This window comes from Malania oleifera, chromosome 6, assembly GCF_029873635.1.
Source record: "Malania oleifera isolate guangnan ecotype guangnan chromosome 6, ASM2987363v1, whole genome shotgun sequence".
NCBI lineage: Eukaryota > Viridiplantae > Streptophyta > Magnoliopsida > Santalales > Ximeniaceae > Malania > Malania oleifera.
The window spans coordinates 65,308,308-65,452,486 of NC_080422.1; the positions used below are offsets into that span (position 1 = coordinate 65,308,308).

The 144,179-nt window shown below is 35.5% G+C and overlaps 1 protein-coding gene across 1 annotated transcript; it reads right to left on the reverse strand.

Annotated features, from left to right (window-relative positions):
* Window positions 1-59,847: 59,847 nt before the first annotated feature.
* Window positions 59,848-87,365, reverse strand: LOC131157643 (uncharacterized). Its single transcript, XM_058111948.1, has 5 exons — window positions 87,132-87,365; window positions 86,810-87,035; window positions 86,541-86,696; window positions 60,812-61,036; window positions 59,848-60,160 (listed from the first exon to the last, which is right to left on the reverse strand). The coding sequence occupies exons 1-5, from the start codon at window positions 87,237-87,239 to the stop codon at window positions 60,120-60,122; spliced, it is 756 nt and encodes a 251-aa protein (XP_057967931.1). The 5' UTR covers window positions 87,240-87,365; the 3' UTR covers window positions 59,848-60,119.
* Between the last annotated feature and the right edge of the window lie 56,814 nt (window positions 87,366-144,179).

A 144,179-nucleotide genomic window follows, 5' to 3' on the forward strand; every position in this document is an offset into this window, starting at 1 on the left:
AAAAGGTGTATGATTTCATGATGACCACTAAATGCTCTTCTATTTTCTAACAAAACAAATGAAAAACAACTAAATATATTAAAATATTTATTAATTGGATTATTATCTATGCAAATTACAAGCATTAATTAGCCATTATCACCTTTAAGTGCATCTTTATCAATCTAAATCAATTGCCCACTATTCTAACTACAACAAGTCTTTCATTATAGTCTCACTCTTTACACATTTATTTGCTGCTACATACTGAAATTGTCCGAAACAAGCAATAAATATGGAGAGTGAGGTGCTTCTCGCAAGAGACATAAAGTAAGCCTTAAACTTTGTACAAATATTGATTAAATTAATTAATATTCTAATTTGATTTTATTTTTGGATGTTTTAGTCTTATTTCTAAATAGAAATTATAGATTAAGACTGTAATTTAACATAGTATCTGTGAGGAATGGTGTAATCCTAAGAGGGGAGGTGAATTCAAATTTTAAAACTTTTGCCAATAATTCAACCGATTTACAAACAATATCCCAATCAAATTTAAATGTGTGTATATAAAAACAATCACAATAATAAATAAGCGTACACGTGCAGAAAATATAAAGGGTATAGGGAAAGAGAATGACATCAAGATTTTTAACGAGGTTCGGCTATCCCCGCCTACGTCATCGCCTTGAGTAAACCACTCAAAGATTCCACTAAACCGCTCCCTTAACTAGGCAAAGCAAACTGTTACACACTCCTTCAAATAAGATTAAGCCTGTTGGAATTGGTGTGTTCCCAAGACGGGGGGTGAATTGGAATTTTAAACTTATTCCTAGGTTTAACCGGATATTAGCAGTATTTCAAAACCTAGGGTTTGTCTATGCAATCCCAAATGCATAGATAAATATAATATGCAAAAATTAAATCATGTGCAGCATTCATAGTCGATTGAGAATAACATACATGTGTAGTAAATAAATTGCGAAAAAATAAAGCAGTGCACACACAATATTTTATTGAGGTTTGGCCAATACTGTCTACATCCCCGCCTCAGCTCGCAAGCTCGAGAATTCCACTAATGCTCCCTTAATGGATGGAGTAGCACCAGTTACAACACTAGGTCAAATTACCAGGGTGTTAGCTTAGGTGTATTCCCAAAAGGGGGGGTGAATTGGAACTCTTAAAATTTATTCCTAGGTTTAACTAATCTAACAACAGTATATTCGCAACCTAGGGTTTGTCTATATAGTTCCAAATGTGCAAATAAATATAACGTTTAGAAATTAAGTAATGCGCGACATTGACAATATAGCATACATGTGCGATAAATAAATTACGAAAAAATAAAATGCACACACGATATGTTATTGAAGTTCGGCCAATTGTGCCTACGTCCTTGTCGTGGCTACACCATCACAAGGATTACACTATGAGCTCACTTAATCGGTGGAGTGGCACCGTTTACAACTAGGTCAATTAAAGTTGCTGACCTCAACCAACAAACCTTACCAGGATACACACCTTACTTTTCTAACTAGATCTAAGCCAATCTGGGACTATTCAACAGGGCTAGTCTCCCTCTTCAAGCCCGTGCCTAGAATACAACAAGTATGTAATACAATTTTTTCGTACACGGAAATATGCTTCTCACACTAAACAGATATGTAGTACAATATGCATAAGTAATAATCAATCCACACCAATCATGTAAGAACTGTAAGCTCAGTGGTGTATATGTGCAATCTACACTCAATATAATGATTATACTTAGTCAAGTACAAGAGTGTTCAAGCAAACTAATCTTTGAAAGCAAAGTATATGAAATCTCAAAATCAGATTAGTGTTTCAAAGATGCTAGCAATAGTATTCAAACGAACTCAAAAAATATTTTCTCAAGTTGTATCAAGCACAAGAGTTGTTTGAAAACAAGCTTTGTAAAATATTTTGCACATGGAAATAATTACTTAAGGAATCTTGCAATGACAATGCAAAGATCCTCAAGTTAAAGAGTTTTCCCAGAACAAGATTTATCAAGTTAAAAAAGTGGGAAGAACCCTAGCCAAACTCTTAACAAAAATCGAACAATACAAGTATCAATGAGAGTTTAAGGCTATTTAGGATAAAGCACTAATAATCTAAACACTCTCTCTAGGCATGGATGATCAAATAAGACGAAGTAGAGGAGTATTTGGGATAGTATTTGGCAAAATAGGCTTTTTGAGATTCAGAGGATATTTACTAATTGTTTTTCTAATCTCATACAAATTTGCACAAATTAGGGGGTATATATAGACATCCCCTAAAATATAACCATTCATGACACATATGGAGTTATTCTAAATGTTTTAATATATTTTAACCAAAATAACCACGTTTTATTATTTTAACCATGGTAAAATCATTGGGGCAACCCGAGAGCACCGATCGATTGAAGCAAGTTTGGTTGACCGAGTTGTATAGAGTTCGGTCGCCCAGGTAAGAAATGAACTAACAGTTTGGTTGACCGGATAAAGAGGTTCTAGGGCGATTTTTATTTTTAGCGTGGTTTGGTCGACCGAGAGGATTTGAATTACGTAGTTCAGTCGACTAGACAGTTGAGTTCCACACATGAGAACTCAGTCGACCAGGGCATTGTTATGCATTTTGGGAACGGTCAACCGTAAGGTCAAATAGTTGACTCCTAGGGAGTTCGGTCAACCAGGTAAGAATGAACTGGGTAAGTTCAGTTGAACGATCAATGGTCAAAGAGTTGACCCGATCCCAGTTCAGTCGATTGGGAGGAATTATACTTGAGAGTATGGTCGATCGAACATGTATTTTCCATACATTTTGGTCCTATTTAATCATGGAATCACCCTATTAATTTAGCCATACATATGTGAGTGTCCTAGGGTCATTCTAGGTCTTCTTTGGGACGGCAAAAAAATCTGGCGTCGGTCGATCGAAGGGTGATCCCTAAGGTCTTTCTAAGGTCATGATTTTGTGTAGGGACCTAGAGTCGTTCTAAGGTCTTTGAGATTTGTAGTTCCTACATCCATGATATGCATTCTATATTACAGACCATTTTCTACTTAAATATTACAGACCCAAATTAAATAATAATGAAATACAATAAAAATGATCTTCACGGTCTTCAAGTTTTAATTCATGTGCCATCATAGTATTTGCTAATATAAACCAACACATGAACTAGATAGTCATTAAGTACATGAGTATTTGTCATTATCAAAACCGGGATATGACCCATAGGGTCAACACAGGGCTAACCTCAACCTTTACAAACTCTCCTTACGGAGCGAAGAAGGCCCAATGTCACATTAACTGGGTTGACCCCATCCTTTACAACATGATCCTTAGCGGCTAGATCAAAACCCCCTCAAGTCATGTCTGGAATACAACAATGAATATAAAAAAGCGTATAATTCAAATGCTTCTTAACTAAGCAAATATGTACCAATACGCACAAACAATATCGATGCACTCACATATAATAGTATTTATGCTCAAGTGAGATATTGAAATATTTAATTCAAGATAATATATTTAATGAGTGAATATTCAAGGTTACCTCAAAACCCTAATCATGTATCACACAAATATTTTATCAAATATAATCACAACAGATACTTAGGCTTTAAGCTTGCAAAAGATTTATCAAATAAAGTATGCAAGCTCTTTAAGTCTTGCAATTTGAATGCAAAGATTAGGAAGCTAAAAACAAGTTATTCCCAATCAAATATTTATATACAAAATATTATGGGAATAAATAATCAAACAAAACTCTCAAAAATATTTTTCCAATATGTATGAATATGAAAGAGTAATGCCAAGGAAATGATTTGAAATATGCACACAATAAAACAATCAAATCTTCCTACACCTTACAATTAATTTGCAAGTGAGGAGAACTAGAAAAACAAACTCTCTATTTCAAAATTATATTTGCTTATAAGTATGTAAGAGAGTGTGAAAAATATGCTTGGAATATTGAGTATATAGAAAAAGAGATTAAAAAATTTGAGAGAATTTTTCCTAATTACTTTTGCTAATCTCATTGCTAATAAAAGCAAATGAGGGGGTATATATAGATATCCCTTAAATTTTGACCGTTGGGGACCTTTTGGGTATTTTGAAATTGTTTAAGTAAAAATTAGCCCCAATTACCTTTAATAAACCACGGTAAAAATAAGGCAACCTGAGAGTTTCGGTCACCTAGACCTTAGGGACGGTCGCCCGAATAGACACACAAAGAAAAGTAAGTTTTCATGTTCGGGCGCTCGAGGAAAAGTTTGAGTGGCTAAGCAAAGGTAATTTACCAAACATTCGAGGTTCGGTTTCCCGGTGGTAGCTTCGGTCTGCCGAATTTCATTATTCGGTCGCCCGGGGCTATTTTGACTTTAGAGTTCGGGCGCCTAAGGAAGGTAAAAAGTGACAGCTCTAAGGTTCGATCAACTGTGGACATTCAGTTCAATTTTAGTTCGGTCGCCTGAGCCATAGTCAACAGTTTGACCTTAGACTGGTTCAATAGACCAAGGCATTTATAACGCCAAGGTTCGATCCATGAAACCCTTTCAAGCTTCAATTTTAGTTCTGATTATAATAAGTAGTCACCTCTATTTATATACTTAAAAATTTTGAGTTATAGGGGATTTGTCTTGAGGTGTTTGGGGACCAAGAGTCAGTCTACAAACTAAGCTTTTAAATTAAGCCCAAAAACCTGGCGTCGATCGACCGTCTATGTAAGCCCTATTTTTGTCCTTGAACTTATTCAACCATATGTGAATAAGTTATAGCATTTAGGTTTTGAGAGGTGATGGTTCCTATGGTCATTCCAAGGTATCTTGAGCATAAATACCTATTATTCATGATATGCAGATTATTACAGACCATATGATTATTATAGACCCAGAGAAAACATAATGCAATACAATACAACTTGAAAGAAAAACAAAAGAACTTCATGCTCTGCTCCTTTGCAGTATCATAACTTGCGGCGATTGATGTGCTCGTTTAAGTACTTTTTGGCTTCCATTTCTCATCTGTCATCCGTGCTTAGAAAATTAAACATGTTCATACACTTAGTACACAGATGAGATACTATGGTTTGTCATAATCAAAATAGGGATTAGACTCAAAAAGTCAACAATCTCCCTCCTTTTTGATGATGACAAACACATGAGAAAAATTTGGGTTCGCTTGACAAGGCTCCCCCTAACAATATGCATTAAAAGAATGATATTCAATAAAGTTCACATACAAGCATGAAGACTTCAGAATTTTTCAAGTTGAGCAATTAAGTATAGCTATCATTTTGCTCTCATAAAGCATCTCCCCCATTTTGTTATCAGCAAAAGGGTTAAGCTAAGAAAATTTTGATTATTATAAAAGAAGTCTTAGCTCAAAATAGCACTCCCCCTTTCTAAAATGATTTTCATTTTTTTTTAAATATCCCCCTTTTTAATATAGCATTTGGGAAAAAGTAATATAACTGTTTTTGAAAAATATGGCAATTGAGTACGCAAAATAGTATAACTGATCATTTAACTTTAAAATTTTATAACAAACTAGGTCAAACTAGAAGTATTCACAAATCATTGCAGTTTCAATAATACATAAGACTCATAAACAGAATGGAGTTAAGAACATGTGGCATATGATAGCAAAGAGTGGATTTGAGAATAAATTTAGTCTAATAGGTTTGTATACATTTTCATGTGAGATCATCAAACCAGTTATACAATTCAAAAAGCATATATGTATATAATAATAATAAGGTAAGAGATAAAAATTTTTAGTTTTAAAGTTAGTTCTTGCCATAAAGTATTAAAATAAATTTCCCTTTTTGAAATTATCAATGAAGTGGTGAGGGTGATGCTTGCCAAAAAAAAATGTTAAAGATCATGCAAGCAAGCAAACAATATTCTGGTTTAGCATTTAAGCACAATTTCATAAGATAACCAGAATAGGACAACCATATAGATCTTAAGAATTTATCAATTAAATACAAGAACATATGGTGACACAAGTGACAGTGGCTAACAACATATTTTATATTAAGATTTTCAATAAAATTTTCACATTTAAGCACAAGCCACGTATGATTCAAAACTGATCTAAGCTAAAAAGTGTAGGTGATCATAACAAGGTAGGAATTTTAATTCTAGATGCTCCCCCTGTCGATTATAAACCTAGCTTAGATGCAATAAACTGCTTATACTAGTTAAAGACTAATTTCATTATGCTTAGAATTATAATCCTTTTCCAAAAGAGCAAACTATACAGGATATGAATTAAAACAATTTTTATCATCTGTCTAGTATAGTCTCCCTATAGACTATAGATGCATCAGAAAATGTATATTAAGGCATGCTATAGAGTTCATAACCCAAAAATATTCCATATCAATTCTTAAAGCTTTGAGTACAGGATATAATATTCAGGGATTTTAGAAGAGCCTTAATATTCAAAAAGTGTAGCGATGCATGTGAGTATGTTATGCCATTTCTATAAGGATGGAACTAAGCTCCCCTAAATGTTCTCGATGATTAAGTAAGGATGAAATTTAAAATTTTCAGTTTTCACTCATCCTTTTAAAAAGATTTTAAAATTAATTTTATCATAATCATCTATATACAAGGTTTTATTTTGGAAAATTTTTTCGAAATTTCGGTAGCATGCTGTCTATAAATTGGACATTTTCTCATAAAACTCGTACCTAATAGATTCAAGAAAGCAATATATAATTCAATTTAAGCATGTAAGAATGTATATCCACTACCAGCATGCAATACACATCATTGCATCCGCCATGCAAGAGACATTCAATACAAGCATGCAATTCAATAGTTCAAATATATACTATCCAACAAATGATATAATAATTGATAAAAAATTGATAGTGGGTTATAGAGTTATTCTCATCAAGGCATATAACCGAATAATAATGTGAGAGCATTAAATTTATACAGACGAGAAAAAGAGATGCTCCCCCTGAGTTATGCACTTATTCCTTTTATGTCTTTCTTTTATCTTTTCAATTTCTCAAGTTCTTTAGCCAAGCGTTCTAAGACTTTTAATGATTTAATCTTGGCGATGAATGTTTTAGACTTATCGGACCAAAAAGTCACAATTCGTTTAGGTGTGATAAGCCTTTGTCTACCTCTTTTCTTATGAATCTCAAAACGTATAAGACCCAAGTTCAAATGTCTTTTCATATTCAAAAATAAGTTTAGGGTATATTGACATATAATACAAGATGGATCCCTAAAACTCAATCTTGTGCAATGGACAACAATGGCTTTACTTAAGGTGTTATATTTAAGCACGGGTTAAGCATTTGAAATTAATTACCTGGCAAAGATGTCATGTCCAATTGGAAGTGGATGCAAATACTAGGTTTATATATTTTAACCCCGAACCACTCCCTAAGCCTATAGTCATCATAACCCTTAAACCTAGGAACTAAGGGAAGATTAAAATATTTATATAATTTCTATTGGAATTCGATCTTCCTTAGAACCTACGGAGTTTGCTTTCATGATTACCCACATCATTTCTTTTTCTAAGCTTCTGGCACTTCTGGATGAGTAAGTAAATCAAATGTGCCTTTTTCTTTTATAGTGTAAGCAAGTTTTGTAACTACGTGAAAGATTATGCTTACAATTCTTATGATTGCTTGTTGAGGCATGACTGTGAAAATCATATGATAATCCTAAATCCTTTTTGAAAATATTTTTCTTTTTAATTTTTAAGGATTTATTATTTCCCATTTCTCCCTCCTGGTAGATTATTTTCAATATTTTCTTCATCTTTGTCTTTTCAAGAATAGCATGATAGTCTTTTAATTTGTCTAATTGCTTTACTATCCTTCTATTCTCATTTTTCCGAAATGATTTCTACTTAGATAACTTAGCTAGAAATTTATTCATTTTCAATAAAGTCTTATCTATCTTTTCATACAAAGGCATGCTTTTATTTATCAATTCAGCTCATGATTCATCATAAGATATATCATAGTTATTATACGAATCATTGCATGCAATGTCAACAGTATTGTCACAGGGAATATTAAATGATTCATCATATGACACAACACAACATTCAGCATAAGAATCATCACATGGATCATCAACAAAATTATCATTATATTCAACAGATGATTCAACTTTTGACATATCATAGCATTTAATGTAAGAATCATCAATTGAGCTTGAGTTAAAATCATATACCTCTTTTTCTATTAATGCAATTTCCCTATCGTTTACCACTTCCTGAGTGGTGGTCTCATTCTCTCAGGATTTTCCATATTTTCTTTCAAGTTCATCCTAGACTTCCTTTGCACTGATGGAAGCTATGATCTCATGAAAAATGTTAGATTCTAAAGCAAAATATAAAATCTCCATGGCATATGAATTTGCATGCAATAAATTTATATCATTTTCGCTAGCTGGCATACAAATTCCTTTGACAATCACCTACCAAACCCTCCAGTCCATTGATTTTCTAAATATGCTAATTCTAATTTTTCATGTAGTGTAATCAACACCACAAAATAATGGAGGACTAGAAGTTGATCGTCCTTCTCTGAATGGGGATACTCCAATGTGAGCCATTGTGATCTTATGCAAAAATGTTTAAGTCAATGCCATGAGGCTCTGATACCAATTGTTGGATATGGTGTGTTCCCAAGAGGGGCATAAATTGGAATTTTAAACTTATTTCTAGGTTTAACCAGATATAAGAAGTATTTCATAACCTAGGATCAGTCTATGCAATCCCAAATGCGCACATAAATATAATGTGTGAAAATTAAATCATGCGCAACATTCATAGTCAATTGAGAATAACATACATGTGCAGTAAATAAATTGTGGAAAAATAAAGTAGTGCATATACAATATGCTATTGGGGTTCAGCCAATACAGCCTACGTCCCCATCTTAGCTCGCAAGCGCAAGGATTCCACTAATGCTCACTTAATGGGTGGAGCGGCACCGGTTACAACACTAAGTTAAATTACCAAGGCTGACCTCAACCTTTACAAACTCTCCTTACGGGGCGAAGAAGACCCAAGGTCACTTTAAAAGGTTGATCCCAACCTTTACAACCTAATCCTTACGGGATAGATCAACACCACCTCAGGCCACGCCTGAAATATAACAATGAATATAAAATTGTCTACAATTTAAATGCTTCTCAACTAAGCAAATATGTACCAATACGAACAAACAATAATCGATGCACTCACATATTATTTATGCTCAAGTGAGAACTTGAAAATTTCTATTCAAGATAATATATTCAACGAGTGAATATTCAAGATTACCCCAAAACCCTAATCAAGTATCACACAAATATTTTATCAAATATAATCACAACAAATACTTAGGGTGTAAGCTTGGAAAAAATTTATCAAATAAAGTATGCAAGCTCTCAAGTCTTGCAATTTGAATGCAAAGACTAGAAAGTTAAAAACAAGTTATTTCCAATCAAATATTTGTATATGAAATATTATGGGTATAAACAATCAAGCAAAACTCTCAAAAAGGTTTTTCAAATATGTATGAATATGAAAGAGTAATTCCAAGGAAATGATTTGAAATATGCTCACAATAAAACAATCAAATCTTCCTACACCTTGCAATTGATTTGCAAGTGAGGAGAACTAGAAAAAACAAACTCTCTCTTTCAAAATGATATTTGCTAATAAGTATGTAAGAGAGTATGAAAAATATTCTTGGAATATTGAGTATATAGAAAAAGAGATAAAAAAATTTGAGAGAATTTTTCCTAGTTACTTTTTCTAATCTCGTTGCTAATTAAGGCAAATAAGGGGGTATATATAAATATCCCTCAAATTTTGTCTTTTGGGGACCTATTGGGTATTTCAAAATTGTTTAAGTAAAAATTAACCCCAATTACTCTTAATAAACCACGGTAAAAATAAGGGAACCCAAGAGTTTCATTCACCCAGACCTTAGGGACAGTCGCCTAAACAGACACATAGTGAAAAGTAACTTTTTCACATTCGGGTGCCCGAGGAGAAGTTCAGATGGCTAAGAAAAGGCAATTTCCCAAACATTTGAGATTCGATTTCCCAGTGGCAGGTTCAGTCTACCGAACTTCATAATTCGATCACCCGGGGCTATTTTGAATTTAGAGTTCGGGTGCCTGGGGAAGGTAAAAAGTGATGGCTCTAAGGTTCAGTCAACTGTGGACATTCAGTTCAATTTCAATTCAGTCACCCAAGCCATAGTCAACAGTTTGACCTTAGGCTGGTTCGATCATCCAAAGCCCTTTCAATCTTCAATTTTGGTCTTGATTATGATAAATAGTCACCCCTATTCATATACTTATAACTTTTGAGTTATAAGGGATTTGTCATGAGATATTTGGTGACCAAGAGTCAGTCTACAATCTAGGCTTTCAAATTAAGCCCAAAAACCTGGTATTGGTCGACCGTTTGTGTAAGCCCTATTTTTGTCCTTGAACTTATTCAACCATGTGTGAATAAGTTGTAGCATTTAGGTTTTGAGAGGTGATGGTTCCTATAGTCATTCTAAGGTATGTTGAGAATAAATACCTATTATGCATGATATGCAGATTATTACAGACCATATGATTATTGTAGACCCAAAGAAAATATAATGCAATACAATACAACTTGAAAGAAAAACAAAAGAACTTCATGCTCTGCTCCTTTGCAATATCATGTATTGCGTTGAATGATGTGCTTATTTAAGTGCTTCTCGGCTTCCATTTTTGATCTGCCATCCATACTTAGAAAAGTAAACATGTTCATACACTTAGCACACAGATGAGATACTATGTTTTGTCATAATCAAATTAGAGATCGAACACAAAAAGTCAACTGAGCCCTCCTCTCCAAGCGATACCCCACGCTTGGTAAACACTCCTTCAATAGGGTGGAATCCCCCTCACCAAGCGATACCCCACGCTTGGCCCGATCCTGTACCCAAATCATAAATCACTCCTTATAGGATTGATTCTCCCTTTTCAAGTAATGTACACTCGCTTGGCCACAAATCGCAACCCGAACCGTGAAGAGTTTGTTTGAAAAGGTTTTTCGTACAATGAAGTGCTTCTTGAAAGCTAAGATGTACAATTTGAAAAACTATATGCACTCTCAAATGATTTTAAAATGAAGCTCAATAGAGTTTGGTTTATACTCTCAAAAATATTTTTTTTCAAATAAAAGAATAAGAGTATGGAAATATGAAAGTTGAGGTGTAGTCCCAAGATGGGGGTGAATTGGGTTATTAAAATTCTAATTCTATTTATGAATTCTTGAACAACTTGTTAAATTATCAAACACATAGAAAATTTTAGTTATTCAATCAAAAAAAAAACCAACACTTCAACACAACACAAGTAATCAAAACTTAAACTATCAACCAAGCAATAAAGTATTCAACCACAAAATACAAAATTAAAATATAATATGTAGCTTCTTTGCAATTCTCATCTTTTGCAAGAATTCATGATATTTGCTTGTTTATAGCCCTGTGAATATATGTAAGCCTTGTATTGATGGATTTGATTTCTCAATATGATACACAATATGAAATCCAACACTCTTTCCAAGACTTTGGACTTTAAATAAACTTTTGGTTAATGAGTCTTGGGTGTTAACCAATTAACGTACTTCCTTACGGTTTCCGTAATCAACCAATGTACTTCCTTTCAATTTCCATAAATCACAAAATCAAATTAATCTTTAGTTTATTTAATATCCAATCCACGCAGTGTATATGATCAAAAATTAAATTCATCCACGCAGTTAATATATGCTAAAAAGTAAAGAGAATAAGGAAAGAGAGTGACACCACGTTTTTTACAAGGTTCGGCTTATCCCCAGCCTACGTCCTCACCTTAGGCCAATACCACCTAAGGATTCCACTATATCATTCCTTTTCGAGCGGAACAAACCGTTACAAGCGATACCCCACGCTCAGACACTCCTTCAAAAGGCTAGAGCTACGCTTCTCCAAGCGATACCCCACCCTTGGTCACTCCTTCAGTAAGCTAGAGCAACGCCTCTCCAAGTGATACCCCATACTCGGTCTAACAATCCAACAACCTAGATACCTCCAAGAATTACAAGAAAACAATAGATAATTTATACGCACAAGAATACTCTCACATAGAGCATATTAGTATAATTTCAAACACTAGATACTTCAATATTTAAATATCGAACTGAAATAAGATTGAAGCTTAAGTTAGATTTCACCAATATCCTTCTCTAGACAAGAAATCAGCAATGGGAACTCATAGAATGGTGATCAACAATACAAAGATTCGGCAATTCAATTGAGCAAAGATTTTAGCAAGAGAGAGCTTTGATAGAAAGATGGCTTTGAGCAGATTTTTTCAATTCTTGGTTATAATTTAATTTGCAAAACAATGTATTTATAGGCTTCTAAAAGTAATTTCGTGTTGCCCAAGATTACTTGGAATATCTTCCAAGTTTTTAGAAAATTTGAGGCACAAAGAACCTTTATTTGAAATTTAAAACATTTAAAATTTCTAGTCGTTAACAGTGTTCAGACGACTGAAGTATCAGGTTCAGTCTTCTGATGTTCCTTAACACACTAAAAAATTTGAACTGGACATAGGGTCAGATGACTTAACTGAGGGTTTAGTCTTATGAAGTCTCAGATCAGATGACTGAACTGAGGATTCATTCTTCTGAGGGTGTACTACCTCTTCTGTATTCTTATAGAAAAATCTTCGGTAGACTGAACTAATTCTTCAGTCTTCTGAAGTACTTCTTCAGTTTTCTGAGGTTGTACCTCAGTTGTCTGGGCATACCAAATTTAGATTTTTCATTTTAGTTTTCAAAAATCATTTTTGCTCTCTTACTTTGATTTCTTATAAAATATTTTTTGAGGTTTTAAACACAAAGTACTTACATAAAGACTTCTTAGGACTTTTGACATTCTAAGCACTTAAGTCTTCATGCTTGTCTTCCATCTTGTCTTCAAGTTCAATATACTTTAAGCTTTTGGCAAGTTCTCTTCAACATTCATGCTCTCATAATATTCAAGTTTTATTAGATCATCTTTGAATCCATGTCTTTTATTCTTTAAGCTTCATTTGATCATCTTTCTTCGGAGTGTAAGCTTTCATTGATCTTTGTGAACACTTAACCTTGTATTTTCTTTCTTGAGTCCTATCACATCACCACTTAACCAAATAGGTTAAGTTCCTCTGATTTGTTATCATTAAAACAAGATTTTAAGCCTTGTAAGGCTAACAATTTTCCCCTTTTTGATGATGACAAATAAGGAGTAAAAAATTGAGTAAGTCTTAAAAAGACTCCCCCTTACAATAAGCATCAACTTAACAATATTTACAATATCAAGATCAAGCTCAATATTAATTTCAATATCATGCTCATATGTCATAATCACATCATTCAAGATTAAGATCACATCATTCAAGATCAAATACCAATATATCAACTTAAGTATGCAGTATCATGCTCAATTTTTGCCCAAAATTTATCCCCCTTTTGACATCAATGAAAAAAAGTAAGATATCAAGAAAAACATATAAATACTAAGGCATTCGAGCAACCATAAGTTTGAGTAAGTCTTAAAAAGAGCCCCCCTTAAAATAAGCATCAACTTAACAATATTTGCAATATCAAGATCAAGTTCAATATTAATTTCAATATCATGCTCATATGTCATAATCACATCATTCAAGATTAAGATCACATCATTTAAGATCAAATACCTATCAACTTAAGTATGCAGTATCATGCTCAATTTTTGTCCAAAACTTCTCCCCCTTTTGGCATCAATCAAAAAGAGTAAGATATCAAGAAAAAGGTATAAATACTAAGGCATTTAAGCAACCATAAGCAAAAGTATAGATCTAGGGAAGGCTCAAAACAAAAACTTTTGCATTAAACATGCATAATAAGATGAAAAAAAAGTCTCAAAGTAGCATGAAAAAATACAAATGATTGCATATCTTCATTTTCAATGATTTTCATCAAGTCTAACTCCCCCTGAATGAAATGTAATTCTTATTCAGAAAATTCATACTTTCATTTGAAGTAAAAACTATGTTTTATGAAGATACCAATTATTTTAAATTTTATCATGTCGTGCTTCAAATATTAATTTATTTCATGTAAGTGCTCATGGATACCTATATCAAGAATAATACCAATTTCATATCAGTATCATAATAGGCTCATGGATACAAATATGTTTCATAGATACCAATACTAATATCATATCATACCAAGATTCATGCCTCATAATCATGCTCGAATTTGCAATGTATAGTGAGTCATAAAATCATCAAAATAAGTCAAGTCATTTTCATGTCTTTGGTAATATCAAGATATCATACATGTCAGCATTTTAGCATAGTCATAGCTCAGTATTTAGTTCATCATACCATTAGTATCTCACTACATATGCATATCAAAATATCAGCATTTAGCATGTAAGTATGTAGCATATCACCATATCATATAAGCATGGAGCATATTATTATCATTTGTGCATTGTGCTACAATTTTTCTCAAATTGTTTTCATATTGCTCAAGTATCTCTCATTCTCAAATACCTCACATTTTGCTTAAATTCCTCTCATTTTGCTCAAATATCTTTTCTTAATCAAAATACTTATGCAATAAGCTCAATTTTTCTTCATATTTCCTTTCTTTTTATTTCATATGAATTCCCAAAATTCATATTGCTTTCCAAATCTTAATATTTTCTAAGTTAAGCCTTGTACAAATCATCCTAAGATTTTGGCCAACATTGCCATTTTTGTTTGTATTTGTTCCAATGTTATAGTCGTCAACAAGCTCTTAAACTCTTCTTTAAGATTTTCCATTTCTGAAGATAGGGTTTTAAAGTATTAAATATATAGTTCTCGTGACCTCGGAAGGCTAAAGATTTAGTTTAGTCTTCTAAAAATTTTTAGAATCAGGAAACTGAATAGACAGTAGCACCTCAGTCATCTGAGGTCCAAGCTCAGTCATATGTGCCTTCAGTGCTACATTATTTAGTCGTCTGAACTTACAAGCTTAGTCGTCTGAAGTTTGCAAATTTTCAAAGATCTTTCTATTCTTATCCTGAAACTTCCCTACTATGCTTAATCAAATTATTAGTCTTCAAGCATCTTTTTAGCATTGCCTTTTGAGACATATAGCTTCCTTGTTTTTAGAAGATAAGCCATGTTCAATTTCTCTTGGTTTGAGGCTACCAATGACATTTTGTGTTTTTTCAATTATCTTATAAGATTTTATTTATTTCAACTAGTTCATTGATTTGGATTAAGTGGCTTTCTTGATTTGTAAATGGGAATACCTAAAATCTATGAAGTCATTGGTTTATGAACTATTCTTTTATCTTGGTACCCATACTTTCTTGGGTCCAGATGGTTTAACAAGAGATGTTTCTTTTTACTTTCCAAACTTGTCTAATTTTCACATCTTTCCTCTTTAATGAACATTCAAACTTTATATGTCTCTTCTTCTTACATAGGAAACATATAGTGTGAGTATAAGCACTAGCGGAGGTGCTAGCATAGTTTTTGGAGGCTTTTGTAAAGTACCCCATATAGAGGTTTTTTTTCTTTGTATTTTCAACTCCATTGAACCATATGCCTTATTTATTCAAATACTTTCTTTGTGCACCAATCATTCTATCAAAATTTTCTTTTCCTTTAGTGAGGTTGTAGATGATTTTATTTTGATCCTCAATTTTTCTGAATTTTGTATACTTTTACCCTTTTCTTGATTTTGAGACATTTTGCTGATTCTATTTTCTAGTTCAGAAATATATAAGTGTTTTTCATCATCCATAGAAGTTTTGGACTTTAGATCTTCTAGTTCTTTTATCACCTTCTCATTCTTGCTTTCAAGTTTATTGATTTTTAAATCTTTTTCTCTTTCAGCAAGTCTTAGAGATTCCAACTCTTTCATTACACCTTCATTCTTATTTTTCAATTATGTATATCTTTTAGTCACATTAACTAAGATCTTATGCACTTTGAATAATTCATTTTGAAGTTCTTCATAAGATGGTATACTTTCATCATTTGATTCGTCAAATGAATCATTGCAAGAATCATTAATTGATTCGGATAAGGAGTTTTCCTCATCGTCCTAGCCATGCCATATAGCAAACAACTTTTTGGTCATTTGATTCATTTTCTGAACTACTTGTACTCATATTATCCCAAGTAGTTGCTTTCATTGCCTTTTTCCTTTTCTTTTTAGAATCTTTCATAAGTTGTGGACAATCTAATTTTATATGTCCAACTTTCTTACAATTATAGCATGTTGGAGGTTCAGCTTTTGTTTTCTTTTTACTGATTACCTTTTCTACTTCTTCATCTAATTTTGAGTTTCAAATTTTTCTTGTAAATTTATTCTTCCTTCTAAGAATTTTTGCAAGTTTCTTGGATACGAAGGCTATTTCATTTTCATCCATCTCTTCTTCATCTTCATCACTAGAGTTTTCGTTTGATGCTTTAAAAGCAATAGATTCTTGAGCTTTAATTTTTCCACTTCTTTCATTCATAGCCATCTCATATGTGAGAAGGGATCCTATGAGTTCATCTAGTGATGTGCTTTTAAGATTTCTTCTCTTCCATCATAGCTGTGGCTTTTGGTTCTCATATTGGAGGAAATCCTTTAAGGATTATCCGAATCATTTCATAAGTTGGGTATGTTTTTCCTAAAGTGTTTAAGGAATTTATGATATGTGTAAACCTTGTATACATATTTTTTATGGTTTCATTCAGGTTCATCTTGAAAGCCTCATACTCGCTTGTGAGCATGTCAATTCTACTATCTCTAACATTTACAGTTCCTTCATAGGTTACTTCCAGTTTGTCCCATATTTCTTTTCCTGACTTACATGCCATGACCCTGTTAACTTTGGTGTATTCCCAAGAGGCGGGTGAATTGGGTATTTAAAACTTCTGCCTCCTAGGTCAAATTAACCAATAGCAGTATTACACAAAGCTAGGGACTTTCTATTTAATTATAAACCCAATCAACACATGTACTACATATAATGAATCAAGCATACAATATACATGTGCTAAAAATAAAAGTGAGAAAAATAAATTTGGAGAAATATAAAAAACATGCACGAAATGTTATCAGGGTCCGGCCAACTGTGCCTATGTCCCGGCCTCTAGCTCGCAAGCCCAAGGATTCCACTAATGCTCACTTAACGGGTGGAGCGGCACCTAATACAACCTAGTCAATTAGCACAAGCCTGACCTCAACCTTTACAAATTCTCCTTACGGGGCGGAGAAAACCCTAACAATCCTTACGGGATGGATTACTGCCCCCTCAGGTCACCCCTGGAATACAGCAATAATTTCACAACATAACTAGTACAATGATTATGCTTCCCATGTAAAGCAAATATGTACCCAATATAATCTATCATATGCACATCAATAGTATAGGTAATGTAAGCTCAGTGATGTGATTTTGTGCAAGCAACACTCAACAAGGTATTATCACTAATATACTCAAAAGTGTTCTAATCAAGCTATTTCTTTGAAACAATAAATATCAAATCTCAATAATAAATCAGGGTTTCAAATATACTAATTAGACAATCAAATTATCTCAAAAGATTTCCTTCAATGAAATGAGAACAAGAGTAGTTTGAAAATATTATAACTTGTAAAAATTATTTTGCATAACAAAATCAAACTATAGGAATCTTGCAATGACAATGCAAAGATCCTCAAGCTACTAGGTTTTTCCCAATATAATATTTATTAAATAAAATCAGTGGGAAAACCTTGCTTAACTCCCCAAAATCAATACCAATCAACCAAGCAAAGTAATGGGAGTATAAGCAATAATACTAAGCAATAACACAAGCGAGAACTCTCACAAAGTTAAGAATAATCAATGGAATGAAGGTATGAGAGTGTTTGGAAGTATTATAGGTAAAATGGGATTTTGAGTTTGAGAGAATTTTGGCTAATGATTTTTCTTAATCTCTACTTAATCCACACAAATGAACTCATATTTATAGACCAAGGTAAAATTATAACCGTTTAGGACTCATAGGGAAGTCTTAGAAAAATTTTAAAAGCACTTAGGAAATATTAACCCCATTTAATAAATTTAACCTCATTAAAAATTTAATTAACCCGAGAAGGTTCGGGTGGCTGAACCAAGGTTCAATCACCCAAATAGACACATTTTAAAAGGCCTTAAAAATGGTTCAGTAGCCCAAGTGTAGGTTCGGTAGCCCGAACAAAAGTCAGAAACATTTGGTCATACGTTTGGGTGCCCGGTCCTAGATTCGGTAGCCCGAACACACGTGTTCGATCGCCCGGGGCCTATTTGAACTAAAATGCTTGGCAACCCAAGTTGGCGAAATGTCTTTTTCAAAGGGTTCAAGTGCCCGAGGGAGATAGGATCAAAATAGGTTTAGTCGCCCAAATCCTGGTCAAACTGTTGACTTCTTAACAGTTCAGGTGCCCGAGGAGTTTTGAACTCCTCGGGTTCGGTCGCCCGACCTCTCCTAAATTTTGCCTATTTAGTCCATTTTCACTTCAACTAATTTCCCTTATATTATAAGTGATTATGGGGACTATTTTGTACATTTGTATAGGGACCTAAGGTCTTTCTAGGGTCTATGAGGACACCGAAAAAATTTAGTGTCAGTACCCTATGGTCAGTCTATGGTCATGTTGAGCTTACAAAACCTACATGCACAACATGCAGAGATTATTAAAGACCGGTGTAAATTATTACAAACCCAAATAATATAAATTACAATAATAAATAATCTTTAGGATCTTCAGGCTTTACTTCATGTGCCATTAATTGATTTGCTAATATAAACCTGCACACAAACTTGAAAGCTATCAAATACTAGAGTATTTGTCATAATCAAAACCGGGTGTGACCTATAAGGTCAGCAGACCCTATTGAACACATTAACATCTAAAGCACAATATAGTGCATTCATGGCACTAGAGTTTACTTGCATCATTTTGTAATCAATGTCGGTCAAGTATTTTTCTTCTTTAGGAACTTCTTTACCATATACTATTTTAGTAGGAATGTAGTCACCATGTGTGACAACCTTCCATGCTTTCCAATCCATGGTTTGTATATATATCCTCATTCTTTGTTTCCAAAATATATAATATAAACCACAAAAGATAGGAGACCTAATTGAGGATTGACCCTCTCCAAAGAGAGCTACTCTTAGGTGTGTCATATAGATCTTTATGTATCTACTTGTTAGGATTTGATACAACCCCACTCTAATACTAATTGAAAGTTGAGGTGTAGTCCCAAGAGCGCGGTGAATTGGGTTATTAAAATTTTAATTATTTTTATGAATTCTTAAACCACTTGTTAATTTATCAAACATACAGAAAAACTTAGTTATTCAATCAATCAACAAACCAACACTTCAACACAACACAAGTAATCAAAACTTAAACTATCAACCAACCAATAAAGTATTCAACCAAAAAATACCAAATCAAGATATAATATGCAGCTTCTTTGCAATTCTCAGCTTTTGTAAGAATTTAGGATATTTGTTTGTTTATAGCCCTATGAATATACGTAAGCCCTGTATTGATGGATTTGATTTCTTAGTATGATACACAATATGAAATCCAATACTCCTTCCAATACTTTGGACTTTAAATAAACTTTCACTTAATGAGTCTTAGGTGTTAACCAATCAACATACTCCCTTATGATTTTTGTAATTTATATTGATCAACCAATGTATTTCCTTTCGGTTTTCGCAAATCCCAAAATCAAATTAATCTTTAGTTATTTAATATCCAATCCACATAGTGTATATGATCAAAAATTAAATTCAACCACCCAGTTAATATATGTTAAAAAGTAAAGAGAATAAGGAAAGAGAGTGCCACCACGTTTTTTATAAGGTTCGGCTTATCCCCAGCCTACTTCCTCGCCTTAGGCCAATACAACCTAAGGATTCCACTATACCGTTCCTTTCTTGGCGGAACAAACCGTTACAAGTGATACCCCATGCTCAGACACTCCTTCAATAGGCTAGAGCTATGCCTCTCCACGTGATACCCCACGCTTGGTCACTCCTTCAATAGGCTAGAGTAATGCCTCTCCAAGTGAGACCCCACACTTGGTCCAATGATCCAACAACCTGGAATCCTCCAAGAACTACAAGAAAATAATAGATAATTTATGAAAACAAGAATACTCTCACATAGAGCAGATTAGTACAATTTCAAACACTAGATACTTCAATATTTAAATATCAAACTGAAATATGATTAAAGCTCAAGTTAGATTTCACCAATATCCTTCTCTAGATGAGAAATCAACGATGGGAACTCAAAGAATGGTGATCAGCAATACAACGATTCAGCAATTCAGTTGAGCAAATATTTGAGCATGAGAGAGCTTTGATAGCAAGATGGCTTTCAGTAGATTTTTTCAAATCTTGGTTATAACTTGATTTGCAAAACCAACTATTTATAATCTTATAAAAGTAATTTCATGTTGCCCAAGATTACATAGAGTATCTTCCAAGTTTTTAGAAAATTTAGGGCACACAGAACCTTTATTTTAAATTTAAAACATTTAAAATTTCTAACCGTTAGCAGTGTTCGGACGATTGAAGTATCGAGTTCTGTCTTCTGATGTTCCTTAACACACTGAAAAACTTGAACTGGACACAAGTCAGACATCTGAATAGAGGGTTCAATCTTCTAAAGTCCCAGATCAGATGACTGAATTAAGGGTCTTCTGAGGATGTACTTCCTCTTTTGTATTCCTTCATAAAAATCTTCAGTAGACTAAACTAATTTTTCAGTTTTTTGAAGAAATTCTTTAGTAGAATAAAGTAAAACTTCAGTCTTGTGAAGTACATCTTCAATCTTTTGAAGCTATACCTCAGTTGTCTGGGCAGACCAATTTCAAATTTTTTATTTTAGTTTTCAAAAATCCTTTTTACTCTCTTGCTTTGATTTCTTATAAAACATTTTTTGGGGTTTTAAATAAGGTCTTTAAGTCAATGAATAATCCGTAAAGAGCTTTCAACATATTTCATAAGATATTTAAACACGAAGTACTTACATAAAAACTTCTTAGGACTTTTGATATTTTAAGCACTTAAGTCTTCATGTTTGTTTTCCATCTTGTCTTCTAGATTCAATATACTTTAAACTTTTGGCAAGTTCTCTTTAACAATCATGCTCTCATAATCTTTGTTGGAATAGGTGTGATCCTAAGAGGGAGGGTGAATTGTACATTTAAAACTTTTCTACTAATTTAAAACATTTCGCCGATTCACTATAGTTTATATCTCATTCAACATATATACATGTATGTAAAATGAGTTTAACAATGAAAGCAAACATGCACGTGTGTAGTATCTTATTTAAATCAAATGTATGTATACAAATAATTTTGACATTAAATAAACATTCATACACATGCTAAATTTAAAGTGTAGGAATTTAAATAAGATAGAGAGAGCGACACCAGATTTGTTATCGAGGTTCGGCCAAATCAACCTACATCCCTGCCTTGGGCATACCCTCCAAAGATTCCACTATACCTGCTCACTTAACTAGACGGAGCAGAAGCCTTTTACATCCTCTCCTTATGGGGCGAGGAAAACCCTAGTTCAATTTTCGGGCCGAATCGAACCGGTCTCACTTATGGGGCTGAGACCCCCCCAGTTCAATTTTTCGGCTGAACCAAACTGGTCTCATTTATGGGGTTGAGACTCCCCAAATCAATTTCGGACTGAACCAAATCGGTCTCATTTACAGGGTTGAGACTCCCCAGTTCAATTAACGGGATGAACCCAACCATACAATAAAACATTTTTGTACATATAATAATGCTTCTGAAATACAAGCAGAAATGTACACAATAAAGCTCTAAAATGTATGCACTCTCTTAGATATGATTTAAGCTCAGCAGAATAAAGGGTGTGTTTTTTAAATAATCAATGCACAAATATATGTATGGAAATATGAGTATTATGTTCTCCTATAAATATTTTTGTAAATAAAGAACGTTTGGAGAATCTAGGAATTTAAACTCAATAAAATATTTGTGATGTAAATAATTTCTCCCAAAATATTTATCAACTAAATAACCGAGAGAAATGCAAGCAATACTCTCAAAATTTGATTTTCAAAAGATAAATAACAAGTGAGAGTATATGCATGTAAATACAAATAAATTGCCAAAAATAAAATACTCTCTTTAAAAATGATTTTAAGATAAAACAAGTGAAAGAGAGTTGGACAGGTTTATTTAAAATATTTTTTTCCCAAAAGAATGATTTAAATAATAAAAAATTTATTTTGGGGGAACTTTCATTAACAATGGATTAAAGAAAAGATTTGGATTAATCAAAGTTGCTAATCTGGAGTTATGAGTGGGTATTTATAGATTTTTTGAAAATTTTGACAGTTGAGGAAACGCTCAGTATTTTGGAAAAGATTAATTAAAATTTAATGATGTTTTAAAGCTTTTGAAAAATTCCAATCTGAGAGCTCTGGTTGACCACTTTTGTGGTTCGGTCGACCATGGAGCCAAGTTCGGTCGACTAGGGAATTTTTGAACTATAGTTTTGGTCCTTCCAGACTTGAGGCAATTTCCAAATCCGTGCAATTCGGACAACCAGGTTTTTTTGAACTATAAGGTTCGGTCGACCGGGCGGTTGCGAATTCCCACGTGGGGATTCGGTCGACCAAGGCGTTGCCCATATAATTATGGTCGGTCGATCGGGAGGTCAACTTGTTAACTGGAGGAGGTTCGATCGACCAATTCTTGCCTATATATATCTGGTCGGTTGACCAAAAGGTCAACCTATTGACCCGGTGGGTGTTCAGTCAATCGAGGGGCTCAGTGTAATTAAGTTTGGTCAACCAAACATGCCATCCTCGGACATTTCGGTCTTTTTCCCTTTATTAAATTGTCTCTTATTATATAATTTTCATTTTCAAAACTATGGGGGACATTTTTTTTTGCAATTTTCAAGATCCTAAGGTCAGTCAAAGCCCTTTGAGAAATAACCCTAAAAAATCAGCGTCGATTAAGGTCATTCAGTTCCTATGGTCAAACTACGGCCATCTGAGCATATAATCCATTTCATGCAAATGCATGCATTATTACAGACTAAAGATATGAAAATAAATGCAATACAAATAAAACACAAATGTCTTCTTCTTTCTTTTTTGCACTTTAACTCTATGGAATACACCATATATGAGATTTGAGTCATGTCATGGCTTCCATGTCCTCTTGATCTTATCTATGACCTGAATTATACCTATTCACGCACTTAAAAGCACAAATAAGAACTGCTTGTGTTTGTCAGTATCAAAATGGAGATCAGACTCAAAAAGCCAACAATCTTCAAGTTTTATTATAGCATCTTTTAATCCATGTCTTTTATTCTTTAAGCTTCATTTGATCATCTTTCTTCGGAGTGTAAGCTTTTATTGATCTTTGTGAGCACTTGACCTTGTATTTTATTTCTTGAGTCATGTCACATCACTTAACCAAATACGTTAAGTTCCTCTTTAAGCCTTGTTAGGCCAACATAATGTTTTTCTTAAAATTTGACCTTAGAAATATCAAGAATAAGAATGCTTTGATGTAATAAATATGAGTGTAATTATACTCAAAGCTTTCAAGAATAAATAGCCTTTCAAGCAAGTATATATGAGTGAAATATATGCTCAAAGCTTCCTTGTAAAACTCGAAATATTTTCTCCAAAAGATTTTTCAAAATGAAGAGTAGGAGAAAATTATTTCTTCAAGATTGACCTTTGAAAAATCAAATAGCAAGAAGGCTTTCAAGCAATATATATGAAAGTGAATATATGCTCAAGCCTTACTTGTATAACCTAAACGAATTTCCCCAAAAAGATTTTCAAAAAGAAAGAGTAGGAGAACTAGAAGTTTGATCTTCAAAATGAGTTTCAAAAATGAACAAGAATTAAAAAAATGATGAAGTATGCTCCCCATATGTTTTTCTAACATTTTACAAGTTGTTTAAGCTTGTATTTATAGACCAAACCCAAAACTAGCCGTTATATGATCGTTGGGGGAAGAAATGATATTTTATTTTGAAAAATTAGCTATTTTCACCCATTGGATTTTTGTTCCCAATACAAATCATCGACGAGTGGACTGCAGTTGTTAACGAGTGACCTTAAGTCATTGACAAGTCACTCTGTTTTGTTGACGAGTCACCTAGGCTAAAAAACATTTAAAGCTAATTGACTTATTCATCAACGAGCCAAAAACCATTCATCAACGAGTCATGTCCAGTTGTCAACGAGTCATTGCCATTCGTCAACGATTGACCTAGGCAAAGACTCGATAAGGCTACTGACTTACATTAGTCGATGAGTGCAATGCATTAGTCGATGATTGCTCTATTTTTCCATGCCAATGAGCCTTAAAATAGCTAACCCCATGCTAGGACAAATGTATATGAATTATATCAAGCCTAATTGTGATTCAAACTTTTCCAAATGATTTTTTGCCATTTTTTTTATTTCAAAACCTTTTGGGTAATTTTAGACATTTTAAATAAAAAGGTTTTTCATGTAAATTTGGTCCTAAGGTCAATCTAAGGTCATGGCCTTTTGAGAGTTTCAATTCAAATCATGAGACATGTATGGACAAATTGAAACCTAATAAATATAACAACTGAAAAGAAACAAAAATCTCCAAGTTTTGCTCTTCTATGTCCATGGAATATGCTAAGAAATGTGATCGTTTTAGGCGCTTTCAAGGCTTCCATTTTGCATCATCATCTATGCTTTCTGAAGTTTAATATGTTCACACACTTAGCACACAAATGAGATGTTGTGCTTTGTCATTATTAAAACAATGATCAAACTCAAAAAGTCAACAATCTCTCCATTTTTTATGATGACAAACACGAGCAGAATCAAATCTGCTTGACAAGGCTCCCCCTAACAATATGCATAATTTCAAAATGATATTTAATATAATTCAAGCATATTTGAAATGAAGACTTTAGATTTTTTTCAAGTTGAGAATTTAAGTTTAGTTCAGTGTACATTTTGTATTAAAGCTAACTTTGAAAAATATTCAGTTAAAAAACAAAGTCACAGTAAGTTCTTAATAATTTTCACTGTTGAATAACAAAAGGCAGGAAAATACCAATTGTAAAATAAAATAATTTGGCTCAACAATTGATCCCCCTTTTGTCATCAAAAAAAGGGCTAAACAAATCTCCTTTGATAAGAAGACCATGTAAATAATAGAGCCCTTAAATTTTAGAAACTTCATGACAGAAATTTGGATTGCAGAAAATTACAAATAGAACATGTCATGAGTGCCTTTAATTTTGCAGCAAGATATAAGATTTATCTTATATAAGATCATCTATTGCCATTGTATTTAGTAAATTAATTTCCCCTTTTAATATCATCATTAAATACTAGGAATTTTGTTTGCTATAGTATAATAATTTTAACACTAAGGTCAAGCAAGCTTTATTTTTCTAGCATGCATTTAAGAAAATTTCATATTTTAACTAGAAAAAGACAACCATATAGATCCTAAAAAATTGAAAAATTAATGCAAGATCATATGGCAACAAGAATTATTTATGGTCAGCAATAAGAATTTATGCTTTAAACAAACATTCCACGATAAGCTTTTAATTTAAGATAAAATGTGGGTAAGCATAACAAGATATGATAATTTCAACAACTCCCCTTTTGTATCTGAATAGGAGCTTAGATACAGTTAACCACTTATACTGATACTAAATGTGAGAATTCATTAAGTGTTTAAATAGTATAAGCAACTGGATTAAGTCTTTAAACAATTCTACTAGATATTGATTATTGCATTTTATTTAACCAATAAAATCATTTCTATGGAGCACACATACACTAGAAAAACCTAACATTAAGTGAAATTAGGAATAGCTTCCCAAGAGGAGGGGTGAATTGGATTTTTTTTTAAAAAAAAATTGTTCCCTTAGAATTAGTTCTTTTAAATTGTAAATCTAGAAACAATCACAATCAACACAGTAAGATCAAACACTCAATTTATGTAATAATATATGTGAAAATTTACTGCACTCAGTATAAGCCCTGTATCACAATTATTCTTCTTCTCAATGTTCATTTTTTAAATAAACTTTCAGATTAATAGGTCAAGGATAATCAACCAACGTAGTCCCTTTCGGTTTCTGCAATCAATGCTGATTTATCCAAAACGAATTACCTTCCAGTCTATTTAACAACAAAACATTCAGAATTGAAATTTAAAGCAACCACACAGATTATATCCTTGAAAAATAAAGAGTACAGTAGAGAAAGAAGAACACAGGGATTTTTACGAGGTTCGGCTTCAACACAGCCTACATCCTCGCCCTTGGCCAAACCACCAAAGGATTCACTATTACCGTTCCTTTATCAGCCGGAATAAAACCAATTACAAGCACTCCTTGGGTAAGGCTAGAGCCTGCCTTCCCCAAACAATCTCCCCTTGTTTGGTCCAACGATTCAATACTCAAATCGTCAACAAATCCTGTTACATAGATAAAAAAACAATACATACAAGAACTTGCTCCTCAAGAGCTGATTAGTACAACTTTGAAACACTTATGCACTTCAATAAATTCAGAATACGAATTTCAGAATGAAGCTCTTAGAAACTTATCACCGCAGGTATCTTTCAATGAAATAATCAGCAACTCAATGGTTAAACATAGTGAGAGATTCAGCAAAAACTTCTCTTAATTTCGAGAAAGGATGAGAGCAATTTGAAGCACTTTCAGAAATTCAGAATGACAGAGAGTATGACAGCAGAATGTGATTTCTTAATGATCTTGGTGTTGAAATCAATGTGTCTTAGGGGTATTTATAGATGTAGAAAACGTTCTTGCTTATTCCCCAAGAATACTCAGACTTGTTTCCATATATGAAACTTATTTGTGTTTCCAAATATTTGAATTTCAAAAATTATATCCATTGGAAAACCGAAAAATGCAGCGAGGCAGACGACTATGAAGTCATGGCAGTCGTCTATCCATTTAATATAACTGTAAAAATTATAGGCAGAAAGGTGGCAGTTGTCTATCCCTTGAGTGGCAGTCGTCTGTCACTAGAATATGAGGTGACAGTCGTCTGTCCATATGGTGACAGTCGTCTGTCCATGTGCAATTTTAAGCCTTTCAGTAACATAGAAGGTGGATAGTCGTCTAGTGAAACCTACACAGTCTTCTCACTTTTCACTGACAGTCGTCTGTTAGAGCCTTGACAGTCATCTATCAGGCTTCTGTGTTTCAGTTTTAAGCCTTGTTAATTTAGCCAGTCGTCTGTCCATTGAATGATTTTCTTTTCTCATCAATTTTTAATTTCTCCCTCATTGTTGCTTGGAATATAGAATTGTTTTAACTTTAAAAACATATTCCAAGTTTTATCTTAAGATCTCTAAGTCTCCTTGCCTAATGAGCTTCAAAATGAAAACTTCATACTTGAATAAACTTAAAGTACTTACAAAGACTTGTCCTAAGTACTCAAAAATTTCTTTGCTCTGAACTTTCTTTGTTGCTAGTCTCTGATCTCTCAGAATTGTCTAATGTTTCATCTCTTTAAACCCTCTTGATATTCCCTCATTAATTCAGACTTTGAGCTCTTATGTTGATCTTCTTTAATCATCATGCTCTTATGGTCTTCAGACTTTGATCCATACTATCAGACTTTGATCCATGCTACATAAGTACTTTCAAAATGGATTCGTGAGAAAACACAACACTCAACCGAAGCATGTTAAGTCCTATTTGTTTGTTAGCATCAAAGTGGAGTATTAAACCTTGTAAGGCCAACAATCTCCCCCTTTTTGATGATGACAAACAAGAAGCAAAAATTTTGAGTGAGCCTTAAAAGGACTCCCCCTTTGATTATGCGTCAAAACTGCGTAATTGGGCACTTTAACCCGGGTTTTATTGCTTATATTTTTAATTAAATGTCCAATTATGTCTAATATTTTAACAAAGTGTCGAATTTAGTATTCTTGAGTTTCATTGCACAATTTATGAATTTTTGGTAATTTTTTGTCGCAGGAAAAGTCCCGAGAGCCAATACCAACACCTGTTCGTATTTTGTGCATAACTTTTCCTTCTGAGCTCCAATCAAAACGATTCAAATTTTTAGAGAAATAGAAAAGGATTATCTACAACTTTCATCTTTTGAGTTTTGTGAGAAACGGGCTCCAAGAGGGTCAAAACAGACCGTGTTCATGAAGAACAAAAACTAAAAATATATAAATATATATATATATTTTTTTTTTGTTTTGATGTGACCTGGCCATGCATGGCCGGGTCGGGTTGGGTTAGCCGGGTCTAGGTATTCTTAGTCCCCTTTAAATTCTCCTCTTCCCCTTTTTTTTTTGGGCGTGTCTCCAGCACACCAATCTCTGCTCCCTCTTCTCCTTTGCTCCTTCAATTTTTTTCGTCTCTCTGTTTTTCCCCCTCTCGTTCTCTTTTACTCTCTCAGCTTCCCTGCAACCTCTCCCTCTCCCTATGTCTTCTCTCCCGTGAGACACCACCTGCAGTCACCGTGAACCATAGCCGACCACAGCAACTCCACTCCACCATCCTGCCAGCTAAGTTCCCCCGTTGCAACTGTTATGGACAGACCACCAAGCACACCACAGCAGAAGTCGGGCAGCCCTCTGCATAGCCAGCCTTCAACCACAACACCAGCAACTCGAGAGCTACTCCTCTTTGATCCTCGACCAGCCCAGCATCAACAGCCCTCTCAGCCAGTAGAGCACAGCAGCAACAGCAGCCCTCTCCTCTGTTTCTCACGGCCTGCCATGGCCGTCCTTCCCTCCTCCCTCTTTTCCCTTCTTACTTTTAATTATTTATTTATTTTTGTTAAGACTTTAAATATTGCATAAAGTTCAGATTTTTTTTTAGTTTATTGGAAATTTCTTTTAAGATTGAATATTGTTAAGCATTTAACTCTTGTTGAATTTTGTTTCATTAAACTAGTTATTGGTGGTTTTAATTAGTCCTTTAAATTAAGTTCGGTTCGAGAAAAAAAAAGACAGAAAAAAAAAATATTGTTTAGTTTTGAAGTTTTCCAAGTTTTAATTTTTTTCTTTTTTTCTTTTGAAACTAAATTTAGATTAGGTTCGGTTGTATCAAAGTTTGTATTTTTCTTATGTTTTTTCGTTTTATTGATGCAATGAGCCACCGTGGAATTAATTTGACCCGAAAATTGTGTATTGTGAGCATGAGTGGCTAAGTTCGGTAACTCGGGTTGTGGGTCAATGTCGTTTGTTTTCCATGGTTTATTAGTTCTCCTAAGAAATTATTGATAAACTTTTATTTGGTTGAACCCGAAAATTTAAGGTATCGTTGATAAATCGCTAGCTCTTATTTCTTGTTTTGTTGTTGACGTTAGGCACATCAAAACCTTGATTTAATCTAAGATTTTAATCAACTAATTTTTACATAAAATTCGGTTGATGGTTAATGAGAGTTTTTATTTTCTTCCGTTTGGATGTGGCCAATTTACTCGATCTTTAGTAATAAAATTTCATCTTATTAATGCCTTGATTGGATTAACAAGAAGAGGAGTAAGGCCAAGGAAATTAGTAAACGGTGGAAGCAAACAGACGTTGAACCCGTAACCCGAGTGTTTGGTAAAATTGTTTCAGTTAATCTGTTTAGTTTTGGTTGCGTTATTAGATTTACATTTTTGGAAAATTGATAAAATTTTAGTTTCATTTTGATAGTTTACTCAAGCTTCTCTCACTTTGTTTACTGTTTTCAAAATTGTAAAAGACAAATAAAGATTTTCAAAACCCATTTTTCAGCAACAGGATTTCACTAAACTTTTATAAATACTTTGATACTCAGTGGTCCCTATGGAATATGATCCTGGACTCATCCTTGATACAACTTGACACTTCTGCACTTGGAAGCACAACTCAGAACGAGTCACCCTTTCAATAAGCTTCATCTTAATAGAATCAATATTAATTTCATCAATCATGCTCATTTCAAGTTCAATTTTTGCGAAACACTTAAATCTCCCCCTTTGACATCAATCAAAAAATATAATTTGAGTATATAATGATCAAGGGCAAATATTAATTTGAGTATATGTGATACCAGTGTTAATGTATTAACATCAATTGATTAAAGATTATTCTCAAGTGATAACTCATAATACTCCCCCTATCAATCAGCATACTCAATCATTTCTTGTAATTCATAAGGTCAGAAGTTGCAAAGTTTTCAGAGTTATCATTAACATTAGAACTTATAATACATCAAACTAATAACAAAGCATTGCAAAAGTTTAGGGTTTAAGAGCTAGAAACAAATACATATAAAGACTCATAGTCTTTGCTTACACATACTCCTTTTTATAGCAAAAACAAAATAAATTCATAATTTAAGCACGTGTAGCATACAGAATAGCAAAAACACCAACAAAAGTCTATATGTCAGAGTTAGTGTCACTGCCTTCAACAATTCCTTTTCCTTTGGATTGTTGTGAGCCTACTTCTTCTTATTCTTCTTCTTCAGTGGCTTCTTCATCGTCTCTTGCATTTTCTTCTTCTTCTTCTTCACCTTCATCTTCTTCATCTTCAGCTTCTTCCTTAGCAGAATTTTTACTATCCTCATCATCTGAATCGATATCATGTTTAATGACATGATGCTCTATCTTAGCAATACGAGTATCTAATGAGGTATACTTGTCATCAATGGTTGAGAGTTTATCTTGAAGAGAAGCAAAGTTCTCTTGCATTTCGGAACTAAAGCTAGTATAATTATGATAAAATGGAATAAACCAAGGTGGCATATCAGCTTCTTCAGAAGTTGGACTCCTTTCTTCATGTGCAGGTCTTGCCAGTCTATTGCCTCGGAATATCCAACCCTCAGTATGCTTTTTGTAACCCATTCGTTTCAATGTAGTAGATGAGAAAACATGGTAATGGGTTCTTTTTACTATTTTTGAAGCTGGAGAGAGGACTTGAAAATGGGCAAAGATTAAGGAAAGAATACCACCGTATGGAAGCCCAATTCTGGGAGATTCAAGCTTCATCACCGTCCACTTCAGTGTAATACTGGATAAGTTTAATTTCTTCCCTTTTAGTAAGCACCACATAACAAAACAATCAAAATATGACACATGATCAAAGGATCCAAACCTTGGAATTATATTGTATGCGATGATCTTATGCAAGATTTGTGCTTGAAGATTAAGCTGCTTATATGGTGGAGGATGTCCAAAATACATAGGTGCATCATTCATCACAAGAGGCAGAAATTCTTGTGGTGAAAATCCTTGTTCCATGGTCCATTACTTCTCAACTGGTGTACACTCAAAATTTCCATGCTTGATATGAAGAATTTTCCGTAATGAGTGTTCAGTAAGTGTAATCCTTTGACCACAAATCTCAGTAGAAATTCCATCTTCCTTCTTAACCAAGTTAAAATAAAAATTCTTAATCTGATCTGGGTAATTGTAACATCCTCAAAATTTTCATCAATTTTATATATATATATATATATCTGTGTATCTACATCCATACCTAAGCAGCGGGAACACATATCATATAACCATTCACATATATACTATACAATACCAGAATCCATTATATACAGACCATAGCCATACAAAAATACCCCTCCAACATCATCTACCCAAAAATATACACAACTCGGTCAAAAACTCACCCTATAACCAGGGTAATCCAAAATACTCTCTATCCGCGAGCCTAATCTGCTCGCCTAACTGGCTCACCTGAAAAATGTTAAAGTAAAGGGGTGAGTCGACGTTCAGTAAGTGAAAATATGCTATTACTAGTGTGTGGAAACTAAGTTAAGAACACTTTTTAAATAGCAACTCAACTGCAATGCAATAAATAATCTGTAAGACGTATCTTTCTTTCACAATTTAAAATATAACTGTATTATCTATAATTTTTACTTTTCATACTACTAATATCATATTATACTCATCATATACAGTAAAATTGTATACATATACATAACTGTGCTTTATCCCTGGGACTATGTACGTCATGATTTGACCCCTCATGACAAGGTTATGCAGCCTGTAGGCGGGACTTCATCCGGTCGGCCCTCTAGATAAGTGAATATACTCTACAGTACCTTAGCCCGGCCAAACTGCATCAACTCCTAAGCTCGGTACTAGCTACTACCTCGTCAAACCGATCCCCTCCACCCAGTGAACTGGGGAGTTGCAACCTCTCCGAGCACGGTTGACGGTGCCCACACACTATTTGAGATATGTGGTTGCACTCTATCTGTATAAAGTAACGAAACTGTGCTCTGTATTCTATATCTATACTATATCTATCTGTAATCTTTCCACAGGGATCTGATACTCTATATATATACATATATACTCTTTTATTGTTTTCATCATGTATCCAAAATTACCATAACGCTATTTTCTGTACTGTAAATACTGTAATCTCTATATACTGTATCTGTAGCATCTTGATGCTACCTCTGTATATCTGTCTGTATACTCTGTCTATATACTCTGTCTGTATACTCTGTATGTTATGGTAATAGGAAACATGGCATGCTATAACTCCGTATATGTTGTTCTATATAAAGTTGTAATATATATACTGATTTGAATAAAACTTTATACATGTATATGTGTATATATATATATATATATATATATATATATATATATATATATATATATATATATACGTGTTTCATGAAACTATTCATATAAAAGTTGTATATGCATGTATATATCTTGGGATAATCTCTGTGAATATATATATATTTATGTTTGTATATTATGTATAACTCCATATACAAGGAAAACTATATAAACTGTATATACTCTCTATATCTGTGTATTCAGTATAGTATGATATATTATAAAAGCTATATAAGTTCTTCATCACATGAAAATCTACTCAGGCCACACAAACATTTAGACTCATATTCTGTAAATACTGTATAATAAACTAGTATAAATATATGCCTATGAAATCTCTAATAGCATTATGAAAACTCCTAGCATAGCATATTTCTCTTACCTTAATTCTGAAAAGCCCCTATAAAATTATGACTCTATACCCGCATGGTTCATAGCTCAACATCCTGAAAACAAAATTTCCCAGAACAAAATATCAGTATTTTCTTACCTACAACATTTCTCATAACTAAGGAAAATGCAAATACTGAATAAAATGTCTTACCCTGAGATTGGGACGAAATCCAACCCAACTTTTCCAACGATCAGTTCCAACAGACTTGCAAAGAAATTCTCTAGGAGCGTCGTGGTAGCCTCGGATCTTCAATTCGGCAAGAAACAAACCCAGAAACGAAGAGAGAAGTGAGAGAGGGTCGTAGAAAGAGAGATGAGAGAGAGAAGAGAACTGAAAATGGGTAAAAATTTGGGTTTTTCACTATTTATAAGGCCAGATTTGTCGACGAGACACGTCACCTCGTCGATGAGTCCTTCAATAATTTCGTCAACGAACTTCCTCCCTCCTTAAAGAATTTCAGACTATCCCAAAAACCCTTCTCGGTATCTTCTCATCGATGAGGCGTAGCTTCGTCAATGAGTTCCCTTATGCACTCGTCGACGAACTCCCTGTATTCGTCGACGAGGACCTATGGAAAAATATTTCTGGTTATTCTTCCAAAATACAATTTTGTCGACGAACGCGAAGCATTTGTCAAAGAAGCCTGTTGCCTCCTTCCGTTTCTCTTTCCATTTTCCTCTCTCTTTAATATTTAAATATCAATATTTTCCGGGTCATTACATTCTTCCCTCCTTATAAAATTTTATCCTCGAAATTTACTATCTGTATCCCCATCTATACACTTCATCATTCTGTAGAAGAAAAAGGGTCTACTTATTTTATTATCTGCCCTCACTTGTGGTGGAGGAATACCGTGGTTACATTTACGTTCTGGGGAAATTACACATATAAAACCAAAACCATCTCCTAACTAAAATCAATACATGTACCTGCAAAAGAAACCTATCTAACTATTATACTTTACCTGAGTACCTTTATACCTCTTGGAACAACTGTGGGTATCTCTGTCTAATCTGCTCCTCGAGCTCCCAAGAAACTTCCTCTATAGCGTGATTCCTCCACAAAACTTTAACTAACTATATTTCTTTAGTGCGTAAAATCTGAACCTTCCTGTCCAAAATTTGTACTGGTATTTCTTCATATACCAATGAGTCCTTAAGCTCTATCTCTGCATAGCTAATGATGTGGGATGGGTTTGGGACGTATTTCCTTAACATAGCAACATGAAACACGTCATGAATTCGAGCCAATGCTGGTGGCAAAGCTAGCCTGTAGGCAATTGACCCTATTTTCTCAAGTATCTCAAAAGGGCCAACAAACCTAGGGCTCAACTTTCCCTTTCTCCAAACCTCATAACTCCTTTCAGAGGAGCTATCTTCAAAAATACACGATCTCCTACATCAAATTCCAACTCTCGGCGGTGAGTGTCTGCATAGCTTTTCTGCTGACTCTGTGCTGTATTAATTCTTTCTCTAATTAATCAGACTTTGTTGAATGCCTGCTGTATTATATCAGGACCCAAAACTCGCCTTTCACCTACTTCATCCCAGAAAATAGGAGAATGACATCTCCTACCATATAATGCCTCGTATGGAGCCATGTCGATACTAGCTTGATAGCTATTATTATAAGCAAATTCAACTAACGGCATAAACTGGATCCAACTGCCTCCAAAATCAAGAACACAAGCACGAAGCATATCCCTTAGTTTTTGAATCGTCCTCTCAATCTGACCATCTGTCTGGGGATGAAAAGCAGTGCTAAAAGCTAACTGCGTAACCATAGCCTCCTGAAAACTTTTCCAGAATCGTGAAGTAAACCGAGGATCTCGATCGGAAACTATGGATACTAGTACTCCATGAACACGAACTATCTCCTAAATATATATCTCTGCCAATCTGTCCATGGAATAACCACTTTTAACAGGGATGAAATAAGCGGTCTTCGTCAGACAATCTACAACGCTACCACCAATACGATAGGGATGAAATAAGCGGTCTTCGTCAGACGATCTACAACCACCTAAATCGCATTCAGTCCCTATCGTATTGGTGGTAGCCCCGTAACGAAGTCCATCGAAATGTGGTCCCACTTCCACTCTAGAATAAACAACGGCTGTAACTGCCCTGCTGGCCTCTAGTGCTCAGCTTTAACCTACTGACATGTCAAGCATTGATGAACAAATTCGGCTATCTCCCTTTTCATTCCACTCCACCAAAAATACACTCGTAGGTCCTATACATTTTAGTACTGCCGGGATGGACCGTGTATAGGGATCTGTGAGCCTCCTCCAGTATTGTCCTCCTGATCTGAGTATCTACAGGAACACATAGCCTAGTATGGAATTGCAGAGTTCCGTCATCTAATATGGTGAACTCCTCACCCTGACCATCACGTACTCTAGCCATCACCGCTGCCAACTCTGTATCATCGCCCTGAGCTGCTTTAATCCTCTCGTAAAGTGTAGGCTGAACCACTAGACTGGTAATAACTTCCTGAGGACTCTCCTCCACTAATTCTATACTGAGCCTCTCCAAATCCACCATAATTAAGCGTTGAATCTCCATAGCTACTAGTATGGATCCCCCTGATTTCCTATTCAGAGCATCTGCCACTACATTCGCTTTTCCTAGGTGGTAATTAATCGTCCAATCATAGTCTTTAATAAGTTCTAACCACCTTCTTTGCCTCATATTCAACTCTTTCTGAGTAAAGAAATATTTCAAACTCTTATGATTTGTGAAAATCTCGCACTTTCCACCATATAAATAATCCCTCCAGATCTTGAGAGCATACACCACTGCAGCAAGCTTTAAATCATGGACAAGATAATCCTTCTCATACTCTTTAAGCTGCCTAGACGCATATGCAATAACCCTGTCGTGCTGCATTGACACGCACCCAAGCCCTTTCAAAGAGGCATCACTATATATTACAAACCCATCCTCTCCTCAAGGAATAGCCAGTACTGGAGATGAAACTAACCACTGCTTTAACTCTTGGAAACTCTGCTCACAGTCATCAATCCATTCAAAATTTACATTTTTCCTCGTAAGTTGTGTTAATGGGCCTGATAGCCTGAAGAAACCATCCACAAAGCGCCGGTAATAACCTGCTAATCCCAAAAAACTCCTGACTTCTTGAACATTTCCCGGCCTTTCCCAACTCACCACTGCTTTTATTTTACTTGGATCAACTGATACTCCTGCTTCTGAGATCACATGGCCGAGAAAAGTAACCTGCCTTAACCAAAACTCACATTTCTTGAATTTTGCATATAATTTCCTTTCCCTTAATACTTGCAATACCAGCCTCAAATGATGCTCGTGCTCCTTAAAACTCCTCGAGTAGACCAATATATCATCAATAAACACAACTACAAACTGGTCCAAATACTGGTGGAACACCCGATTCATCAAATCCATGAAAACCGCTAGTACATTAGTCAATCCAAATGGCATCACTAAAAACTCGTAATGCCCATATCTAGTACAAAAAGCGGTCTTCGAAATGTACTCTACTTTAACTTTCACCTGATGGTAACCTGACCACAGATCAATCTTAGAATAAACCTGGGTCCCCTGGAGCTGATCAAATAAATCATCGATCCTAGGTAGAGGATATTTATTCTTGAATGTCAGTTTTTTTATCTCCCTATAATCAATGCATAATCTCATGGTTCTATCTTTCTTTTTTACAAACAGAACTGGCGCACCCCAGGGTGACACACTGGGCCTGATGAAACCTTTATTCAGCAATTCCTGTAGCTGATCTTTCAATTCTTTCAACTCGAATAGAGTCATACGCTACGGTGCTTTAGATACTGGTGCAGATCCCGACAACAAATCTATCATGAACTCAACCTCATGATCTGGTAGCAAACCAGGAAATTCTTCTAGAAATACATCTAGGAATTCCCGCACTACTGGTATTGTAAACACCCTATTTTTGCCCTAGCCAAATAGAACAAGGGGTCCACTTTTATTATTCTCTTATTTTTATTAATTATTATTATTATTATTATTATTATTATTATTATTATTATTTTATTAGTATTATTGTCCTATATTATTAGTACTTTACTATTATTTTGCTAGTATTTTTATTATCATTATTATTATTATTATTCATTTTTATTATTATTATTTTCTTTATTTTATTTTTACTTTACTATAATTATTTTTATTTTTCATTTATTTTATTTTTTTTGATATATTATTATTATTATTATTATTACTACTACTACTACTATTATTATTATTATTATTACTATTTTTTTTACTATTATTATTATTAGCATTAGTATCTTGTTTTGGCTATTATTATTTTTATTATTTTTAGTAATGTTATCATTTATTATTTATTACTTTTAACATTAGTATTATTACTTTATTTTTATTAATATTATTTTACCAATAGTATCTTAATTTTTATTTTTGCTATAATTATTTATTATTATTTACTATTAGTAGTAATATTATTATTCTTATTACCTTGTTGATACTTATATTATTATGATAATTATTATTATTATTATTTCCATTTTCATTATTACCATAAGAATAAAAGCATAAAAAAAAAAAGAAAAATAAAAATAAAATCAAAAAAGGAAGTTTTTTTTTAGGGTTTTCAAGAAATTCTTTTATAAAAGAGAGTCCAAGGGGCCAACCATTAGGGGACGGGAGAGCAAAACAAAAAAAAAAAAACCTAACTCTCTCATTCTCGCCAGCGTCACCACCAAAGCCCCCCATTCTCGACTGCAGAGGCTCTCCCTCGCAACCCAACTCCTTCTCTCTCGCACCATCACCATCTCCGCGAAGCAAACCATTCCTTCCACAGCCTCCACCCCTGGAACTCCCTCATCCTCTTGCTCCCTTCCACCATAGACAGCCAGCAAGCCTGCAACCTGAGCACACCATATCCGAGCTTCTGCATCTCCGTCTCCGGCAACCACCCCGAGCCCAACTTTATCAACCCCACGGCCGGCAACATCGCACAGGGCCATCACCGCCCGCCAGCGATCACCATCTCACCGCAGCAGCTCCACGTTAGACCTCCATCTTCTCCGACAGTCCCCGCTGCACCAGCAACTCCGCCTTCCGGCAGCCATCTCCATTTTCATCCATCCCCACTCTGCAACTCCAGTGTAGCTCCTATTTCCGGCGTCACTCAACACCAGCCACGGCCTCCTGCCTCTTGGCCATCCAGCAGCAACGACCACAACTCCATCAAGCCACGACACCAACCATCGGTGGCCTCCCCTGCTGCACCAACCACCCCCACAGCAGCCAATCACCAGAAGCCTGAGCATTCACCCCTCTGTAAGCTCCCCTGTACACACACCTACACACACAGTACACACACTCACTCGCACACACACACAATATACATATATACATATATATCTATATATGAGTGTGTGTGTATTAGTATTATTTTAATCCTTAAAGTTTAAGTTTTTAAATTTTGTTTTTTTTCTCTATTCATCTTTTATTTGCATGTGAGTATACTAATATGATATTTGTTATGGTATTTAGTGTGTGTGTATTAATATGATATTCTTGTTGTGTTTAATTAATTTAAGTGCTATGTATCTATGCATATTAATATACCATTTGTTGTGATATTTAGTTAACATTTGTATACAGACTATGTATATATGTATGTTAATATATTATTTGTTGTAATATTTATATCTATGCTATTGATGTGTGTATACTAATACTTTGTTTGTTGTAGTATTTAATTAATATTTGTATCTAGATTATATATGTGTATATATTAAATGAGTGATTTTTATTATTGTCATATTTATTTAACATCCATGCTTAATAACGAATATTCATGTTTATATTTCTAAGTGTTTGTTATTAAATGGTTATAATTGTTATTGTAAAATTTTCTTGTTAAGTTTAAACTTTTATTGTTGTAAGATTTCTAATGTCTTGTATTTTGACTGCACATATTATTTAATGATGATTGTTATGATTGTAAAATTTTTATGGTTAAAACCTATTATTTAATATTCAATTTTAAATTTTTGTTGTATCTATTGTAAATATTAAATGATGTATTATCAAGGTAGGGTTTTTACATATTTAGTAGTTAGGTAATATTACATATTTAGTAAATTAGGATCTTAGGTAACTACATATTTAGTAATGAAATATATTTAGTATCTTAATACATTTATTATTAATCATTTTTAGTATAGTAATATGTATAGCATCATTTATTTATAGTATCTTACTACATTTAGCATTACATTAACATATTTAGTGTCTTAATATATTCAGCATTAAATATTTCTAATATATTGGTATACCTAGTGTAACTTATTTATAGTATCTTAATATATTTAGTATTAGCTATTTCTAGTATATTAATAATTTTAGTATCTTAATATATTTCGTAGTATTCATTTTTAGCACACTGAATTATCCAATATTATTTATTATTAAATGTTTAGTATTACGTATGTTTATTATGTTGATATTGCATTATTTGTTCTAATATTTTCAGTATATATAGAATTATGTATTTTGTTATTGTTAATATTTTTTTTTAGCATTTTAGTGCGTATAGGGTTATTTACTAGGGTATTAATAGTTATCATTATCATTGTTATGATTTTGGGTTATATCATATGTTGTGTTATGTTTAGTATTATATATATTTGTATTAATTAGTTTTATTATGTTTATTAAATATTTTCTTGATTTTAATGCGGGGGTATGAGCCTTCGGGCATCACGTACCTTAAGCTCTAAGGGAATATATATGTATATATTATATTTATTTATTTATTTATTTATTTATTTATTTATTTATTTTTCATATGTATTTATAAATTCATAAGGAGTAATTTAAAGATTTATTAGATTAACTTAAGGATAATTTCAAATTAATTAGGTACCGTTCGTATGAACGGGCGCGTAGGGGGTGCTTGTACCTTCCCCTCGCGTAACCGAACTCCCGAGCCTAACTCTAGTAACATAGACCCATTCTACCCCTAACGGGATAGTAATCATGTGTTCTAACCACACTAAAAGGTTAGTGGCGACTCCGACATTCCATATTTTCCTTGAAAATTAAAATTGATTTTTATTTCACCGCCCGGGGCACACGCGCTCCTGGGACGTCGCGACATGTATGTTAGCTTGTCTCAATACTTCTTTTGGCAGTTCTTTTATGTATGCGACATACCCCTGACAACCATCCTGTAGCAGTCTCCTCACCTAAATAGCTGACACCAGCTGTGGCGAGGCACGCATGCGTGAACCCGTAAATCTAAATTCTGGCTCACCCGGGGGTCTGAAAATTACTTCTTTCTAATGGCAATCAATACTAGCGTGATAAATAGCTAACCAATCCATACCTAGTATCACATCAAACCCCTGCATATCCAGGACCACAATATTGGCTAAAAGCACTCTCTCCTGAATACTTACTAGAAAATTTCAAAGTACCCTCTTGCATCTAATCATAGATCCCATTGGCGTACCCACAAATAATTCTATATCTAATGGTTGTGTCTCTATTCCAGCTATTTTCATATATCCCGCCGATATAAAAGAGTGGGTGGCACCTATGTCAAACAAAACAATCATCTTATATGGTAAAGCAGTGAGAGTACCTGTGACCACGTCTCCAGCCGTCTCAGCATCTCCTGGTGTCAACGTATAGACCTTCGTCGGCGCAGTGTTCCTCTGCTGACCACCGCGGGGCACCTGATATCCACCTCGAAATAGTTTGGGAGCCTATGCATAATTCGATGGCATCTGACATGATCGAGCCATATACCCGGGCCTCCCGCATCGATAACAAAGGTTTTCCCCCAGTCAGCACTCACCGGGATGTCTTCGTCCGCATCTAGGACAAATGGCAGAAAACTGTCCACCCTGAAATCCCCTATGCTCTACCATCTATCTCTGGCCTCCGCCAAATCTACCTCCTCTCCAAAGGCCTCAGCTGGGATCTGCCTGAAAACTCGAGGGCGCAGCCCTCTTCTTACGACTTTATGTCTCCGTCTCTTTAGATAGACTCTCTTCCGCTATAGTGGCCCTGTCAACCAATTCTGCAAAATCCTGGATCCTCAGTACCGCCACCTATCTGTAAATGTCTCATCTCAGGTTCCTCTCAAACATTATAGCTTTCTTTGCTTCATCTGGGACAATATATGGGTAGAAACAAGAGAGCTCAATAAATCTCGCTACATACTGCAGGACAATCAATGACCCTTGGGACAGACTCAGAAACTCTTGTACTCTAACGTCTCTGACTGAAGTAGGATAATACCTATCAAAGAACATATCCCTGAATTGGCCCCAGGTCATTGGCACTGGTATAGCCCTCTGCTCCTCCAACAACCCGGTGGCTGCCCACCATCTCTCGGCCTCCCTCGCCAACCTATACGTAGCATATAAAACTCTCTGCTCGTCGGTGCAATGAAGTACTGTCGAAATATTCTCTACCTCCTGCACCCAGTTCTCTGCAATTGCAGGATCAGTCGCTCCAGAAAAAGCTAGCAGATTCATCTTCATAAATTTCTCTATGGTATATCCCGGAGCTGAGGATGGACCTCCCTGCTCTCTAGAGCTCCGCGCTATCTCAGTCATAACTTGCTGAGCCACACTGCATAGCACAGCATCTGAATCCCCGCCTGCTATGCCAGAAAGACCAGCGCCATCATCCCTACTAGCGTGAGCGCTATTGCCTCCTAGGTCCATCCTGCAAACACATAGAACACCGTTTCAAAATTCTATCTTCCTACAGACCCAACTTATTCAACTAAAACTCCAAATCCTCTATTAACTATCCCTCCTGATTCTAGCCCCAAAATCCACTCCTGCAACCCAAACATATGACTCGTCGACAGTTTACTATAATTTTCCTGAAATTGTCACCCCAGGAAAAACACAGGAACTACCACGAAATCTTGTATCCAAATCATTGAATAAAACCTCAAATATTTTTCCTATATTCTGGTATTGTTTTCCATTGCACTCTAGAGTCTACAGAACCTAGCAACCTAGGCTCTGATACCAAAATGTAACATCCTTAAAATTTTTATCAGTTTATATATATATATATATATATATATATATATATATCTGTGTATCTACATCTATACCTAAGCAGCGGGAACACATCATATAACCATTCACATATATATTATACAATACCAGAATCTAGTATATACAGACCATAACCATAAAAAAAAAATACCCCTCCAACATCATCTACCCAAAAATATACACAACTCGGTCAAAAACTCACCCTATAACCAAAGTAATCCAAAATACTCTCTATCCACGAGCCTAATCTGCTCGCCTAACTGGCTCACCTGAAAAATGTTAAAGTAAAGGGGTGAGTCAATGCTCAATAAGTGGAAATATGCTATTACTAGTGTGTGGAAACTAAGTTAAGAACACTTTTTAAATAGCAACTGAACTGCAATGCAATAAATAATCTGTAAAACATATTTTATTTCACAATTTAAAATATAACTGTATCATTTGTATTTTCTACTTTTCATACTGCTAATATCATACTATACTCATCATATACTATAAAACTGTATACATATACATAACTGTGCTTTATCCCTAGGACTCTGTACGTCATGATTTGACCCCTCATGATAGGGTTGTGCAGCCCGTTGGCAGGACTTCATCTGGTCGGCCCTCTAGATAAGTCAATATACTCTACATTACCTCAACCCAGCCAAATTTCATCCACTCCTAAGCTCGGGACTGGCTACTACCTCGTCAAACCAACCCCCTCCACCTAGTGAACTGGGGAGCTGCAACCTCTCCGAGCACGGCTGACTGTACCCACACACTATCTGAGATATGTGGTTGCACTCTATCTGTATATAGCAACGGTACCATGCTCTATATTCTATATCTGTACTGTATCTATCTGTAATCTTTCCATAGGGATCTGATAATATATATATATATATATATATATATATATATATATATATACATACACATATACTCTTTTTTTGTTTTCATCATGTATCCAAAATTACCATAACGCTATCTTTCTGTACTGTAATTACTGTAATGTCTATATACTGTATCTGTAGCATCTTGATGCTACCTCTGTATATCTGTCTATATACTCTATCTATATACTCTGTCTGTATACTCTGTATGTTATGGTAATAGGAAACATGGCATGCTATAACTCCGTATATGCTGTTTTGTATAAAGCTGTAATATATATACTGATCTGAATAAAACTCTATACATGTATATGTGTATATATATATATATATATATATATATATATACATATACGTGTTTCATGAAACTATTCGTATAAAAGTTGTATATCATGTATATTTCTCTGGATAATCTCTTTGAATATATATATATATATATATATTTATGTCTGTATATTCTGTGTAACTCCATATACTAGGAAAAATATATAAACTGTATATACTCTCTATATCTGTGTATTCAGTATAGTATGATATATTATAAAAGCTATATAAGTTCTTCATCACATGAAAATCTACTCAGGCCACACAAACATTTAAACTCATATTCTGTAAATACTGTATAATAAACTGGTATAAATATATGCCTATAAAATCTCTAATAACATTATGAAAACTCCTAATATAGCATATTTCCCTTACCTTAACTCTGAAAAGCCCCTACAAAATTCTGACTTTATACCTGCAGGATTCCTAGCTCAATATCCTGAAAACAAAATTCCTCAGAATAAAATATCAATATTTTCTTACCCACAACATTTCTCATAACTGAGAGAAAGGCAAATACTGAATAAAATGTCTTACCCTGAGATTGGGATGAAATCCAACCTAACTTTTCCAACGATCAGTTCCAGCAGACTTGCGAAGAACTTCACTATGAGCATCATGGTAGCCTCATATCTTCGATCTGGTGAGAAACAGGCCCAGAAATGAAGAGAGAAATAAGAGAGGGTCATAGAGAGAGAGAGAGAGAGAGGAGAGAGATAAGAGCGCTAAAAATGGGTAAAAATCTGGGTTTTTCACTATTTGTAGAGCTAGATTCGTCGATGAGACACGTCACCTCGTCGACTAGTCCTTCAATAATTTCGTCAACGAACTTCCTCCCTCGTCAACAAATTTCAGACTATCCCAAAAACCCTTCTCGGTATCTTCTCGTCGATGAGGCATAGCTTCATCGACGAGTTCCCTTATGCACTCATCGATGAACTCCCTGTATTCGTCAACGAGGACCTGTGGAAAAATATTTTGGGTTATTCTTCCAAAATACAATGTCGTCGACGAACGCTCCTTCCATTTATGTTTCCATTTTCCTCTCTCTTTAATATTTAAATATCAGTATTTTCCAAGTCATTACAGTAATACCCTTTTACTTGATGAAGAATGAACTTGTCCCATCCTATAGCTTTGAACATTTCAATAATTTCAGGAAATTTTTCTTTAAAGAAAGTGACGTCTAAAATATTACAGAACATTGGTTCAATTGCATATATGTGATTTTGATACAATGATTTCACGTGTGAAGAGACTAGCCATTTTTCTATATCATCGTTGTTTGTAGGCTTTGAAGAAGATGAGGAGGCTTTGTCCTTCTTTCCCACAGTTTTGGTACAAACCATCTTGATATGTAGAAACCTTAGATATGTATGAAGTAGATGTGTGATGGATAATCGTTGTGTGTAGCTTGGGAGAAAAAAAAAATTTGAGAAGAAAGAGAAGAGAAGATGTTTTAGAGGAAGGAAGACAAATGGACAGACGTCTGTAGGGTTTAAAAATCATGTTTTCGAGTGAAAGGAACATCACCCGCCATGATACAATCATCTGTCACTAATTGGATAGTCGTCTGTCCATAGAATAGTAGCCTTCCAGTCGTCTTCTAGCTTACTAGCAGTCGTTTGTCTACTGTCTTTTACACAGACAGTAGCCTGCCAGTCGTCTATCAGCTCTCTTATAGTCGTCTATCTTGACCAACTAAACTTCTTTCTTTTTAGTTAACTTCTCTTATATGTAACATGCCAAATTCTCGTCGAATAAATACAAATTGATCCTCAGCTAATGGTTTAGTAAATATATCATCTAATTGAGCATGAGTATTGACAAATTCAAGAACTATTTCTTTCTTGTCTACATTATCTCTTAAAAAGTGATGACGTATATCAATATGTTTAGTTCTTGAATGTGATACCGGATTCTTTGAAATATTTATCATGCTTGTATTATCGTATTTTATGGGGATTGTTTGGTATTGAATTTTGAAGTCCCTTAAATGTTGTTGCATGTATAAAATTTGAGCACAACAGCTCCTAGCTGCTATGTATTCTGCTTCAGCTGTACATAATGCTACGGAATTTTGTTTCTTTGAAAACCATGAAACTAATGAGTATCCTAAAAAGTGACAAGTCCCACTAGTGCTTTTTCTATCTATTTTGCATCCTGCATAATCTACATCTAAATAAGTCATCATTTCGAAATCAGTTCCTTTTGGATACCATAACCCTAAATCTAGTGTGCCTAGCAAATATCTAAGGATCCGTTTTACTGCTATTTGATGTGATTCCTTAGAGGCCGATTGGAACCTAGCACACATACACACACTGAACATTATATATGGTCTACTTGGTGTTAAGTAAAGTAAACTTCCTATCATACCTCGATAATGTTTGGTATCAACTTGTTTCCCTTTTTCATCCTTGTCTAGACTAGTTGAAGTGCTCATGGGAGTTCCAATAGGTTTACTTTCTTCCATATCAAACTTTTTTAACATGTCTTTAATATACTTAGTTTGATTTATGAAAGTTCTATTTTTAGCTTGTTTGATTTGCAAACCTAGAAAGTAATTTAATTCTCCCATCATGCTCATTTCAAACTCTCTCTGCATAGTTATAGCAAATTCATTACACAAGTCTTCCTGAGTAGCTCCAAATATAATATCATCAACATAAATTTGAACTATAAGCATACTATTATCTTTGGTTTTTATAAATAAAGTGTTGTCTATCTTTCCTCTAGAAAAATTATTTTGGAGTAGAAATTTGTTTAGCCTATCATACCAAGCTCTAGGAGCTTGTTTCAATCCATATAGGGCCTTAGTTAACTTAAATACATGATTTGGATTTTTAGAGTCTTCAAAACCTGGAGGTTGTTTAACATAAACTTCTTCATTCATATAGCCATTTAGAAATGCACTTTTTACATCCATTTGGTATAATTATAAGTCTTTATAGGCTGCATAGGCAAGAAGCATCCTTATTGCTTCCATTCTTGCTACAAGAGCAAAGGTTTCTTCATAATCAATGTCTTCTTCCTGATTGTATCCTTGTGCTACAAGCCTAACTTTATTTCTTACAACTACCCTAGTTTCAACCTTTTTATTTCTAAACACCCATTTAGTTCCTATGATTGACTTATCTTTGGGTTTAGGTATAAGTTTCCATACTTGACTTCTTTCGAATTGATTAAGTTCCTCCTGCATAGCTATGATCCAAGAATCATCATTTAAGGCTTCTCCAATATTTTTGGGTTCATATTGAGATAAAAAGACATAATGGTTGCAAATATTTTTAATGAGACTCTAGTGGTTATTCCTTTTGATGTTTCACCAAGAATTTGTTCTTTTGGGTGATTTTTATCATATCTCCATTCTTTAGGAAGCTTCAGATTTCCTATAAGGTTTTCATTTGGAGCATCATTATTTTTTTCTTCTTTTATTTCAAGATCTTCTTCTTTTTTGTGGAGTATCTTCTTTTTCATCATTCTCATTTTTATTGTCATGATTGTTTGATTCATCAAATGTTATGTGTATTGATTCCATAATAGTAAAGGTTCTTTTATTATAAACCCTATAAGCTTTACTATTTATAGAGTACCCTAGGAAGATACCTTCATCAGATTTTGCATCAAATTTTCTTAGATCATCTTTAGTAATAAGGATAAAATATTTGCATTTGAATACATGAAAGTAGGAAATATTAGGTTTTCTACCTTTCCAAAGTTCATATGGTGTTTCGTCTATTTTTTATCTTATTGATACCCTATTTACGATGTAGCATACTGTATTTATAGCTTCTGCCCAAAAGTATTTAGGTAGATTATTTTCATTCAACAGTATTCTTGCCATTTCTTGTAGAGTTCTATTTTTTCTTTCTACAACTCCATTTTGTTGTGGAGTTCTAGGTGCGGAAAAATTATGGTTTATTCCATATTCATTACAGAATTTTTCAATATTTTTGTTTTTAAATTCCCTACCTTGATCACTCCTAAAGTTTGTTATATTATAGCCCTTTTCATTTTGTAATTTCTTACATAATGTAATAAGCATGTCATAGGCTTCATCTTTGTTTGCTAGAAATAATACCCAAGTGAATCTTGAATAATCATCCACTAGTACAAAAGCATATCGTTTACCTCCTAGGCTTAAGGTTCTAGTTGGACCAAATAAGTCTAGGTGCAGCAATTCTAGGGGTCTTTTTGTAGATATGTATTTTTTCTTTTTGAAACTTGTTTTAACTTGCTTTCCTTTTGGCATGCATCACATATCTTGTCTTTTATGAATTTTGTATTAGGTAGTCCTTTGACAATATTTTTCTTTGATAATTTGGATAATAGGTCCATGCTTGCATTTCCTAGTTTCCTATACCATAACCAACTTACTTCATTCATTGCTGTCAAACAAGTTATGTTTTGATTTACTAATTTCTCAAGATTTATGCAATAGACATTATTTATTCTATGAGCTATAAACAGAGTGTCTTTGTTCTTAGGATTTTGGATAATACATTTTTCTTTCATAAAGATTATTTTGAACCCTTTGTCACTTAATTGACTAATACTTAAAAGGTTGTGTTGCAATCCTTCTACAAAGAGCACATTATCTATAGTGAGTGAAGGTTCTTTACCAATTTTTTCGATGCCAATGATTTTACCTTTGGCATTGTCGCCGAAGGTGACGTATCCACCATCCTTTTGTTTTAATGTAGTGAACTTGGTCTTGTCACCGGTCATGTGCCTTGAGCACCCCTTGTCCAAGTACCATTTATCCGTTGACGTTGTTGTCCTAAGGCAAACCTACAATGAGGGATACTATGTGTTAGTTTTTGGAACCCAAATTCTTTTGACTTTCTTTGTTTTATTGTTAGTTCCATTGTTGAATTTCCATTCCCTTTGCACTTTAACATACTTTCTCTTTAGTGGGCAATCAAACATTATGTGACCTTTAGTCTTGCACTAATAACAAGTGGTGTGTTCATGTTTGTTGTTTGAGGAAGTGCTAGCATAGTGCTTGGCCTCCTTAACAAAGTATCCCATGTATAATTTCTTATTCTTTTTATTTGTCTTACCATTATAACTAATCCCTTTTTTATTTCCATGTAGCCTTTGCTGTCCAATCATCTTTTCAAAATTATCTTTACCTTTGGTAAACTTATATATAATTTTCTCTTTATCCTCTACTAATATTTTAAGTGCATTTACTTCTAAATCTTTTTTATTCAAACTATCTTTATGAGTTTTGCTTAATTCTTGAGTTACTTTATTTACTTCTTCTTCTAACTTCTCATTACAAGTGTCTTTTTCTTTTTCAATGATTTTGAATGATTCAAGTTGCTTTGATAGTTCTTTATTTTGATCTTTTAAAGTTATATTTCTCTTATAAATTTTTATGAATATCTTATGCAAAGAAAACAACTCAGCTTGCAACTCCTTATAGGAAGGCATGCTATCACATGACTCATCACACAACTCATTGTGAGATTCTGTAGAGGAATAATAGGAGTTTACCTCTTCTTCATCTTGTCCGCTTGATTCATTTTCTGTCTCGCTGGAGCTTGAATCATCCCATGTAACTTTCATAGCTTCCTTCTTTTTCTTCTTGTCTTTCTTGAGCAACGGACAGTCTGGTTTGATATGCCCTGGTTTCTTGCAGTGATAACATATTGGAGGTTCATTATTACTTTTATTTTCCTTCCTACTTGTCTCTCCTTTTTCAGGTTTCTTTTTATTGAACTTCCTAGGAAATCTCTTATTTCTTCTATAGAACTTGTCTAGTCTCTTAGTGATGAATGCTAATTCATCTTGATCTAAGTCACTTGTCTCACTTTCCTCTTCACTAGAGCTGTGGCTAGACGCTTTTACTGCAATAGATCTTTTATGCTTTGGTTCAGGATTCCTTTCTTTTAAGGCCATTTCATAGGTAAGAAGTGAACCTATGAGTTCATCTAAAGAGGTAGTCTTAAGGTTTCTACCTTCAATGATAGCTGTAGCCTTTGGTTCCCATATTTAGGGAAGGCCTCTTAGGATTTTTTTGATCATTTCGTAGGTAGTATAAGTTTTCCTTAAGGCACTTAAGGAATTTATTATGTGGGTAAATCTGGTGTACATACTTGATATTTTTTCATCAGAATTCATCTTGAATGCTTCATATTCGCTTGTTAACATGTCTATCCTATTATCTCTGACATCAATAGTTCCTTCATATGTCACTTCTAATTTGTCCCATATTTCTTTAGCCACCTTGCATGCCATGACCCTATTAAATTCGTTAGCATCTAAGGCATAGTATAAAGCCTTTATAGCGCTTGAATTGATTTGAAGCATTTTATAGTCTGAATCGATCATATCCCTTTTTTTTTTGGAATCTGTTTTCCATCAACTATTTTAGTGGGAATAAGGTTTCCATCCATAACTACTTCCCATGCTTTCCAATCCATGTGTTGGAGATAGATTTGCATTCTCTTTTTCCAAAACCTATAATTATGTCCACAAAAAATTGGCGGACGAGTTGAGGATTGGCCTTCACTAAAGGGTGCTACTCCTATATTTGTCATTTGATCTTTTTATAGTTTCTTGTTAGTATTACTATAACTAGGCTCTGATACTAATTAAAATTAGGAATAGCTTCCCAAGAGGGGGGGTGAATTGGAATTTTTTTTTTTTTTTTTTTCAATTGTTCCTTTAGAATTAGTTCTTTTAAGTTGTAAATCTTAGAAACAATCACAATCAACACAGTAAGATCAAACACTCAATTTATGTAATAATATATGTGAAAATTTGCTGCACTCAGTATAAGCCCTGTATCACAATTATTCTTCTTCCCAATGTTCAGTTTTTAAATAAACTTTCAGATTAATAGGTCAAGGATAATCAACCAACGTAGTCCCTTTCGGTTTCCCCAATCAATGCTGATTTATCCAAAACGAATTACCTTCCGGTCTATTTAACAACCAAACATTCAGAATTGAAATTTAAAACAACCACGCAGATTATATCCTTGAAAAATAAAGAGTAGAGTAGAGAAAGAAGAACACAGGGATTTTTACGAGGTTCGGCTTCAACACAGCCTACGTCCTCGCCCTTGGCCAAACCGCCAAAGGATTCACTATTATCGTTCCCTCATCAGCCGGAACAAAACCAATTACAAGCACTCCTTGGGTAAGGCTAGAGCCCGCCTTCTCCAAACAATATCCCCTTGTTTGGTCCAACGATTCAATACTCAAATCGTCAACAAATCCTGTTACATAGATAAAAAAAACAATACGTACAAGAACTTGCTCCTCAAGAGCTGATTAGTACAACTTTGAAACACTTATGCACTTCAGTAAATTCAGAATACAAATTTCAGAATGAAGCTCTTAGAAACTTATCACCGCAGGTATCTTTCAATGAAATAATCAGAAACTCAATGGTTAAACACAGTGAGAGATTCAGCAAAAACTTCTCTTAATTTTGAGAAAGGTTGAGAGCAATTTGAAGGACTTTCAGAAATTCAGAATGACAGAGAGTATGACAGCAGAATATGCTTTCTTAATGATCTTGGTGTTGAAATCAATGTGTCTTAGGGGTATTTATAGATGTAGAAAACCTTCTTGCTTATTCCCCAAGAATACTCAAACTTGTTTCCATATATTAAACTTATTTGAGTTTCCAAATATTTGAATTTCAAAAATTATATCCGTTGGAAAACAGAAAAATTCCGCGAGGCAAACGACTGTGAAGTCCTGGCAATCATCTGTCCATTTAATATAACTGTAAAAATCATAGGCAGAAAGGTGGCAGTCGTCTGTCCTTTGAGTGGCAGTCGTCTGTCACTAGAATATGAGGTGACAGTCATCTGTCCATATGGTGACAGTCGTCTGTCCGTGTGCAATTTTAAGTCTTTCAGTAACATAGAAGGTGGACAGTCATCTGGTGAAACCTACACAATCTTCTTACTTTTCACTGACAGTCGTCTGTCAGAGCCTTGACAGTCGTCTGTCAGGCTTCTGTGTTTCAGTTTTAAGCCTTGTTAATTTAGCCAGTCGTCTATCCACTGAATGATTTTCTTTTCTAATCAATTTTTAATTTCTCTCTCATTATTGCTTGGAATATTGATTTGTTTTAACTTTAAAAACATATTCCAAGTTTTATCTTAAGATCTCTAAGTCTCTTTTCCTAATGAGCTTCAAAATGAAAACTTCATACTTGAATAAACTTAAAGTACTTACAAAGACTTGTCCTAAGTACTCAAAAATTCTTCTTTGCTCTGAACTTTCTTTGTTGCTAGTCTCTGATCTCTCAGAATTGTCTGATCTTTCATCTCTTTAAACCCTCTTGATATTTCTTCATTAATTCAGACTTTGATCTCTCATGTTGATCTTCTTTAATCATCATGCTCTTATGGTCTTCAGACTTTGATCCATACTATCAAACTTTGATCCATGCTACATAAGTACTTTCAATATGGATTTGTAGAAAACACAACACTCAATCGAAGAATGTTAAGTCCTACTTGTTTGTTAGCATCAAAATGGAGTATTAAACCTTGTAAGACCAACATTAAGTCATGTGCAAGTGATCATATGCCCCAAGAACAATCCATATCAATCTTCAATTCCATAAAAGTAGGATATGATGTTCAAGGTATTCAGAAGAGCCTCATGACTCAAAAAAAAAAAAAACAATGAACAATGTGATGCGTATAAGTCCATAAGATAGTGATTTTAATCCTTTTTCTCTAAGGATGGGGCTTATGCTCCGCTGTATATTCTCACGTACATATAAAAGCATTTTTCATATAAGGATAAAGTTCATTTATCAAAACATTTATCATACATTCATCCTTCAAGAAAATTTCAGCATGCAGTATGCATGTTTTAAACATTTAGCACGTAGTTACTACATATTGCATTTTAACTAGCATATGATAGTCATCAAGGCTATTCTCAACAACAATGCAATAATTGTGCAATTTGGGGTTCAACATGAAGATGACATCACTCAAATAAGTGGGAAATGAAAACTTCCCCTATGTCCTGCATTTACTCATAGTTTATGGACTATCATCAAAACATGTGATATTGAATTTAAAATATGATGACTAACCATTTTGGTCCAGAATGAAATTCAGAATCCAAAGATTAGACCAAATGGTGTCCATGAACTAGATTTTCCTAGAATCAGAAAATGTGCATATGATTTAGAGTGTCTAGGAAAATTCGAAGAATTTTAACAAAAATTTGGCAGCGTGCCATTTGTAAGTAGTTCATTTTTCCATAAGAGCATGCGCCAAATACCTGGTTATTTCTATAGCATGCATTTCACAAATCTACATTAGCCATGCAGATGGAATTCAAATCAATCAGCATGCAATAATCCTAAATCAACTACTAGCATGCAATACACAAGATTCTGCATCAGCTATGTAGATGGCGTTCCAATTCAATTAGTATGCAATCCAGTATAGATAAATAATATAAACTAACTATTCATCAAATAATAGACATGCCACAGTAAGCTTTTAATTTAAGCTAAAATGTGGGTGAGCATAACAAGATATGATAATTTCAACAACTCCCCCTTTTGTATCTAAGTACGAGCTTAGATACAGTTAACCACTTATACTGATACCAAATGTGAGAATTCATTAAGTGTTTAAATAGTATAAGCAACCAGTTTAAGTCTTTAAACAATTCTACTGGATATTGATTATTGCATTTTATTTAACCAATAAAATCATTTCTATGGAGCACACATACACTAGAAAAACCTAGCATTAAGTCATGTGCAAGTGATCATATGCCCCAAGAACAATCCATATCAATCTTCAATTCCATAAAAGTAGGATATGATGTTCAAGGTATTCAGAAGAGCCTCATGACTCAAAAAAACAATAAAAAATGTGATGCATATGAGTCCATAAGATAATGATTTTAATCCTTTTTCTCTAAGGATGGGGCTTATGCTCCGCTGTATATTCTCATGTACATATAAAAGCATTTTCAGATAAGGATGAAGTTCATTTATCAAATCATTTATCATACATTCATCCTTCAAGAAAATTTCAGCATGCAATATGCATGTTTTAAACATCTAGCACATAGTTACTGCATATTGCATTTTAACTAGCATATGATAGCCATCAAGGCTATTCTCAACAACTATGCAATAATTGTGCAGTCTAGGATTCAACATGAAGATGACAGCACTCAAATGAGTGTGAAATGAAAACTTCCCCTATGTCTTGCATTTACTCATAGTTTATGGACTATCATCAAAACATGTGATATTGAATTTAAAATATGATGACTAACCATTTTGGTCCAGAATGAAATTCAGAATCCAAAGATTAGACCAAATGGTGTCCATGAACTAGATTTTCCTATAATTAGAAAATGTGCATATGATTTAGAGTGTTTAGGAAAATTCGAAGAATTTTAACAAAAATTTGGCAACATGCCGTTTGTAAGTAGTTCATTTTTCTATAAAAGCATGCACCAAATACCTGGTTATTTCTACAACATACATTTCACAAATCTGCATCAACCATGCAGATGGCATTCAAATCAATCAGCATGCAACAATTCTAAATCAACTACCAGCATGCAATACACAAGATTTTGCATCAGCCATGCAGATGGCGTTCCAATTCAATTAGCATGCAATCCAGTTTAGCTCAATAATATAAACTATGCATCAAATAATATAAACATTAAGCAAGAAATGGATAATGAGGTGCAGTACTATTCTCTTAAAAGCATATATCACAAGATTAAAACATTTATAAGATAAAAGATATTTATTTTGCTACTTCCCCTCAATAATACAACCAAATCATTACCACAATTATGCTCTCAAATTTCAATGGCTTAACTTTAGCTTCGAATATTTAGGCTTAAAGGACCAAAAAGTCTCAAACAATATGCTTTCAATGTTTTAAGCCTATTTTCCTTCTTTTCTTATGATTTGCAACATGTGCGAGACTCAAGTTCAAATGGCTTTCTATTTTAATTTATAGTGCATAGGTCTCTTTGAAATATGTGTCTTCATCTAGATTGAGACATATTACAATTATTTTGGCCATTTAACACCATTCTAAAGCTCTAAATGATTTGATTTGAATTCGAGAGCTTATGTAAGGAGTATGCTTTTTAAAGGATAATTCAAAAAAATTATGGAGAGTATTCAGACGTAATATGCTTAACTTAAGATATTCATATTTATGCATGAGTTAAGCATTGTAAATAATTTAATAAGTAAAGAATTGTTATCCATTTGGAAGTGGATTTATTTTAAGCAAGCTTCTAAGATTTTGTTCAAGAGTTGATAATTTATGTTCTCATCTCAGAAATATAAGGTTTCAGATATTTTAGCTAGTTGTGCTCTTAACCTTTACTTTAAACATTTTGAAGGAATGATATTGATTAAGTGGAAACTTATGTCTCATTCAAGCAGATGCAATTCTTCATTCCTTTTTGGGTTCAAAGGTTAGCATGATATAGCTAATATTTTCATATTTTAACCAATCATTATGATATATACGTTAAGTGATTTGATTGGATATGTCATTTGAATTTTCATGTTGGCTTCATTCTCTAAGATTCTTAGTATAATAACAACGTCTACTAAGATTTAAAATTTTAAGCACAAAGCACTTCCCAAGCCTTTTCAGTCATCTCAACCCCTTATTCATTAAGGGTTAACTCTAATAGATTTTCAATTCTAAGATCTAAGGTGGAATCAATGGGGTTCATTTTGTTACTCATGTTTCTTTGAGTCTTGGCGGGTTAGAACCCGACGTTTCTTTGACTCTCCAAACTTGTTTGGGTTTCACACATTTTCTTTTAAATAGGCAATCAAATTTTATGTGCCCCTTCTTTTTACACAAGAAGCACATGGTGTGAGTATAGGCACCGGAGGAGGTACTAGCATAGTATTTTGAGGCTTTTACAAAATACCCCATGTATAGGCCATTTTTCTTTCTATTTTCAATTCCTTTGTATCATATACCCTCCTTGTCTAGGGTCATTTTTTATGAGCCTATGAGCTTATCAAAATTTTATTTGCCCCTAGTAAATGTGTAGATGATCTCAACTTGGTCTTCAATTTTACTTTCTAGGCCTAGAATTTTTAAATCTTTTAAGTCCTTGCAAATTGCTTGTAATTTTACGAATTCTATTGTCATCTTTGCTTTACACTCAAGTTCAGAAATATGAAGATCCTATTTTTCAACTCTTGTTCCAACCTTTCATTCTTATTTTCTAATCTCATGATTTTCAAATCTTTTTTCCTTTTCAACAAGAATGTTTTATTCTGGTTCTTTCAGTAATGCCTCATTCTTGTTTTTCAAAGCAGTATAATGTTTATACGTTTTAATAAGAAACTTATGAGTTTTAATATATTCTTTTAGTAGTTCCTCATAAGTTGGCATGCATTCACTACTAGATTCATCACATGATTCACAATTAGAATTATCACAAGGTTTAACACAAGAAGCATTGCACAAATCATTAATATATGAAGTACAAGGAGAGGAATGTACCTCTTCATTAGTTAAAGCAATAAAGTAATAGTTATCACCACTTTGATCATTTGAGCTTGAAGCATCCGGAGTAGTGGTCTTCTTTTCCTTAGTCTCTCCATATCTCTTTTCGAGTTCCTCCCAAACAGCCTTAGCACTTTGACATGCGATGATCTCTTTAAAAATGTTAGCATCTAAGGCACAATAAAGCATATTCATAGCACTAGAATTGATTTCCAATAAATTGAAATCATGCTCATTCATTTCTCTTTCTATCTTAGGAAACTCTACATTTTGAATGATTTTCATTGGGATAAAGTTTCTTTGAGCAATTACTTTCCAAGCCCTTCAATCAACAATTTGAATGAAAATATTCATTTTTTATTTCCAAATAGTTTAATTTTTACCACAAAACAATGGAGGCCTCGAGAAAGATTACCCCTCACTAAAATGGGAACACCAACATGGGTCATTGCAATCTTTATGCAAATATGGTTAAGCTTATTGCAACCGGACTCTGATACCAAATGTGAGGAATGGTGAATTGAAATTTTAAAACTTTTGCAGATAATTCAACCGATTCACAAACAATATCTCAATCAAAATTTAAGTGCATGTATGAAAAAGCAATCACAACAATAAGTAAACATACACGTGTGGAAAATATAAAGAGTATAAGGAAAGAGAATCACACTAGGATTTTTAACAAGGTTCGGCTATCCTCGCCTACATCCTCGCCTTGAGCGAACCACTCAAGGATTTCACAAAACCACTCCCTTACCCGGGAAGAGCAAACTATTACACACTCCTTCAAATAGGATGGAGCCCTCCTCTCCAAGCGATGCCCCACGCTAGGTAAACACTTTTTCAAAAGTGTGGAGCCCCTCTCACCAAGTGCTACCCCACGCTTGGCCCAGTTCTATACCCGAACCCTAAACCACTCCTTATAAGGTAGAGTCTCCCTCTTCAAAAGCTTGTTTGAAAAAGTTTTCGTACAATGAAGTGCTTCTTGAAAGCTAAGATATACAATTTGAAAAACTATATGCACTCCCAAATGATTTTAAAATAAAGCTCAATAGAGTTTGGTTAATCCTCTCAAAAATATTTTTCAAATAAATGAATGAATACGGAAATGGTTTTCTCAAAATTTAACTTTAGAAATATCAAGAATAAGAATGCCTTGATGTAATAAATATGAGTGTAATTATACTCAAAGCCTTCAAGAATAAGGACCCTTTCAAGAAAGTATATATGAGTGAAATATATGCTCAAAGCTTCCTTGTAAAACTCAAAATATTTTCTCCAAAAGATTTTTCAAAATGAAGAGTAGGAGAAAATTATTTCTTCAAGATTGACCTTGAAAAATCAAATAGCAAGAAGGCTTTCAAGTAATATATATGAAAGTGAATATATGCTCAAGCCTTACTTGTATAACCCAAAAGAATTTCCCCAAAAAGATTTTCAAAAAGAAAGAGTGGGAGAAATAGAAGTTTGATCTTCAAAATGAGTTTCAAAAATGAACAAGAATTAAAGAATGATGCAGCATGCTCCCAATATGTTTTTCTAACATATTACAAGTTATTTAAGCTTGTATTTACAGGTCAAACCCAAAACTAGCCGTTACATGGCCATTTTGAAAAACTAGCCATCTTCGCCCGTTGGGGTTATGTTCCCAATACGAATCGTCGACGAGTGGAATGCAGTCGTCGACGAGTGACCTTAAGTCGCCAACGAGTCACCCTGCTTTGTCGACAAGTCATCTGGGCTGAAAAACATTTAAAGCTATTGGCATTATTCGTCAATGAGCCAAAAACCATTCATCGATGAGTCATTGCCATTCGTCAACGATTGAGCTGGGCAGAAACTCCATAAGGCTACTGACTTACATCAGTCGATGAGTGTAATGCATTAGTCAACAATTGCTCTGTTTTTCCATGCCAATTAGCCTTAAAAGAGCTAATCTCGTGCTCGGACAAGCGTATATGAATTATATCAAGCCTAATGGTGATTTAAACTTGTCCAAATGATTTTTGGCCATTTTTTTGATTTCAAAACCATTTCAAAACTGTGTGTAATTTTAGACATTTTAAATAGAAAGATTTTTCATGTAAATTTGGTCCTAAAGTCATGGTCTTTTGAGAGCTTCAATTCAAATCATGAGACATGCATGCACAAGTTGAAACCTAATAAATATTACAACTAAAAAGAAACAAATCTTCAAACTTTGCTCTTCTGATGTCCATGGAATACGCCAAGAAATGTGATCCTTTTACGTGCTTTCAAGACTTCTATTTTGCATCATCATCTGTGTTTTCCGAAGTTTAAACACGCAAATAAGATAATGTGCTTTATCATTTATCAAAACAGGAATCGGACTTAAAAAGTCAACAGTATCAAATAAGCGATTAGTATTGGTAATAAAATCACAAGGTGACTCCTTATTTTTAAGTTAAACAACAAAAAGGTATTGTGTAATTCTTCCAAAATATTTTTAGTTGATTTGCATCATAAGACTAGCAAAAATATAAATACAATACTCATTTTATTATTTGGTTTAACGTAGCAACTGGACAAAAATTTCAAAAAGATTAAAGTGTAATATGAAGAGAAATCCGTAGAAAGATATTTTTCCAGTGCAACCTATTAAAAATATGTATAAAATTAAATCTACAATTCAAAATTTGCTCAGGATTCCCATGGGCTATGGGTGCGACGGGAAAAGGGTTCACATGTTATATAAAAATCTTACGTTTAAGGGGAATGTTTAAATTTTAAAAAAAAAAAAAAAAAAAAAAATGAGATGTGCAGATCATTATTTATATAAAAAAAAAAATGTTAAAAAAAGATAACGTGAAGCGAGCAACAACTAAGATTCTCCTCACCTTCTATTTTTGTCATCTGTGATAACCATAGACCCCCCCATTTCTGATCCATTTTGAAGGATGACAGACAGGAGCTAGAACTCACCACAATGAAGGCATAACTAGATTTGTCTCATGACCCTTAACCACCCCCAAAACTTTCGGCACAATAGCTATATTCTCCATGGAACTAGGATCGGAAAAGGGGTGCCTATGAGGCAGGGGCGCAGTGCCCTCTATCTGCAATCCATTACCCTAGGCCTTTCCTTTGGCTATTTAGTTTTTCTCTTACTAGCTCAAAAAATAAAATAAAATAAAATAAAACAGCTCACTCTTGGTTAGAATGCCCATCACAATCCCCAATGAGTAAAGAGTTCGTAAAAGTTCATTTTCATAAAAGAATCGGGTAAATTTTACCTCGTGAGGCAAATTTTATAATCCATAACCGAAGAGGCATATTAGTTTAGTCAACATAAGAATATCTCATCAGAATTAAACAAAGAAATATCACTGTGCCACAGGCACTCGCAATGTAAAGAAGAGCAAAAGACCCACGTCAAGCTTAGCGCTTGAGGTAGACCTGACAAAGCAGTAGAACAAAAATTAGAGTAGGAGGGAGGTGAGACATCACATTGTTTGATGTGTCCCAACTTCGTGTTTACGAAATAAATCAAGAGCAACTTTGGCATCCACGGTTGGATATCTTGTCAAGGAATCGGCGCCTAACTGACCACAAACGTCTTCAGTACAAGCATCTAATCAGTGATCAATGATAAAAAAACTTCTATAGTTTGGACAGTGACATACATGGTTCCCACCGCATGTCAACTAGCTCATTGTCAAATCAACTACTGTTACTGCACAAACCTATGGTTGCTAAAGTCGCCGACTTCTAAAGCCTAGTTGCCCTGCCCAGCACAAGGATATCATGAAGATGAGTATGGGTCAGTATTCCCATATCGTCCCAAAATTTGGCTATTTTGAACATTTTTTAACCCAAATTCTACAAACACGACTTAAATATGAGACTGCCGAGCTGAATGTGAAAAACTGAAATTCGGACTCCCCAATGCATAAAGCCCCATGATCAATTCAATGAAATGTTACTGATTCTAAATATCAAAGCCATTGGAACAATATGCTAGAAGAATATTCACACCAAACACAAGAACAGCACATGCTATCAGAAGCTTTACAACAACCATGTATTCCAATTCATTCCCTGCAGATAATGGAAAAAAGAAATAAAAAAAAGAAAAAAGAAACAAATACATACTAAGAACAGGAAAGCAACTCAAAATATATACAATGCAATACCACATGCCCTTAAACTCTTCCAGTTATTTGGTGCCACAATACTTCACTACATGAGTTTCCTTCGCTGCGACTTAACTGTACGTCTTCCTGAGGCAGGAAACAAAACCAGTGTCACTAATTTTGGGAAACTTTGACAAAAAGTTTTATTATCCAAACTTGACAGTGGGAACTACTAGGTGTCAGCTACCATTTTAGATTACCAATTTCCTCCATAGAACTTGCTGCATCCATCAATCAATGCAAGAGTCTTTCTAATGAATACAGAGGCAACTTATATATTTATTATAGAGATGTTGCCACTCCAATAATAATGTTTGTTAACGATGTGAGACTTTTCATCAATGTCAAATCAATTTACATAGTACTTGACAATGAGGATTGTGACAATTAAGATGCAGTTGGTAATGTTGATCATAATGTTAAGTCCCGGGACGTTCCTACCACAACTGCAACTATCCTGGAGGAGCATGGATTGACATGTTAAGTGACTATTTGTTGTTACATAAAACAGAAGGCCCATTCTCCTGGCCGAAAACACAAAATAAAAACAAAACGCAGGAGTCCCATTATGCTTTCTGCCAATAAATGACAGTGCAATTAAAAAAAGATAGAAGCTCAGCAAATCAAATAACCTCCAAGAAAATAGCCCTGTTTTCCAAGCCAGCAACTATTTACATATGTTAGAGATGAAAAATTAGAAAGTAACATCAAAGAGATTCATAGAGTTGAGAATGTCACCTGGCAAGGATGAAGGGCGGCGATTTTGGTGAACAATGTGCTTCACCATCTCCCGTTGTCCCCGAACCGGGGTTTCATTGACCCCAATGCTTGTTACTGGAGTGTTGACTTCTGTTGGTTGGTGTTCTCTTTCTTTTGCAGACTCTTCAATGGGTTGGCTAATTTTCACAGGCTTTTTCCTCATTGAAATTGCAGAAGCTGCCCTTTTGAGGAACCTAAAAGGTCCTGAAATTTAGAACCAAAGGAAAAAAAAATTTTCATATTTCAGCTATTTACAATGGGAAAAAAAGAAAAAAAATATTAGGATCTGTTTGGTATTCTTCCTGTTTTCATTTTTTTAGAGTGAAGAAACAAATCATGAAAATGTGTTTATCTATATTGTTGGTTTTTTGTTTCTATTGTCGGTTCCAGCTGTTTTCAAAAAAACTAAAAACTAGATTTCATGATTTTCAATTGTTTTGCAACCTAAATACTTTAATATCTAAAATTCCCTTTTTTGGATTAACTCGTTCATTTTATATATAATTTTTAGCTAAAATTTTAAAAAATGACCAAGTGAATTTAAAATATAATAAAAATAAAAATATCCATAATATTAGGCATTTAAACATATTTTAAATAATTTCAATTGTCATATACAATAGGATTGTTCTTGTAAAGTATTAAAATATAATAAATAAAATAATTCTAATGATTTACATTTGTATTTTTCAATTCAAATTCTTTTGTATTTTTATATTTTAATCATATTTTTAATTGTTGTCCAATTCAAGGAAAAAAAATGAGCATTTGCTCAGTTTTTAATTTGCTTCATTTTTTGAAACATTAACCAAACATATTCCTGATTTTCATTTTTAGTTTTTGTTTCTGATTTTAAGTTTTATTTTTCAATTTTCGTTTTCATAATTCTTGACAATGAAACCATTTTATGTAAAACATCTCGTGTATTTTGCCAGTCATCTGTCATGCGGGTGCAAGCCCACAGACAAAAATAAAAAAAAAATTACATTGATGCAAGACAGATAACCAGAACTTGGCAGGTAAAATTTTTATGTATCCTCGTGTCTTTCGCCAGTCATCTGTCATGTAGGTGCAAACCCACACATACTAAAAAGAAAAATTACATTGATGCAGGACAGATAACCACAACTTGGTTAGGTAAGGTTGAAACCTATTTGAAGACCCTGTCCCGAGAGCAAGAAATACAATTCAGCCACTATAATTAATAAATTAGTCATTTTTATCTTTTGGGATCTTCTTTGGGGAATATTTTAATTATGAATTTTAATGATTTTAAGTGTAATGGTTTAGTCGTAATTTTTGTATTTCTTCTATTCCTGTAAATAAATCATGATGTAGGGACAGCCACCAGTGGAGAACTTTCCTGCATCAGTGTGTTTACCCTATCCCTCTCTTTTTCCCAGTATTTCTCCACCAAGAATTGCCATCAGTTCTTGGTGTCAGAGCAGAAGGTCCTTTCCCATCTTTCCCTCCCACCTCCTCGTTCTGTTTCCCATCCTTCCCTCTGGTTCTTCCCCATTGTCCCAAGTAACCGAAGGAGACAGTCAATATCATCCAAAAGGAATATAAAAAAAAATTTAAATTAAAAAAGATCCTCGTCAAGAACCAGAAAGAAATCTTTCTTCATCAGAAAAGACTGTTGCAGCTGCTTCAAAATCATGCTCCACAAGAAGTATCATCACCAGAAAGAAGTCTTTCTTCATCAGAACCTTTGCTGGAACTCCTCAGTGTCATCAGTCAAGGACCCCATCATTGAAACCCTTTACCTCAACCGGAAATAATTTCCACCACCGTGAAACATCATCCAATCATTGCTTGAAGTCCCTATTTCCCGTATGTACGCCATCACAGCCTGAGATCATGACAATCCCAGTCATGTTGTAAGTTCCAGTGGCCCAACCAAGTTGCTGTGATCAAAGAGGGGAGATATGTGAATAGTAGCCGTGAATAGTAACCCCAAGTTGCTGTTGGAGTGTGTGCAGCATGGGACTGCATGCCTACCCATGTGAAGTCACAGGAGCCCATGTCATATCCTACTCCCATGTGGAATGAATCCACTAACAATTGTAATAAAATCCATAAGAATTGAAATAAACCGAATAGGAATGCGATGGGTACTTAGATGAATTACTTGCAGAAGAACTGAATTACAGGGATGAAAATAGAGTTCAGTGGTTGCAATGCATACAAAGAAAAGAAGAGAAATTCAGGTTGGCTGGTTCGAGAGAGGCACTCTCCAAAACAACAAACAGATTTCCAATTGTCTAACTACCCTCTATTCCCGCTGGCCCCCAGCTTTATACATAACAAGCTATAACTAACTACTCTGGAATGCCCCATGGGCTCTACTACAGCTGGCCCCTTTACACTAAGACAACAATAAGCAGTAAAATTGATACTAAAGACTCAAGGGAGTTCGGCCCAGGGCTCAGCCCAGCTTCCACGTGATCAACGCACTCGGCCCACAACGACCCGGCCTGCGAAGAGCCAACCAGTGAATGGCCGACCTAGGGGTGAGCAAACGGTCGGTTCAGCCAACCGAATTAACCGAAATTTTCGGTTAATGATTTCTAATAACCGAACCGACCGAACAAAGGAAGCTCACCGAACCGAACCCGACCGAATTACCTTTTCGGGTAATTCAGTTAACCGAATTTAACTGAAATAATTTGAAATTAATTATTAAAAACATAATATAATTATAACTTTTTTACTAATTTGAGATTAATTAAGCATCTCATCTATTAATTTTATTAATAAAAAAAGATATTTTGGTATTAAACTATAAGAGTAGAATCACTAGAATCATTAATTATCAATTCGGTTAATTCGGTTAACCGAATTGATAATTCATATTAACCGAACCGATAACCGATTAACCGAAAATTGGTAAAATCGTAACCGAACCGAACCGACCCTATTTCTTGACCGAACCGACCGAAATTGGTCGGTTAATTCGGTTAATTCGGGTTTCCCCGAATTATGCTCACCCCTAGGCCGACCCACCCAAGCCCCTCAAGTCTGCTCGGCATCTTCTGCCCGACCTCAACTCGGAACCATCTATTCGAGCTCCCCTACGACGAGCTGTCCCGTCCAAGCCCCTCAAGCCATCTGTTCGAGCTCCCCTGCAACGAGTCGTCCCGTCTGAGCCCCTCAAGTTGCTCAGCATCTTCTATCAATCAGCTCGGAGCCCTTATGTTCGAGTTCTCTTGTGACGAGTTGTCTTGTCCAACCCCTCGGTCTACTCGGATTCCCCTCTGGTCGTCGTCTCCAACCTAATTCATGGCAATACCCTCCCCTTCAGAGCACCTTGCCCACAAGGTGAGGGAATTTCTCCTTCATCTTGTGGTATCACTCCCATGTTGCCTCTTCCTTCTCATGTCCTTCCCACCGAACTAGTATCTCTATTGCTGAAAGGTTCCCCCTTGTTTTCATACACCACTCTAAAATCTCTTCCGGCTCTGGGCTTAGGATTCCATGGTAATCTGTGGGGGGCAGTAGTGGAATTGCCTGAGCGGATGCCCCAAGATGTGGCTTGAGCTGAGATAAATGAAAAATTGGGTGGATCTGGGTTCCCTCTAGGAGTTCAAGCCGGTAGGCTACTTTTCTGATTTTTTGTACCACCCGAAAGGGTCCGTAAAATCTCGGTAACAATTTCAGGCTCCGCCAAATTGCCATGGTTGTTTGTTAGTAAGGTTGGAGTCGAAGGTAAACCCAGTCACCCACCGAAAACTTTTGTTCTTTTCTCTTTAGGTCAGCATACCTTTTCATTCACTCTTGTGCTTGTCGCAGGTTATGTTTAAGGAGATCCAGGGTTGCCTCCCTGTCCCTGAGGTACTCGTCTACCATCGCCACCCTGGTGGCCCCCGGAATATAGCTTAGGAGGTGCGGTGGTGGTACACCATAAACAATCTGAAAGGGGGTAGTTTTCTCCGAGGTGTGGTAAGATGTATTATACCAATATTCGGCTAATGGTAAGTGCTTCACCCAACTTTGTGGCGTGTCTCCCACAAAACACCTAAGGTATCCTTCCAAGCACTTGTTCACCACCTCTGTTTGACCATCGGTCTGCGGATGGTAAGCCATACTAAATTTCAGTTGGACTCCTTGTAGACTAAAGAGTTCTTGCCAGAATTTACTTTAAAATGTGGTTCCCCTGTCCAAGACAATTGATCTTGGCATACCGTGTAACTTGAAAATGTTCTGCATGAAACTATGTGCTACTTGACTTGCCGTGAATGGATGACTTAGGGGTAGGAAAATTAGCATATTTAGAGAGACGGTCCAGCACCACTAAAATGACGTCTTTCCCATGTGAATGGGGTAAACCTTCTATGAAATCCATGCTTAGATCTGTCCACACCTTTCCTGGAATGGGAAGTGGTTGTAGTAAGCCTGCGGAGTAAGTATTTTCCCCTTTCATCTGCTGACAAATGGGACATTCCTTGATGAATTGCTTAACTTCTTTCTTCATGTCACGCCAACAGAAATCTCTTCTAGCTCTCTGTATTGTTCTTTCATATCCTTCATGCCCTTCTACTGCATTGCCACAAACTATTTGTAATACTTATTGCTTGATCTGTTCGTTTCTACCTATAAACAGCTTGCCTTTGTAAAATTAACCCATCCCTAAGAGTGAAGCCTGCTGCTAGTGCGCCCAATTGAATTTTTTGCCTGATATTTTGTATGTCACTGTCATCTGCATACAAGGCTTTTAAATCTTCGATCCACCCAACAGTGGGGAAGGAAATAACCATTATACTTGCCTCAATGTTTGCTGCAAGATCGTCTGCTGGGTTGAGAGTGTCACTTTCCGAATCTTTTATGGATAGAGCATCTGCTACTCGGTTCTCGTGTCCCCTTTTGTACTGTACTATAAAATCATATCCCAGTAGTTTGGTGATCCACTTCTGTTGTACTGGAGTGCCCATTCTTTGTTCCAACACGAATTTTAAACTTTGCTGATCTATTTTGAAAATGAATGGCTGCCCTAAGATACAGGGTCACCACCTCTTAACTGCTGTCACTAAAGCTACCAATTCTTTCTTATAGGTTGACATAAGAAGGGTTCTGCCCTTCAATGCTTGACTGAAGTATGCTATTGGTTGCCCTTGTTGCATGAGTACTGCCCCAATTCCCTTGCCTGATGCATCACATCCAATTGTGAATTTCTTCGTGAAGTCTGGTAGGGCTAGAACGGGGGAAGTAGACACTACCTCCTTTAGTTCCCTAAAAGCCTTCTCAGCTTCCTCATTCCAATGGAACCCTTTCTTCTTAAGTAAACTGGTCAAGGGTGCGGCTATGACTCCATACCCCTGAGTCTTAAGTAAAGGCCAATGAATCATAGCTTGTAACTTGATGGGGTCTGCCCTCACCCCCTTACCCGATACCAAATGCTCGAGGTACTCCACCTCTCGACAGCCAAATTTGCATTTACTTCTTTTGGAAAACAGTTGTTTATCAAGTAGAATTTGTAGGGTCATTCTTAGGTGTTCGAGGTGTTCTTCCATAAATCTGTTGTACACCAGAATGTCGTTAAAGAAAACTAGAATCAATTTTCTAAGATGGGGTCGAAATACCTCATTCATCAAGCCTTGGAAGGTGGATGGTGCATTCATCAGCCCAAAGGGCATCACGAGGAACTCATAGTGTCCTTCGTGTGTCCGGAACGTTATCTTAGGGATGTCCTCTGCCTTTACCCTTATCTGATGGTACCTGGATCTCAGGTGCAGTTTTGAGAAGACCTCAGCCTCATGTAGCTCATCCAGCAACTCCTCAATCACAAGCATAGGGAATTATCCTTAATGGTTGTTGATCGAATAGAATTTGTAGGATCATTCTTAGGTGTTTGAGGTGTTCTTCCATAGATTTGTTGTACACCAGAATGTCGTCAAAGAAAACCAAAATGAATTTTCTAAGATGGGGTCGAAATACCTCATTCATCAAGCCTTGGAAGGTCGATGATGCATTCGCCAGCCCAAAGGGCATCACGAGGAACTCATAGTGTCCTTCGTGTGTCCGGAACGCTGTCTTAGGGATGTCCTCTACCTTTACCCTTATCTGATGGTACCCAGATCTCAGGTCCAGTTTTGAGAAGACCTCAGCCCCATGTAGCTCATCCAACAACTCCTCAATCACAGGCATAGGGAATTTATCCTTAATGGTAACCTGGTTCAGGGCACTATGACTTGGTCTTATGGTTCCTAACTCCAATAGCTCCCAGACAATTCTTTCTATCTCCTCCTTCTAAAAATAGGGATATCTGTAGGGTCTTACACTGATGGGAGAAGTTCTAAGAGTTATCCTATGGTCACATGACCTAATGGGTGTTAATCCCCTCGGTTCTGCAAATACTTGCTGAAATTCATCCAATAGGGATGTTAGAGTCGTGCAAGTGTTGTCCATTGCCTCTTCTTCTATCCCTTCCAGTGGTTGCAGCAGGATTCCTTTCCTCTCCAAGTGAGAGAGTTTTCCCTCCACTAACCCCTAGGAGGTGAGTCCATCCAGACAAACCGTTTTGCCATTGTGCTGGAATTTCATAGTAAGTTCTACAAAATTCCACATGATTTCGCCCAACTTACTAAGCCACTGAATTCCCAATACAATATCACAGCCCCCCAAAATCAGAGAGTACATATCAACTTCAAATCTAGTCCCTTGCACCACAAAGCTCACTGCTGGACATATCCCCTCACAATGTATCTCTTCTCCATTAGCTACCTTCGCCTTCACCTTCCCACCACTATCCAAGGTCAGCTTAAGTCTCCTAACCAGAGCTGGGTCAATGAAGTTGTGTGTGCCAGTGTCTACCAGAATCACAAAGGACTGTCCCCTAAAACAGCCAACCACTCTCATTGTTTTAGAATGAGGGGAACCAGTCAGGGCGTGTAGGGTAATTTCCACTTTGTCCTCTCTTGGTTGCTGCTCCACCCCTCCTTCTCCCAAGCAATCATGCCATATGACCTCAGGGGGTTCCTCTTCCTCATTGAAACAATTGAGTTCATTTCCTTCCAGCAAGAAAAGCTTAGCAGCCCCACATTTGTGCCCCGAATGCCATTTGGCATCACAATTAAAACATAACCCCTTGCTTTTCTTTTCTCTTATCTATTCGAGTGAGTATTTGTGGATCTGGATGTTGGTTTTGGCTGCTGGTTTAGTTACTGCAAGGTGATGAGATTGGGTAGAGTGCTTGGGTAGGATATACCTCTTAGTTGCTAAGAGGTTTTCCTCTTGAATCCAGGCCTTGCCATAGGCCATATGTACATTGATTGGGTTCAAAAGTTTCACTGCCCACCTGATTTCTTCCTTCAATCTCACCATGAACAAACTGAGTCGATGATCCTCATCAAGGTTTCTGACTCTATTGGACAATTCCTCGAACTGTTCCTTGAAAAAGGTCACAGTAGAAGTTTGTTTAAGATTTGATAATTGCTCCAATGGGTATTGACGCCAAATTGGGTATGCAGGGCTCTTTCAAATGCCTCCCAGCTTGTTAGTAGACTAGACCTCTCCAATTCTTGAAACAAAATTAAGCCTTGTCCTCCATGTGGAAGGATGCCAAAAAAACCCTTTGATGGGGTGGGGTTTCATGAAATAGGAAGAAATGATTAACCCTATAGAGCCAACCTGCTGGATCCCAACCATTGAATTTAGGAAAATCAACTCTCGTCGTTTTAGTTTGAATACCTGCTCAGTCAATAATGTGTTGCTCCCCATTAAAGCTCTCACGGTGTTGGTATCCGAACATGGCTAGATGTCTCTCCCGACCCTTCCTAGTCAAGTTTCTGCTTGTCGAGAAGCTTCACAGCATCAGAGCAAGCTCCCAACTGTTGAGTCACGGTGATAAGTAGCTTTTGCTGTTCTGCTCGAGTGATTTGCATCTCCTGCTAAGCTTTCTAATGCTCTTCTTGTGATCTCTTCAGGGCAACAATGGACTCCAACATCTGGTTCATGCGAGTTCCCTCTCCCATGGTGGTAGGAGGTTGGCTTTGATACCAATTGGAATGAATCCACTAACAATTGTAATAAATCCACAAGAATTGAAATAAATCCAATAGGAATGCTATGGGTACTTAGATGAATTACTTGCAGAAGAACTAAATTACAGGGATGAATAGAGTTCGCAATGCATACAAAGAAAAGAAAAAGAAATTCAGGTTGGCTGGTTCGAGAGAGCCACTCTCCAAAGCAACAAACAGATTCCCAATTGTCTAACTACCCTCTATTCCCACTGGCCCCCCAGCTTTATACATAACAAGTTATAACTAACTACTTGGAATGCCCCATGGGCTCTACTACAGTTGGCCCCTTTACACTAAGACAACAATAAGCAGTAAAATTGATACTAAAGAATCAAGGGAGTTCGGCCCAACGCCCAGCCAAGCTTCCACGTGATCAACGAACTCGGCCCACGACGACCCTGCCTGCAAAGAGTCGACCTACGAATGGCCGACGCGCCCAAGCCCCTCAAGTTTGTTCGGCATCTTCTTCCCAACCTCAGCTCAAAACCATCTATTCGAGCTCCCCTGCGACGAGTCATCCCGTCCGAGCCCCTCAAGCTGCTCGGCATCTTCTGTCTGACAATCAGCTCAGAGCCCTTCTGCTCGAGTTCCCTTGTGACGAATTGTCTATTCTGAGCCCCTCGGTCAACTTGAATTACCCTCTAGTTGTCGTCTCCAACGTTATTCATGGCACCATGTCAATCTGTTACCATGCCCATCTGCTGCCTGCACCCATGCCCATCTGCAACCCACGCCAACCTATGCTACGGATGAGAAGCCCTAGTGAAGGCCACACACGTTACCAGCAGATTCACATGCTGGCCAGCGCTTTGCAATTCTTCGAGCATGCCCGAATGCCTATTAAAGGGCATGCTTGTTGTTCAAAGTTATATAACATGAAGCATCTCCAATTTTCCTAGTTTCTCCTATTGTAATTAGAGATATTTGTATACTACTAATTCAAGAAATAGGTATTATTGTTCTCTTCCTGAAATTAAAGAAAAGTTGTATCATCCCTTATTTATAGTGGATTTCTTCAAGCCTTGCCTGTGGTTTTTCCTCAATTTGTTTGGGGTTTTCCACGTAAATTTTGGTGACAATTCCTATTTTCTCATTCTTTATTTTAGATGTGCAATGCTATTCCTTCCCATTCAATTTCCTAACAAAATATTGACTGTTGCCTTAAGAGATTTTGAACTGCAACAAAGAATATGGAATAGTCCTTTTCCTTGCCTATTTTGATTGAGCTCAAGACAAAATGATTCCATTTCCTCTTTCCTTGTTGATCTGGATGGTCCTTCACCTTTTTTGAATTTTCATTTTAAGAGATCCTTGAACGATAGGGAAAAAAATGAGTTATCTTCATTGTTGGTCCTATTGAATAATCATCAGGTATCCTCAGAAGCTGATAGCCGATCTTGGCTTTTGGATTCCTTGGGGGTCTATTCTTGCTAATCTTTTTGTGAATTATTATTGGTTAGTACTGACTTTTCTTTCTCTCCCTACAAAACTATTTGGAATGCCAAAATCCCCCATAAAATCAAAGCTTCTATTTGGTTGGTTGTGCTTAACTGCTCTAAATCTGCTCCGCATCTTTTCTTGCATTGTAATTTTGCATGGAAGGTTTGGAAAAAGTTACTTAGTTATTTTGGAGAGAGTTGGGTTTGTCCAATGATAGTGGAGAACTTTTTGGCAATATCTTTTGTTGGGTTTGGCAGGAGGAATGAAAAGTGCACAAGATTAGTGCGCTTTATTTGTAATATTTGGGGGGTTTGTGGAAGGAAAGTCACTCGCATGCATTTTTAGGGAAAAAATTAGCATTTTTATTGGTGTGGGAGCACATTCATTGTTGGCTTCTCCATGGTGTGTTGGTAATGGTAATTTTAAGGCAATATGCTTCTCTGATTCAGTGGGATCAAGTTTCTCTATTGACTTCTTAGGATGTACTGATTCTTTTAGGCTCTTTTTTACACCTTTTGGTTTTCTTATTTTATTTTACATGGGGTCTCTCAGACTTTGTTTAGGAGATGCCTCTTCTCCTGATTCAACATTCTTATTCTATCCAATGAATTTATTTTGCTAAAAAAGAAAAAACCAAAGAATATCGAAGATAAACTTAATTTGATTGGGACAAATTGAGGCTTTCTTCAAGGAATGTTGAAGAGAAATTAAATCCAATCGCAACAAATTAAGAGTATGTTAGGATGGGAAGAAGTGAAGAGAATAGAAAATAAATTAATCGGATTGAAGAGAAGAGAACAGGTTCCTCACTGTATGTTTGGTTAAACAAAGCATAAACTTGAAGAAATCTATGTTTCTTCTCTTTGATTCAACTATAGGAGAGAAAATAAAAGAAATTGTATGCCGTCATTTTACAAATATATCATTGTAAGTAAAGTGCAAGATGTAGTATATAAATGTGTTAATGAAATAAATTTTTTTAGACAAATCCAATTGCACAAGACCCCAATAAATGCAGAACAATCCTTTAAGCATATCGAACTCATGATCACAGTATTTTAATTGAATGTGTTTTTTAGAAATATCAAACTAGATAAAAGAATTTTCATTACAATTGCATACAACAACAACATGTGTTAAGTCCCACTAGGTGGAGTCGGCTACATGAATCCTTTTCCGCCAATTCACCCAATCCAGAGCTTTTTCCTCTATTTAATTAAGGGCTATAAAATCTTTCCTCACTACCTCTTTCCAAATTATTTTAGGCCTACCCCTACTCCTTTTCATGCCAGAAACTATAACTAACTCACTCCTCCTCATAGGTGCTCTACTTGCCTGTGTTTCAAATACCCAAACCATCTAAGTCGCCCCTCCCTTATCTTGTTTTCAATCAGTGCTATGCCTAAATTATTCCATATATATTCATTTCTTACTTTATCTTTTAATGTTAATCCACTCATCCATCTTAACAAACGCATCTCATCAACTTTCATTTTTTGAACATGTTGTAGCTAGCCTTATAGTTGTCTTATAAAACTTTCCTTTTAATTTTAAGGGTATTCCACGATCACATAACACACCTGACGCACTCTTCCCATTTTAACCAACTTGTCTTAATTCTATGTACTACATCTTCAATTTCCCCTTGACCTTGCATAATAGATCCAAGATATCTAAATATATCAGTACTATTAATCTCTTGATTATCCAGTTTAATCTTTTCTCTGTTGCTACTTGCATTAATGAAATTACATTTCATATGTTCTGTCTTATTCCTACTTATCATAAAACCTTTAGACTTTAATGTGTCTCTCCAAAGTTCTAGCTTAGATTCCACTCCTCTCCTACTATTATCGATCAACACGATATCGTCTACAAACAACATATAGCAAGGGATCTTTTTTGGGATATTCGTAGTAATTTCATCAATTACTAAAGTGAAAAAAATAAGGGCTCAAAGTAGAACCTTGATGTACATCTTTTGTTCTACGAAACTCTCTAGAATCTCCTCCTACAATCCTAATGCTAGTCACTACTCTATCATACATATCCTTAAAGACATCTGTATATCTACTGCAAACTCCCTTCTTTTCTAATACCCACCAAAGAACTTCCCTGGGTACTTTATCATAAACTTTCTCTAGGTCAATAAAAATCATATGCAAGTCCTTCTTTTTCCTTAACTTTTTCATTAAACTTCTTAAAAGATAAATAGCTTCTATTATTGATCTCCCAGACATAAATCCAAATTTATTTTCTGAAATTTTCATTTCTAATCTTATTCTATGTTCAATTACACTTTCTCAAAATTTCATCTTATGACTCATAATCTTAATTCCGCAATAATTATTACAATTTTGAATATCGCCTTTGTTTTTATACAAAGGTACTAGCGTACTTTTCCTCCATTCTTCTGGAATTTTCTTGGTTTTTATAATATTAATGAATATATTAGTTAACCAAATAATTTCTTTATCCCTTAAATATTTCAAAACTTCAATTCGTATTTTATTTAATCCTACAAATTTCCCACTTTTCAACTTTTTTAATGTCAATTTAACCTCAAGTACTCTAATTTCGCGAATAAATCTCCTACTTTTAATCTTCTCTTCATTTGTCACTTCCAAGTTCAATTTTCATTTTTGTTTTCATTAAACAACTTATCAAAATATCTCCGCTACCTCTATTTTTTGTCTTCCTCTCTAATTAAGAAATTATCATTCTCGTCATTTATACATTTTACATCACCTAAATCGTTGCATTTTCTTTCTCTACTTTTGCAAGTCTATAAATGTCTTTTTCTCCTCCTTTTGTATCTAATTTAGTATATAGAGTATCATAAGCTCTATGTTAAGCTTCATTGATAGTCTTTTTTGCAATTTTTCTCGCTTCTTTATATTTTTCAAGATTTTCTATATTTCTACAATTTCTACAATTGTTTCATTACAATTGCATAATGTATAATGTAACAAAATTATTTGTGATAACGCATCCTTTTTGTTACTAGGAATAAGAAATGCATAAGAAGAAGAAAAAATTAAGAACATGATTTCCATAAAAATAAAATAAATAAATAAAATTGGAAGAATATTAGTTATAATTCACATGAATCAAAAAAAAAAAAATGAAGGAATAAGATTGCCAAAAAAATAAATCAAAATATGGGTTTTGGTTATGATTCATGTAAACTAGAAAAATAAGTTAATAAAACAGCGTTTTAAAAGGCGTTCTTAAGGCGCGCCTGCCTTGTTGCGTTTTATGAGTGTACCCCTTAGGAAGAAAATTGTGCATTTCACGCCTTAGTAGGGAAGGCATACGCATTCCTAGAGTGTCAAAGCCCCTCAACGAAGCTTCTTTCCTCCCTCTCTCGACGAAACTTCAATAGCTCTCCCACGATTCCTCTAGCTCCTTCTCCCTCTCCGACGAGTCGACGAAGCTTCCGTAGCTTTCCTCCGGCTCCTTCTCCCTCTCCGACAACTCGATGAAGCTTCCTAGATTTCCTCCAACTCCTTCCCCCTCTCTGACGATTCCTCCAAGCTTCTCATCTCTCTTCGACAGTCATGGATCCCTTCCAATTTGATCTACCTCTGAAGTTTGGTCATTTATTTTAAAATTCTTAGAAATTAGTGGAGGATGCTTTAATTTGGTTTTTCTCTTCTTTTAGTAATGTGGCTCATGCTTATTTTTTAACATTAATTATTTGTGTTTATTATGTAAAATTGGTTTATATGATATTTAAAAATAATATTTTATTTTTTTCTCCATTATTCTAAAATTTTTCTCATTTTTTTACTATATATAAATTGATTTTATTTATTAATTATTTAAAATAATACAGTCCCAAAATGCTTATGCCTCAACGCCTTGAGGCTTATGCCTCGCCTCAAGGAGGGTAAAATGTCTCGCCTTATGCCTTCGCCTTTTAAAACACTAGTTAATAAAATGACATAGGAAAAGGGTCTTGGGTATTACCTAACGAAAGGCAGGAGAAATTTTGTGTTTGTCATAGGGCCTTGAAACTGAGGGAAGCGTCTAGGCTGGAGAGTGGGGAGAGATGCAGTTTTAATGGAGTTCTGCAAATGTAAGAATTTTTTATTTTGTTAAAGGTCATAATTGTCATTTTGCAATATTGTGAGTTGATTTCTCTTCTTATCTCCTCAATTTGGGAAGGAAAAACAAGTGGCTTTTTTCTCTCCTTTCTTCTTTCCACTTCTTTTTTCCTCTGCCCTCAATGTGAATCAAACAAGCGAATTGGAGAGATTTTCACTTTTCTCCTCTTTTCTCCACTTCTCCCAAACCAAATGCACTTTAAAGATTTGCCGCAGGAATTTCAGAATACCAACAAGAAATTGATCCTGGCAGCTTCATTTTCAAATTTACAGATGCTAGCATCTGCTCAAAATTTGTAAAGATTGAGTTAGGGTTGAAAGCAAGATTGGAGGGACTTGGTAAGCAGGAAATCAATTAGCAGCTTTGAGATATTAAAATTCTTTACAATCAATCTGCTTCTGTATTAGCAATTTAAGAACAATTTGGTAAGCTACATGGGCACCATGATATGTGCCAATTGTTGTCTAGCGTGCAAATATTTTTTAAAATTTAATGATTTCAGTTGTCGAGTATCATTCCTAGGAAAATCAAAAGAATCTTGTTTCTTTGCCTAAAGCTTTGTCGCACAGCTTAAGCTGAGTGCCTTCCACTTACCCAATCACAAACACATTAACTCTAATGTTATGGAACTCCATTAGACTACAGCAGTTCTAAGTGGTCAAGAGATGGCCATAATCTTGTCCATAACATTCAGTAGAACCCAACCAATTATGGTAAGCAATGTTTAAAAGGCATGCGTAAGGCGAGGCGTTTTAACCCTCAAAAGGTGAGGCGTAAGCCTTAAGGCGTTGGGGTGTAAGCCTTTTGAGAAACAAGTCCAGTTATTTTGGAAAGGTTGAGGTTCAAGAGTTTTAGAAATGAAATCATATTATGACATTCCTTTTGTACAAACACGAGTTAAAATTTTCTAACCAATTCTAACTTGAGAATCACACACCCAAAATGCGTAAGCCTCGACTAAAAAGGCGTAAAAGGCGTGCTTTTTGCAAAAATGCCTAAGCCTCAGCATGTAATGTGTTAGCCTTTTTGGAATTTGGTATTTTAGATTGAGCCTCTAGGCATTTTAAGCATGCCTTGCCTTGAGGTGAGCCTTGATTGAGCCTTTTAAAACACTGAATTGGTAAGTAACCTGCAATTTAAAGCCCTTCTGTGAATTATTCTATAATTGAATATCACGAGTATGTTAATAATTTGCATATTGATAATGCATAGTTTCCAAATCTTTTAATAGACATGATCCACAAGTCTTCCTTTCAGAAGGTGAGCCATAATTCCTTCTAAGATAAGACTCTAGACCTGTCTTTACTGAACCAGGAATTGGTATCTCTAGGCCAAAAATAGAAGAGGAGATCAGAAATAGAAGAAAGGGTTGATATCAACTCTAGGCCAAAAATAGACATTTGACTTGCACTAGACTCGCATGCCAAAGCCTGCAACGAAATTGCACTTTGACAGGCTGTGTGTAATCATGGTTTGCTCTGATGTCAATTCGATGTGGAGCAAGTAATAGAATTTGATGTGAAGAAGAAGAAGGAGAAGTTGCTCTGATGTCAATTTGATGTGGAGCAGTAGCCACAGGATGCAAGAAGAGAAGGTCAGAAAAGAAATGAGAGAGGAAGGAGGAGGAAGAAGAAGAAGAAGAAGAAACCAGCGGGAAGAGAGAAAACAGAAGGGAAGAATTGCAGCAGTCTGATTTCAAAACAATAATTCATGCTAGTTCATCATTTGTTTCTTTGTTGAAGTTGTTCTAGATTGTGGAGTTGTTGATACTACATCATTTCAAAACTAGATTTCGATTTTTGTGTAATTGGAGGAGTCTGATGGAGTACAGCCTATTTATAATTCTAGGGGATCATATTCTACTCAAAATATTTACAAATTGGGATTTGTCTTTGCTTGGAAATTATGAATTTTTGCTAGTTTAGGGGCTGTTTTGGATTTATTAGTTCTTTTGAGCTTCATCTTGATATTTAATTACTTTCAGATCATTTTATCTTTTTTTCTATTACCTTGGGGAAATTTTGTATTGTTAATTATTTATCTTTGAGATTTCTAAGTTGCTTGTAGATACAGGTTTAAGATGCAAGGAATTATTGATCTTGGATGATTAACTAAATTTACCGTACTTCAGTGTGTGTTTTGTGTGTACGCAGGTGGGTATGTTCAACTCTCTTTTTCTCTCCCTCACTTGTGCTTTCGCTTCTTCTTCCATGTTCCTCTCTCCTCTCTTCCAATCTTCCCTAGTTCTCTCCCATTCTCTCCTGTCCTCAATTTCTCTTTAGTGTCCTTTGTTTCTCTCTATTTTAATCTTTCTTCTATTCTCCTTTTTGCATCCTATGTCACCTCTTCCACCCCTCTCTAATCTCACATCCATTTTTTAAATCTCTGAATCTCAAAAGGGCCTATAAATAGGCTTTACCATTTTAACTTCTCTTATGTAAAAAATTGATAAGAAAAGGGCCCTATAAATAGGCTTTACATCAGAACACTTCATCCTAACACTAACCACAAACTCCTATAAAATAGGATCACATGCTACCACTAACCACAACTCCAATAAGATAAGATCACATGCTAGCACTAACCACAACTCCTATAAAATAGAATCACATGCTAGCACTAACCACAACTCCTATAAATTAGGATCACATGCTACCACTAACCACAACTCCTATAAGATAAGATCACATGCTAGCACTAACCACAACTCCTATAAAATAAGATCACATGCTAGCACTAACCACAACTCCTACCAATGACTATAGCTTCCAATAAACATTAATAAATATGAAATAAAACATTTAATTTAATCTAATTTTAATATAAAGGATAAAAATATCTCAACAAATAATGACAAAACATTATTCAATACTTTCTTCTCACATGTCATTCTTAAAAATTTGAAATAAAAGTAAATACAAACTCAGGCAAAGTGAAACCTTAGATAAGTCTCAACAACCCACTAAAAAACAAATTTTGACCCAATATGCCTCACCCATAACTGAATGTGTGCCATGCTGGAGCTTCATAGGAATATCATGAAGATTCAGGTTCACTTTGTTCAATAAAATTCCCTAATGACAACCGATACTCGGCCATCAGTTTGTTTTAGTTAGTTATACATAAATGAACTTAATATGGTTTGTAGAAGAAGAAATTTGGAATCGCGGGTTGCCTGTGGCTATGAACTATGAAATTCATTTTATTTTAATACTGTAGCAGCTACAAGGTGAGGACGTGATGTAGGAATAGAAACAATACATTGAGAAGTTCCCTGTTGCAGAATAATTAAGAATTGGGTCAAGGGATCACTAAGTTTAGTTAGTAGGTAACTGTGTGTTTTGTTTAATTAGTATAGAATTATATGTATTTGGGGGCTTGCTTGTAGTATTTGTGTATTTTAAGGGTGCATTTGTAAATTTCATAAATTTCTTTTCACATCCAAAACAAAAAAATTCTAAGATCCCTGAAGAATAATAATGGGGTTTTTATGGCACAATGACTGTTTTATATGTCATACATGATTGAAATTCATATGCTCTTCAATTTGCAGTTTTTGCAAAACAATGCCCTGCCTTATAGAGAGTAGTAGCCTTTATTTAGCTGATGTATAATTTTGTTGACACACCCGAATACGTGTGCATGCACACACATAAAAGATAACATTCTTTGAAGAATGATACGTGGTTTCCAATACAAAAGAACAGGCTAATGGCCTTTATGATCTAGAGTTCTCATAAATTTGCTTTCACATCCAAAAAAGAAATTTTATAATCCATTAAAGAATAAAGTCAGATTTCCAAACAAAAGGACTCTTGCATACAGATACAAAAATAATAATAATAATTTTAAAAATAATCAAGGACGTGTATAAGTTGTAGAAATTGTAAGCATAAATGAAAAAACAGCAGCCTTCTAAATTAAATGTATCTCCCCCAGAAACACCCAAAAAAACTGCCACTCATAAGGTTTACACTCGTGCATCTCACAAGAACTGCTCTACTACAGACAAGGGCAATGAACTTTATTTAGCTAATGTACATATTTGCTTTCATGTTTAAATAACACACTGAAAGATATATGATCCCCTGAAGAATAATATTCTGTTTCTAAAACAAAAAGATGCAGTTCATTTATTCTGGGATTATGGCACTCTTGTAGGATAAGCACCAACCTTCTTGATGTGTCTCCAACACAAGCACCACAAGAGAACAACTCTATAAAAGTGTTTCACTATCTGCATTAATGGCGTTAATTACATTAGGTATAGACCTAAATACACCAAAATGGTAAACGAAAATTCTTGTAGCTTACCCTGAATATTTTGAACAGCACTTTGTTTAATTGATATTAATTTGTCGTATCTTAGTGATGTGTTCATGATTCGCTTCTATTCACTTTTATCATCAGTTAAAACAATGACTCCAATTTTTCACAACAGCTTGTACTTAATTTAGAAATGGTTTCTTCCATACAATTTGCTAAAGGAACCCGAAGCAGTTCTCAATCTGCATATTTTGCCTCAAATATTCCCCAAAAATTCCTTCTATTCCCAAATAAATTCTTGGTACCAAATATAAAAGATAAGGGTACATCTGTAATTTGGAAATATAAACTCCGTTCAGCACAACTGATTCCAGAGAGAAACACCCTTTATCCTTACATACAGTACCAAAAATGCCCATATACCAACTGCCTTCTCCACAAAATTACAAGTCATTGGCGATGAAACATGAAAACACAAAAAAGTTTTTCACATAACTGCAGTTCAGTTCCCCCCCTTCCTGCTCCTTGTGCACGGGAGGAGTTCCTTATTTATTCACCCCTCCCATTATCCTCTGCACTTAATTAGTATAACCGCAAGTGTGGCTGGAAACTCAAGGGTATTTCTCGCACTCTTACCAGATCTAGTAGCAGCTACAAAGGTTCTAGGTGGCACGTGGAAGATACATGCAGTTAAAAACATGGAAGCTAAGAGAGAGAGGCTTCCTGTGGGAGGCCAGATCAGGCAGTGATTGAATCTGCGGGCAGTGGACAGACACGAACCACAAAAACCGAACCGTACCCAAACCTTGAAACTTGAACCTGAACATCAAAGCACAAGCCATACCCGAACCTCAAACCTGAATCAATACATGAGCCTCATAAACCACTGTAACCTGACCTTGAACCGTGAAAAACGAACCTCAAAATTCAAATCTATTGCAAGTTCCAGGTGGCAATGTTGGTGCCCAATGCAGTTGGAAGCCCTCCTCCTTTTGGTACATGATTGCAAAAGGGTGAGAGGAAGGGAGTCGAGCAAGATAAGGTGCCCACCAACCACTAGCTAGATCAGCAAGCAGTGGAGGATGTGCTAGGCGTCACGGGCCAACTATTTCACACCTTTGTGAAAAGACCGTGTGGTGCTAGCTAAAGCACTCTTGCTTAACTAGCCAGCCTATCGTTTACCATAATTCATTCACGAAACACTTTCATTATCATTCAATCAAATATCAGCGGAAGCAGTAAGCAATTATAAATGCAGTGGCAAGTAAACAATAAATAATAAAGCAACATAACTCATTAACAGCGAAGGAGACAAGTAAGCTAAACACATTGACGATAGCTAGTGAGTTTTATAAGATTGATGAACACTCACCCTCCCCTAAAGAGCTTTACACGCAATTCTCACCCTGGCACACTGGGAAACATCAAAGTGACCGAGGAGTCATACTGCCTTATTTGACATTAGGAGAAACAACTACTAGAAAATAAACATACACTAGTATTTACATGATGGAAACTCATCCCAAACGCACGAGACAAGTGGTCATAGGCAAGCATAATGCCCTAAACAAGCTCGACTCATGACGCTCCCCCACTTACGCAGTCAACGTCCTCGTAGACTTTGATGCGAGGTACACTTCTACTTTGTCCACGAACGGTTGCATATCTTTCGCAAAAATCTAGCTAATTTCTTCATCACCAAGGCCTTTCCACTTCACTAAGAACTCTCGCTGCTTCTTCCTTGAGGATATGAACTCTCTGTCTGCAAGGATATCTTCAACTTCACGTCTGTCAAGTTGCACTGTCTTCAACTCTACTCTGTTTGACTGACTTCTGCTTGGATCGTCGATTTCGACGTTAAACATCTTGAGGCAGCTGACGTGAAACACAGGATGCACTTTCATCCAAGTCGAAAGGTCAATTTTGTAAGAGGCCTTCCTGAATTTGGCCAAGATGGGGACTGGTCCTTCATATTTGTAAAGTAGTCTCCTATCTCGTCCTCGTAGTGACCTGATCTATTCAGGATTGAGCTTAACAAGCACCAAGTCACCTACGTTGAAGTGTTGCGGCCTTCACCCCTGATCTGCCCACTTTTTCATCCACTTAGAAGCTTTCTCCAGATAGACTTGGGCAATCTCTACATTCTGTCTCCATTCTCTGGTGAAGATGTACGCCCTGGGACTCTTTCCTCTGTATGGCTCATCCACTGTGTGGGGTAACAGCAGTTTCTGGCTTGTAACAAGCTTAAAAGGGCTCTTGTTGGTTGTTGAGCTCATTTGGGCATTGAAACAGAACTGAGCCACATAAAGAAGTTGCACCCAATTCTTCAAGTTGGCATTGACAAAATGGCGCAAGTACTCTTCTAGTAACCCATTGAATCTCTTTGTCTGTTCGTCTGTCTGTTGATGGTAACTCGAAGAGATGTCAAAATGTGAACCGAGGATTCTAAAAAGTTCTGTCCAGAAGTTGTCAATGAATCTTGAGTCTCGATCACTAACAATGTCTTGGGGAACACCCCAATATTTCACAACATTCATAAAGAATAATTGTGTCGTCTCCTCTGCCGAACAACATTGGTGCGGCTATAAACGTACCATATTTCGAAAATCTATCTATAACCACAAGTATAGACCCAACATCTCCCACTCTGGGCAAGTTGGTGATGAAATCCAGTGAGACACTTTCCCACGGTTTGGATGGTACTAGTAGGGGCTCCATTAGCCCTGCAATCTTCTTCCGCTCCACCTTGTCTTGTTGGCAAGTGAGACATGCTCAGGCATAACCACATCATCACGCATATGCGGCCAATAATACCTCTGCTTCAATAAGGCCAAAGTCCGCTACCATCCTGGATGTCCGGCCCACATGGCATCATGACACTCTCTCAATAGTGTCTTCCTTAGATCACCAGCTCGTGGCACAAAAACTCGACTACCATGGGTCGTCAGCAATCCATCTCCCATCCAGATCTGACGTGCTTTCCCCTCTTCGATTTGCATCATTAGGTTTTGCGCAATTGGATCTTTGGCTAAGTTCTCTTTGATGCACTCCCGCATCATCGTGGGAACAGTACTCAAGGTCAAATGTGCTACCATCTGCAAGGCCGCCAGCTCGGCCTTCCTACTCAATGCCTCTGCGACTTCATTCAGGAGCCTCGCCTTGCGCTTAAAGGAGAAATCAAATTCTGCCAAGAATTCCTACCATCGGCCCTGCTTGGGTGTCAACTTCGGCTATGTGAAGAAATGGCTAACAATCGAGTTATATGTTTTACCACAAACCTTGACCCAAGTAAGTAATGCCTCCACATGCGGAGACAATGTATCATCGCAAACATCTTCTTCTCTTGAGCTGTGTACTTCCGCTCTGCTTCACTAAGCTTATGGCTCTCGTACGCAACAAGATGTCCCTCCTGTAACAAGACTCCTCCAAGGACAAAGTCTGATGCATCTGTTTGCACCTCAAAGGGTTTCATGACATCTGGAAGAGCAAGTATCGAATCTCTCATCATGGCATCCTTCAAGTCATCAAAGGCTCCTTGGCACTTCTCAATTGAGTTCCACCCATGACCCTTTCACAATAGTTCTGTCATAGGAGCCATTCTCCATGAATACCCCTCAGTGTTGCTTTGTAAGGGCACTCAAAAACTCTATGAGGGTCTCGACACAAGTAAAAAGAAATTTTACTTTTTCCATTAGGTGTGTTGAACCCTTGAGGCGACGAAGCTTCTTTTGAAATTAATGTTTTATATTTGACTCCCCCACTTTTGGGTTTGCCCTTCTTGAAAGACTTTTCACTGTTTCCCCCTACGCCAAACTCTTTGGACGAAGCGGTAGTATCACCAGCGTAGTTAGTCAAGCATTCCGCGATAGCTTGTGCAAAAGACAAATCTTGAACTCTTTGCGTATGAAGTTCTGTTCTTGCCCACGGTTTCAAACCCTTGAGAAAATAGAATAGCTTATCCTTTTCAAGGCATAAGACGAGGCGTTTTACCCTCCATGAGGCGAGGCATAAGCCTTAAAGCGTTGAGGCATAAGAATTTTGAGACTGTGTTTTTAAAAATAATTAATAAATTAAATCAATTTATATATAGTAAAAAAATGAAAAACAAAATTAGAATAACGGAGAAAAAAATAAAAACATAATTTTTAAATATCATAAAAGCCAATTTTAGATAACAAACACAAATAATACATGTTAAAAAATAAGCATGAGTCACATTACCAAAAGAATAAAAAAAAAATCCAAATTAAAGCATCATCCAAAAGAATAGAAAAAGCCAAATTAAAGCATCATCCACTAATTTCTAAGAATATAAAACTAAATAAACAAAGTTCAGAGGTAGATCAAATTGGAAGGGTCCACGACTCGTTGGAGAGAGATGAGAAGCTTGGAGGAATCGTCAAGAGAGGGAGAAGGAGCTGGAGGAAAGCTCAGAAGCTTCGTCAAGTCATCGGAGAGGGAGAAGGAGCTGGAGGAAAGCTACGGAAGCTTCGTTGACTCGTCGGAGAAGACTGGAGGCCTCGTCGAAAGGAGAAGACTAGAGGCTTCGAAGAGAGAGCAGAGGCAATCATCGAGGAGAAGCCTCACTGGAGGCTTTGTCAAGGCTTCGTTCAGAGAGTAGAAATGAAGAAGCTTCATGGGAGAGAGGGAGGAAAAGGTTTTCGATGCATTCGGGGTTCTGTCTTTTTTAATTTATGTTTTACAGAAAGAAGCCCAAAAGGCGTACACCTTGACATTTGAGGCGTAAAAATGCGAGCCTTTAAATCTAAGGTGTACGCCTTCTCCCCTAAGGCGTACGCCTTTTTGGAAGTACGCATTTCCATCTGCGCCTTAGGGTGTTTTAGGCCCAAATCGCCTCAAGAAACGCGCCTCAATATCACCTTTTTAACACTGCTTTTCCGACAGTCCCTGATATCCAACATCAAAGCAAAAAATTGTTTCACATATTCCCTGATTGACCCAATATGTTTGAGGTCTCTCAGATTTTTCCTAACATTATACTAAACATTCTCAAGAAAGAATTGGGCCTTGAGCTCTCTCTTCAAGTCTGCCCAACAATTAATTACACAGCGCCCATTTTCAATTTCATTGTACTTAGTACGCCACTGTTGGGGATGTGGCTCATATTCAAAACGAATCACATGTACCGGAAAAAGCTATGTGACGCGAGGGACAAAGGGACATAAGCAAAGTGCAACCTCAAAGAGCAAACCATCGATGGTTTGGTGTGTAACCATCGACTGTTTCAGGCAATAGATACAAAGAGTTTCTTCTGCTTCAAACCATTGACGGTTTGACCAACCATCGATGGTTTGGTGTGTAACCATTGACTGTTTCAGGCAATAGATACAAAGAGTTTCTTCTGCTTCAAACCATTGACGGTTTGGTCAAACCGTCAACGGTTTTTGTCGGCATAGATTATGTAAATTCAAATCGAGGGCTTGTAGATTGGGCTTATCTGAAGGATTTACCTCCAAGGGATAACTATAGATGTAGAGTTTAGGTTTACTAGAACTCTTCATAGGCATTAGATTGCTATATAAACATCATTATGTAACCCTATTTGGGTGAGAGACATTGATCACAGTGAAAACCCAAGTGCTGCTCCCGTGGACGTCGACTATTGCCGAACCACGTAAATCTTGTGTTTTCTAGTTGTGGTTTTCCTTGTTCATATTATTGTTTGCTTGCTTCTTTAGTATATTTCATCATCGACTGATTGCATTATTGGTTGTTAATTGTTTCGTGATTGATTGTGTGCTTTCACTGCGCGTGTTCAAGTTGAACGAACACCAACAGCCACCACAATTTAGTGTCACCAACCAAGTACATGGTAGCAATATCCACTTTCACATGTTATGAGGTCGTCCTCATAGCGCAAAAGTACTGCTCCATATCAAACAAGAAGTTCTCCAACTCCTTGGCATCACGGGAACCCCCATATGTCCTGGGTTCTCGTACCTTAGTCTTGCTAAACCCCAGAGTATTAGAGTTTCCCACACCAAGAACCATCAAATTCATCTTTGCATCCATATCAAATATCCGAGATAAAAGTTTCCACAATATGTTGAAAGTCCTCCGACATTTCACCTATCAAACTTGCTTCATGCTTTTTTGATTCCATCCCTTCACCAACAAGTCCCCTCAATTGGGCCATCTCTGTGGCCACATTATTGGCTATCATCTCAACCTATGCTTCCAGCACACTGATTCTATCAGCATTGGTTGGTGCCATAGTCATTTACCAAAGTTTTCCCAATCCCACAACTAAGGCAACTGAATTCACGAAGCAGCTAACCGAGCTCTGATACCAGGTGTCATGGACCAACTATTTCAAACCTTTGTGAAAGGATCATGCGGCGCTAGCTAAAGCACTCTTGTTTAACTAGCCAGCCTATTGTTTACCACAATTCATTCACAAAACACTTTCATTATCATTCAATCAAATATCAATGGAAGTTGTAAGCAATTATGAAAGTAGTGGCAAATAAGCAAGAAACATTGAAGCAACGTAATTCATTAACACCTCTGTTAACATTGTGTGTTTAACGAGGGAAGCAAATAGGCTAAACACGTTGACAATAGCTAGTGAGTTTTACAAGATTGATGAACACTCACCCTCCCCTAAAGAGCTTTATATGCAATTCTCACCCTGACACTAGGAAACAGCAAAGTGACCGAGGAGTTATACTACCTTAATTGGCATTAGGAGAAACTACTACTAGAAAATAAACCTACACTAGTATTTACATGATGGGAACCCATCCCAAACATACGAGACAAGCGGTTATAGGCAAGCATAATGCCTTCAACAAGCTCGACTCGTGACAGCGTCAGTGGCGATGGAGAATGGCATCCTCCCATGTGCATGCATTGCACCAAAAATAGAGAGAGAGAGAGAGAGAGAGGAGAGAGGGAGAGAGAGAGGAGAGAGAGAGAGAGAGAGAGAGAGAGAGAGAGAGGAAAAGGCCTCCTTTGTATCCTACTCAAGTCAAAATCCTTCCAAAATCCCACTCTTAACCCTTCCCCTTTCTATAATAATTCGTAATTTGAAGGTGGAAACTTTATTTTATTATATTTTTTTCTATTCTATTTTTTTATATTTTTAGAGAGCTTACTTTATTTTATTCTTTTTATATTTATTATTATTTTTTCTATTTATTTTTACTCCAAACTCTAAAATTAATTTTTAGAGATCATGTCAAAATTCAAATTATTTTCATTTTATTATATCTTCATAGGTTTAAGAACTTTAAAACATCATAGAAAATATTTAAAATTTCCATAAATTTAAAATATATTTAAAACATTGCATCAACTTATCTTGACATTTTATAAAATATATATATATATTTCTTATCAATTGCATGCTCTCTTATAGAAAAATTGTAACCAAAAGCATCATAGCACAAGCATCATCCGTATCCACAACTAGTTCTTAGAAAGGAAGCATCCTAATGCCATGACAAACCAAAAGAATATTTTTAGTTTCAAAAGAACATCCAAACATGTTCTAATAATAAAAGTATGCAATCAAAAAAAGAACAGTCGTTGGATTCAAATGCAAATCCAACTGCAATGTTTGTCTCTGCATCCCTCTTTTTGACAATACAAATATCTTCAAGGGAGTGCCATGACAACAATGTATGGCATATCAATATTACAACAAAACATGCAAGATAATTTGAAGTCAATCGTGCCTCACATATGTAATCTATTAAAAACTAAAATAAAAATTATGTCATGAGGATCCAACAATTTACGAACAATATAAAATTAAAGCATAACAATTTCCTAAACAATTGAACCCCTAACAAAATACAATATTAATTGAAAAACTATAAACAGAGAAAAATTATAAGGAAGGGTACCTGTAGGAGCAAAGCCCATAAATTTAATGGCAGGAAAATCAGACGTTTGACGATGGATCAGTGAAGCATACATGTAAGAATCAGATTTCAGAAACTCCCCAAGCTGCTTAACCAATTTCTCGTCTTCATGCTTGAGGGGCTTCGGTATCTCTTCTCCTAACAACATAATAATGTCCCGTAGGAAGAAATTCTGAAAATCTCATTAACAAAAAAAAAAAAAAGCATACTAAGCCCTAGAGCGGTGGATTAAAACTGAAATGAATATCCACCTGGGGAAGATGAACAAATAGTTTCGTGTGCAGCGGAATGAGAGGGTAGAGGAGAAATCAGAGGAGCGAACATGTAAGAATCCGATTTCAGATAGTCTACAACTTTATTAAGCAGTATCCTCTTGCTGCGTTTGGGTTTGTTCTTGTGAACTCCTAATGGCGCCTTCTTCTCCATGGCCAGCTTCCTTCGCAACATGGTACTGGCGATCGGTTGCACTTCCAGAAACTGTTATGAATTGCGCCTTCGTTTTATTTTGAAGGGAAAAATAAAGAATTACAACAAGAGTCGAAGTCTCGTGTCGGATGGTTTTGCGCCCCGTACCTCGTGGCGGTTCAATTCTGACGAACAGGTGTAATCCAGTCGGCGGCTAAACGTGTCGTTTAGGTCTTCTGCTCTTGCGGAAACTGCAGCATGTGGCACGCCGTTCATTCAGGTTAAAACTGCCGCTTCTCTTTTCGATTCTACCCTACTGGTTAGCATTTCGTTCGCGATTTGTATCGGAATCGGAATCGGAATCGGAATCGTACTCGTACTCGGGATTAATCATGTATATTTAAAATAATAATAATAATAATAATAATATATACCTAAGTTGATATAAATTTAAAAAAAAAATAGCGAATAAGTAAAAAGTTAATTTAATTATATTTTTATTAAAATAAATTTTAATTTAAAAAAATATTTCAAAGTATCAAAAATATTTTTAAAGTGTCAAATATCACTTTTTACAAAAAAAAAAAAAAAATTATTAAATTCAAAATCTAATTACTGAATATAATTATATTTATTTGATTAATGTGTACTCACACTTAATCACTTTGATTCATAATACTCAACTCAAGAGTTGAGGAAGAGTATTTATACTCTACTATAAAAATGTTCATTAAGTGATCCAATTACATATAAATAAATGTTATAAGTACTAATTATGAGTATTTATAAAATATGTGGCATTTGGTTACTAAATTTATCATCATAGTACTATTATTAAATTTCAACATAGATAAAAAATAATATATATAATCATGAAATTATGTTTATAATAATATTTTTAAATAATATGAAATTTTATTAGTTTATAATTAATTATTTTCTAATTGAAAATTTAATTAATATTTGTGATACTTAATATTTTTTTTATTTTATAATTAACATTTCAAATTAAAAATCCTAATTAACATGTTAAACATTGTCTAATTAACAAATTAAATAATATTTTCACTGAAAATTTTAAATTAGCGAAAGACGATGAGGATGGGGGTGGCGGAATTGTCAATAGCAGTAAGAGAGAGAGAGAGAGAGAGAGAGAGAGAGAGAGAGAGAGGATGCGGAATCCATCAAGGGTGAAAGAGGAGTTGTCGAGGAGGACGAGTCGATCACTAAAGTTTAGGAGCAGCACGAGAGAGGATGAGAAAGAAAAATATAAAATTCCCATCATACCCGTGATTGTTAAATATTACAAGTTTATCATATCCTCTCTAGATATAAATGCTCATAAGGATCTCAGAAATAGTTTCATATGCTTGTTGAAAAATATTTATCAAAAGAAAAAGAGAATAATTTTGAAAAATAAGTACTTGTTGCTATACAAACCAAATATCTCTTTTTTTATGTAAATATTTATTAATTATTTTTCACAAGAAGTATGACTTAAATAGCTATAAGGTCTTTTATATATATCCATTCGAATATTACATCCCTCTCTATTTTACTAGAAAAGCCCAACTATAAATAAATCTTTATTATTACACTAAAGGGTAAAATGGGCAGCACAAAAAAACATATTTACTATTCATTTTTGGTATATATTCTTATAACTATTCATAAATATTTCAAAAAATACTTCTGTAATGATTCATAAAAATTTCAAAAAAGCTCTTATAATTAGCCCACGTATATTTTAAAAATATTCTTATAATTATTCATAAATATTCCAAAAAATACTCTTAATCACCCATAACTTTCCTAAAATAATATTTTTTACAATATATATTTATTATTTTTCAAAGAATTATTTTATTATAATTATCATTCAAAAGTTGTGGAGTACGCGTATTGTACATGACGGCTACTAGACAGGCTAGTATTGTTTATGCATTTCTAAGGCTCACCTTGACTGTAATTTCCTATAAATGCCCTCCATACAGTTTTTATCTTATGCAAATTTTGAAGAACATTTCCTCAATGATAAATTTATCCCACGAAAAAAGATTATCAAATTTTTTGTGTACATCAAATATGTTTACCACGCCAATCCAATTCTAAATATATTAGTCCATTGTCTGTTTGCCTAAAACATTTTCTATTCCAATACTAAATGTCGAATTTAATCATTAACTCATTGGATTTGGATGGCTTTTCCAAGTGCATCTTGGAAAGTATAGTTGTCATGATTCAAATGGAGTTAGGTTTGTAATTTCTTATATTTGGTTGGGTCGTGGTCAAGACTAAAATAGAACCAAATTAATTTAGCAATTACCAAACTTATCTTGACACAACAAAAAAAAAGTATTTTTAGTGACAAAAGTATTAGTAACAAAGCAAATTATGTCACTAATAATGAGTCAATAATGACGAAAATTAAATTCGTCACTAATAGTCAATGTATTAGCAATGAATTTATTGTCCATTATTAGTGATGAAAATGAAATCGTCACTAATATTATATATCCCGCTCAAATTATTGCGGGAAAATATTAGCAATGCTTTTTTGGGTATTAGTGACGAACATTTTCATCACCGATAGTGGACTATTAGAGACGATTTTTGAAATCGTCACTAAAACCCTTGCCTAGAAAACTCCATTTCTGCCTTCGTTACTTCATGCTGAAATCCTTAAAATCCCCAATATTCCCTCTCGATCGCCTCGATTTCCCTCCTCCCTTACAGAATCCCCTCCTTACCCACTCGTCAGAGTCCGCCATACCCGTGTGCGAGTCGCCAGAGTGAGAGGACACGCGGAATCTACCCCAACCCACCGCCGGCTACAGGGTATTCTTCCTCCTCCTCCTCCTCTCCCTCTCACAGAATCCTCTCCTTCCCCAGTCGCCGGGGTCCCCTCGGCCTTTCGTGCAGAATTTCCTAAATTCCTCACTCTTCCTTACCCTCCCCCCTACATAGAACCCCTCTTCCCTGCACAACCTCGCCGCAAGCCACCTACCATGTGTGAGTCGCCGAAGTCCACCGCCACAACCGACCACTGCATGCAAGGTTCCTCCCCTTCCTCCTCCTTATGGTTTGGTGCTATTTGTATGCATTTTTGCAGCTATCGGTAGCATTTTTTGAATTTTTTACTATTATTTTTTGCTTGTGCTATTTATAAAATTTTAGGAATTTGGTGCAAGGAAATTTGGTATATCATTGTCATAGAAGGAAGAACAGGGTCCATTCTATTTTGGCTAAAAAAAATTTCTTCCATCAATCTACGGGGCAGATAGCTAGGTTCGATATGTAGGGCAACAAGGCAATGTTGTGTTTCAATTTTCAATCTTCTAAATGATATGTATCTATATATCTAGCAGCTGGTACGGTAGGTTAATCACCAATTACCACCATCATATTGGTGAGCATTTTGCTAAGGTCATGATAACCTACGTTAAGGTGAAGACACACACTACAAAAAAACATGTTCTAAATCATCACTAATACTACACTTTTGGTGACGAATTTGAAAGCGCCACTAATACTTTCGTCACTTAAAATTGGTTTTCCTGCTCAAACTATTGCAGGAAAATATTAGCAACGTTTTTTCATGCATTAGTGATAAATCATAAGGGTCACTAATAGTTATTTATTAGTGACGATTCGCATAAACCGTCACTAATAATGCACTTTTACTGACAAATTTTAAAGTTTCACTAATACTTTTGTCACTAAAAATCGATTTTCCCGCTCAAACTATCGGGGGACAATATTAGCAATTTTTTCGTGTATTAGTGACGAATCATAAGCGCCACTAATAGTCATTTATTAGTGACTATTCAAAACTGTCACTGATAGTCTTAACCTTTATTTCCCACCAATTTATTTAACTATTAGTGACGCTTTATGAGAACCATGACTAATAGTCTAATACTAGTGACGGTTCTCATAAAACGTCACTAATAGTCTTCTATTAGTGATGATTTTTATTAACCATCTCTTATAGTCTTAACCTCTATTAATGTGATTAGGCTCAGTGATGACAAATTATTTTTTGAGTTTGATTAAACTTAACAACAAAAATATTTCTATTAAAATTTCATTTGCATGGACTTAACTGGTATAATCAATTAGTTATTTAATATTAAACCTCCTTAAGAAATAAAGGCATAATCATTTATGTACAAAGCATGATTATTACACATATTTATGCATTTGTTAAATGCTTAAACTAGTTGAACTCATTTGATTATTTGGACAAAATACTAATGGATCTCTTAGGTGTAACTATGTAAGCAATTGGAGGTGTCATGTTAGCATTTGTGATTTCATCAAATGTTTCAGGATTTCTATTTCGATAGTGATATGTAGTGACCCGAATTTTATACAACAGAACACCTCAAATACAAATTATGCCAGAGTACTAAAAACCTCATTATAACAATATCTCCAAAATCAAATTTAATAGATTCTTAGAAATTCTAAGATAAACCAAAAATAATAAATTTAATATTTAATCTATATCACTCTTTCTAATCCCACCCACGCTTCCGCTACGTTACTCTAATTTTCGGTTATACTTCTCAAGATATCTGAAATTTATAATAAAAATTGGGATGAGACACCTCTCAATAAACAAGGTCTAGATTATTATCAGTGTGTGACTAAAATAAGCTTTGCAACATAAAAATACATTTAATAATTTAACTTTAATAAAAATTGCATTTGTAAACTGTAAATCACATATATAGAAATCAATATACGTACTTTTCTTAAAAATATAATTTTAGCCTATTAAATGGTCATAATAACATAAATATCCAAATATGTACAAAAGACTTTTTTTTGGCCGATGCATGTCATGTTTAACCTCTATGACAGATTGTACAGTCTGAAACTGGACTTAGCTTGGTTGGCCGACCAAAGTTAAATCAAAACACTACAAAAAATTAGGGTATTAGTGAAGGATCAAATCTGTCACTAATACTTATAAATTCGTCACTAATTAGTGATGAATTTATAAGTATTAGTGACGGTTTTAAATTAGTTGCTATATCTGCCGTTACTACTAACTATTAGTGATAAATTTAAAATTCATCACTAATAATATAGTATTAGTGACGGATTATAACTGTCACTAAATCCTAATACCGTCACTATAAATTCTACATCGGCTCTGCTCAAATTTGTCACTAATAGTAGGAGATTAGTGATGAATTATAAATTCGTCACTAATAGTGCATTATTAGTGAAGGATTTAAATTCGTCACTAATAGTGCAACATTAGTGAAGGATTTAAATTTGTTACTAATAGTAGGGTATTAGTGACGAATTACAAATTCGTCACTAATAGTGCAGTATTAGTGAAGGATTTAAATTCGTCACTAATACCCTACTATTAGTGATGAATTTTAATCCTTTACTAATAATTAAAATTTTTTAAAAAATTAATACTAATTTTTTTAATCATCAGTTCCTGTAATAATCTGTAATTACAATTTCGCATACATAACCTGAAACCATAATTACTACAAAATTCATAAATTATTCAAATTTTCGAATTCAAATACAAATTTAATTAAAATAAAGAAATGGCATATGTTTAGACAACAAAAAAAATTCAAAAAATTCAAATACAAATATATTATACAAATTCAAATTAAAATACAAAAATTCCATTTGTTCAAATAACAATAAAAATTACAAAGAAATAATCAACAGTTGAATCCGACGACTATAGTGCATGCATGACATCGTGCTAATATTATAACAATCGTGAACCCTACAAATTAAGAATCATAAAATAAAAATTAATATACAAATGGAGAGCATAATGGAGAGCTGACGCTCAGTATAATCAGGAGGACAAATATAGAGAGTGCGTCGTATAATAATTTTCAACCCTAAACGAATAACCGAAATGAATGTGAATGACGTACGTATGAATATATACAGTTGCATGCATCAAACCATGCACAAAAACACTTTAACTTGTTCTCAAAATAGAATATCCCTGGTGGTGGACAAATGATAATGCTTATCCATAGTTAAAAGCAAATGATATGCCATGTATGTTAATAGATACAAATTTAGGGCTTAATGAAATGACTTTTCGTTTAACTTTCACTCATCCTTTCAAAAATATTTTGACATTCATTTTATCATAATTATCTTTGTACATGGTTTTTTTTGAAAAAAATTTAACGAAATTTCGGCAGCATGCCGTTTATAAATTGAACATTTTCCCTTAAAACATGTACCTAAAACATGGTTGTTTTCACAAAATAAAACATTTCAAGCATGCAACAACCTAAATCCACTACTAGCATGCAATTCACAATATACTACATCAGTTATGTAGTTGGCGTTCAACACAAACATGTATTCCAGTAGTTCAATATACAATTCATATAACGTAATACCATCCATCAAAAAAATATTACCAAGAAAAAGTTAAAACACAATTCAACTAACCTTATGAACCTCATCAACAAAGTCGTATCCTCTTTCAGGCAGAAATCACCCTAGCCTCTAATTCCACAAACTGTTTCTTCCAAACCTTAACCCTCGCCTCAGCTCTCGCCTTCGCGAGAACTCCGACTCGTTCAGCTTATTCTTCATATAAGTAACTGCCTCCGTCTCACTTTCACGAGAACTCCTCAAAGGCCGCAATAACCTCTCACATCCCTCCTTCCTCCTCTTTTCCCTATAGCTCGTTACTTTGTTATCCTCTCGCAAACGAATGATCGTCTCTTTAGCATCTTTGTACTTTTTCTCCAAGTCTTCCAGTTGATCTTCAAGCAAGGGTTTAATGAGCGCCAGCTCTCCATTTTGCTCTCCATTCTTGAGTGAACTTCACCAAAAGAGCATATACAGAGAGCAGAATGGAGAGTTGGCGCTCAGTAAACTCTTTCTTGAAGATTAATTCGAAGACTTGGAGAAAAAGTACAAATACGCTAAAGAGATGATCATTTGTTTACGAGAAGATAATAGAGTAACGAGTTATAGGGAAAAGAGGAGGAAAAAGGGATGTGAGAGGTTATTGCAGCCTTTGAGGAGTTCTCGTGAAGGTGAGAAAGCTCGTAAGAGCCGAGGCAAGGATTGAGGCTCGGAAGAAGCTGTTTGTGGAATTAGAGGTTAGGGTGATTTTTTTAAGTGGCGACTGGCGAGTGGGTGATTTGTTTAAACCCTTTTTGGTGAAGGAACTAGGCAGTGGAATGAAAAGCCCAATCAACTAATTCAATTTATGTCTGAAAGATATAGGTGGTAGAAAACAAACAAAATGAAGATATAAGTAAGCTTTGAAACACTATGATCTCTTTAAATATATATATACACACACATACATACATCCATAGATACATACATACATATATACATATACACACACACACACACATAAATATATATACATATACAGATTAAGATTGAATTATTTCCCATCGATAACATGTGATGGGTGATGACTAACGACCCTACTAGCTTAATTGTGGGTTATGAGCGAAACTTTCAAAGTTAGGATTATAACTCAACCATTATAAGAACATTTTAGTATAAATCCATTTAGCCGATCAACATCAAGTAACTGATAAATGGGACCCTTACTACCGTTGTTCCACCTTCAACCAAGTTGACATGGTTTTAACAGTTGAAGAATGCACTCTTTTACTATCTTTATGATTAAAGATGCCTCACAAAGTATCCAAAGCTGGTGTCGTTTGTTTTGCCGGCAATATGTAGATTAGGATTTGGAGATTGAGAATGATGGGATTGTCCTACCCTTGGGATTGTAGCCTTTTACAACTACTTCATTATGTGGCTAGTCTGAGGAAGCATATGAATCTAATTTGGGAGTTGGACATTTTGAATAGTGAGTATGTCCAATTTGTAGTTATTGTAAAGGAGGTAAGCAATATTTTTTTTAAGGTTGGATTTTGAGGAAAATTACTTTAGGCCTATGAATAAAAGGTTTGGAATAGAATTTTCTTTCTGAGAAGCTAAGTGGTGGTCAGAGACCACTTTTTTAGTTGCAAAGGTATGGGAGCGTATCTTTGAGTTGGAGAGATGAAGCTCCTGGGCCTAATGGGTTTGTGATGGAATTTATCCTAAGTTGGGAAAGTGTCAAGGATGTTATACAAAGGTTTTGTCCCTTCTACCGGAGTTCATGCTAATGATGATGTAGCCAAGATTCCTACTTTCATAAGTGCCTAAGAAGGATGGATATATAAAGGAATTTCATACCTACTGGCTTTGTGACTATTGTGGGCAAGATTTTGACTAAGGTTTTCTAGTTTTGTCCAGATGGCTGCTTCTCAAGCATTCTTGATGCAGCTTGGGTTGTGCATGAAGTTGTTACTTAGATTGTGAGAAAGCTTGTGATAGATTGATTTTGGGTTTCTTAGATTCAGTTATGGACATAAAAAGCTTTGGTTATAGATTGAGGAAATGGATTATGGTTTTTTTTTATTCTATTCAATGATAGTGGTGGAATCTTGGTTTACATCTTTCATTTTCTTCATGGCAGTATGTTATTTCATTTTTTGTTCATTTTGGTGGTAAATGTCTTAATTAGAGTGCTAATTAGGTGTGAGGCTTGTCGTCTTGTGGAAGGTTTTTTGCTTGGCAGGAATGAAGTCTGTTTCTCATGTACACTTTGCTAATGATTTTTAGAAGGTTTTTAGATTGTCTTTTGTAGTTTGTTGGAGATTTTTGAGCTTGCCTTTAGTCCTTAGGATTTAATTTGCTAACTTGAGTTTGACTAGAAAAGTTTTCAATATATAGGAGGTTTCGACTTGTAATTCTTTAATGGGTTTTAATGTCCATAAGTGGCTAAGTTATAATGTTCAGAAGATTTATTTGGGAGGAGGTTAAGAAAGCATTTGGAACTTAATAAATTTTTGGTAGCATGCCATCTGTAAATAGAACATTTCCCAAACTTGAAAATCACAAAAGTCCTTCCTAAGTTTAACTAAGCCAACAGTAGTAGTACACAACACAACCTAGGGTCTGTCTACGCATATATGATATTGTAGAAAAGATAAATCAAGTCGTAAAAGCACAATCAATACAGTTCTAGTATCTCCAAACAAATAAGAATAGTTTCAAAAAGGAAAACAAAAATGAACTCCAAGAAATTATCTCTAAGGTTTATGGACCTAGCTTCACTAGATGGAGCTGAGCTCCTCTAACTATTCGATGATTATGATAGGATGAAATTTTTAATATTCAATTAGTTTTCACTCATCCTTTCAAAAATATTTTATCATTTATCATTTATTTTAACATAATCATCTTCGTAAAAGGTTTTAATTTGAGTAAAAAATCTATCGAAATTTCGACAGTATGTCGTCTATAAATTGGACGTTTTCACATAAAACTTGTACCTAATAGGTTCAAATAAACAATTTATTATTCAGTTCAAGGGACACGATACCCTATATCCACTACTAGCATGCAATTCACATCCACTGCATCCGTCATGCAGGAGGCATTCTAGACTACGGATGCAATCAAGTAGCACAATTAAACAAGTAGTAAAACTACTAGTATAATATTGAAATTACGTTTTACATACCTTCTAATGAGAGGAGTCACCTGCATCATCTGGTCGAGATTGACGCATCATTTCTTCGAACTACGCTTGCCTGCTCAGAATTGCGGCGAGCGTGGCTTTAGCGGTGGAGTCCTTGTCTTTCAATTGCTGGTTCTCTGTTAAGACGTTAGACATCATGTCTTTCAAACTCTAGTTCTCCATCGAGACATTAGACACCATGTCTCTTAATTGCTGGTTCTCCATTTCCATCGTATGCATCCGCTGAACCATCTCGTCCGACCAAGACTCGGCGTCTCGGCGCGCTCGTTCTATCTCAGCACGAGCTGCCGCACTTATTGAAGATGATGTTGTTGGGGCAATGTATCCACTTCCAAGACCTTTCACCCAGCCCCCCACTTATTCCCCAAGAACCTAAGTTGTTATCTGGTAATCTGTCATTTATTGGCTCCCCTCTGCAACAGGTGCATCCCTCAGCTCGACCATCATCGCCTATTTTTAGTCATGAAAATGAAAAATAGGAAGAAATAAGAATACAACTTCAATGTTTTGAATAAAATTAGAAACTATTAATTCTCTTTGAGTTATATGTTTGTCCTATGCATCGTCGTACCACTCCCTCGAGCGCTTTTGGTGTGTCCTCTTATAAAGATCTGGCAGCGGCTCCTTTGCGCTTGTCTCGAGATCACACTACATTATCATATAAAACACCATTACTATTAATTCAGGTAATGGTCAGATAGTCTAATATATAGCAATTACCCTTCGTTGATTTATGAATAACTTCGACCCACCGCAATGTGCCATAGGGAGTTTGCTGCAGTTTGTAGCATTTTTTTCACATATAGCCTACAAAATGATGTAATGACTTCTTATTAGCCACATCAAAGCTTAAAGTAGTTATTATAATACAAACACATCACTTGATAGTGTGGATAGCAGAAATGGCGAGACACCACCTCCCAATCCTCTTGGGATATCTTATTGTATGGGTGGGTTTCTGCTTGATCTTCCATCGTATGAAAATATTCGTGCATTTTCGCACGATAGGTCTTAAATTTATTGCACAGTTAGACGTCTACTGCCCTTTTCACATGGTCTGCGTAGAGAATATCCATGTCAAACTCCTCCTGCATAGGTATTATAGTTAGAATGTTAGACAGTTGTTTTGCTAATATATAAAGTCAAAAAAAAAAATTAAAAAGGCGGACATCGAATTAGTATTTGTCAACACCAAACACCATAGCAGATATCTTGGAAAAACCCCTAAACGAAAATAGATTTTGCAAAATGAGACATGAACTAGGCATGTGTACTCCTCACGACATCAGTTAAACTTATGAGAAAGTCATTACTAAATTTGTCTGCACAAAAGACTTAAGATGGTTTGGTTTAGGACCAAATTGTCAACGGTTTCAAGGGAAACTGTCGACGGAATGCAACCTTGAAGGATCAATTTTGGTTCTGTCCCAAACCATCAATGGTTTTAGTCGGGAGTTCTATTTAAAACTCGTAGAAACCCTTTTTTACGAACACCAAACCCTAATCTCTCGTACCTTTGTTCTCCACTTCGCCCAAAAATATTCCAAGAACCCTCAAATGTCTTCCAACAACACTGATTTTGTGGCCCCCAAGACCAAAAAAAAGGAAGGAAGCTCCTCATAGAGACCACAAACAGAAAGGACTCCATCTCACAAACATGTATGAAAATCCTCCGAGGATTGGTCAAAAGGATTTGTGTCAAAGGAAGTGTTGGCTTTTTGAATCTGATCCCTATTTTGATTATGACAAACCACAATATCTCATCTCTGTGCTTTGAGCATTTGAACAGGTGTATGTTTCAGTAAGCACGGATGTTGATGCTATTTGGAAGTTGTAAGAGCACCTAAAAGAACATACCCCGACGTATTCCATGGAATTACAAAGGAGCAGAAGACTGAAGATTTTATATGTTTTTCATTTGTTATAATTATTTAGGTTTAATTGTGCATGAATTCCTCATGATTTAATTTGAAGCTCAATTAATGACCTTAGATTGACCTTAGGGGCTTGAACTTTTCACGATAACATTTTTCCAAAACAAGTTTTTTTTTTAAAAAAAAAAAAAAACTCCTTCATGTTTCTTTCATCGCTTTTATAAGCACTTTTGTCAATAAATCACTTCTTATCTTAAAAGGTGTCCAACATGAAAGTTTTGGAATTTTCTCTTAGCATTTTTTTTTATACCAAGAACGTTCAATTTGGAGTTCTATAAAAAACGTTATGTCCAAAAAACTAAAGGGTGTCCACGCAAAAATATGGGAATGGTCGACCAGTGTAGGGGAATGGTCGATTAGGGAAACCAGTAGCTAAATTTTTTTTTTTAGCCTAGGCGAATGGTTGAACATTTCAGGCCTATGGTCAACCATATAGGGCAATGGTTGATTAATCATGTCGCAAATCTAACAAAACAATGCCCAACGGTCATAATTTTTTGAAATAAATAATTTATTACTCCTCCAAGGGTTAGAAAATGGCTATATGCAAAAAATTCCTATAAATATCACCTCTAAAACTTATTTTACACCTTTTGCCAATATTTATTCACTCTCAAACATTTTTGAGCAATCTCTTCTCTCATTTTCAACACTCAAGAGCATTCACTCACATTTCTTGCAAAGCTTTGTTGGACTTGAGGTTTGGTAAAGAAATTTATTTTTGGGCATTCAATCTTTATCTTTAAAAGTTTATCTTCTCTCATAATCTTTCATTTAAAATTTTATTGAGAGCAAGAACCCTAATTTTCCATACACTCATTGGTTGAAAAACATATTTTGGGAAAAAGTTCTTACTAGGGATTGAATCTTTGAAGCATCCACTTGCATATTTTTTACTCAAAGATTTGCTACTCTCTTATTTTTGTAAAAGCTAATTGAGAGCAAACCCTACGATCTCCAACACACAATATTTGAAAAATCATTTCTTGGAGAAATATTGCATTGAGTTTAGATCTTTAAAGCATCTCATTATACATATTTTCATACAAAGATCATATACTCATTTATTGCCAAAATCTTATTGAGAAACATTACATTCACTCCATTGAGCTTCAAGTTATATCTTGTGAGAGTGTTTAGGATTTCATTGTACACATAAGCTTGTTGAGAAGCATCTGAGTGTATTCAAAATTATTTTTCATCACTTGTATTTACGGTTCGGATTGTGAGCCAGGGTGAAGTAGCTATGCTTCGTGAGCAGCAGATTAGGAGGGAGTTGTGCCTCTTGTAAGCAGTGGATTAGGAGGAAGTTATGTCTCTTGTAAGCAGCGGATTGTAACAGGATGCTCTGCTCAGGTTTTAAGGAGCGGAATAATGGAATCCTTGGGTGTTTTGCCCAAGGCAAGGGCGTAGGCAGTTCTGACGATCCTCGTTAAAAATTTGGTGTTTGCATTCTCTCTCTCTCTCTCTCTCTCTCTCTCTCTTTACATTTCTGCTCTCATATTTATATTTTCTTCATTGTACATATTTTAAATATTCGCATATCATTATATTTTTGGTATTTACAATCCTAAGAGGGGGTGAATTGGGAATTTTGAAAATCTTTAATTTTACTTCAACAATCAGTCCCTATTTTAAGATTTAACATAGACAATCACTAGGGATTGAAATTAATTCAATCCAATAATTTTATATTCAATTATACTCAAATAATTTTCAAGTGCTTGTGAGGTTATTCAACATACACACATGCAAGATAAGTAATGAATTGCATTGCGAAAATTAAAAGGAGTAAAGGAAGAGAGAAGGCAAACACAATTTTTACAAGGTTCAGCCAACCCGGCCTACGTCCTCGCCTTGAGCAACCCACTCAAGGATTCCACTAAATCCCTACACCTTTAATCAGGATGGAGCTTCCCTTACAATCTGCTACTTACAAGAGGCACATATTCCTCCTCACCCAGTTCACAACCTGAACCATGATTACAATATAACTGTTCTGCAAAAAACTCAATAATACTTCTACACAAGCTGATGAGTACAATAGAAATTCCTAACACATACTCATATGATAAAAACTTGAAGTTCAATGAGTGTATGTACTGTGGTCAATAAAATCTCTGAATAATCTTTGTTTTAAAAGAATATGACTATTCTGCTTCTAATATTGAATCCAACCAAATGATCTCAATACAAATATGTAATTTAGTTTTGTTCCAAAAATCTAGATATATTAGTTTTTTTCCAAATATCTAAAACACAATATGATATTTGTATATGAATATATATATATATATATATATATATATATATATAATATGTGTTCCAAAGATCAAAAAACTAATATAATATTTTTCAGAAAATATCACTCAATAATATATATATATATATATATATATATATATATATATTTATAAGCTCTTAGGATATTTAATCAAGTGGTTTTGAAATATCGAAAATATCGAGTCTTTTAATGAATAAACACTTGAATAAAAAATATTCAACCATTGGCAAAACTTTTCTCAAGTAGTGATCTTTTCAAAACAATCTATATATATAGATATATATAAGTACACTCAAGATCAATCTCTCAAATAATATTCAATGATAAATTTTTGAGATGAAAAACTTTTTGAGAATAAGTAGTAACGAATAAATCGATTTACCAAACCTCAATACCAAGTTGAATGCACAAACAATCGCTAGAATGCCTTTTGAAAATCAATGTAGCTTAGCTCATATTTGACGTATATGCTTTAAAATCCCAAACAAGAGTTCAGTAGTGTGTTCAATGCTCTCCTAAGTTGTGCTAAACGTTCAAGACACTCAATCTCATGCCAAAGGTTAGGCACTAGGGTTTAGAGGTTGATTATATAGGTAATCTCGGCCTTAGCATAAGTCTTGATCATTGGATCAATTTGATCAAGTGTATAACCCGCGTGTTCTCTTACTAAAGATCATATTTTTAAACTTACCGTAGGTTCAGACGACTAAAGATTCGGGTTCAGACGTCTTCCTTAAAGTACTAAAAATTATAATTTGAACACAGGGTCAGACAACTGAACTGAGGGTTAAGTCTTCTAAAGTCCCTAATTCAGACGACTAAACTGAAGGTTCAGACGTCTGAAGGTGTTCTGCCTGTTGTGTGTTTCAAAATTAATTCTTCAGATGATTGAACTAATTCTTTAGTCTTCTGAGGAAATTCTTCAAACGTCTAAAGTAAAACTTCAATCGTCTGAAGTTGAATCTTCAAACTTCTGAGAGTAATCCTCAGTCATCTGGGCAGTCCAACTTCAGTTTTTTTATTTTTTTTTCAAAAACCATTTTTGCTTTCTTGTTTTGCTTCTTCATAAAACATTTTATGGGGTTTTAAATAGAGTCTCTAAGTCAATGAATAACCCCTAAAAGATTTTCATGAGATGCATGAGTCGCAAGGTCAGTCTAGGGTATATTTTGAGTTTCGAATTAAATCATATGAAATATGTAAATACATTCAATTCTAAATACCCATTTTCATGACGATCTTGAACTTGACACTTGCATATTCATTCTTCTACTCTTTTAGTTCCATGGATTGTGTCAAGTTATATATACTTTAATCCTCATGGCTTCCATGACTTTCTAACTTTCTATGCATGCTAAATATTGTTCATGCTCACAATCTCAATGCACAAATTAAATACCAAGTGATTTGTCATTATCAAAATAAGATTGGACTCATAGAGTCAACATGAGGTAGGGAGAAGCCAAAGAGAAGGAAGCCACCACTCGGGAAGCTTCAATTTCAAATGATAAAGTTGTGGCAAATTGTAAACAAAATGAGTTAATTGAGGAGGAGGTACATGTGTTTCAGCCTATTTTAGTTAATGATTCACTTATTGATTCATGTGATGATTTTTACGAAAAATCTCATGATAAATCTCATGATAAATTATGTGATGAATCCTATGTTATATTGTGTAATGAATCATGTGTTGAATCATCGATTGATAATTCTGATAATGATTCATGCAATGTTTCATGTGATAATTTTAGCAAAAAATCTTGTATTGAATCTTGTGATGAATTTGTTGATAAAAGCATGCCCTTTAATGTTAAACTAGAAATTGCCTCATTTGAAATACATAAATTTCTAGTTAGGATGTTGTTGATCTTATAGGGCATTCCCAATTTTGATAATGATAAATACTCTTTTGTATTTGATGACTCTCAAGTTTGTGTGTAGGGTCATACTAACCGGATCATATTGATGGGATATGGCACACAGTGGCTTGAAGAAAAAGAAGACCCAGAAGTTTCATTATTGTAATCTTATAAGTTTAATATTGGGTCTGTAATAGTAATATAGGAACAATTTGTAATAATTAATGCATGGCATGTATGTAGGAACTAAAGCTCAAGATCATGGTTAGACCTTAGGGATCACCCTTCGGTCGACCGACACCGGATTTTTTTTGTAAGAAAAATGACCTTAGATCAATCCCTAAATTCTTGCACAACACTTAGAAAGTCCCCAATATCACTTATAATATCAGGGGAATTAACTGAGGCAAAATTGGACTTAATTGCAAAAATTGAGAGAGGTCGGGCGACCAAACCCCAGCAGTTCAGAACTCCTTGAGTGCCTGAACTGTTGAAAAGTCAACAGTTGACCAAGCTCTCGAGCAACCAAAACTGTTTTAAACATATCTTCCCTGGGCCCCCGAACCCTCTGAAAGGGACCCCTTACCAACTCGGGTTGCCGAGGAAAACAGTTCAAAACAGGCCTAGGCAACCGAACCTCTAATTTCAGGCTACAGACCTACTGATCGGGCACCCGAATTTACAAACATATGCTACTGACTTTTGTTCAGGCTACCAAACTAGGACTCGGGCTGCCGAACTAGTTTAAAGAGTTTTTAAAAAATGAGTCTATTTGGGCGACCAAACCTCGGTTCAGCCACCCAAACCTTCTCGAGTTAAATTTATTTTACTAGAGGTTAATGGGTTAAATAGGGTTAATTTTGCTAAACTTTTTAAAACAAATTTAAGAATGCCCTATGTGTCCCCCAACAGTTATAATTTTACCATTCTCTATATATAGGGGCTCATTTGAAAAATTAAGATGAGATTAGCAAAATAATTAGTGAAAAATCCTCTTAATCTCAAAATCCTATTTTGCCTATAATACTACCATATACTCTCAAACCTTCATTCCCTTGATACATCCTATCCTTGTGAGAGTGTTATATTGTGTTATTGATTAATATAGTTTGCTTATACTCCCATTTGTTTGGTTGTTTATTTGATATTGCTTTTGGGGAGTTAAGCAAAGAGTTATCCCACAGATTTTACTTGATAAATCTTGTATTGGGAAAAACTCATTAGCTTGAGGATCTTAGCATTGTCATTGCAAGATTCCTTAAAGCTTTATTTGTTTTGTGTGTGTAAAATTTTTTACAAAGTTAGATTTCAAACATCTCTTGTGCTAAATACATTTGAGAAAATACTTTTGAGTTTGTTTGAATATTATTGCTAGCATCTTTGAAACACTAATTTGATATTGAGATTTGATATACTTTGCTTAGTTTCAAAGATTAGCTTGTAATACACTCTTGTACTTGATTAGATAAAGTCATTATTCTGAGTGTTGATTGCATACGTAGAGCACCGAACTTATAGTTCATACATATTTGAGGTGCATTGATTAGATATTGTGCGTAGTGGTACATATCAGCTTATGTAAGAAGCATTTGTTTGTATGTAACTTTATATTAAATATTTGTATTCCAAGCGTAGGCTTGAAAATGGAGACTAGCCCTATGGAATAGTCTTGGATTGACTTAGACCCAGTTAGGAAAGTTAGGTGTGCCATCTTGGTAAAACGTGTTGGTTGAGGTCAGCCCCTTAAATTGACCTGGTTGTAATCGGTGCCGCTCCATCCGTTAAGTGACCAGTAGTGGAATCCTTGTGCTGGTGTAGCCAAGGTGGGGACATAAGCAGTATTGGCCAAACTCCAATAACATATCGTGTGTCTGTTTATATTTCCGCACTTTATATTTACCGCTCGTGTAAGTTATAGTGTGAATGATGCACATGATTTAAATTCCGCATATTATACTTATCTGCGCATTTGAGTAGACAGACCCTAGATTGCGTAATATTACAAATGTCTGGTTAAACCTAGGAAGAAGTTTAAATTTTCCAATTCACCCCTCCTCTTGGGAATACACCAAAGTTAACAGATGTCCAAGAAGAAATCATTTTTGAAAAATGTGAATAAAAAGCTAGCAAAACATATAAAAGAATTAAGAGATTATCATGCTAGTTTAGAAAAGAAGAAGAAGATATTGAAAATTATTTACATAAAGGGAAATATTGAGGATGATTCTAGAATTACAAAATGAAAAGAACAATCATAATAAACCCTTAGGAGTTAAACGAAATAACTATTTCAAAAAGGGTTCACCTCATAAACCCCATTGTAACGACCTAAAAAATTAGATCATTTTTTTTAAAAATAAACACATAAGAACTACTCTGATACCCTATTATGTAATCTCAGGCCTCAGAGGGCACTGGGGTATTCCTGAATACTATAAACATACCTATGTAGCGGAAAACATAAATCATACATACATACATACAATATCAAAATTCAATATTTCCAGACCATAGTTATATTTTACATCTCTCTTCAGTACCATCTACCCCAAAATACAATACTCTATACAAACTCACCCTATATATAGAGCAAACAAGTAATCACTCTATCTGCGAGCCTGATCTGCTCGCCTAGCTGGCTTACCTGTAAAATGTTAAAGTAATTGGGTGAGACGATGCTCAGTAAGTGAAAATATGCTATTACTAGTGTGTAGCGACTAAGTTGCATACTATTTTAATAACATCTAAACTGTATAAAATGATAAATCTGTAAAACATATCTTACATTTTTCGTAATTTAAAATATAACTGTATCATATGAATTTTCTACTTTTCATACTGCTAATATCATACTATATTTATCAAATACTATAAAACTGTATACATATATATATAATTGTGCTTTATCCCTGGAACTTTGTATATCATGATTTGACCCCTCATGACAGGGTTGTGCGGCCCGAAGGCGGGACTTAACGCTGGTCGGCCCTCCAAGTAAGTCACTGTACTTTACACTACCTTAACTAGGCCAAACTATATCCACTCCTAGGCGCAAAACTGGACTACTACCTCATCAAACTAGCCCCCTCAACTCAGAAAACTGGGTAGCTACATCCACTCCGAGTACGGTTTGACGGTACCCACACACTATCTAAGATATGTGGTTGCACTTTATCTGTATTAGCAATGGTACCGTGCTCTATTATCTGTATCCGTATCTGTAATATTTCACAGGGATCTGATACCATATATATAATACTATAATCTTTCTACTATTTTCATCATGTTTCTAAAATAACCATAACACTATAATTCTATACTGTAAATACTGTAATATCTGAATGTCATAACTGTAGCATCTTGATGTTATATCTGTATATCTGACTATATAATCTATCTGAATAATCTATCTGTATAGTCTATTTGTACAATTTGTCTGTATAAACTAAGTGTTATGGTATTTGGAAACATGGCATTCTGTAAATTCTGTATATATTAATATGAATAAACTGTGTTATACTGAACTGAATAAAAACTATAATATACTGATCTGAATAAATATCTGTAATACACTTATCTGAATAAATATCTGTAATATACTGATCTGAATAAATATCTATGTATATCAGTATATACTGTATAGCATGATATGCTGTAAAAAGTTGTATAAATTCTATTTCAGATAATTAACTACTTAGGCCACACAAACATTAAAACTCTTATTCTGTAAAAACCAGATAATGAACTGGTGTATATATATATATATAAATCTTCGATAACATCGTTAAAACTCCTAACATAGTATATTTTCCTTACCTAGTTTCTAAAAAGCCTCTATTGTACCTTGGCCCTACCTGCAAAGTTCTCCACTCAACACCCTGAAAATCACATCTCCTAGAATAAAAAATCATTACTTTCACTACAAAAAAACTAACTTTTAGTGACGAACTTATTAGTGACAGATTCAATTTCGTCACTAAAGGGGGGTATTATTGACGAATTTGAGAACTGTCACTAATACGGACTTTTAGTGACGAACTTTAATTCATCACTAATAAGTTCGTCACTAAAAACCAAAAAAAATCACGGGAAATAGTTTTTTCGGTCTTAAATTACCTCGGAAAAATATATGCGACGATTTGTACATTATTAGTGATGACTAATATCCGTCACTAAAAGATTCTTATTAGTGACAAATAAATAACCGTCACTACTATTAATTTAAAAATAAATAAAAAAAATTTGTTTCGAGTATTAGTGACGCATTTGAAACCATCACTAATAATTGTCATATTAAAAAATAAATTAGATTTTTTTTTTCAGAGTATTAGTGATGAATTTCTTTATTCGTCACTATTTGCCTATTATTAGTGACGGATTTGGGACCCGTCACTAATACTTTACGTATTGAAAAATAAATAAGATTTTTTTATTTTATAGTATTAGTGACGAATTTGTTTATTCGTCACTATTTGCCTATTATTAGTGACGGATCTGGGAACCGTCACTAATACTTCACGTATTGAAAAATAAATAAGATTTTTTTGTTTCAAAGTATTAGTGACGAATTTGTTGTTTCGTCACTATTGCACCAGTATTAGTGATGGATTTGGTAACCGTCACTAATGCTTCTAGTATTTAAAAATGATCTCAATATTTTTGTTTTAGAGTATTAGTCACGAATTAATATATTCATCACTATTGCCCTGGTATTAGTGACGAATTTTAAAACTGTCACTAATGCTTCCAATATTCTAAAATAATTTTAATTTTTTTATTTCAGAGTATTAGTAATGAATTTCAAAATTCGTCACTATTTCCCTTGTATTAGTGATGAATTTGAGGACCGTCACTAATACTTCACGTATTTAAAAAAAAAAAAAAAGAGGCAGAGCATTAGTGACGAATTAATAAATTCGTCACTATTGCCCTACTAGTAGTGACGGTTATGGATTCATCACTACTAGTCCTTTAGTAAAGTTTGCCATAATCTTCCTTCTCTTCCCTCCTTTCCCTTTCCTTTCCCGCTCTGGCTCTCTGCACTCTCCCGATCCCCCTCCTCCCTTCTTTCCCCTCCTTTCCTTCCTTCTCCGGCTACCCTCGCAGCCACCCCCTCCTTTCCCTCCTCCCTTCTTTCCCCTCCTTTCCTTTCTTCTCCAGCTGCCCTCGCAACCGCTGTCACCGTTACCCGCCACTCGCCATTGAGTCTCTCTCTCAGCCACCGTCGCCGCTTCCTTCAAGCTGGTATTCTCCGGTCTTTCTCTCTCTGTCTCTTTCTCTCTCTCTCTCTCTCTCTCTCTCTCTCTCTCTCTCTCTTTTGAACAAACATATCTCTCAATCTCTTTAGTCTCTCTCTTTCTCCTAGTCTCGCCCTCTCTTCATCACCACTGCTGAGCCGGGTCTGTCCCTATCGCCTTCGCCCCGGAGATCAACCAACAAAAGCCTTCCAGTCTTCAAGCAGGTATATATGTTTCTTTGAACACGGATTTGAAGAATTTGGTTATTTAGTTATTTTTTAGTTTTAATTTGATGTATATTTGTAGTTGAAAGGATATTTGCCATTGTTTAGTTGATTTATTTTGCCGCTGCTAGACTAAATCATTGGATCCCATGAAAATTTTAAAGCACTATAAGCTATATAAATTTTAAATTCAAACTTTAAAACTCAAGCATGAATTCATAGATTTATAAACTTCAAATTAACATCTTATATAAGCTTTAAAATGTCGACACATGAAATAAGAAAAAAATCCATAATCCAAGTTTTAATTTTTTAAACACTAACAATAACCAAGCCAAGTTCAAAATTGTTATTGATAAAAAATTTATTTTATTTAAAATATTAACATATTATATAATATATATTTTTAGTTTTATACATTTATAATATATCAATTTGTTTCAGTTAACTGCGATTATTGAATGAGCCAAACTAAAATCGAACCATTAATTGGAAAAGTTGAAAACTACGAATTGAAACAAAACCAAAAAATGCTTACTCCAATTTCAGTTCAATTTTGTTATTTGGTTTGTTTCATTTTTTTGGATTACAATTTTCATTATTTTGTGTTCTTTCCTCCTATTATGATCTACCCATTTTTCTTGATTTTTACTTTTACCTTGTTGACTACCATCTTCGCCATCACCACCACCACCACCACCAGATCATCATCTCATCTTAGGCGATTTTTATTCTATTCTATTATATTATTTGTGCCCTGGAGAATAAAAAGAAGGAAAAAAGAACAATATTCAATTTGTCATTGCTCAAACTCTTTGGCAGGGATCTTACTTAGATTTAGGTCAGAATTTGCATTTTTCACTTATTGGATTTTCAAAAAAAAACTGCACCCATTTGAGAATTATTATCAAAAACAATATTATGAAGTCTAAAAAACTAAAATAGGAGGGAGAGGCATTAAAGAAACGCAATTGGAAAACATGACTTTATGTTAATAAGGCTCCCTAGCAGGGCTGTTGGTCAACTTGATGAGTTTTAATTAATTGTTATATGGGAATTTTGGCCCCTTTTGCTTACCTTAAATGTCCTTTAAACTTTTGGGAGAAACATGTTCATTGCTAAAGCTGTACCATGGCATTTTTCAGTGATGGCTGATTTTGGGATAATGGGAAATGTGGAGGGTATTTTAGTAATGTGGGGTGTTGGTAAGGGTATGTATGTCTTAAGGTATCTGGAACTTTCCCTCAGTCTTTTGTTTTGGAGTGGTATTATGGGTTGTGAGCAAAAGGGACAACAGAAGAAAGAAAAAAGAATAAAGATTGTAGGTAAAGTGGATGATGATAAATTAGAGGGTGTGGGGCTGATGGGGCTCGTGATTTCTTGCTCTTTCGGTTGTCTTTTTGAATAGAGACAATATTCTATGATTGAATAAGATGGTTATAATAAAAAGATTAAATAGTTCATATTAGAAAAATATGTTATTACAATGAATCAAATGTCAATCTAACCTATAAATTCAAGAAAAAAAAGGACAAAAATTGTTTAACTATTTCCAAATTTTTCCACGGGAATACCTCATCTAGTTGGAATGATAAATAATAAACAAGTAACTATTAACTTTATTTCTAAATTTGTCACTGTATTCTATCTCATTTCTAAGAATTAACTAGTTTGTAAACCCAAAAATAACCTTAAAAGTTAGTCATAGCCAAAAGACCAATGAGCCATCCATAAGTTTCGAATGCAGAGATTTGCTAGCTCCACTCCACCTGTCTAGAATGTCATGTGAATATTTTTCTCGTAATTTTTTTGTTAAGTGTGCCCCTCTAAAAAAAAAATTTGTTTTGAACTTAAATCTTTGGATTTCCTCTCTACTGGCTAATGCCTCCATGAAGGAAGCCTCAAGCAGCCTCAAAGCGGCAAAGGGTTTAGGACCTGCCAAGGGGAGAGTCTTCTTCCAAGGGTCGAGCTATACTAAGTGAGCACGAAAGGATTTCGGATGAGACGAGAGCACCAAGGGTGACTCTTGAGGATGTGCAATTGCCCCCGGCACGTTCTACTGCCCCACCCATTAGAGAGCAGTCCTCAAATGTTACCCCAGGGCTTACAGAGGACATGCCCACTCATCCGAGGCCGACCATGCCGTATAATTACGATAATCCACCTTCGGAGGACATTGCTGACCATTTGATGCCTCAGGCCCTCAGGCCACACCCATATAGGGAACCACCACCCTCCCCTTTTACCCCTAAAATCCGTCGTCTTCTGGAGGAAATGGCACGGGACCGAGATGCCGCTAGAGCAGTAGCCTCATTTTGTTGCTCGTGCAGTTCCAATTCTGATTCAGACTCTGATTAGGGTAGACTAGATGCTTGGGATACTTTTATGCGCTTTCTCTTTTACTTATGTACTGTGCTTGTGCACCCTTGTGCTGTTATTTTATTTCTTTTTCTGTTATTTGTTTTTTATTGCATTCTATTTTACCATGCTTTTGAATGGTTGTGTGCGTGCTTCGATGTGTCTATCTACATTGTATTGCCTCTAAAAGTAATGAAAATACATGGAGCTTTTGATTTCTACCTGTATTTTGGGAGATACTGGAACTGTATTGCTTCTACTGTTAGGACTTGATTTATCTTTTCTGCAATTTCATAAATGCATAGACATTGAGGTAAGAGCAACAATCTTAAGTGTATAGTGAAAGGTCAAGAAGTAAATGTCATATGAAGTAAAATTCCAAATTAATTATTGCCATTTCATGTATTCATTGAAGCTTAAACCCGTCCAAGAACGGTTACTATACATTCATACCTAATCGTACATGTGAGACAAATCAATTGTTATATTTCAATTGATTATTAGTCATACTATGTTAACTAATAATCACTTAAACATGTTAATTATTTGTTTCACTTACGATTAGTAATGTTTGTATTTCAACCATTCTTGGATTGTCCAATGTGGATAGTTCAGGAAGTTGTATTTACATTGTTGTCATCGTTCACGTTTTTCAATTGTCATTATATATTTCGAGCGTGTCTCTACTTGTGTTCTCTGGGTGCATAGTGGGGTGTCGTGACAATTTGTTAGTGATGGAAAACTAACAAAAATTTCACTTTCCCCATCTCGTGTACTTGGAGAGCCATGGGGAGATCCTACCGAAATTTATAATAACTACGACGAAGGAATTTGAGCGATTGATCACAATATAAATGTAACATTCCTGAATGGGATAGGATCCGTACCCTTTAGAGTATGATGTTTGATTATAGGATTCACGATGCATGCGTGATAAACATTATGAGAATGTAATGAACACCATTTACTCGAACATGTTATAGGGCAATTAATGAACATAAATAAGAGTTGGATGAACGCTCGGGGTAGGTTTTTGCTAGAATACGTGAAAGAGGTACATGATTTCATAGAGTTCGCTCGTCCTTGTGCAGACAAAGCCAATAGAATAAGGTGTCCTTACAAGAAATGCCAGAACATAACATTCAAACACATTGATTTGGTCCATTCACATTTATTAGACTTTGGAATGGAGAAAGGTACACAACATGGGTGTTCCACGGTGAAGATTACGCAGTTTAGAGCGATGATGATAACGATGAAGATGAGGGGGAAAATATAGTAGGTGGTGATACCTGTTCTGAAGAGATAATTGAAATGTTAGGTAACTTGCAAAGGGGGATTGCAATGGACATGGGCGATGTGCCTGTGTTGTGTACTGGTGATGAATCTACTTCAGCAAGTACCATACCTTGTGATGCTAGTACGTTGAATCGACTTAATAAACCATTTGCTAATCTCATGAGGGATGCACGAGTGCCCCTATATCCAAACTGTAAAAAGTTCTCAAAATTAGAGTTTCTGATAAAGTTGCTTGATGTAAGGACAATGCATGGGTTATCTCAGAGTGCATTCAACATGCATTTAAGCCTCATTAAGGCAGCACTACCTGATGGTGAAACACTTCCTAAGTTTTTTTATGAGGCGAAGACATACATGCATGAATGGGGTCTCAGTTACATTCTAATACATGCGTGTAGGTATGATTGTGCACTCTTTTATGGTGAACATGAAAATGCGAATGAGTGCCCAGAATGTGGTGAACTGAGATATACAACTAATCAAAAGAAGGGTAAAAAGATCCCCAAAAAAGTTTTGCGATATTGTCCATTAATCCCGCAGCCGCAATGATTGTATATGTGCAAAAAAACTGCTACAGATATGAGATAGCGTCAAGAGAAACGTCTTCAAGATGGAAACACCCTTAGCCATCCAGCGTACTACGAAGCTTGGGTCGAGTTTGATAAAATGCATCCGTGGTTTGTTAGTGATCCTTGCAACATCATACTTGACCTTGCTTCAGATGGGTTCAATCCTTTCGGTAACATGAACAACCCATATAGCATGTGGCCAGTTATGATGATGTCATACAATATGCCGCCATGGCGATGTATGAAAGAACCTTTCATTTATATGTCTCTGCTCATTCTCGGACTGAGAGCACCGGGTAATAATATTGATGTTTACCTGCGTCCATTAGTTGATGAGTTGAAAGAATTATGGGAAAAAGGAGTGGAGACATTCGATGTGGAAACTGGGACAACATTTCGGATGCATGTTGTAGTCTTGTGGACAATTAATGATTTCCCCGCATACGGCAACCTATCAAGTTAGAGCACAAAAGGTTACTTAGCATGCTCAGTATGTAATAAGGATGCGGGGTCCTTATCCTTAAAGCATGGCTTCAAGTTATGCTTTATGTGTCATTGTCGTTTTCTACGAACGGGACATCCTTGGAGAACTCATGGCGTCAGAAGCTTCAATGGAAAACCTGAACGAAGGTTGCCACCAAAGCGACTAAGTGGGGAAAAGATATTAAACCAGCCAAGGTTGATCGGAGACGTGAAATTTGGGAAACCACCGACTAGTAGAAAAAGAAAACGCATTGAGTCGGAGTTGAATTGGACAAAGAGAAGCATTTTCTTCGAGTTGCCATACTGGAAAGATCTTCTACTATGCCACAACTTGGATGTCATGCACATCGAAAAGAACATTTGTGAGAATGTCATTGGTACATTGCTTGATATAAATGGGAAGACAAAGGACACCGCAAATGCTCATCGAGATATGGAAGATATGGGAATACGGCCTGAGCTGCACCTGTTTCGTGTGGGGACAAAATTCTCTTGCCATCAGCTTGTTACACATTTTCAAAGGATAAGAAGAATAAATTCTTCAAATGGTTGAAATCGGTGAAGTTCCCTAATGGATATGCATTGAACATAGCTCGATGTATAAACATGAAGGAAGGGAAGATGCTTGGAATGAAAGTCATGACTGTCACGTCCTTCTACAATGGGTTCTACCCGTTTTCCTTCATGGACACTTGACTAAAGATATTCACTCAGTGCTAATTGAGCTGAGAATCTTTTTTTGGTAGTTGTGCTCCAAAAAATTGAGCGTAAACATACTTGAATGGTTAGAGGATGACATCGTGATCATACTATGCAAGCTGGAGAAAATATTTTGACCAGTATTCTTCGATGTGATGGTCCACCTAGCCGTCCATTTACCAAGGTAGGCCATAATTGGAGGACCGGTTCAATATCGTTGGATGTATCCTATTGAGAGGTAAATTATAAAGTCCTTGTATAATGGTCACGTGATTTCCTTGTTTTTATTTCCTTGTACGCGTCGGCATGTGGCCCCGATCAATGAGTTAACCGCTACAATGGTTGCATTGTCAATGGGTTACGATTTCATACAAAGTCCCTCGAACTGCATAGAAGAACCTAAAATTGTTGGGTTGCGATGCTAGGCATAGAAGGAGATGAAGAAATTAACTACTTTGATGTGCTGGACGACATTATAGAGCTTAGCTATGGAGCAAACAGAGTTGTCCACCTATTCAAGTGTACCTGGTGGGACATTAGCAATAAAAATACTGGGATAAACACCGATGCCTACTTTACCAATGTCAATTTTAGCAAGACTTGGCATCAAAATGACCCTTTCGTGCTTGCAATGCAAGCAGAACAAGTGTTTTACCTTAAAGACACCAAATTGAAGGGTGAATGACATGTGGCCCAAAAGATTCCTCCCCGAAGTTTGTACGTTATTGCAGAAGTTGTAGATGGTGAGATGAGTGCCAGTGAGATTGCATTCTAAGAAGATGAGCCATCTTTCAATACAGCAATGCAATCTGCTACAAATGTTGTTGAAGAAGGCGCCGATCCTATATCATTGCATAGGGATGGTGCCATGGCAAAACACGTAGTGACTGCTGACATTACAATTGAACCTTTTGTACATGTTCACTTCATCGACGATGAGGAAGATGAAACAGGGGTCGAGTACTATAGTGAAGAGGAAGACACTTTAGAAAGAGAGGATGATACGATATTGAGGACCTATAGGGGGTAAGCATGTCATTTTTGTCACTATGTATCTGACATGTGTAAATAACTTAAAATATATGTATGATGCATCCATCTAATATTTGAACTTCTTATATTTACTTGTCTATTAATTTGCAGATCTGGCACCAGAAGGCCAATGTTGGAGACTTTCCTTTCAGGTACACAAGTACATCGCATGAAGATGATCCGACATCTTCTAGACCGGCGGAGCCCATCGGTCCTGATGCGGCAGCACCATTGTCTGAGCCATCGACACCTCGGCTAGACATGGATACCACTTATGCGATTGATACGTAAGGTGACCGTGATGAGCAGTGTTGGTATGGATACAATTAATTTATTTACATGTCAACTGTTGATGATAATTATTTACGTGTATGCTTATATTGTTGTTCTTAAATTAACTCTGCTTTCAGCATCTACCTCCACCGTTAGGTTAGGCCATGGTGCAGCGAAGAACATTTCACTGAAGAAGCACCTGGATAGGAAAAAACAGCAAATTTGGATCAACATTCCTCCAGGATACACTGCCCCGCTGAACGATTGGTGCACCGCGTGGACGAGGGAGCTCGACATTATATGCCGACAGTATGCTTGAGCCACCAGATTCAGCTAGCCACAGGTGACTTAGGAGCAGCACATAGTTCTTTACATGCGCATTTTGGTAAGTTCCCAACCCTATAAAGTTGTTTTTAATTTAAATGTTCTTTCACGTTTAATATACTAGCCGGTTAACAACTGTCTAATATTGTAATAGTATTACCTATATATGCAGGAGGAGTTTGATATGGACATCCTTAAGGATGACCATGTGAGGAGGGCGGTCGATGTCCAATTGTGTAATAAATTTAAGAGCTATTGCTAAAAAATGCGCTCCCATTTTTTGAGCAATGGGAGATGAAGCAGAAGCGCTGCCGTACGATAAGATATCCCAAGAGGTTTGGGAGGTGGTGTGTCACCATTTCCGCGACCCACGCTATCAAGTGATGTGTTTGTATTATAATAACTAATTTTTCACAATGATGTTGCTAATAAGTCGTCATTACATCTTCCTTGTAGGCCATATGTGAAACAAATGCTGCGAACCGCAAAAAACTCCCTACGATGCATTGTAGTGGATCGAGGCTATTTGTAAATCATTGCCAAGTAATTACTATATATAAAATTATCTGACCATTACATAACATAATATTAATGATGTCTTATATGATAATGTAGCATGATCTCAAGACAGGCGCAGAGGAGCCGCTGCCAGATCTTTATTAGAGAACACACCAACGGTGATCGGGGGAGTGGTGTGAGGGTGCGCATGACAGACATGTAAGTGAAACAAAAGATTTAGTTTATTACTTTATTCAAAATATGAAAGTTTTAGTCTTATTCCTTTTTATCATTTTCATGACTAAAATTAAACATGGATGGTCGAGCTGAGGGATGCACCTATTTCAAAGGGGAGTCAGCATATGACAGATTTCAAGATCACTTCCTAGGTGCTTAGGCAACTTGCGGGGGGTTGGGTGAAAGGTATTGGAAGTGGATACATCACCCCAACAACATCATCATCCATGGGTGCGGTGGCTCGTGCAGAGATGGAACGACAACGTCGAGAGACCGAGTATGATAAGCAGGAGATGGCTCAACGAATGCAGATGATGGAAATGGAGAACGCACAATTGAAAGACACGATCTCCAGCTTTCAAGCCCAAATGCAAGTCATGATGGATAGGCAAATGCGGTTCGAGGAAATGATGCGCCAATCTCGACCAGATGATGCAGGTGACTCCTCTGATTAGAAGGTATGTATGGTACTTATAGCTTAACATAGTACTTGTGCAAAAGTATTTTATGATTTTGTTTGTGTTATAATAGAGCAAAATTTTCAATGATTAACAAATACTCATACTAACTTGGACACTAAAACCCATTAAGTTGAGTGTTAGGGGGTGACAATAATGGGGTCCATTTTTTTTTTGGGGGGGGGGGGGGGGGGAGATAGCATTACATGTATTCTCTAGGAAAAATACAAATTTAGGGAAGAACTAAAGTCTCATATTTGGGGCAATTTTTATATTATGTAGTTATAGATAGTTTGCATAAATACTGCAAAAAACTAATATTACAAGCAGATATGACTTGAAAATAATATTATTTTTTAATCTTTCTTGTTTGAGAAAGTTCCATCAGTGTTGCACTTTTTGGATGCATCATCCTTGTGAAAGTTTCATCATTTTCGATGCGACTTCCTTTTGAACATACCGTCGTGTTGGATATGTGCTCCTAAATGCATCCTCCTTATGGATCCATCCTGTTTTTGGATGTTGTCATTTCTAATTACTTGATATGGTTGCATAATACGTATATGTTTTTTTTTATTTATTGTTATTATAGTTGTATATCTTGTTTAGTTGGGAAATTTTCATATGATAGCTATTCATCTTGAACAGATGATCGCTTTACTTGTTGGATATTATTTTGAATTTAATGGATACATGTATTACTGTCGTGAGTTTTTGAAGGCTACAGGATTGCATGCTAGTCTAGAATGCTTCCTGCATGGTGGATGCAGTTGATGTGTATTGCATGTTAGTAGTGGATATAGGTTCTCGTGTGCCTTGAACTTCTTATAAATGATCTATTTGAACCTATCAGGTGTAGGTTTTATGGAAAAATGTCCAATTTATAGATGGCATGCTGCCGAAATTTCATTAAAATTTTCCCTAAGAAAAAGAAAACCATGTACACCGATAATTATGATAAGCTTCAATGTTAAAATAGTTTTGAAAGGATGAGTGAAAGTTAGGAATCATAATAAATGAGGCAATATAGACTTAGTTCATTTAAATAAGCATTCATTTATATGTTTTTTGGTCTGGTAAGCTTAAAGCATTCATTGTCGAGCCGAAATCACTGAAAATAGTATAAACACTAGGTTAAGGATTTGAAAATTTGAAAAAGATATAAGTTGAATATATACATAACTCAGAGGGACCGTCATTTTCATAATTATTTAAATTAAATGTCTCATCATCTCATAACGTTTATGTCCAAATGCCTAGATGAATAACAGTACTACACTAAACTCAATACTATCCACTGTTCTTTGCTACTTATATTCTGAATTTAATGAATACATGCATTACTGTCGTGAATTGTTGAATACTACATGATTGCATGTTAGTCTAGAATGCCTCATGCATGGCGGATGCAGTTGATGTGTATTGCATGCTGATAGTGGATGTATGTTCTCGTGTGCCTTGAACTTCTTATAAATGATCTATTTGAGCCTATTAGGAGCAGGTTTTATGGGAAAACGTCCAATTTATAGACGGCATGCTGCTAAAATTTTGTTAAAATTTTCCCTAAAAAAAAGAAAACCATGTACACCGATAATTATAATAAGCTTCAATGTTAAAATATTTTTGAAAGGATGAGTGAAAGTTATGAATCATAATAAATGAGGTAATATAGGCTTAGTTCATTTAAATAAGCATTCATTTATATGTTTTTGGTCCGGTAAGCTTAAAGCATTCATTGCCGAGTCGAAATCATTGAAAATTATATAAACACTTGGCTAAGGATTTGAAAATTTGAAAAATGCATAAGTTGAATATATACATAACTCAGAGAGACCATCATTTTCATAATTATTTAAATTAAATGCTCTCATCATCTCATAACGTTCATGTCCAAATGCCTAGATGAACAACAATACTACACTAAACTCAATACTATCCACTATTCTCTGCTATTTATATTCTGAATTTAATGGATGCATGTATTACTGTCGTGAATTGTTGAATGCTACATGATTGCATGCTAGTCTAGAATGCTTCCTGCATGACGGATGTAGTTGATGTGTATTGCATGTTGGTAGTGGATATAGGTTCTCATGTGCCTTGAACTTCTTATAAATGATCTATTTGTACCTATCAGGTGCAGGTTTTATGGGAAAAGATCCAATTTATAGATGGCATGCTGCCAAAATTTTCCCTAAAAAAAAGAAAACCATGTACACCGATAATTATGATAAGCTTCAATGTTAAAATATTTTTGAAAGGATGAGTGAAAGTTAGGAACCATAATAAATGAGACAATATAGGCTTAGTTCATTTAAATAAGCATTCATTTATATGATTTTGGTCTGGTAAGCTTAAAGCATTCATTGCCAAGCCGAAATCATTGAAAATAGTATAAACACTTGGCTAAGGATTTGAAATTTGAAAAAGGAATAAGTTGAATATATACATAACTCAGACGGACCATCATTTTCATAATTATTTAAATTAAATGCTCTCATCATCTCATAATGTTCATGTCCAAATGCCTAGATGAATAACAATATTACACTGAACTCAATACTATCCACTGTTTTCTACTTTTTATATTCTGAATTTAATGGATACATGTATTACTGTCGTGAATTGTTGAATGCAACATGATTACATGGTAGTCTACAATGCCTCCTGTATGGCGGATGCATTTGATGTGTATTGCATGCTGGTAGTGGATATAGGTTTTCGTGTGCCTTGAACTTCTAATAAATGATCTATTTGAACCTATCAGGTGCAGGTTTTATGGGAAAATGTCCAATTTACAGACGGCACGCTGCCGAATTTTCGTTAAATTTTTTCCCAAAAAAAAAACCATGAACACCTATAATTATGATAAAATGAATGTTAAAGTTATAACGATTGGATTGACATCTCCATCAGTCCTAATTAAAATATTGCGCATATAAGGTCAAATTTTAAGTTGGATTCGTGTAACAAGTGGATAGGTAAATGTAAATATTGTCCACGTAGCCACATTCACCCTCCCTCCATCTATGCTTCAAATTTCTAGTTTTGAAAATTTGTAGGAATGCGAAGATGTGACACAAATTAGGGATTCATTTGGACATATGGGTTGCAATGTCACTTTAGAAAAGAACATGAAAAAGTGGGAAAAAATGGTCCATGCACGAGATCACTGATGAAAGCACCTAGGGCATATTTTATTTTCCATGATTTTCTCAGCTACCAAACAAATGACCAATTTCATGTCCATTTGACTGGCAAATTTTACTTAATTCTAATATTTTGTCATTAAGACTTGAAAAGATACACACTTGCTCATGCCAGTTCATGACATTTTTCTCCATGAATCTTCCCATTTCCCTCCTCTACAAACCCCATAATCACTGTTTAGAATTTTATTTCGAGTAGAGTAATAATGCTTGTCTACGAAATAGTAAAGCATGCTAATGGACACGTGTCCTTGGCTAGATTTATTTGCTGCATCCCCTTCCCCATGAAATGCTAATACCTCATCGAGTCATTGTGCAAATCCCCCATAAACTAATCTCATGCTACGTTCCAGAGCATGCATTTGAGATCTTGAATTTAGATTTAAATAGACTTTAATATAATTTTATGCTCCTCGTGTTTTGAGACACTTTGGACTTGAATTTACATTGAATTTAAATAAAACGTAATATTAAATTGTATTAAAATTTGTCCAAATCCATTCAAAATGTTCGAAATCTATGCTCTCGAATGCAACATTACTTTTTCATTATTGATATTACTACCGTACAAATTATGTAATATGCATGATTATGAAATCTTTGAAAATTTGCTATATCATATAATTATTTTTCCTAATTATACTGAGCGCCAGCTCTCCTCGATTTGTAAACTAATTTTTTTTAATGACTTTTAATTTGTAGGATTAGCGGTTGTCATAACATCAGTACGATGCCATGCATATATGCACTACAGTCGTCAGATGCAACTTTTGACTATTTCTTTATTATTTTTATTGTTATTTGAACAAATGGAGTTTTTGTATTTTAATTTGAATTTGTACTAGTATTTGTATTTGAATTTTGAATATTTTTAAATAATTTTTTTTTATCTAAACATATGTTATTTCTTCATTTTAATTTATTTTGTATTTAAATTCAAAATTTTGAATGATTTATGAATTTTGTAGTAATTATGGTTTCAGTTTATGTATTCGAAAATGTAATTTTAGATTTTTATATAAGAATTGATGATTAAAAAAAAATTAGTAGTAAAGGTTTTTTTATTTTTCTAATTATTAGTGAAGGATTCAAATTCATCACTAATACCCTACTATTAATGACATATTTGACTCCTTCACCAATAGTAGGGTATTAGTGACGAATTTGAATCCTTCACTAATGCCAGAGTATTAGTGACGAATCCGTAATTCGTCACTAATACCCTACTATAGTGACGAATTTGAATCCTTCACAAATAACTTACTTTTAGTGACAAATTTCTGATTCGTCACTAATACCCTACTAGTAGTGACGAATTTCTAATTCGTCACTAATACCCCTTCTATTAGTGACGAATTTGAATCCTTCACAAATACCTTACTTTTAGTGATGAATTTCTGATTTGTCACTAATACCTTACTAGTAGTGACGAATTTCTAATTCGTCACTAATACCCCTACTATTAGTGACGAATTTGAGTTGAGTCGTTCAAGACTATATAGTGACGGTATTAGGGTTTTAGTGATGATTATAATTCGTCACTAATACTCCATTATTAGTGACAAAGTTTTGAGTTCATTACTAAAAGTTAGTAGTAACAGCACAGATAACAACTATTTTAAAACCATCACTAATACCTTGTTTTTTTGTAGTATTTTCTACGTACAACATTTTATATAACTATGGGGAGGGCAAATTCTCAGTAAAATGCCTTACCCTGAAATTGGGATGGAATTCGAACTACTCCCATCAACGATCCGCTCCGGCAGACTTGTAGAGAACTTTTTTAGGAGCGTCGTGGTGGCCTTAGATTATCTATCCAGTGAGAAACGGAGCTGGGATTAAAGGGAGAATAAGAGAGAGACGTTTAAAGAGAGAGAGAGAGAGAGAGAGAGAGTGAGAGAGGGAGGTTTTTGCTCCAATCTTTGATGAAAAATCTAGGTTTTAACTATTTATAGCCCTGGGTTTGTTGACGAGACATGTTATCTCATCGACAAGTCTCTGAAGAAGTTCGTCGACGAACCTTCATCCTTCATCAACGAATTTCAGGCTGCCATAGACCCCCTCTCGGTATCTTCTCATCGACGAGGCCCTTATAAGTTCTCATCGAAGAATCCCCTGGTTAATTCTTTTGGTTATTACAGTCTCCCCTCATAATAAAATTTTGTCCTTGAAATTTGCTATCTGTGTTGAACACCATCCATTAAGGAAAATGGTCTACTTATTTTATTACTTACCCTCACTTATGGCGGAGGAATACTATGGTTACATTTTTTATGTTCTTGGAGATTACACTTATAAAACTAAAAGATTACTTACCAACTAAATCAATACATGTACCTGCAAAAGAAAGATTACCTAACTACTTACAATTTACCTGATTACCACTAAGTCTCTTGGAATAATTGCGGGTATTTCTATCTCATTTATTCCTCAAGCTCCCAAGAAGCTTCCTCTATAGTATGATTCCTCCACAAAATCTTTTCTAACTGAATTTCTTTAGTGCGTAGGGTTTGTGTTTCTGTCCAAAATCTGTATTGATGCTTCTTCTTAAGCTAATGAATCTTTAAGTTCTATTTCTGCATAATTGATAATATGGGATGGGTCTAAGACGTATTTCCTCAGCATGAAAACATGAAATATGTTGTGTATCCTAGCCAGAGCTGGTGGCAAAGCTAGCCTATAGGCTACTGACCCCACTTTCTCTAGTATCTCAAAAGGGCCAATAAACTTAGGGCTCAACTTGCCCTTCTTTTTAAATCTCATAACCCATCTTAGTGGAGCTACTTTCAGGAATACTTGATCTCCCACATCAAACTCTAATTCTCGGCGGCGTGTATTTGCATAGCTTTTTTGCCGACTTTGCGTGGTACTAATTCTTTCTTTAATCAGTCGGACCTTATCATATGGCTGTTGTATTATCTCTGGACCCAAAACTCGCCTCTCACCTACTTCATCCCAGAAAAGAGGAGTACGACACCTTCTACTATACAATGCTTCATAAGGTGCCATGCCGATGCTAGCCAGATAGTTGTTATTGTAAGCAAACTCAACTAATGGCATAAACTGGGTCTAGCTACCCCTAAAATCCAACACACACGCTCGAAGCATATCCTCCAATGTTTGAATTGTTCTTTCAGTTTGACCATCTATCTGGGGGTGGAAAGCAGTGCTGAACGTTAACTATGTACCCATAGCCTCCTCAAAACTTTTCCAAAATCGTAAAGTAAACCAAGGATCTCGGTCTGAAACTATGGATACTGGTACACCATGGACATGAACTATTTCATGAACATATATTTTTGCCAACCTATCCATGGAGTAATCGACTTTAATCGGGATGAAATGAGCGGTCTTCATCAGACGATCAACAACCACCTAGATTGCATTCAATCCTATCGCACTGATGGTAATGTAGTAATGAAATCCATAGAGACGTGATCCCACTTCCACTCTGGGATGAACAGTGGCTGCAACTGCCCTGCTGGTCTCTGGTGCTCAGCTTTAACCTACTGGCACGTCAAACATTGTTGTACGAATTCGGCTATCTCCCTTTTCATTCCACTCCACCAAAAATAATCTTGCAGATCCCTGTACATTGTAGTACTACCAAGATGGATAGTGTATAATGATCTATCGACACACACAGTTTGGTACGAAACCTCAAAGCACCATCATCAGAGATACTGAACTCCTCTCCCTGACCATCCCATACTCTGGTTATCACCTCTGATAACTCTACATCATCACCCTGAGTGCCTTAATCTTCTTATATAGCATCGGCTACACAACCAGGCTAGTGATAAATGCCTGTGGATCATCCTCTACCAACTCCATGCCAAGTCTCTCCAGATCCATCAGGATCGGATGATGAACCTCCACAACTGCTCAGAGCATCAGCTACCACATTCACTTTCCCTGGGTGGTAACTAATAGTGCAGTCATAATCTTTAATAAGTTCTAGCCACCTTCTTTGCCTCATATTTAGTTCTTTTTAGGTAAAGAAATATTTTAAACTCTTATGATTTGTGAAGATTTCGCACTTTCCACCATATAGATAATGCCTCTAGATCTTGAGAGCATACACCACTACAGCTAATTCCAAATCATACACAGGATAATTTTTCTCGTATTCTTTAAGTTGTCTAGAAGCATACGCGATAACCCTAACATGTTGCATAAATACACATCCAAGACCACTTAACGATGTATCACTGTATATCATGAACTCATCCTCTCCTGATGGAATAGCTAGAACCAGTGCCGAAATGAACCGCCGCTTTTGTTCTTGAAAACTCTGCTCACACTCACTGGTCCAATCAAACTTTACATTTTTCCTCATAAGTTGTGTTAGTGGACCTGATAACCTAGAGAAGCCATCTATGAAGCGTCGGTAATAGCCTACCAACCCCAGAAAACTTTCGACCTCTTGGACATTTCTTGACTTTTCCTAACTCACCACTGCCTCTTTCTTACTTGGATCAACTGATACACTCACTTCAGAGATCACATGGCCGAGAAAAGAAACCTGCCTTAAACTCACATTTCTTGAATTTTGCATATAATTTCGTTTCTCACAATATCTGTAACACCAGCCTCAAATGATGTTCGTGCTCCACAAAACTTTTCGAGTAGACTAGTATATCTGCAACGACCAGAAGAATAATGGTATTTAAATAATAAAGTGGGAGGAAAATGGAAACAGTAACAGAAGGTGGCAGCCAACTTCGATGATGAACGCTTCGCGTTTGTCGATGATGTTGCATTTTGGATGTGATAATCCTAAGAATTTTCCAAGCCTCGTTGACGAACACAGGGGTTTCGTTGATGAGTGTTCTTTAGGATCTTGTTGATGAGGTCCCGTCTTGTTAACGAGAAGATACCGAGAGTGGATTTTTGGGAAGTCTTAAATTCGTCGATGAGGGTGCAAGTTCGTCGATGAACTTTCTACAGGACTCGTCGATGAGGTGAAGTGGCTCGTCGACGAATCCCACAGTATAAATAGCCTAAATCCGAGTTAACTGCATAATTTTTTAGCTAAATTCACTCACTCTCTCTCTCTCTCTCTCTCTCTTCTACGGCTCCACCTCCATCTCTCTTTGATTTCGGCCCCGTTGCTTGCCGGATCAATGATCTGAGGCCACCACGACGCTCTTAGGAAAGTTCTCCCCAAGTCTGCCGGAGCAGATCGTCGGTGGGACGAAGTTGGATTTCATCCTAGATTTAGGGTAAGGTCTTTTATTCGAAATTAGGCTTTTCGGCAATTGTAGGAAATGACGTAGACGTAGAAATAGTAATAGTAATATTTTGTTCTAGAATTTATGGTTTTTAGGGTGTTGAGTGGAGAACCCTGCGGGTGTAGGACCCGCTACAGTAGGGGGATTTTAGCATAAATCAGGTAAGGGAATATGCTATGTTAGACAGTTTTAGAATGATTTTCAGTATGAAATGTATATTTTACTAGATTATTATTCACAACATAAATTTATACAGTTAATCAATTATGTATTATATGTTTTAAATCATTGTGTGGCTTGAGAATATAGATATAGTACAGAGACATGCTTTATAGTATTTTTCAGAGTTATGTTTTACAGAATATACAAACAGTGAATATATTTTTCAGAAAATACAGAATACCATGATTAAATAGTTTTCAGTACCATGACATACAGTTTTACAGTTCATTTCAGAAATATAGTTTATATAGATACAGTTTATCACAATGTCATGGTTAATACAGATATTATAGAATCATAGTAAAATAGATAGACTGTATGTAGTAACATATTATTTTGTATCAGACCTTGATGGATCAGACAGTAGAGCACGGTACCGTTGCTATATACAGATATTCAGTATAGAGTGCAACCGCCTATTCAAATAATATGTGGTATGTAGGTCGATCAAATGCCCAGGAGCAGACATGCTCCCCATCATATATGGGTTGAGGAGGGCTGATCAGACTGATGGAGTATAGTGGTTTATTTCTGGTTGGCCAGCTAGGGTAGATTGGGGAGAGTAGTCTAGGTGGCTGATCGCACGCTGGTTCCCACGCTGGCTCCCCATCATTTGGCGCACGCTGGTTCCCACCATGGTAAATATGGAATTTGAGTGGAATGAAATAGATAGGGTCTGTGTAGGAGATAAGGTTCTTAAGTGTGTTCCTGTTTTTCAGGATGGACCCGGGAAGCAGTGGCACGAATGCTGGGGGAGACAAGCTAGGAACTTGTAGCATAGTTGGAGGAGATACAGATACTGTGCTGCACAGCGTCACTCAGCAGGTGACGGCTGAGATGGCCAGGAGCTCTGGGGAGCGTAACTGTTTGATCGAGCAGTTTACGCGGATGAAGCCCCCATCCTTTGCTAGAGGAGATGACCCGATTATAGCTGAGAATTGGGCCTGGGACATTGAAGATTCGTTGGTTGTGCTTCCCTATTCGAATGAGCAGAAGGTAGTATTTATAGCATTTAAGTTGAAAGGGGAGGCGAAGTGCTGGTGGAGATCAGCTCTTTTGATGGAGGAGCAGAGGTCGGTTCCAGTACCAGTGACATGGGATCGATTCAAGGAGCTATTCTTCGAGTGGTATTTCCCTGCTATCTTTCGGAGTGCGAAGGCAGCAGAGTTTATGCACCTGGCCAGGGGCATATGACCGTGTCTCAGTACGCAGCTCAGTTTATCGAGTTGTCACATTTTGCTCCACATTTAGCACCCGATGAAGAGAAAAAGGCCAGGAAGTTTGAAGAGGGATTGAGGCAAAAATTATTTGAACAGGTGATTGGCTTCCGAGCTCAAACATTTATGGAGGTTGTAGAAAGAGGTGCGATCATTGAGAGTGGTATATAGAGGGGTATAGCGGCTAAGAGTCAGAGGAAGAGGCTTGCTCCTCAGGGCTTTCAGGCTGGCTCCAGTAGGGGTCCATGGAGAGGAGGTCATGATAGGAGAGATCAGAGGCAGATGATAGGACCTCGTGGGAACCAGCGTGCGCCAAATGTCTCGGCATGTCAGACGTGCGGGAGACGTCATTTAGGGGAGTGCCTGGCAGGGAGAGGTGTATGTTACCGTTGTGGGAGACCCGACCATATAGCACGTGTATGCCCAAGGCTGCCAGAACAAGTTCAAGCTCCTAGACCCTATCAAGGAGGACATCAGGCAGCTTGGGGGGGGGGATTCAGGCACATCGTGGAGGCCAGCAAAGGAATGTAGCCCCAGCGCAAGTTTACACTCTGATGCCGGGTGATGCTGAGATTGCTACGGATGTGGTGACAGGTACTTTTACTATTTTATCACATTCCGTTATTGTTTTATTTGATTCAGGTGCTACTCATTCCTTTGTATCTACATCATATGTTAAATTATCTAGAAGTGAGACTCAGTTATTAGATAGAGAACTATCAGTAGCTACACCATCTGGGTCAGTGTTGAGGTGTCAGAGGGTATCCTATAGAAATTCAGGGGAGAGTGCTACCAGCAGACCTGATTGTGTTTGAGATGTGTGGGTTTGATGTAATACTAGGAATGGATTGGTTGGTAGTTAATCACGCTAGTATTGATTGCCATAAAAAAGAAGTAGTTTTCAGACCCCCTGGTGAGAAAGAATGTAGGTTTACTAGTTCACGTGTACATGCTCCGTTGCAAATAGTATCAGCTATACAGGTAAGTAGATTATTCCGAGATGGAAGTTAGGGGTTTGTGGCTTTTGTAAAGGAAGCATTAGAGAATGAATCAAAGCTTGACAGTACCCCGGTCGTATAAGACTTTCCAGATGTTTTTCCAGAAGAGCTACCAGGATTGCCTCCCGAACGCGAGGTGGATTTTCCTATAGATTTTTCCTTCAGGGACAGCGCCGATATCTAAGGTTCCTTATCGTATGACTCCAGCTAAAATAGGAGAATTGAAGAATCAGTTGCAAGACTTGCTGAATAGGGGATTTATATGACCTAGTGTATCACCATGGGGAGCTTCAGTGTTATTCGTAAAGAAGAAAGATGGGTCTTTGAGCATGCATATTGATTACGGGGAAATCAACAAGGTTACTATTAAAAATAAATATCCTCTACCCTGTATCGACGACATGTTTGATAAGCTCCAGGGTACACGGGTGTATTCCAAGATCGACCTCAGATCAAGTTATCATCAGGTGAGAGTAAAGGCAGAGGACGTTGCAAGGACAGCCTTCAGGACTAGATATGGGCACTATATATTCCTTGTTATGCTGTTTGGTTTGACGAATGCCCCAACTGTGTTCATGGACTTGATGAATAGAGTTTTCCACCAGTATCTAGATTAGTTTGTAGTAGTTTTTATTGATGATATACTGGTGTACTCGAGGAATTTTAAGGATCATAAGGTGCATTTGAGACAGGTTCTGCAGACACTCAGGGAAGAAAAGCTCTATGCTAACTTTAGAAAATGTGAGTTTTGGCTTGAGAAAGTTGCATTTTTAGGCCACGTGATCGTAGGAGACGATATTTCAGTGGATCCTAGCAAGATCGATGCAGTAGTGAATTGGGTTAGGCTGAAGAATGTGCAGGAAGTTTGAAGTTTCTTGGGACTGGCAGGTTATTACCATCGATTTGTTGAGGGGTTTTTAGCTTTGTCAAGGTCTCTCACGTGGTTGACCAGGAAAAATTCCAAGTTCATGTGGAATGAAGAATGCGAACATAGTTTCCAGGAATTAAAGCAAGGACTCATCATTGCACCAGTACTGACGATTCCATCAGGAGGTGATGATTATGTGATTTACAGTGACACGTCTTTGAGAGGACTCAGTTGTGTACTGTTGCAACATGGTAGGGTGGTGGCGTATGCTTTCAGGTAGTTGAAAGAATATGAAAAGAACTACCATACCCACGATCTGGAATTGGCTGCAGTTTTACATGCACTGAAGATCTGGAGACATTACTTATATGGTGAGAAATGTGAAATATTTTCTGATCATGAGAGCCTAAAGTACATCTTCACATAGAAAGAGTTGAATATGTGCCAGAGTAGATGGTTAGAACTCATCAAGGATTACAACTGCACCATCAGTTACCACCCAAGTAAAGCAAATGTGGTAGCTAATGCACTAAGCCGTAAATCAGAGGATATAATGCAGTTAGCAGCAATAATTTAGCACTCGATTCAGATGGACTTGGAAAGGCTCGGTGTGGAGTTAGTAGCCGATGATCCTTAGGCATTTATTGCCAGTCTAGTTGTACAACCTACACTATATGAAAGGATTAAAATCTGCTTAGGGGAATGATCCAAAATTGGCCGAAGTGATAGCCAGAATACAAGATGGTCAGGGGGAAGAATTCAGTATTTTTAACGATGGGGCTTTGAGATTTTGCATCAGATTATGTGTGCCTGCAGATGACAGCATCAAGAGGAGGATTTTAGAGGAGGCACACAGATACACCGTTCATTATAGTAGTACGAAAATGTATAGGGATCTGCAAGAGTATTTCTAGTGGAGTGGCATGAAAAGGGAAATAGAAAAATTTGTGCAATAGTGTTTGACGTGCGAGCAGGTTAAAGCTAAGCATTAGAGGCCGGTTGGTTATTTGCAGCCACTTTTCATTCCCGAATGGAAGTGAGACCACGTATCCATGGATTTTGTTACTGGGTTACCACCAGCCCCAAATGGTCAGAATGCCATCTGGGTAATTGTTGATAAGTTGACGAAGACACTGCCTATTAAGGTTAGCTACCTTATGAGCAAGTTAGCAGAGATTTACATTCAGGAGATTGTTCGACCCCATGGAGTGCCAGTATCCATAGTCTCGGACTGTGATCCATGTTTTACATCGCAGTTCTGGAGGAGTTTGCAGGAGGCATTGGGGACTCAGTTAGCATCCAGCACCGCTTTCCATCCTCAGAAAGATGCTCATACAAAGAGAACTATTCAAATACTTGATGATATGTTACGAGCGTGTATATTGGATTTTGGGGGTAGTTGGGCTCAGTATATGCCATTGGTGGAATCTGCCTACAACAATAGCTACTAAGTTAGCATAGGCATGGCTTCTTATGAGGCACTTTATGGTAGGAAGTTCCGTTCTCCTTTATACTGGAGTGAGCTGGGTGAGAGGCGAGTTTTGGGGCCAGAGATAGTTCAGCAGGCGTACGATAAAGTCTGGCTCATTCGAGATCGAATTAGTGCAGCATAGAGTCGGCAGAAAAGCTACGTAGATACTCATCGCTAGGAACTGGAATTTGAAGTGGGTGATCATGTATTTCTGAAAATAGCACGATTGAAGGGAATTATGAGGTTTGGGAAGAAGGGTAAGTTGAGCCCTAAGTTCATTAGCCCATTTGAGATACTCGAAAAGATTGGGTCAGTTGCCTATCGGCTGGCTTTATCGCCATCTTTATTCAGGATTCATGACATGTTTCATGTTTCTATGTTAAGGAAATACGTCCCAGATCCTTCCCATATCATCAGCTATGCAGAATTGGAACTCAGTGGTGATTTATCATACAAAGAATCTCTAGTACAGATCTTAGATAGAAAAGAACAGGAATTGCGTAGTAAGAAAATACAACTAGTAAAAATCCTGTGGAGGAATCACGCGATAGAAGAAGCCTCATGGGAGCTTGAAGATGAAATCAGACAAAAATAGCCCCACCTATTTAGTGGGATACATCAATGATGTATAATTAAGGTAATAATAATTATATTTTGTTTAAACAGTGGAATTGTAATGTAGTGCATAGGATAGGTACTATTTTGGTTTTGAGGGAAATTTTCTTTTATAGTTATAATCTCTTAGAACTACCATGTAACCACAATATTTCTCCGCCATTAGTGAGGGCAAGTAATAAAATAAGTAGACCATTTTTCCTTTAAAGGATGATGAGTTTTATGAACAATAAATTTCAAGGATGAATTTTTATAAGGAGGGGAGAATGTAATGACCCGAAGAATAATGGTATTTAAATAATAAAGAGGGAGGAAAATGGAAACAGTAACAAAAGGAGGCAGCCGACTTCATCGACGAACACTTTGCGTTTGTCGATGACGTTGCATTTTGGATGTGATAATCCTAAGAATTTTCCAAGCCTCGTCGATGAACACAGGGGTTTCGTCTACAAGTGTTCTTCAGGATCTCGTCGACGAGATGGGAGATATCGAGAGAGGATTTTTGGGAAGTCTGAAATTCATCGACGAGGATGCAGGTTCATTGACGAACTTTCTATAGGACTCGTCAACGAGGTGACGTGGCTCGTTGACAAATCCCACAGTATAAATAGCCTAAATCTGGGTTAAATGCATAAATTTTCAGCCAAATTCACTCACTCACTCTCTCTCTCTCTCCTATGACTCCACCTCCATCTCTCTTCGATTTCGGCCCCGTCATTCACCAGATCGACGATCTGAGGCCACCATGACACTCTTGGGGAAGTTCTCCCTAAGTCTGCAGGAGCAGATTGTCGGTGGGATGGAGTTGGATTTCATCCCAGATTTAGGGTAAGGTCTTTTATTCGAAATTAGGCTTTTCGGCAGTTGTAGGAAATGATGTAAACATAGAAATAGTAATATTTTGTTCCGGGATTTATGGTTTTCAAGGTATTGGGTTGAGAACCCTCCGGGTGTAGGACCTGCTACAATATGGGGATTTTAGTAGAAATCAGGTAAGAGAAATATGCCATGCTAGGTAGTTTTAGAATGATTTTTAGTATGAAATGTATATTTTACCAGATTATTATTCACATCATAAATTTATACAGTTAATCAATTATGTATTATATGCTTTAAATCATTGTGTGGCTTGTGAATATAGATATAATACGGAGACATGCTTTACAATATTTTTCAGAGTTATGTTTTACATAATATATAGACAATGAATATATTTTTCAGAAATTATAGAATACCATGATTAAACAGTTTTCAGTACCATGACATACAGTTTTACAGTTCATTTCAGAAATATAGTTTATACAGATACAGTTTATCATAGAGTCATGGTTAATACAGATATTACAGAATCATGGTAAAATAGATAGATTGTATATAGTAATGTATTATTTAGTATCAGATCTTGATGGATCAGACAACAGAGCACGGTATCGTTGCTATATACAAATATTCAGTATAGAGTGCAACCACCTATTCAGATAATACGTGGCATGTAGGTCGATCAAATGCCCAAGAGCAGATAGGCTCCCTATCAGATATAAGTTGAGGAGGGTTGATCAGATTGATGGAGTATAGTGGTTTATTCCTGGTTGGCCAGCCAGGGTAGATCCCGCCTTTGGGCCACACAACCCTATAATGAGGGGTTAAATCATGACATACAACCATCTAGGGAAGTTTTCAGTTATTATTATATGTATATACAGTTTTACAGTAACAGAGGGCGTACCTATGTATAGTAGAAGTATTATGTATGGAAACCTAAAAATACAGTTATGTTAAGCAACATGGGATGGTGGTTGTATTATTTGTACTGTATTTTCAGATTCAGTTATATGTTTTTATATAGAAACAAATCTTCATAGTATTGTAACTCATTTACCACACACTAGCAATAACATATTTCATCTTATTGAGTATTGGCTCATCCCATTACTTTAATATTTTTCAGGTGATCCAGGTAGGTGAGTAGATCAGGCTCGCAGATAGAAGGACCTCAGCCTTGCCCTGACAATAGAGTGAGTCTTTTTGGGAGTATTTTTGTATATCCCTATCCAGTTGAGGGTATTTTGGGAAATAATCATTAATGTATATTTTGGGAAACATTTTAGCACTCTGGTATTGTATATAATTATATATAGTTATGTTTATTTGATTTTCACTTCTCGCTGCTTAGGTTGATGGTTTGCGTTAATTTAGTAGGTATCAGAGCATTATAAATCTTACAGTATATATATATATATAAGAAAAAACCCCCCAGTTAAATAGCAGGTCGTCACAATATCATCTATGAACACAACCACAAACTGGTGCAAATATTGATGGAACACCCGATTCATTAAATCCATAAATACAACTGGTGCATTAGTCAACCCAAATGGCATCACTAAGAACTTGTAATGCCCATATCTAGTCTAGAACGTGGTTTTCGAAATGTCTTTTGCTCTAATTTTCACTTGATGGTAACCCGACCACAGGTCAATTTTAGAATAAACCTAGGTCCCCTGGAGCTGATCAAACAAATCATCAATCCTAGGGAGAGAATATTTATTTTTGACTGTCAATTTATTTATCTCCCTATAATTGATACACAACCTCATGGTCTAGTCTTTCTTTTTCACGAACAGAGCTGACGCTCCCTGGGGCAACACACTAGGCCTAATGAAACCTTTATCCAGCAACTCCAGTAACTGGTCTTTCAATTCTCTCAATTCAATCGGGGCCATACGATACAGTGCTTTAGATACTGGTGCTAAACTTGGCAACAGATCTATAGTAAATTCAATCTCTCAGTTTAGAGGTAAGCTAGGCAATTCATGTGGAAAAACATTTGAAAATTCACGCACTACTGATATATCAGTTTGTTTTAGTTCTTCTTTGGGAGATTCCTTTACGTATGCAACATACCCCTGGGAACCACCATGTAATAGTCTCCTTACCTGAATCGCTGACACAAGCTGTAGTGAAGCACGCACGCGCGAACCCATGAATCTATATTCTTTTGAAAATTACTTCTTTATGACGGCAATCTATGTTGGCTTGATGAGTTGCTAGCCAATCCATGCCTAGTATTACATCAAATCCTTGCATATATAGAACCACGAGATCAGCTAGTTGTATTCTCTCCTGAATACTTACTAGAAAATTTCAAAGTACCTTCCTGCATCTTACCATAGATCCTGTCGGCGTACCCACAGACATCTCTACCTCTAAAAGTTGTGTCTCTACCCCAGTTATTCTGACATACCCCACCGATATAAAGGAATGGGTGGCACCTGTATCAAACAAAACAATAACTTTATATGGTAAAGCATTAAGGGTACTTATGACTATGTCTCTGGTCGTCTCAGCATCGCTCGATGTCAATGTATAAACTCTTGTCGGTGCCATGTTCCTCTGCTGACCTCCGCGGGGTGCCTAGTATCCACCTCGAAACGGTCCAGGAATCAATACATAACCTGGAGGCATCTGACAGGATCGAGCCATATGGCCGGGTCTCCCGCAGCGATAGCAAACATTCTCCCCCAGCCGACACTCACCTAGATGTCTTCGTCCACATCTGGGACAAGTGGTGGGTGCTTCCCACCCAGAAATCAACCATGCTCTACCATTTGTTTCTAACCCCAGCCAGATCTACCTCCTCTCCAAGGGCCTCGACTGGACCCCACCTGAAAAATCGAGGGTGCAACCCTCTTCTTCTGGTTCGGTGTCTCAGTCTCTCTTGGCAGACTCTCCTCTATTATAATAGCCCGGTCAACTAACTTTAAGAAATCCTATATTCTCAATATTTCCACTTGCCTATAAATATCTCGCCTTAGATTCCTCGCGAACATCCTAGCCTTCTTGATTTCATCTGAACAATATAGGGGCAGTAACGCGATAGCTTGATAAATTTGCCCGTGTACTGCTGGACTGTCAACGATCCCTGAGACAGACTTAGAAACTCTTGTACTCGAGCCTTTCTAACTGAGGCAGGATAGTACCTATCAAAGAAAATGTACCTGAATCGGGCCCAAGTCATCAGCACTGGAATAGCCCTCTGCTCCTCCAACAATCTAGTGGTTGTCCACCATCTCTCAGCTTCCCCTGCCAGTCTATACGTAGCATATAATACTTTTTGCTCATCGGTACAGTAAAGTACTATAAAAATTTTCTCTACCTCCTGCATCCAATTCTCTGTAACTACAAGGTCAACTGCTGCTGAAAATACCGGCGGGTTCATCTTCATAAATTTCTCTATAGTACACTCCAGAGCTGGTGATAGCCTCCTTGCTCCTTGGAGCTCCGAGCAATCTCAGCTATAACTTGCTGAGCCACACTACGTAGCACAACATCTGAATCCCCTCCCCTTGCACTAGAAGGTCCAGCTCCATCATCTCCACTAGCGTGAGCGCTACTACCTCCTAGGTTCATCCTGCAAATACATAGAACACAGTTTCAAAATCCTATTTCCCATATAGATCTAATTTATTACATTCAACTAAAACTTCAAATTATTTATTAACAATCCCTCCTGTTCCTGATCCCAAATCAAATCCTGCAACCTAAACACATGACTCATTGATAGTTTACTATGACTTTCCTGGAATCGTCACTCCAGGGAAAAAACAAAAACCACCATGAAAATCCTATATTCAGACCACAGAACAAAACCTCAAATCTTTTTTCCTATATTTTGGTATTATTTTCCCCACTGCACTCTAGAGTTTACAAAACCTACCTAGGCTCTGATACTAAAATGTAACGACCTCAAAAATTAGATCATTTTTTTTTAAAAAAAATAAACACATAAGAACTACTCTGATACCCTGCTATGTAATCTCAGGCCTCATAGGGCACTGATGCATTCTTGAATACTATAAACATACCTATGCAACGGAAAACATAAATCATACAGCCATATACATACATACAATACCCAAATTTAGTATTTCCAGACCATAATTATATTTCACATCTCTCTTCAATACCATCTACCCCAAATTACAATACTCTGTACAAACTCACCCTATATACAGGGCAAACAAGTAATCACTCTATGTGCGAGGTTGATCTGCTCGCCTAGCTGGCTCACCTATAAAATGTTAAAGTAATAGGGTGAGACGACGCTCAGTAAGTGGAAATATGCTATTACTAGTGTGTGGCGACTAAGTTGCATACTATTTTAATAACATCTGAACTATATAAAATGATAAATCTGTAAAACATATCTTACATTTTTCACAGTTTAAAATATAACTGTATCATATGAATTTTCTACTTTTCATACTGCTAATATCATACTATATTTATCAAACACTGTAAAACTATATGCATATACGTAACTGTACTTTATCCTTGGAACTTTGTATGTTATGATTTGACCCCTCATGACAGGGTTGTGCGGCCCGTAGGTGGGACTTAATGCTGGTCGGCCCTTCAGGTAAGTCATTATACTCTACACTACCTTAGTTCGGCCAAACTGCATCCACTCCTAGGCACGAAACTGGACTGCTACCTCGTCAAACTGCCCCCTCAATCTAGTGAACTGGAGAGTTGCATCCACTCTGAGCATGGTTTGACGGTATCCACACACTTTCTAAGATATGTGGTTGCACTCTATCTGTATTAGCAACGGTACCATGCTCTATTATCTGTATTTGTATTTGTAACATTTCACAGGGATCTGATACCATATATATAATACTATAATCTTTCTACTATTTTCATCATGTTTCTAAAATAACCATAACACTATAATTCTGTACTATAAATATTGTAACATCTGAATATCATAATTGTAGCATCTTGATGCTATATCTGTATATATGACTGTATAATCTATTTGAATAATCAATCTGTATAATCTGTCAATATAATCTGTCTGTACAAACTGAGTGTTATGGTATTAGGAAACATGACATTCTGTAAATTCTGTATGTACTAATCTGAATAAACTGTGTTATATTGAACTGAATAAAAACTGTAATATACTGATATGAATAAATATCTAGAATACACTTATCTGAATAAATATCTGGGTATATCAGTCTATATTTGTATATACTGTATAGCATGATATGCTATAAAAAGTTTTATAAATTCTATTTCAGATAATTAACTACTTATGCCACACAAACATTATAACTCTCATTCTGTAAAAACTGGATAATGAACTGGTATATATATAAATCTCTGATAACATCGTTAAAACTCCTAACATAGCATATTTCCCTTACCTAATTTCCGAAAAACCCCTACTGTACCCTGGCCCTACACCGGCAAAGTTCTCCACTCAACTCCTAGAAAACCACATCTTCCAGAATAAAATATCATTATTTTTCTATGTACAACATTTTATATAACTACGGGGAGGGCAAATTCTGAATAAAATGTCTTACCCTGAAATTGGGATGGAATTCCAACCACTCCCACCAACGATCCGCTCGGGTAGACTTGTAGAGAACTTTCCCAGGAGCGTCATGGTGGCCTCAGATCATCAATACAGTGAGAAATGGAGCCAGGATCGAAGAGAGAAGGAGAGAGAGACGTTTAGAGAGAGAGAGAGGGAGGTTTCTGCACAAATCTTTGAAAAATCTAGGTTTTAACTATTTATAGCCTCAAGTTCGTCGACGAGACATGCCATCTTATCGACGAGTCTCTGAAGAAGTTCATCGACGAACCTTCACCCTTCGTCGATGAATTTCAGACTGCCACAAACCCCCTCTCAGTATCTTCTCATCGACGAGATGTGTCCTCATCGACGAGGCCCTCATAAGTTCTCGTCGATGAATCCCCTGTTTAATTCTCTGGGTTATTACACCCATGGTCATTTTTATGCTCCTTCAAGTAAAAATAAAATAAATACACATTGTCTTTCACATATATCTAAAGTTTGTCTTTATTGTGAAAAAAAAGGGCACGTCTGGTTTACTTGCCTACTTAGAAGTGCGAGAGGCGTAGATAAGAAAATAATATGGGGAGTCAGGAAGGCAAACCCTTCAAAACCAAAGGAAGCAAGGGTTCAAATTTGAATTACATAAATGCTTAATCCTTCCTTAGATCTTAGGTTAGGTATTTTAAATTAAAAGGGGTTGTAATGACTAAAGGCTTGGGAAGTGATGTGGACTTAAAATGTAAAATCTTAGTACATGTCTTCACTATACACTATTTTTTCATACTAAGAACCCTTAGAGTAACAAGTCAATATGATATCATAAGTAAAATGTCCAATCTGAACTTAATGCATATATATTATAATGATTGGATAAAATATGAAAATATTGGCTAAAGCATGAAAATCCACTTCCAAATGGACAAGGAGTTTCTGCCTAATAAATAATCCTTAAAGCTTAATTCATGCCTAAATATGAACATCTTAAATTAAGCTTATTTTGTCCATTGCACTAGCTTGAGCTTTAGGGATCCATCTCACTCTATATAATCCTAAACTCATTTTTTTAACATAAAAGCCTTAATCAAATTTTAGTCATCATTCTAGGCATAAACACTAATAATCATAAATTCCTAATTTATTAAAAGTGCTTATTTTAAAGACATCCCGTTATAATCAAGATAGAGGCATTCACTAAAGGATTCAAGTTTTATTGTTAAATCAAAATATTCCATCTATGCTTTAAATGTAAAAACTCTCTAATTTTGATTCACCACAGGAAATCTTTGCCATTTCATGATCACATTCGGCAAAGACTCTATCTATCCCTTGGTTCGTATCCTCGTTCAATTTTGTGAATCATACCAAAAGGATACTTTCCATTCTACAAAGAGCATTGTTCACAACATTCTTATACTTATAAATGCTCTTTGCCCAATTGGTTTGGACATGTTCTCTTCCATAAATGCATTTTGAATAATGTCCACTCATGCCTTTCATGAATACTCTTTAGAACCTAATAGAAATTTAATCTTTACAGAGTATTTATGCAAACTCCTGGCATAAGCTCTCAACCTAACATCAAATTATTTAGAGCTTCATCTTATTAGAACAAGTTGAATGGCTAAAAGGATTGCTATAGGTTTCAACATATATGGAAATGCAAATAACTGAGAAACCTATGCACGAGTAGTCAAGATTGAAAGCCATTTGAACTTGTGCCTCTCACGCGTTAAGATTCATAAGAAAAAAAGGCAATAATAGGCCTAGTACACTTGAAGAGATATTCATTGTGATTTTTTGGTCTTCTAGGCCTAGGCATTCAAAGCCAAGTTTGAATCACTGAAAATCTAGAGCACTTGGCTAAAAACTTGAAAAATGAAAAGAAAAAGGCATAAGCTGGTATTGAGTAGAGTGCATATTTGAGGGGGAGTATGTCTCTTTATATTTTCATGGCTATGTAAATTAAATGCTCTCATGACCATTTTTTATGCTTATATGCCTTTATAAGAACATCACAGCAGCTTACTATCCGTAATATGCTAAAATGACTAGGATAAATTGCATGCTAATTTTTTTTGTTTTGAAAGGATGAGTGAATGATAAAAGAAGATTGATCTTCATCCTTGATTGATAATGCATGCATGAGATCCATTTCTAGGAGAGCTGAGCTCCATCTCTAAAAAAAGCATAGATTTAAAGGACTCATATGCGTCACACGCGCTTTTCTTTTTGAATATTGAGGCTCTTTTGAAAACCTTGAACATCATATTTGGCTCTTAAAAGCTCTATAAGTAGATTTGGATTGTTCTCAGTTTATAAGCATTACAGTATGCCTTAATATCTCATTTTCTGATGCATTTGTGATTCATGGGGATGACTATACTAGTCAAAGCCTTGATAAATATTCAGTATAGTTGGTTTAAGAAGATTTAAAATGATTGCTTATACTACTTGGATTGCTTAATAAAATAAATCTTGATTAGTATAAGCAGTTCAGTGCATCTAAGTTAGGATTCAAACCGAAAGGGGGAGCATCTAAAAATAAATTTATATCTTGTCATGCTCACCAGCATTTTGGCTTAGATTTGTTTTGAATTCTCTGTGGCTTGTGCATAATTATGATGATTTTATTGAAAATTTCAAATGAAAATATACTGTTTAGCCACAAGTTCTTTGGTTTTGCTATGTGATCCTTGTTTTAAATTTTTCTGATATTTTTAGGATCTATATGGTTTGTTGACTTTTTAAGTCCATTTTGATGCTGATAAAACATATGTTTCTTATGTGTGTTTTTAAGTGATTGAACATGTTATTATTTAACACACACATAAGGAGATTTGAAATGGAAGCTTGAATGACTTAAAGACTATACTCCTAGCGCATTCCATGAAGAACCAGTAGAGCAAAGAAAAAGAAGAAGAAGACATTTTGATTTAATTTGTATTGCATTTAATTTTTATTATTATTATTATTTGGTCTGTAATAATGCATGCATTTGCATGATATGGATTAAATGCTCAGAATAACCATAGATTGACCTTAGGGGACCAAACCTCTCCAAGACAAACCTTTTTCATAAAAGCCAAAATCATACAAAAGGTTTTCAAAATTATTTTAGGTAAAAAACAAGGTCAAAATTAATTTTTAACTAGCCTCAGTGGACCGACCCACTCGAGTTATAAATAGCTCAGTCAACTAACCAAACTTATGACTAGAAGTCAAATAGTTGACCAATCCTCTGCCGATCGACCCTAAAGTGAACGTAGCTTCCACGGTTGACCAACCAATGAAAATTGACTTCTCCACCTTCCACGGCTGACCGTCCTTAAAGATAAAAAATGCCTCGGGCAACCAACCCTCAAGAACCAGCAGATCGGCCTTAAGACCGGGCGACCGAACCTACGAAGGTTTAAGAAATTGCCTTACTCAGCTGACTGGTCAATCTCACAGCCAACCAAACCTATTTCAAAACTCAAAATGGTTGTGTGTGTTCGGTCAACAGACCCTAAAGGTCAACAAACTGAACCTCTCGGGTTCCAAATTTGTTAAGGGCTTAAACGTAATTAATTTTTAATTAAACAAATTTCCAAATTCCCTCCGTGTCCCTCAACGGTCAAAATTCTTGAAAATCTATAAATACCCCCTCCATAACTCAGATTAGTAACTTTGATTAGAAAATTTTTCTCTTAAATTTTTTATTTAATCAAAGTTCCCTCAACTACTTTTTCATTATAAAAAATCTTTATGGGGTAAATTTTTATGCTCTCCTAACTCTCTTTATTACTCTTTGGAAAATCTTTTGAAAAAGAGTTTTCATTTTTGTTTGGGCATTTGGTTTTTTCAAAAGCACTTACTCTCATTTCATTCATTCGTTTCAAAATCAATCTTGACAGTAAGATTATAATTTCTCCCACATGTTTCTTTCTTGATAAATATTTTTGGGAAAAATCTTTACATAGCTTATGATCTTTGCATATCCATTGCAAGATTCCCAAAGCTAATATTGTGTTTTTATTGCAAAAATCTTTTAAGCTAAAAACCCTAGTTTCCAGTGAACTTATTTTTAACATCTTTACTTGGAAAAATATCTTGAGGGTTTAAAGATCTTTAGAAACACTTATTGCATATTTCATTTTTGAAATCAAAGATCATATAAATCTTTGATGTGCATATCATATAAATCATTTTCAAAGATTGCAAAATCATTTTGAAAAAAACACCCTTACTCTACTGAGCAAATTTCATATCATTAGAGAATGCATTTTCTTGAGCTTTAAATGTGTACATCTCTGCTTGTATTTAGATGCATGTTTTATGTACAAAAATATTTTTATTATATCGTTTGGGTTCAGCTCGTTAATTAAACTGGAGAATCTCTATCCTATAAGGGAGACCGGTTGGGTTCAGCCCGTAATTGAACTGGGGATCTCCGCCTTGTAAGGGAGACCAGTTTGGCTCAGCTTGGTAATTGAGTTGGGGTATTCCTCGCCCCGTAAGGAGATGTGTGTAGGTTGGGGTCAGCCATGTAACATGACTTGAGATATTCCTCGCCTAGTAAGGAGAGGAGGTTGTAAACGGTTTCTACTCCACCTGTAAGTGAGCAGGGTTAGTGGAATCCTTGGGGGGTATGCCTAAGGCGGGGATGTAGATTGGTTTGGCCGAATCTTGATAACAAATATCATGCATCTCTCTTTCCTTATCTCATTTAATTTCTGTGTTTTAAATTCAGCATGTGTGTGCTTGTTCATTTATGGTTATAACTAATTGCATGCACACATTTATTTTAAATGAGATACACGTGTATGTATGCACATATTGGTTATTCAGTTTTACATACACGACCATAATTAAAATGAGATATGATATGTGGTGAATTGGCGTAAATGTTTAATTTAACTAAAATATTTCTATAACCCAATTCACCCCCCCTCTTGGGAATACACCAATTCCAACATGGTTGATTTTTCTGGTTAATTTATGCTATGCTCTTAATTGCTCACTGGAAAAACATAGCGTGCGTGAACTTTATATTAAAATTTCTTTTTCAGCAAGCACAATCCCCAGAACTTATTAGTAATATCATAAGAGGAAATTATTTTCAAATTATTTTTAAAGCAAGAATTGAACTTATATAGGATATATTTTTAATCTTGCTTATGTGCTTAAATGCAATTCATGACATGCACTGTGTAGTTTATAAAATTCATTTGTCATGAAATTTATTTTTATATTTTTTAAACCTAAGGGCTCTAGTCTTTAAGTGATCTTCTTACTTAAGAAGAAATTTTATTAGCCCTTTTGTTGATGACAAAAGGAGGAGATGTTTTATGAGCAAAATTATCTTTCTCCCTGTCCTTTTGTTATTTACAAAATGGAAAATGATAAGTTTGCTTTAGCTGAATATCTTTTTCAAAGTAAGCTTCAAAATAAAATGCACATTAAACCAAACTGTACTTAAATGCTCAACTTGAAAAATTCTGCATATTATAAGGGGGTAGGCAAACCTAAATTTTACTTATGTGTTTGTAATCATAAAAAAGGGGGCGATTATTAGCTTTTTGAGTCTGATTCTATTTTGATTACGACAAACCACAATATCTCATCTGTGTACTTTGAGTATTTGAATAGGTGTATGTTTCAGTAAGCACGGATGTTGATGCAATTTGGAAGTTGTAAGAGCGCCTAAACGAACATACCCCGGTGTATTCCATGGAATTACAAAGGAGCAGAAGACTGAAGATTTTATATGTGTTGCGACATCCTCGGAGCGAGGGTGCCCCGGGGTGGCGAATGAAAAACATGGTTTTAATTTTCTTGAAAAATGTAGGGTGTTGGAGTCGCCACTAACCTTTTGGAGTGTGGTTAGAACACATGATCACCACCCAATTAAGGGTAGAATTGGTTTGCGTATACCAAAGTAGGATTCGGGAGTTTGATTATGTGAGGAGAAGGTGCTAGCACCCCCTACACACCCGTTCTACGAACGGTACCTAATTAATTAAAAATTATCTCTAATTAAATTTAGTTGTCTTCTATTTTACTCCCTTAAAAAAAATTACAAAATGCTAAAATACATGCACATAAATAGGCCACACAAATATTCACATAATATGTTTAATATATAGTATCCCTCAGAACTAAGGTACGTAAAACTTAAAAAAGCCCGTACCCTTTTTTTGAAATCATAGGGATAAAATCGAGAAATTATTTTATGAAAATAACTCCCAAATTTATTTTCAAAATTTATAGAATTTTCTTAAATAATTTACAATATTTCTAAAATTTTCTAGGAGGTTTTTGGAACCCATTTCTCTCTCTCTCTCTCTCTCTCTCTCTCTCTCTCTCTCTCTCTCTCTCTCTCTCTCTCTCTCTCTCTTTAGTGAAGAATATGCAAACATTATTTTATGACCTCAAAACTATTTTTCAAAATCTTTCCTGAATTTTTCTAATTTTTATAATTTTCCCATATTTTCCTCGAAATTCCAAATAGATAACATAATATGAAAAATATATAAAGAAATAGTAGAATACAAATATCATAATTAGCTACAACTTACATAGGATACAAACAATATCATAGTCAACCATACCATATATATAAAATAAATACTACACAATAATAATAAAACATGTCCTGATAATACATGCCATAATGTATAATAATAATACTTAACTTAAATACATATACATAATGATAATACTACATATTTTAACATATATATATGATAATAATTATAATAATAGTATGTACCATAATATTTAATAGTAACACACCTCTAAATGATAATATTAATGGTAGTAATAATAGTAGTATTAATAATAGTAATAATGATAATATACATATCTTAATAATATAATGCCTACCTTAGTATAGACATATAATTAATAATAATAGCCTTAATATACAAGTATAGAATCAATTTAAGTAAAGGAACAAATCAACCCTAAAATGGAAACAAATTAACTCTAAAATTAGTATGTCACTATACAATGTCTACAAAATAATGAAAGTATGGAAACAAATTAATTCTAAAACAACTATGTAAATATTCAATGATAATATGACAACCAATAGTGAAATTATAGAAATAACTCATCTCTATAATCAATATGTAAATATGCAAGGATAAGTGTGGCAACAAATAGTGAAAATATGGAAACAAATTCAAACTATTACTAATACATAAACAATCAATATTACGAGCAAATACAAAATTATGGTAATAAATCAAATAAAAAATCAATATACAATCCTAAATATTTAATATATTAAATATAGTAAAAAAAAAATATGATAATAACCTTACACATGATATGATGATAATAAAAACCCTACCTTGATAATACATCATTTAATATTTACAATAGATATAACAAAAATTTAAAATTAAATATTAAATAATAAAACAAATACTACAACGACAAAAATCCTACAATAACAAGGATAAACCAATAATATTTATAATAAATATGGCAAGAATCTAAACATGGATATTAATTACTAAAATGAATATTACACCATTAACATTCCAGCCACAATAGTAATAAATCAGTTAATATTTACAGTAAATGCAACAAAAATCTAAACATGGATATTAAATACTAATATTACAAAAAAATCCTACAATAATAATATTAATTATTTAATATACATAATA

Excerpts from the sequence above, each read along its gene's own strand:
- LOC131157643 (XM_058111948.1), bottom strand. The coding sequence starts at position 87,239 with ATGAACGGCGTGCCACATGCTGCAGTTTCCGCAAGAGCAGAAGACCTA. Across the intron at positions 87,036-87,131 it reads CAGAATTGAACCGCCACGAG|TTTCTGGAAGTGCAACCGAT; the intron begins GTACGGGGCGCA and ends AATTCATAACAG. Across the intron at positions 60,161-60,811 it reads CCGCCCTTCATCCTTGCCAG|GAAGACGTACAGTTAAGTCG; the intron begins GTGACATTCTCA and ends TTCCTGCCTCAG.